This window comes from Plecotus auritus (genome assembly GCF_963455305.1).
Source record: "Plecotus auritus genome assembly, chromosome: 4".
Lineage (NCBI taxonomy): Eukaryota > Metazoa > Chordata > Mammalia > Chiroptera > Vespertilionidae > Plecotus > Plecotus auritus.
The window spans coordinates 161447614-161591792 of NC_137775.1; the positions used below are offsets into that span (position 1 = coordinate 161447614).

The following is a 144179-nucleotide window of genomic DNA, read 5'->3' on the forward strand; positions in this document are numbered from 1 at the left end:
TGTGAAAATTGCAGGAGATACATTCATCTTCATCATGTGTGTTTGATAGCAGTTATTGAATTTTTTTAAATTAAATAGTTTGCAGGCTATTTTAGAGTCCCAACTTTTCTGCCAAATTTTCTATCTCCTGCGTGATGTATTTGTAGGTCCAAAGGTCTAGAGGCTATAAAACGGTGGCCCCAAAGGCTCTTGCTCTGTATATAGAGGAAAGGGTTTATTTCACTGGAGGGGCAGCTAATTCTTTGCACAGATGCCACAGCCCAAGGGTGTGTGACATGGACAACAGGTCATATATCTCCAATAGTCAAACCTGGGCTGTCCATTGGTGCCCTCCCTTGTAACATATCCCAGGGGAAACAGTTTTCAGTAGCACAAGCATTATGAATCATTACCAGCATAATTCAAAACTTAATTCTACTTCTGATTTTAGCAGGACAATAGCAAGAATAATGTTTGATGGTTTACAGGGCCATTATTTTAGTTCAGGGAATGTTTGACCATCATGACCAGGCAAACCTATACCACACTGTGATTATATAAAAGAAGCCTGTATTCCAAGAGACGTAGATTTGTTTATAAGATTTAGTATATGCTTGGGGGGGGGGGGGGAAAGTCAGGAAATACATTTTAAAATTCATTAAAATGCATTTTAATGCACTATTCTCCCCAACTTGTAAACTTTTTTTAAGCATAGAAAATTGCTTTCTGTATCAGCAACACCTGACTTAATTATCCCATCACACTCCTAACAAATTCAGCTAAACATGATGATTGTGGTCAAAGATAATAGTAATTTTTATAATAAAACTGTAATTTCATGCATGTTTATAGAAGTCAGGCATTTTCCTAGGTGCTTTGGCTATAAAAATGACCATAATCATTAGAACAACCCTATTAGGTTTGTTTTCTAGATGAACCCAAGTTGAGCTCCTAATCCTATGTACGGGATGCTATAAGTGGGCAGTCTGGGTTCAAATCCAGGCTCTGCCACTAACTAAGTAGGTGACCAGGGGGGCATTACTCAACCTCTGACATTATTTGTCCTTTAAATGGTTGACTATTCAAAGGACCCTAAAAGAGAAATCTGTTCATAATGTGGCTGTTCATACCTCTAATATGAACTGTTAGCTTCTAGATTTTCACATTTCCTCTTATTTTTTAGTATATAATTTCTTTACATAGAGTAAAAGTCACCTACACGTACATCTTATATAGTCACAGAGAAATAAATACATTTGTATAACCACCGCTATAATGAAGATATATAAACGTTCACCAATAGTCTTTCGTATGAAAGTCTCATTTCATTTCTCTTGAAAAAATTTTCTGTTGAAGAAGCATTATATTCCTAGGGGTGGGATTACTGGGTCATATGATAGCATGTGTTTACCTTAATGTGATATTGCAAACCCGTTTTTCAAGGTGATTGTATCATTTTGCACTCTCAAAACTATGTCCGAGGGTCCTAATCATACCTCATCCTTGCCAAAACTTGGAATTGTCAGGGTTTATTATTTTGTTGTTGTTTTTATGACCAATTTAATAGATGTATAGTGCTATATCATTATGGTTTTAATTTTAATTTCCGTGATGACTAATGATAGAGAGTAACTTTATGTTTACATGCTTATTTGCTATCCATGTCTTTGCTAAGATATCTCTGCAAGTTTTTGTCATTTTTTTAATTGGATATTTATGTTCTTCTTGGCAAATTATGAAAGTTTATTATATTTTCCCATATACAAGTCCTTTATCAATGTCTTTCTAATAAAAGCATATAATGTATAAACTCTCATTTAGACACTATAACTTCATCTCACACATTTTTATATGTATTTGTTATTCAATTTAAAATGCTTACTAATTATCTTTATTTCTCTTTGACCCAATGTTATTTAGAAGTGAGTTTTTAATTTTCAAGTGGTTGGGGACTTTTTCAGATTTTGTTTTGTTTTGTTATTGCTTGTATTCTTTAAGTCTTTTAACATTTATTTTAAGGTCCCAAAGTGTGGTCACCTGGTGAATGTTTCATGAGTGCTTGAAAATAATGTGTATTCTGCTGCTGTTCAATTAGATCATGGTGATTGATGGTATTGTTCAAGCCTTATGTTTCCTTAATGTTTTCCTGTCTCTGAGAAAGAAGTGAAGTCTCTAACTGTAATTGTAAATGTATCTATTTTCCTTTCAGTTTTATCAGTTTCTTCATATGTTTTAAAGGAAATGTGCATATACACATAAATTTGTTATATCTTCTTAATGAATTGGTCTCTTCATTATCATAAATTTTCCCTCTTTATCTCTGATAATATTTTTGTTTAGAAGTCTACATGTTCTGATATCGGTGTAGGCAGCTCATCTTTCTTCTAATTTATTTACATTTGAACATATTTCCTGTCATATTAATTTTAACATATCTATGTTTATATATTGAAAGATTTCTTAGACACTACATAATTTCTTGGTTTTTAAAATCTAATCTGCCAACCTGATTTTTAAACTATTTGTTATAATAAAAACTATATAGTTTATTTTATTAAGCTACAGTTGATCTGATTCAATTTAAAACTATCATATTGCTAGTCTGTTTTCCCCATCTGTTCTTTTTTTTCTTTTTAACTTGTTATTTTGAAAAACAAAACTGGTTATTTTTTGATTCCATATTATTTCTATTAGCTTCTTTGTTTTACTTTTTTAATTATAGTAGTTACATTAACACTTAAACTATACAACATTGATATATTGTAATCTAACTTTAAACAATGTCATTTCATATAGTGTTTAAACCTTATAAAAATATATTCTACTCCCCCATGTTATCTTTTATGCTACGTTTGTCACATATTTGAAATGTGCATCCTACTTTAATAACCCTATATAATAAAGAGGTAATATGCAAATTAACCCTCACGCCCTCACAAGATGGTTGCCTACAACCAGGCCGGCAGGGGGGTTAGGGAGGGATGACCAAATGACTGAACAAGCAGGCTGCATGGGGCGACCAGGCTGGCAGGGGGGTTAGTAAGGGATGATCAAATGACTGAACAAGCAGGTTGCATGGGGCAACAAGGCTGGCAGGGGGGGCTGTGAGGGGTGACCAGGCTGGCAGGGGGGCAGTTGGAGGCAACCAGGCCAGCAGGGGGTGCAGTTGGGGGCAATTAGGCTGGCAGAGGGGGTCAGTGAGGGGCAACTAGTCCAGTGGGGGGGGAAGAGTTGGGGGCAACCAGGCCGGCAGGGGAGGGCAGTTAGGAGTAACCAGGCTGGCAGGGAGAAGGAAGTTGGGGGCGACCTGGCTGGCAGCAGGGGACAGTTAGGGGCGAGCAGGCTGGCAGGGGGGGGCAGTTAGGGGCGACCAGGCAGGCAGGCAGGCAAGTGAGCGATTAGGAGCCAGCAGTCCAGGATTGTGAGAGGGATGTCCGACTGCCGGTTTAGGCCCAATCCCCAGGATAGGGCCTAAACCGGCAGTTGGACATCCCCGGAGGGGTCCAGGATTGGAGAGGGTGCAGACTGGGCTGACGGAACAGCCCCCCCCACCGCCCCCATGCATGAACTTCATGCACCGGGCCTCTAGTATGTTATAAGCACCATAAGACAGTTATTTTGCCTTAGGTGGTCAATCATCTTTTCAAGTGAGTAATATTAGAAAAAAAAAGTAGTCCATATTTACTTTCATTTTACATTATTAAGCACTCTTCTATTTTTGTAGATTCAAGTTTTCATCTTGTGGTCCTACTCTTTCTAATTGAAGAGCTTCTTAAACGGTTTCAGTTTTTTTCTGGGAATAACTTTTCTATCTTCTGGGATTATAATTATGTATACAGGCTGGGGCAAAAGTAAACTTACAGTTGTTTGTATGGGAAGTAATATAATAATCTATAATAATAAAAGCATAATATGCTAATTAGACCAGACGTCCTTCTGGACGATCTTCCGGATGAAGCTGAGGCAGCAAGGGAAACACAGGTCCCGGGTGCCAGAGGGAAGCTGGTGCCGGCAGCCGGGGAAAGAAAGGCATGCTCTTGCACAAATTTCATGCATCGGGCCTCTAGTTAATACATAATAATACAAGTATAAACTGTTTTTACGTACTCCCAACCGTAAACCACAGCTCACAACTTTTGCCCCACTCTATATGTTAGGTTTGAATGGTTCAGTATTGTCTGGTGACCATTAGAAACTATTTCATTTTCTTTTTTTTTGGGGGGGGGGTACCAAATTACTTTTATGAAGGAATGGTACAAACGAAAGACATGAGTGGATGATTTGGTACAAGTTATAGAAAAGGTAAAGGTAACTCCAATATGCAGGTACTGCTTTTGTGACCAGGAAGTCACCCTGTGGTCATGGGAAGCCAGCTTAAGGCTTAGCTCTCATCACTGTCTCCCAGGGTGTGCTTGTCAAAGAGATTCTCTACCATGCCAGTTTCAGGGGCCCCCAACTTGCACGAGTTGGTTATGTGGTCACTCAGTTCTTTGATGGATTTCACCTGCTCATTCAGGCAGTGAGTCTCAATGAAGTCACACAGATGAGGGTCATTTTTGTCAGTGGCCAGTTTGTGCAAATCCAGTAGTGACTGACTGACACTTTTTTCCCCAAGTATAATGCACACCCCACTGTATTCAGCCCGTTCTCCCAGTGGTCACAGTCTGGTTTTTTGATATCCTGAAGGAAGACTTGGTCACCTCGTTGGTTCTGCAGCTTCATCCGTGTGTTGGCATGTTCCCTCTCCTCATGAAATTGGTGAAGAAAATACTTGGCAAAGTTCTTCAAAGCCACATCATCACGGTCAAAGTAGTCAGACATGGACAGGGAGACATAGGAAGCGTAGCACTCCAGGTTGATCTGGCAGTTGATGGCGGCCTCCGAGTCCTGGGGGTAGTTCTGGTACACCCGCAAGTGGACCTGGTCATGGTCATGGTGGGCGGCTAAGGTGAGGTGGCTGAGTGGTGCTGGAGGGGAGGCCAGGGCCTTGGGCTGTCTGAGGGATTCCAGAGCACTGGCCTGGGTGGCAGGGCTGGGGTAGCGAGTGCTGGGTTCTGTCCAAGCTCTGTTGAAGTAGGAAACCACTGCCACTCTCCACGAAGCCTGGGGACACTATTTCATTTTTATTGTTATTTTCTTTGTTCTATTTTAGATAAATTTTGATTGACACATATTCAAGTTCCTGGATTCTTAGCTTTGCTTATTCTTCTGATAATCATATTGAAGGAATTCTTCATCAATGATATTAATGCATTTAATTCTTACATTTTCATTTGACTCTTTTCTATGGTTTTAATCTCTACTGAAATTGCCTGTCTGTTCGTGAATGTTGTCCAGTGTTTCCACTAAATTATTTAACAAAGGAATAGTAGTTATTGCAAAACCCTAGACTGGTAGTTTCAACCTTAGAGGTCACTTTTACTTTGGTTCTGGTGATTATTTTTTGACAGTGGGTTACCATTTTTTGCTTGGTTTAAGTGTCTCAATATGTGATGAAGTACCAAATTTTGTATAGTGAAGAACAGAAGAATCTGGTGAAAATAGTTTATGCCCATTAATGTGTACTTCAAGAACAACAGTCAGTCTAGGCAGTTGAATTTGACTTAAGTTTATTGATATTATAACTCAAATTGCTCTAGTGCAGTGGTCGGCAAACCACGGCTTGCGAGCCACATGCAGCTTGCGAGCCACATGCGGCTCGCAAGCCACAGTTTGCCACTCCGTTGACTAATGAGTTTGCCGACCACTGGACTAGACTAAATGTTACCATGTAATTGGAAGCTGTGAGGATTAGGCATTTGTGGCATATTGTGTGCAAAGAGGTAAAGGGTAGTATATGACAGTGGTCGGCAAACTCAGTAGTCAACAGAGCGGCAAACCGTGGCTTGCAAGCCGCGGTTTGCCGACCACTGCTCTAGTGGTAGGCTGCCTCTTACTTTGTTCTGAATGTGTGCTTGGGGTGCTAGAGAGTTTTTCTCAACATGCACAGTCACTTTAAGCTTTCAGTAGTTCTTTCAAACTTGTGCTAAGATGAGGGTCTCTATACCCCCACTCATCCCTCAGTGTTAGACTGGTGCTGCGTCTTAGTTAATGCTAGGTTCTTTTTTTATGCTAGATAGTCTGTTTTAGTCCAGCATCTATCTTAGGCAGATTCTAAAAACCTGGACCTCAGGGGTAAAGCATTTTCAGCATTTCTGGTCTTCCTTCTATCATTGAAACTGAACTTTGTATCTGTGGTTGGTGTTGAACAGGAGTTTTCTAATTGTACCCCAGCGGGGGTTCAATGTAGCTTTCTGGGCTAAAGCTAGTTTCATACTTCTCTTCCAGATAGATTTTTCTTATTTGTCTCCCTTGGAATAATGGCTTTTTTGCCTGTGTCCTAATAGTGAAGAATTATGTTGCTCCTCTTCTGGTTATTTGTATGACAAATGAAGATCCAGGAAAAAAGATAACTTTGGGGTCTGTCTCTTCCACCCCTGACAACCACCTCTGTTATTTTTTCAAAAGGAATTTTATCCAATTAAATATATGCAATTCTCATGTTAAGACACTGCCTATTAGTGTCATCTTCATCTTACTTTTGTTGATGCTTTCTCTGAAATTATAATCATGTCCCAGAGGAAGCGTTTCTAAACTTATAACTGGTAAGTGATTGTACTTGGTCATATAGGATCTATTTTAAACATAGAAGAGTCTATACTTTTTCTGGACAAATGGGATATTGCAAATATTTTTCTCTGCTTGATTATTTCAAATCAAGTTGCTTTATTTCTGGTATTCTGATTCTCTGTCTTTCATCTTGGCTAAGAAAGTTTAGCTGGGAACATCACTGATTTTCTGACTTCCTTTTTCTGTCTTGCTTTCCTAACCATCATCTAGCTCCCTACTCAACTATTTTAGAACTTCACCCTGAGAACTAGACACTGGTCAATCTACCTGTACTCTTTACTCTTTAGAACTCTGTAGTATGTTAAATTATCCTGAATAAATGTGTTCTTATGCTTCGTTGCTTTGTTCTTCCTTGCTGCAGAGCTTTTTTCAAATTGTCCTCAATAGGACCCCTGTCCATAAAAACCGAAAAGTGCCTTAGATTTAGCAGCACAGTGACTTTTCATGAAACACATGAATATACATTTGTATAATATTTTTTAGAAAATATTCACTACTTTAAAGAACTATTTTTGTATCATCCACAGTCCACTTTCAGCAAAGCACTTTACAAGATGAGATTTAGCCCCATGATAATATACAAATAGTAGCTAGCCATCCTTTGACACCCTCTATGTCCCAGGAATTATTCTAAATGTCTTACATATATCACTCATTTAAAATAACCCTTTAAAATGGGTAGTGTTATCTCCATTTGGAATATAATGAAACTGAAGCATAAAAAGATGAAGTAATTTGCCTAAGATCCTAGAGTATGTAGTGGTACCACCAGGAAAACAGGTTTTGGTAACTTTTATTTTATGGTCATATTACCTTAATTTCATGAATAATTATAATATCATGAAAAATTTACATATAATACATTGAAAAATATAAAACGTTTTGTACTGTTTAATTACTGAATTCATTGGTTTGCTATGATGAAACAAAATTTATTTTTAAAAGAATTTGGATCTTAGAATAATAAGGATTAAAGAAAAACCATGCTTCCTATTTTTGAAAAATTAGTGGAAGCTACTGATAAGTACTATTGCTTTAAGAACTAAAAATGTTCATAAATTAACAAATTTAATAAAAATAATTATGCTATGATTGCTGTGATCTAGAAGTGCATTTCTCATTTTTTTCATTATATCTGAATTATTTTATAATTCATCTAAAAATCATGAGTCAGTATTGCTGGTATTAGCTGTATCAATGGAAGAAGCATCCTATATAATGAAAGCCCAGCTACCAAACGGTGGAATGACCAGAACGACAGGTCGACCAGTCGCTATGATGCGCACTGACCACCAGGGGACAGATGCTTAACGCAGGAGCTGCCCCCGGTGGTCAGTGCACTCCCATAGTGAGAGTGCCGCTCAGCTGATCAGGATGAGCAGTGCTTCCACAGGGGGCCGATCCCCGCAGGCCACCATCCCCCACCAGTGCATGAATCCCAGGCACCGAGCCTCTAGTTTGCATATAAAGGTTGTCATACATGGAAACAGAAAGAAGACTTTTCAAAATGCCTAACTAAAGGAATATGACAAGAACAATGCTATCTTGCAACAAAATACATAATCGTGAATAATTTAATTTATCATCTTGTCATAATTTTATACAAGATAATGTAATCTATGATATAGGTTCTTTTCCTTTTAAAATATGAATCTAAAAGAATAAACAACCAAACTTGATTGAAAATGATACATTTGTTTATTTTAAATTCTTGTATTCAAATAGCATGTATGATATATTAATAGTGAATACTGCAAAATGCCATGCCATTTACTGTGTTTCTTTTTAGATCAGGTCAACGTAAATCTGAATGCAAAGACAGTTTTAGATGTGCTTTTCAGATTTAATCAGACTCAAAGAAATGAAGCCCTACGGGAAAGATATCAACCTATTCTTAGAGGACATGAGAGATGGAGTTTTAATAATTCTGAAAACCAAGTGAAGTCAAGTATCATCTCTTGACTCTTGATGGAAATTTTGTCAATCATTTGATTTTTTTTTCTTGTTATTCTATCAAGAATGTCAAGATGAGTCAAGACCATATTATTAGTCAGTCATTATGTCCTATTGATTCCATCTCTGCACTTCTCTCATCTCCAGTGGCTCTGCCTAAGTTCCAAATTTTGTCTTTATGATTTAAATTGTCCCCTAGCTCATATCTCCGTCTTCATTTTTCCTTTGCATATCACAGTCCCTCTCCCTAAAATCAGTCTACTTTTAGTGCTGTCATAAGGAGTTTCTAAAATTCATATCTGATGAAATCACTATTTAAAATCTTGAACACAGATACAGATGGTCTAGATGTGAATTCTAGCTGTGCTACCTGGTAGCTTTGGAACCTTGAGAAAGTCATCTGTCTACTTAGCGCCTCAGGTTTCTTTTTCTCCATATATAAAATAGGGTAATAATAGTAACCAACTCAATAAGGTTTCTATAAGAATTGAGTTAATATACATGAATTACTAAGAGTAATAGTATCCAGTACAGATTAAGCAATATAGACACTATTTTTATATAATAATAAAACAAAAAATAAACACTATCATCTAAGCCAGCCATTAAATTTTACAAGTGATCAAATTTCGTGTGTATATTAGAGGTAGACCTGACAAGATTTAACACTGGTTGCATGGGTGTGTTGAGGGGAGGAAAAGGAAAAAGTATTAAGAATGACTACAGGGTTCTTTTGACTTAAGCAGCTGAGTGAATGATAATGCTCTTTACTGAGATAGAAGGAGATTGATGTAAAATCATGTTGTGGGGAGGGAGGAACAAATCAGAAAGTTCTATTTTAGACTTGTTTAATTTGAGATGCCTATTAGTCATTCAAGTGACAGTCGGGTTTATGAATTTGGAGCTTAGGGGAAAAGTTAGGCACATGGACATATGTTTTGAACTCATTGCTCAATTCATAACATTTCAAGCCATGTAACTGGGTGGGATTATACCAGTATAGGAAAATAATTTAAAGAAATAATATAATAGAATTTAAGATATAATAATATAATAGAGTTTTAAATATTAGAGCTTAAAACCAATTACTAGGGCACTTCAATTTTGAAATATTGGGTAGGAGCAGAGAAAGAGCCCAAGAAGGAAAAGGAAAAGAAGTCAAAAACTAATAATAAATCAGGAACAATGTTGTTGTCCATTGTGTTGAATTCTTCTGAAAAGCATGGAGATCACTTGTGAACTTAATAAGAGCAATTTCAGCAAAGTAGAGGACAAAAGCTTGATCACAGAGGATTTGAAAGAAAAGAGATGAGAATGGGAAGATAGAAACTATAGCTTTTAAGGTATTCTGTAAAAAGGTATGAAAAAAAAGACAAATGCTGAAATGCAATGTATCATAAAATATCTTTTTTTTTAATAAAAATGGATTTTACACCATTTACCAGAATACATTGGTGTAATAATTCACTATAGCAGAAAAAAATGTTGATGTGAGAGAAAAAGTGAAAGTGAAGAAAGACTGAAATACTTAGGAAGAAAAGAGGTGTAGGATGTAGTTCACAAGTGCAGAATTGGCCTTTAGTTGGACCATGTATGCATGGTCATAATGCCTGAGGAGAAACAGAATGGAGAGATCTACCAAATTAAATAGGTTTAAGTATGCTTACAGAAAGATTAAATATTTTATTTTTGTTTCTGTATTGTTTAAATAAACACAAGATGACATCACCATTTGAGAGTCGCTAGGGTTGTGAGAGATTTGAGGATAGAAGAAATATGAGTAGTTGTCCTGAGAATGGGAATTTTCACTTATTATGGAAATATAATAGACTTGTCTGGATAGTGTTGAGTACTGATTTGAGACTTGTGGTTATGAATTGAAAGGCAGTCCATTTAACATGACTGTATAATTTTCACAGCAAAGTTAAACTTCCCAGATACAGTTGTAGTATTAGAAAAGCATTAGATTATTTAGAATTGCAGTTTAGTTGAGTGAGCAAGAAGGGAGGAAGATGTTAAAAAGTCGGGATTTTTGCAAGTGAATAATTTTAATAATGAAACATAAGTCCTGGGCCTGGAAGTTAACTTGGAAGATGAAACTAGTGATTGATCATGAAAAAAATAAATAGTGAATTAATCGAGCTAGACTGAGAAGAAAAGGAGAAGGTAGGAACTTGAAATTGGAATTTTGGAGGTGTTCTATTATTAATGATGTCAACATAAAAGGTACAGCATAGTAATGCATAATCGTGAAAGGACAGGGACATTTTCCATTGGAAGCGTGGTCAAATAGCTTAAAATCTTGTTTAGAACAAATTTGAGTATCTCTATAATTTCACAATTTCTTTCCCACTCCATAACCACGGTAAGGACATGAACAGGTATCTGTATTTTTTGTGCCGTGCCAGCACAGCCAAGGGTTCGGCGAGCCTAAGGGAGGGCGATGAAGGATGTAAAAAAGACAGACAAAGAGAATAAGCTGGGTCTGGGTGGATCTCCTGTGGCTAAAGCCACAGAGAAAAGATCCAGATGGCAAGCTGAGCCTTTATTTTATAGTCAGAGGTAAACAAGGTAGTGGTCACTATAGTTACAATGTTCTTGTGAGTTTCACTTGTTTTGGCAGCACTTGCTGCACCTCCCACAGCCCATTTGCTACCCAGGAAAGATCTAGGGAGCAGTCACAAGATCAAGCTTAATTATGCTAAGAGGGCTGTGCCCTCTAAGCTGGGACTTGTTTGTGGCTTTGCCAACAAGTCAGTCAGAGGCTTAACTCTATAGCTGCTCCCTACAATTTTACTTACTATAGTTTTGAATTCTTTTTGTCAGGTCAAAATTGTACAAAGTGCAGTCAATATTGTTCCTCAGAATAAATATACTCTTAAATATTGATATAATCCACTTTGTGTTAATGATGAAAGAATCCTTCAAGCTGTGACTCATAAAATCACTCTGGAAAAAGTATAGACTATCTGAAAGAACCGAGTAAGGCTAAAAACAGGCAGTGACGAAGTTATGAGGTTGTTGAAAGTAGGCCCGAGGATATAAAATTGTCTGGAATATTCCTTAATTTATTCAGAAGATATAGATATTTATTGAATAGTCATTATATTTCAAGCGATATAATGGTGAATCACCACAGGTGATAGAAATGTGGATTAAGAGTATGTCTAATGTTTGGTAATTATTTTAAGTGGGGCATGAAAAAAGAGGCCTAAGTAAATTGGTGGCTTCGGGAAACAGGAAAGTAGAAACAGACTTAGGTTATGTGGTAGGGATAGAGGATGAGTTCAATTTTGCTTATGCTGCATTTAAAGTGAGATGTCTAACAAGCAGGTAGCTTAATGAGTCTGGAGCTCTGAGAGATATATGATAAAAGTAGAGTTAGGGGTCACTAACTTCTACATTGTTACCAGAGCCTTTAGAGATAAATGAGGTTACATAGGAAAGGTATGCACAGAGAAAACAAAGGTGGACCTAAAATAGCTGGGTGCAAAAATGAAATTCAGAGGATAATGAAGGAAGATAATTACGAAGGAGCCTGGGAAGAAGAGGTCATGGATTTAGAATAAAAGCTCAGCCTTGTTTCCAGTAAACCTAGGGAAGCAAATGTTCCAGGGTGACCAGTAATTGGTAAACATATGTGAAACCTCTACCACCATCATCAACAAAAAACACAAAAGAAAAATAAGAAAGAAATGGTAGAAATATTCTTACTTGTAGTCTGAAAGCATTCTTTCAATGTCTTTGACCCAATTCTTATTAAGGATGGCCGAAGGCTCTCATTTCCCGCAAAACACACCAATCTTTATTATTTCATTAAAAATAGTAATACTTTGTTTCATTAAGAAAAATATTAAGGGAATGGAAGATACTTCAATTATATACATTGGGAGACACCAAATGTACAGGTTGACCCATTTTTTAACAACTTTTGTTATTTTTCTCTAAGTAACCAAATATTTCTTTGGATAAATTAAGCATAAAAATAATTGGGAAGGTAGCAACTAGCTCATAGAATTTTTTTTTTTAACTATACAACCAGGCTCAGAAAATATTAGGAAAGCCTCTGAGTTTTATTTACAGGAACTCATCTACAATTTGGGGTTGTTTTGTTGTTGTTTTCCCCTAAATCTCTACTGCTAGGATTAATAAACTCTAAATGTTTTCTCCCCTTAAATCTCTTTACTTAAGATTCAATGCCTGGGCAAATAGAATACACTAATTCTATTTGGTTTATGTACCTTTTCCTTAATGGGGGCAAGGTCACTTTGGAGCTGTACACAATGGGGAATAGTCAATTATCCCCCCAGAAATGAGTGCACTATTACTAAAAGAAAAGAAGGCGTAACTTTTGCATGACTAAATATTACTTTGTTCTTCATTAAAGTAAACCTTTCTTATGCACTGGAATCTTAAAGTAAGCAAACTATAAATATTATTTTAAACTTCAAATAGCATAAGCTCCATTTTTCCAGTTTCACTTTTTTAAATCTTTTTTTAACTAGTTAATTGAAATGTACAGAGTGGGTTTATTGAATGTAACAGGCTTATTGAAATGTGAAAGTAGGTTTACAGTTGTTCCTATGGGAAATAATATAATAATTAATACAGACTAATACAAGAATAAACTGTGTTTCATGTACTCACAACTATAAACCTACTTTTGCCCCATTCCCCACACCCCGCCCCCGCATATGGACATACAACAAACTGAACATACAAAAAACTTACAATTTGTTAAGTTTTAATTTGCATACATCTTGAAATCATCTGCATTATTAAGACAAGAAACATATACTCTCACTTTCCAATTTCCTTATGCTCACTTATAATCCCTACCTCCTGCACCTCTCCACTCCACTCCCTGCCATCCCGAGGCAACTGCTGTTCTACCGGTTGCTAATATACATTATTTTCCATTGCCTAGAATTTCATATAAGAGGAGTCATGCAATCTGCACTCCATTTTTGTCTAGGTTTTCACTCAGCGCAATTATTTAAAGATCCATGCATATGACTGACAGTATCACTGCTACGTAACATTTTATTGTATGGCTATCACCCAATTTATCCATTACCTTCTAAGTTGTTTCCCTTTTTTTTTTTTTTTCTATTACAAACAAAGCCTCTGTGGACATTCATACTCAATTATTTGTTTAGACATGTGCTTTTATTTCTCATGAGTAACTACCTAGGACCAGAATGGCCCAGAGCCCAGGTAAGTGTATATTTAACTTTAGACATGCAGCACAGTTTTGCAATGGGTTGTTTGATTTTACATTTCTACCAGCAGTGTATATGAGTTCCAAACGCAAATAGTTGGGATGGTCAGTTTTTAACTATTGCACTTCCTATTTGGTATACTGTGAGATCTCATTGTGGTTTTGATTTCCCTGCTGACTGACAATGAACATCATTTCATCCTTTTATTTGACATTCATATAGATTCTTTGGTGAGTATTCAAATCTTCTGCCCTGTGTCTCTTGAGTTATCATTAAATTTTGAGACTTTATCCATTGTAGATGCAAGTCCTTTCTGAGATACAGAATCTGCAAATATTTTCTCCAGGTCTGCGGCTTGTTTTTATTCTTAACGCCATCTAAAAAGAAAAGATATGTTGATAAAGTCAAATTTATCATTTTTTTCTTTTAAGGACCGTACTTTTAAATCTGTGGTTCCGAACTCTTTGCTTAAACCAAAGTGAGAAAAATTTTATCCCACCCAATTATTTTCTAGGAATTTTGTAATAGTAGGTTTTACATTTGAAGTGCCCTGTCTCTCTCCTTTCTGAAGTCACTCTCTTCATTCCTCAGCAGTCTTGTTTTCTCCAACCTCTTCCCTGCTTCCTCTAATTTGAAAAATGCTGAGGTTCCCATTAGTTTTGAATGCTGCACCTCCAAAACTGGAGATACTCTCACAACAAAATTACACAAAAATAAAACATTCCATTGGTGTCCTCTAAAATGTTTGTTAATGACTTTGTGAAAGGGTTCACACCATTTCCTTAATTAACACATACACATCCATCACCTTACATATTTTATTGATTTCTAGAGAAAGAGGAAGGGAGAGAGAGGAAAAAAAAAAAAAAAACATCGATGTGAGAGAAACATCAACAGTTGCCTCCCATACACGCCCCAACCAGGGATTGAATTCTCAACCCAGGCATGTGCCCTGAACAGGAATCAACCCAACACCTTTTTGGGGTACAGGATTACCCCACAACCAGCTGAGCAGCCCAGCCAGGGCTTTACATGTGTTTTGTGAGAACGTTATTTCTACTCTTGGCAAATTTCAGTTATATAACCGTGTTACCAACTATAGTTACCATTTCATGTTTGATCCTCAGACCACTACTTTTATAGCTTCAAGTGTGTGCCCTTCTACCAACCTTTTCCATTCCCCCTGCACCATCCCCCAACACCCAGCAAACGCTTTCCTACCCTTTCTTTGATTCTATAAGGTGTGTGTTTTTTAAGTTTTCTCATATAAGTGATACTGGGTAGTATTTGTATTTCTCTGACTGGCTTATTTCACTTAAAATAATCCTTCAAGTTCCATCACGTTGTCCCGCACGACAGGGTATTTTTTATGGCTGAAAAATATTCCTCTGTGTGTGTGTGTGTGTCACTTTTTTTTTCCCATTCGTGTATTGATGGACACTTAGCTTTATTCCATGTCTTGATTACTGTAAGTAATGCTGCAATGACATATGGTTACACATGTCTTTCCACGATGCTGTTTCTTTCCTTTAGCTAAAAACCCCAAAGTAGAATTGCTGGATTACATGGTAGTTCTATTGTTAATTTTTTGAGGAAACTCCACACTGTTTTTCATAGTGATGTATCCATTTACATTCCCACCAACAATGTACAGGGTTCCCTTTTCTTCACCCCTTGTCTTTTTGAAGCTGGCCATTCTAACAGGTGTGAGGGGATACCTCACTGTGGTTTTAATTTGCATTTTCCTGATGACTAGTGATGCTGAGCACCTTTTATGTACCTGTTTGCCATTTGCATGCCATCTTTGAAAAAAAGTCTAGAGCATGCCATGCTTCCTTTAAATGTTCACTCCCCTTCAAAATCCACTCCTTATGCTCAGTCTTTCTGTATATTTTCAGAGTTTATACTTGTCATTTGTAGTAAAATCAGTGTTTGTAGTAGAATTAGTTTTTAGATTACTTGTTTGTACCAGAAGCTAAATGGCCAGAATTTTAAACAAATGAAATATGTAGCTGTTATGTAGCCTTTTTTTTTTGTTGTTGTACCAAAAACAACACAATGAAAATTCAAAATGTATGCATGATATGTTAAACATCTGCCATTAGGTACATCAGTTTCCCCTCTTCCTCAAGTCAGTGTTGGGGTTGCAGGCTTCACACATGTGTAACCTGATGTCACCTTTGCTTTGGAGTCATGCCCTGAACCTCACATGTCCTGCTGTCAGACTTCAGTTATGTTGTGAGATGTCTGTGGGAATGGCTCAGCACTCACTTATGACAGATACATTTTTAAATATAGTGCCCCAGACACATTTCAAAAAGATCCTCAGAAGTTCCCATGGGACCAAGCATCATGTGCTTGTAGCCGTGGTCAGTTCAATAATGCCTCTTTTGTATTGGCCTTACCCCCTGCCTCTTTGCTTGCTTCAAGTCCCCGGTTGGTCACTCCTGCTTCCTGGGACCCTACTTTGAAGTTAATGACCTACATGTCAATCTCTGTCTCCAGCTCTGGGATTTTAGAGACCCCAAGTTTAGGCTAGTTCGGTTTATGCCCCAGGTGGCTCTAGAGAGCAGACTTTTAGGGATTACAGAGCTGGATCACTCACAGGTCACACAGCAATGTGGACACGGTTTGATAGTACGTGGCATGGTGTGCATCACAATTACCAGGATTCTCACTCATGGTGGATTGTGAAGTGATACCAAAGAATAGTGGGGTAGCTGTGGCCCTTGAGCAATATGGGAGAGGTGGCTATTAATATGTATTATGAAGTGGCTGAGGTTTGTTAACTAATATGGAGTAAATGAGTGTTGAGTAAATGAGTGTTAGGGTCAAGTGATCCATCTACCAACTGAATATTCTCTGAGACCCACGTGGCTTCTATGGCATCTTTTAGGGAGACTCTCATCTCCTACATGATTTAATATTATACTTAAAACCAGGGAAAGTATTTACCAAAAACTGAAACATAAAACTTAATATGGTATCTCCACATTATTAAATTTTTTAAGGGCCCATAGCAGGCAAGGATATCCCCATTAAGAAAAAGGACAAGTTGTTGTACCTTGCATCACCTACCTTTTGTAATGAGGCACTGCACTTGAATTTATTTTTCCATTTTAGAAATATCATGTCTTATATTTAAGAAAATTTTCTTCTCTTCCATTTATTCTAAAAGTTAGCAAACTTTTTCCATGAAGAGCAAGATAGCAAATCTTTTAGATTTTGCAGACCAAATGGTTTCTATTACAACTGTTTAACTGCTGTTGCAGCACAAAAGTAGCCACAGACAATACATAGAAGAATGGGTATGCTGGTGTTCTGAAAACAGACTCCTGTGGGTGGCTTGAAACTCTACTAGTCTAAAGTGGAGTACAGAGGAAGAAGCTGTTTTGTAATTCCAGGTTTAGGTCACAAATCCAGATTGTGGTGAAAGTTTCTCTGTCACCCAGGCCCTATGATCCAGCTAATCTGATGGCACCAGCCTTATTCATAGTCTATAAGATGCAGGTTAGAACTGCTGACAAATCTCAACAAAGGATGCATTGCATAGACCAGTAAGCAGGGCCTCACCCCAGAACACACTAGATATTGCTTGATTTCTGCTATCTGTGAAACCTTATATACAAACCCCTACAACATCCTGATCAACACTCACACATATGTAGTCATAGAGGTGGCTATTCATGACACCTCCAGGGCCAATCTTGATCCAAGTGATACAGAAACGGATGGTCACATGTTTTTGCCTTGCATCACCTGGGTAGATAGTTTTGAGAGAGATTTTATAAGACCTCCCAGAAGCAACCATCGGAGAGGAATAGTTGCCCATAGAGATGTCCAACGCATTTATACAGCCTTTTGTTTGCTTTCCCTTCTGCATTTTACTTTCCGCATCTATCCATTTCGCTTTCTGAGATTACTTCCCTGAAACACCACCTGTATTCAGATATTTGTCTCAGAGACTTATTTCAAGAGAATCCAATTCAGTAAGATACCCTGTTAAAACTCTTTTTAAATGCAAGAGACAAAATTGCGTTAGTCTCATGTTCCAAGATAAGAAAAAATGTTTTCCCCCTGCATGCATTAATTTATGAAGAAAAATAATATCCCCTTAAAACCTAATTTAAAATACAACAGAAAATAGGGGATGATGGATCTCCTTTTCTTTCTCATATAAATGAAGGGGATGATATATTTGAATATAGATTTAGAAATCAAGTGTAATCAAACGAGTTTGTAAAACTGAGCTGGTCAGCAATATCTGGTATAATTTTGAGTTCCTTAAATGATGCCTCTGTAGCTCTGTGTAAAGAAATTAAATTCAAAAGCAATTTAGTTTTTACAGATGAAAACACAAATCAGATACTCCTTTGAGAATTTTCCTACTTCCTTTAATCGTTTTTTGTGGAGTCGTTCTTTCTCTCTATTTATGGTGAAAGGAAGTTTGGCAAAATTGAGGTAGACAGAACATTCAGGAAAGGGGCATGAGGAATGAAATACAGGGGCTTCTAACCCTGTTACTTTATTTACTTTGGATCATATTTGGAGTCATAGAATAATAGGTTTACCTTTATCTTAACTTGGATATAGAGAAAAAAAATCAAGTAAATGGTAGTCTTCCTTTCTCTGTCTGCATATGTTTTGCTCTTTAACTCCCTAAAGTAGAGATGTGCTGAGTATAACACAATATGTCACTCTTAAGTAGGTTGTTACTTCTAGCTGTCACTTTTGATCAGAAAGCACACAGGTTTGGGGCATGAAACTTGCAAATAAAAATCAGGGAAATAAAAATAATTTCCATTTTCACTTAAAAATTCACCAACTGTGGTGCTCTGAGCAGCATGTGGTAGTTAAGAAACATGCCTTTCATATGTCTTGCTTCTATTGAAAATACAATTTGGAGGAAGAGTGAAGACTGAAAATGTTTCTTTCTGCTTCCTGCCTATTTGGGAATGCTGTGAAGATATCACTTTAATTAAATAAAAGCTGTGAAGTCTGTTTCCCTCCTGTCTTAGGCCTAATGTGGCCAAAGAGGCTCTATGTGACATTTTAATTTACTCATGGATGGAAATATTTTGTATTATTTATCCAAAGAGCCCAGAGGACCAAGATTTTCTAAATAAAACATGGCTATTAAGTTGCCCACTAGTTCTTGACTACAAATTGTTTAAGTGTTTTTTTATAAACAGATGCAACAGCACTTGATATAACAGAACCCAAATAATACTTAGAAAAAAAAAATAAACAACATCTGCCCTAGCCTGTTTGGCTCAGTGGATAGAGTGTCGGCCTGTGGACTGAAGGGTCCTGGGTTTGATTCTGGTCAAGGGCACATGGCTGGGTTGCAGGCTCAATCCCCAGCAGGGGGTGTGCAGGAGGCAGCCAATTAATGATTCTCTCTCTCTTCATTGGTGTTTCTATCTCTCTCCCTCTCCCTTTCTCTCTCTAAAATCAATAAAAATATATTTTTAAAAAATCTAATTTCACGATTAGCTAAAATTCAGCCTATTTTCTGTCTATAGAAGCTTGTCTGCCACAGTGACTCTGGTTAGAAATCATCATATTATGAGTTTTCATTTTTCCCCTCGGGATCATGCCTTCTCACCCCTCTTTTGCTAGTAAAAGCTTCACAGACCAGAGTTTTTCACAGTTTATGACTACAAAGCCCCCAAAGAAAAAACATTTTATTGTGTATAAAAGAATCTTGGGCCTGCTGATTCTACCTGTTTGGGGGAAAATATTGCAAGCTTTAATTTAAAAAATTAATATAATCCTCTTTGATCAGTTTTAGGCAAATTGTATGTCAAATCTGGTCAAATGAACCAACTAATATGTTAAAATAATTTCTTTTTTAAAAAAAGTAATTGTGTAACCAAAATCTGGAACACTAACAACACCAAATGTTGGTGAGGATGTGAAACAATAAGAACTCTTATTCATTGCTGGTGGGAATGCAAAACAGTACAGCCTCTTGGGAAGGCAGTTCGGTTGTTTATTATATAACTAAACATACTCTTACCTTATGACCCAACAATCACATTCTTCTGTGTTTATCCAAAGACATTGAAAACTTTTTGTCTACATAAAAGCCTGCACACAAATGTTTATAGCAGCTTTGTTCATAATTGACAAAACCTGGAAGCAACAATGATGTCCTTCAATAGGTCCCAGCGTAAATAAACTGCGGCACATCCAGTCAATGGGGAGTTATTCATTGCTAAAAAGAAACGAGGCATCAAGCCATGAAAAGACATGCAGTAACCTTAAATGCACATTACTAAGTAAAAGAAGATAATCTGAGAAGGCTATGATTTCAACTATATGACATTCTTTAAAAAGCCAAAACTATGGAGAAAATTAAAGATTGGTGATTGCCTAACTCATTGACTGTATAACACCAAGAGTGAACCCTAAGGTAAACTATGGTCTATGGGTGATTTTGATGTGTCAATATAGGCTTAGCCTTAGCTTAAAAAAAAAGCAAGTACTGTTTTGTGAGAATGTTGATAATGGAGGAGAGGCCATGCATGTGTAACAGCAGGGAGTATCTGAGAAATCTCTGTACCTTCCTCTCAATTTTGTTGTAAAACTAAAACTACTCTAAAAAATAGTCTTTAAAGTGTGGCCTGGACAGAAGGAAAGGTTATTGAGAGAGTTTGCAGAGGTATATATAAGAGAAGTGAGAATTTGGATTTAGAAGATGCTGCTTTACCTATTGGTAGCTTGGCAATCATGGAAAAAATCTCTTAAACTTTCTGAGATTCCACTTCTACATGTGTGGTGTGAGACTAATAATGCCTGTCTCACCAAGTTGCTCAATGAGAATATGAAATAATATATGTGAATATATATATATGTATATATATATATGTGTATATATATATATATATATATGTATATATGTGTGTGTGTATGTGTGTGTGTGTGTCTGTCTGTCTGTCTATAATTCTGTAAGACTGTAGAATTCTCAATGTAGATAAAGTACATCTAATTGTAGGATGACTTATAATAGTGATATCTTACAGATTTATTATGCATCAGAACTAGCTCAGCTAAGACCCAAGTGATCTTTTTGGTATTTTATAACTCTATTTTGAGAAATCTAGTCAATAACTATTTCTCTATTCATAATACAGACTGAGACACTTTTTTGAACTGAAAATTTTACTTAATGCCATTTATTGATTTTGCAGCAAGTCACAAGAAAGGAAAATAAATGCTACTTTCAACCCGGGCAATTCTGCCTTTAGGTCATATTAAATCACATAAATAGGAAGCCAGTTTCTTCTGTTTGGATCAAAGAGTAGGACAGTGACTAAATATGTCTATGCTCCATCCTCCCATCTTTGGGGATTCTTACTTTAGTTGTTATTGGTCTACGGCTTTTCACCCAATAGTCTTCCCTGAGACTCTAAGATCTGGAAAAGCAGTGACTATAAGTCAAGGCTCTTCAGAAGCCAAAAATCTTGGTGATAATAATGGAGAAGAAAAATAAAACGACTTTTCCAAAAGGGATTTCTGAGGACTTTGAAATGCATCTAAACTGCACTGAAGTCATTTGTAAGACTATACTTGAATTATCATTTTAGTTACAACTTCCATCCAAAAGTTGATTCTATAATTTTTCAGGAAAATGTCATGCCTCTCACTTCAAAAGGAATGGGTGTATCTAGCACTACTTTTCCATGGAAAGGAACAAGGCTACAGAGCATCTCGGGCTATAAAGTAAAGAACTGATCCTAAAATGATGAGGATATGTCAAAAGGATATAGGAGCCAGCCTGAGGTGTTTCCCATTGGCCAAAGTGAGACATTTGAAGTCAAAATAAATAATATTAGTAACTTAATATTATAATAAATAATAACTGCAACCCACTGAATAAAATAACAGTCCATGAGTCTATGCTATTAAAAATACATGGAAAAACTAGGAGTTTAATGAGGAATGGGGTATTTATATAAGTAACTCCTCACAAAATGCTGATTAATTCTAAAGAGAAAATTAGTAACCTTACAGTGAAGAAGCCTGAGGGACACCAAAGTGAATATCATAAATAACTAAATTGAAATACTTTGCCACTTTATAGATTAGAAGGAGAAAAACACAGTATCCTGTGCACTTCATGAGGAATGAAAGTCAATTCCAAGTAGAAGGACGTACCACAAAATAGTCTGGAATCTTCAAAATTATCAAGGTCGTAAAAACTAAGGAAAGACTGAGGACAATTCAAGATTGAAATAAACTAAAGAAAAAATATAGTTAGGTGCACTGTATGATTCTGGACTTGACCTTTCTGCTATAAAGGACATTATTGAAGTGGTAAACCCTGCAATACCTGTGGCTTAGATAGCAGTCAAGTACCAATGCTATTGTCTTGGTTTTGATGGTTATTGTGGTTACATGAGAGAATGTATTGTTTATAGAAAAGACAGAGTCAAATATTCAATGATGTAGGGCTCCGGTCAGAAACACATTCTCAAATAGCATCCGGGAAGAGTTTTTGCAGTGCATTTGTGTTTTTTGTGGGTTTGAGATTTCAAATTTCCATAACTCTGTCAAAAACAAATCCTTGTGGTCAGTAAGAATTAAGCCATGAAAAGGACCTTGCTTATTTTAATGACTTTTTTTAATGTCTTTGCTGAATTAAATAAAATTATCAATATAAATACCAGTGAACTATATATAGTAGAAAGTAAGTCCCTTTCACTTTTTCTGCTCCTCAATCCATTTTCAGGACTGTACACTATTAGTGCTTCAGAATGAATCCTTCCTTGTCTTTTCCTATGTATCTACTAGCATAACGCTGACAATATGATGAACAGTTAAGATCACATCATGCAGCCAGCCAGCCAGAGTTCAAATCCCTCTGCTCCTCAGGAACTCTGCAATTTGAGCATGTTACTTAATTTCTCCTTGCAGTAGTTTCTTCATTTCTGCAATTTGGCTCATAATCATTTCTGCCTAATAGGCTGGTAATAAAGAACAAATGATACACGTGGAGATCCTAGAATTGTGCTTAGCTATCATTATCTTGCCTGCCTCTTACATAGACATGTATGTCTAGATTTTCACACACACACACAAAATGCTATAACAATATCTATTAATTGGGTGATTTTTTAATTTTCCACAATCAACATACCACATTGTTTTTTCTGATTTTGATAAAAATTACACTTCATACTAAAATTGTATCAAACATATCTTTTCATCTGTAATTACAAATGACAGCTGATTAGATTATCACACTCAGTTAAAAAAGTCTACACCTTCAATGGTTATCCAATTTTTCCCAGGCATCCAAAGGGTTGTCACATGATAGCAGCCTCATTCAGAATTGCCTTTGACCAAGATGTTTGATGATTTAAGATCAGTTGTCCAGTCAGTGTTAGGCCACGGGCAACAGCTGATATGCTCAGCAAACAGGTATGGGAACAGGAGAGCCAGCGCTAGGGGAAGGGAACAGACAGACATACAAAGCCTGTCCTTGAGTCTGAAGGTTGATGGCAGTGGTTGGGTTGAGGATCGAATACCCAAGAAGAATTAGAGCTGACGTATGAGAGTGGGTGCATATGACACTGGGAGTCACTGGTGCTCAGGGAAGCCTGGCAGAACCAGCAGGAACAGGTGAATCTCAAAGGCCTGGGAGGAAAGGCAGCAGGACTTAGGGAGTCGGCAATCAAGGGGCCAAAATCCAGACTAGGAAAGTAGGCCATGAAAATAGACATGAGCAACAGCAAAAAATTTACCCTCCTGATACTCTGCCAAAACTCTGCTTCATTTCAGGACCTTTTTTAGAAAGGCAAGAACTAAGTCCCAACTTGTGTGACCTGAGTGTGGCCAAAGATAGTGGCCACACTTAGTTGGACCTGAGATAGGAGCAGTCGGGTCCTGACAGCAAGACACCTGGAGCATAGGGTCAGAGATGGCACATGGGCTGATTTTCAGGGGCCACAGACTGTAACTACTATGAAACTCCGTGATTTATAAATTTTATTAAATGACTATAATATGAAGCTCATAATACAGAGGTAAATCTTATTAAAATATTGAAATAACATTCTGCCAGGGATGTTTTTTTTTTTTTTTACTCTTTTTGAACACCAACTCTTTTCTATAGCGGTGAGGAAGTGTTCTGTTCTCTCTTTACAATAAGCAAGTTATGACAATATAAGAGTAATAAGTGATAAGGTTTAGTAAAAACGAAAAAAAGTTATCTGTGGATCTTGATAGTAAAAGAGAGAACTTTGTGTTTTAAAATGTAACAACTTGAATAAAGGATAGAATTTTAACAATCAATTACAAAAAGTTCTGACAAATGAAAGGGGCACAATCTTTGGCCTAGGTGACAAAGGCACCAGTCACATTCTGTTCTGGATTCTGAGGCATTGGGTCGTGCTGGGGGCAAGGGGTTAGTGTGTGCCCCCTTGCACAACTCCAGAGTTCCCCTTCAAATAGGGGTGCATGGTAATAATGCCTCCTGGAGTGGTTCCCTCCTCTATGCAGCCTGCATAGGCAAACTCAGCAAGCTTGCTGCTCATCTTTTTCTTTAAAGCTCATTCCACAAGCACGCTCAGTGCATTTGGCTCCTTCCGTAATTATATTTGTATTCCCAGTCCCCACTTTTGCAGTTGTTCAAAGCCAACTTTAAGAACAGTCTTTTCCAGCTGATTTCCATGGCAGCTTTGATCCCCTCAACAGTCTTCAAAATGCTTCCTGCATGCTAAGCCTTATGTCTTTTATACAGGATGTCTGCCATCCCAACAGTAAGTTTCCTCAGTGTGCTTTAGCTTCTTATAAAGGGAGAACTTCATTTCCTTAAGCAGAAAGTACCACTTTCCAGTTAGTCTTAGCTAAATCTATGTTTTGACATGCAACTTCTTGATACTATTGGAAGAATTTTGGCATGATTCTTTAATAATATCACACTCAATATTTATAGAGTACATACCATTTTGCCACTTAGATGGCATGCTACAATTATATGGTAGTACGAACATGAATAAGACCTGGTCTCTCTCCTAAAGTTCCTCACAGTCTCATGAGGGCAGGAGAACAGAAAATGAAAAATTCAGCATAAGTTCCTTAAAGGAGAGTATCATTTCTCTGGCCCCTAGAGGACAAGTGCTCCTTTCTCTGTGCTCCCAGTCTCTAGAATGTATTTCCCCATTTGGTGATTAAACAAGTGCTATTCCAGCAAATGAATGAAAAGGCTGTATTAGCTTGGCACGTGAGGACAACTCCTATTGATAGGTTGAAATTGAAAAAGATCCCAGAGAGGAAAGGCTATTTAACCTCAGCCTTGAGAGATAAGTAAGATACTGGTAAGCAGAGAAAATACAAAAGCATTCCTGGCATAGAGTGAGCAAAGCCATACATACATGTTCTCTCTGCCTGGTGTTCTTCTCCCCAGATCCCATGCCTCACTCCCCACTTTATTCAGGTGTCAGATGTCACCCTACTAAAGACTCCTTCCCTGAAGCCCTTTCTAAGGCAGCACTCTCTTCATCACTCTTTCCGTTTGTCTCTTTTAAAATTTCACTTCTTATTGATAACTTAGATATGTGTATATTTTATCTATTTTTTAGTGTCTCTTCTGATTTAAACATGAGCTTCATAAAATAAAAAATACTATCTTGTCCACTTTAGAAGCCCCAGATTCAAGGCTAATGCCTAATACAGAGGAATATTGAATAGAGTTGTTGTTGTTTTAAAGGCAGTGATGGGGGTAGGAAGGAAGGAAATACAGTTGATCCTTAAGCAACATAGGTTTGAACTGTGCAGGTCCATTTATACTTGGATTTTTTTCTAACAACTACTGTACATGTGCTTTCCCTTTCTTGTGACTTTAATACTATTTTCTCTAGATTACTTTATTGAAAGAACACTATATAATATTCATAACATACAAAATATGTATTATTCAACCATTTATGTTACTGGTAAGGTGGTCAACAGTAGACTATTAGTAAACTTCTATGCAGGTTTTCAACTTCAGGGAGGGGGAATCAATGTACTAACCCAACATTGTTCAAAGGATCACTGTACAATGGATTGGGAGGCATGATTATTAAGGATAGCTTTAACTAAAGGTTTTCTCTCCCTGGTTCAGCTCAATGGCAAGGTCAACACTTATCACCATTCCCTCCACTCAGGAGATTCCCGGGGTCAGTCCCCCATAGAAGCCCTCTCCGCATTCTCCCTCCCTTAAAGAACAGGCACTTCACTTTTGATTAAGTTGCCAATCCCACATTTAGCAAATTTGAGTATCTCCAAGCATACTTTTGTACTGACAAAGGGATGATCTTTGCAATAGATATGAAAATGTACATGACTCTGGTTATGTCTGAATGAGTACTGCCATGTGAAGCTGCCTTCCATGCTACCTGAAGATGCTCTTTTGCAGTTTCATCACCTGTGTATATAATCATCAGTTTGGATAAGATTTGTCTCCCTTATTTGTTCTTCATTTCAATGTTCACATCTTTATTGTTCTTCTTAGGCATGACTTTCAGCATTAGAGTACATTTTATACCTCATCTCACCCTCATTTGCTCAGCAGAGGTGACTATTTCATTGCCTTGAATGTCAGCATTCTGAACCCAGTCATGTGCTGCTTTGTTTAATATTAGTAAAAGAATGCCAATCTTTTGCCTGGCTCATCTGTCAGATATTTTACATAAGACAGTTTTTAACATATGTTTTTCCATCATGAAACATTCTTGAATGATTTTATGTGCTGAAATTCAGTCTTACAGGTTAGCAAAGTTCTGTAGTTATCAAAATAAGCTGTTGCCAAAACCGGTTTGGCTCAGTGGATAGAGCATCGGCCTGCGGGCTAAAGGGTCCCAGGTTCGATTCCGGTCAAGGGCATGTACCTTGGTTGCGGGCACATCCCCAGTAGATGGTGTGCAGGAGGCAGCTGATCAATGTTTCTCTCTCATCGATGTTTCTAACTGTCTATCCCTCTCCCTTCCTCTCTGTAAAAAATCAATAAAATATATTAAAAAAATAAATAAAAAATAAGCTGTAAATGACTCCTTTTTTGACATTCAATATTATTTTATACTAGAGGCCCAATGCACGAAATTCGTGCAAGGGGCTTGGTCCCTGCCACTGTGGCGGCTGCCTTGGCCCCCACCCGCTGTGGCGGCCGCCTCCACCCTCGCAGTCCCAGCTTTGTCTGGAAGGTCATCTGGAAGGATGTCCGGAAGGACATCTGGTCTAATTAGTGTATTATGCTTCTGTTATTATAGATTAGTTTTAGGTGTGCAGCATAGTGGTTAGACAGTTACATAATTTCAAAAAGTGATCCCCCCAATATGGACCATACACAATTATTACAATGATCTTGACAATATTCCCTATGCTGTAATTTATATCCTCATGACTATTTTGTAACTACCAATTTGTACTTCTTAATCCCTTCATCTTTTTCACCCAGCCCCACCCCCTGAACCCTCTCCCCTCTGTCAACCATTAGTCTGTTCTCAGTAACTATGAGTCTGTTTCTGTTTTAATTTATTCTTTAGATTCCATATATAAGTGAAATTATATGGTATATCCCTTTCTCTGACTTATTTCACTTAGCATAATACCTTCTAGATCCATCCATGTCCCAAATGATATGATTTCATTCTTTTTTTATGTGTGAGTAATCCTCCATTTTATATGTGTACCACATCCTTTTTGAAGACTTGAATATTGATGGGCACTTGGACTGCTTCCAGTTCTTGGCTATTATAAATAATGCTTCAATGAACAACAGGGGTGCATATATCTTTTCAAGTTAGTGTTTTGGGTTCTTCTAATAAATTCCAAGAAATGAAATTGCTGTGTCATAAGGCAGTTCCAATTTTAATTTTTTGAGAAACCTCCATACTATTTTCCATAGCGGCTGCATCAACCCACATTCCCACCAACAGTGCACCAGAGTTCCCTGTTCTCCACATCCTTGCCACCACTTGTTTGTTGATTTATTGGTGATAGCCATTCTGACATGTGTGAGATACCTCATTGTGGTTTTAATTTGCATTTCGCAGATTATTGGTGATGTTGAACATCTTTTCATGTGTCTATTGGCCATGTCTATGTCCTCTTTGAAGTAGTATCTAATCAGGTCCTGTGCCCACTTTTTAACTGGATTGTTTGTTTATTTTGTTGTTGAGTTTTCCAAGTTCTTTATAACTTTTGAATATTAGCCCCTTTGCGATGTATGACTGGGGAATATCTTTTCCCATTCAGATGGTTTTTCCTTTTCTGTGCAAAAACTTTTTGGTTTGATGTAGTCCCATTTGTTTATTTTGTTTCCTTTGCCTGAGAAGATATATCAGCAAACAAACTGCTAAGAAAAATGTCAGAGTTTACTGCCTCTTTTCTTCTAATAGTTTTATGGTTTGGAGTCTTACATTTAAGTATTTAATTCATTTTGATTCTTGAATCCATTCTTGTATATGAAGTAAGAAGGTGATATAGTTTCATTTTTTTTAATGTATCTATCCAATTCTTTCAGTACCTTTTATTGAATAGACTGTCGTTACCCCATTGTATGTTCTTGCCTCCTTTGTCAGCTATTAATTGAGCCTCTTGGAAAGAGATTTTTCTCTCATTGATCTGTGTTTGTTTTTATGTAAGGACCATGTTTTTTTTTTTTTTATTACGTTATCCTTATAGATTAGTTTGATATCAGTGTAATTCTTCCAACTTTGTTCTTTTTTTTTTTTTTTTTCTTCAAGATTGCTTTACCTATTCAGGGTCTTTTGTAGTTCCATATACATTTTTGGAATAGCTGTTCTCATTCTATGAAAAATGCCATTGGCATTTTGATAGGAATTGCATTAAATCTATAGATTGCTCTGGGTAGTATGGGCATTTTAATGATGTTAAATTGTCCTTCCCTTGAGCATGCTGTATGCTTCCATTTATTTGTTATCTTAAATTTCTTTATCCAGTATCTTAAAATTTTCCAAGTGCAGGTCTTTTGCCTCCTTGATTAAATTACTATCATAGGTGTGTGTTTTTAATGCAATTATAAACGGGATTGTTTTCTCAGTTTCCTTTTCTGACAGTTCATTTTTAGTTATAAAAATGTATCCAGTTTCAGAATATTTATTTGTATCCTACTACTTTACTGAATTCATTTATCAGTTCTAATAGTTTTTTGGTGGAATTTTAAAAGTTCCTATATATAGTATGATGTCATCTGCAAATTATGAGAGTTTTCCTTCTTCCTTTCCAATTTGAATACCTTTTGTTCTTGTCTGATTGTTGTTATTAGGACTCTAATACTATGTTGAATAAGACTGCTAAAAGGGATATTCCTGTATTGTTTCCTTGAGATCACAAGAAAAACACTTTAGTTTTTCATTATCAAGTATACTGTTAGCTGTGGGTTTGTCATAAATGGGCTTTATTATGTTGAGATATGTTTCCTCTATTTCCACTTTGCCGAATAGGTGCAGATAGGCATTTGACAAAATCCAGTTATCATAAATGGGTGCCAGATTTTTGTCAGATGCTTATCTGCGTGTATTGATATGATCATGGGGTTTTTATCCTTTATTTTATTTGTGCTGTATCACATTAATTGATTTAAATATGTTTTGCCACCCTTGTATCCCAGGAATAAATTCCACTTGATTATGGTGTATGGGCTTTTTAATATACTGATAAATTCGGATTGCTAATACTTTGTTGCAGATTTTTGCATCTATGTTAATCAGGGATGTTGGCCTATACTTTTCTTTCTTTGTCATGTCTTTACATTGCTTTACAAGCACATAAAAAGATGCTCAGCATTATTATCAGGAAGATGCAAACCACAATAATATACCACTAGGCAGGCATCCATTGGAATGGTTAAAATAAGAAACACTGCGTATTGCTTATTGGCCTTTTGGCTAAGATCATGTGAAGAAAGAATACTTTCACCAAGTGTTGGTGAGTATGTATAGTAAGAGAATCTTTTATACTTTTCGTAGGAGTTTAAGTAGTGTAACCACTTGGGGAAACAATTTTTGCAATTTTTGAAAAACTTAAACATGTATATACTATGTTACTTATCAATCCTACTCATAGGCATTTACCAAAGAGAAATAAAAGGCATATATAACTCATACATGCATGCTTACAGAAGTTTTATTTGTAATATTAAAAAACTGAAAATAACCAAATGTCCAACAATAGGTGGATGAATAAATTTTGGTAATATTTATACAATGGATTATTACTTAGCAATAAATTAAAATGAAGTATTGATATATGCAAGCACATAAATGACTCAAAGAACTTTATACTGAGCAATAGAAATGAGATATAAAAGAGTAAATACTATATAAATCTATTTATATGGAATCCTACAAGAGGCTAAACTAATCTATAGTGTCAGAAAGCATATCAGTTTTACGCAGCCTTGGGCAAACTACGGCCCGCAGGCTGGATCCGTCTGTTCTATCCGGTTCTCTTGCTCTCCCCTCTGCTCCTTTACTTTGAATTTATATTAGTTCACACAAACACTCCATCCATGCTTTTGTTCCGGCCCTCCGGTCCAGTTTAAGAACCCATTGTGGCCCTCGAGTCAAAAAGTTTGCCCACCCCTGGTAGGGTGTGTGAGAATTTGACTCTAAGAATCATGAGTAAAAATATGTGGATATGTTCTATATTTTGAATGCAGTAGTAATTGTCAAAACTCATTGACACATTCACGTAGAATGAGTACATTTTCATGTTCGTAAATCATACTTCAATGAAATTTAAATGCTGAATACATGTTGGCTGCTAGGGAGAGAGGATAGATATAAAAAATGCAAACTCTTGAGCAGGGGCACCTAGGAAGGAAAGCATATGGCATGTGTGGGAAGCAGTGGTGAGTTCTATTTGACTGGAACAATAGAAAAATGAACAGGAGTTGTTGCAGCCCAAATCAGAAAGTTAAATAGAGTTAGAACATGCAATCAGAATATCAGAATAAACATTGCAAATATTATGTATGAACCAATGATAGGGTATTAATTTATTTTGTTTGCCTTTCCTTCCCCTCCCCTCCCCTTTCCTAACATTTGGAGTGACATCCTCAGACAAGTAGATAGACAAGTCTCCAAGAAACCATGGGAGGAAGAATGCCATGGTTTCTCCTTAAATGGTAAGATGTCTTTGGCCTCTGATTTACATAAGCTCCCTGCCCATCAAATTCATTTGTGGATATCCTGTCAGTCTCTCTTACAATTGCCATTAGCTTAGCTCTTAAACATGAGATTTCACACAACTAAAATGGAAGCATGATGTTGGGTTCCAGGCATTTTGTGGAAGAAAAAAAAAATTGGGTAAAATAAAGTATTTTCTCAAATATATATTTTAAGCACTACTGATTCTTGATTTTCAAAATAACTGTCATAAGATTTAGATAAAAATATGAAGGCTTTGTCAGCAATTTTTTTCTCAACTCTCAAAGTTAATTTCCATTTGAGGAATTACAAGGATTGGTCACATATGCTGGAATATTGCAAAGGCTAAAAAATGGAGATTCTTTAAAAACATATAAGTCTGTTGAGTTCAATATTAGGTAAGACAATGTTGTTCTATCCAGATGGCTAATTTGCATGGCTTCAGTTAACACTTGAATTTTCCATTCATTTGCTTATTGTAAAGACTGTTACAACAAATATGTTACCTCAAATTTTGAGAGAATAAATACCCTGCAAATTACTGGCTGCCAGATTTGAGTCTTGTTATTCATGTTTCTAAAATGAAGGAGAAGAGAAGTTTAAAAGATAGAGGGATTTGAAAAAGCATAGTCACTTCTTCTGCCTCCAATGACGTATCTTCTTTTGCAGTAACAAGCTATTAATGTTTCAGATGAGGACAATTTAAATAAAATTTTACTGGATGGGAGGTAGCAGTCCCTCATTCAAAGTTTGGTAGTGATACTCCTTCTGTACCAGGACTTTGCATACAGTAGCTACAAGTTTAATATTAGCTATCTAAATAATTGAATAGATGACTAAGCAAGTTAAAAAATTAAAATTTTACTGGAAAAGGGCACTGCCAAAATTTTAAAAACTTCTCAGTACTAGTGTTATTTATTAGTTAAATTTATGTATAATAAAACATTTTTCAAGCATTATAGAAACATGTTGGTATATTGATATGATATAGAAATATAACATTTCTTTTCATGTTTCATCAGGCAGAGATTTATAATCCTTGCCTTCAGTCTAAACAATATCAATATTATTTTCTAGTTGTGAATGGCACATCTGGTAATTATTTCTTAATGATTATCTTGGCACATCCTATAATCCCATATATTGCACTCATAATTAAGAATTGGACTTTATAAAATAACTCAGAAACATTGTCTGGGGTAGATACAAAGAGATAGCAAGACTTGGTCATTTCCATTCCCTCTCTCTGAAGTCTTCATTCTATATTGTGGTGAATTTTCAGTCATTTCATAATTATCACTGTTGCTTTCTCATAGGCAACAACAACAACAACAAAAAGCCAGACAGAAACAGAATAAAGAACTTAACATTTGGAAATTGTAGAGTTTCACAAAAGACATTTGGGAGTGGGGAGATCCTTCTATTCTCACAATACTCAGACTGAAGCCAGAGGGAATGAGACTGATAATTGAATCCTATGTCTCCAAGTGTTGCTTGGGAGAATTTTATTCTTGACCTCAATTTTGACACCTACAAAATGATAAAGGCCTAACTATGCATAATACAGTTTTGTGAGGATAAAGATAATTCCATTAGAGCACTTTGTAAAATTTCAAACCAAATTAAACAGAGTAACAACATCAACAAAAAGCCCAAATATGGCAGACTTGACTTTAAGTCTAACTTTAGAATGTGTCCATTATATAATCTTGGCATATTTTCTGAATTTCTCTAAGCCTCAATTTCCTGATCACTAAATGGATATCTATTTCATAGAGTAGCTGTGAGAATTAAGTGATAATCTATTTACATGCAAATTGGCTGAGAGCAATTCTAAATGTTGAACACCAGCCTCACAGATGAAGTGGCTCCCTCTTCTACTGGTTCAAAATAAGTGCAAGCTCTTCATAATTATGGCATAAAATAGTCCAAGTTCTTTGAACTTCCTTCAGGTTTTCTGCTCAGGCTGGTGTTTTTCTTTATAATATTTCATAAAAAACTAAAAGCCTGGTGCACTAGGGGATTGGGCCGAAACTGGCTCTCTGACATCCCCTGAGGGGTACTGGATTGGAATAGGGCAGTTCTCGGGTGACACACCCCAGAATTGGGCTCCCTTCTTTCTGGTTCTGGGCGCTTCACCTGAGAACCACAGCTGCCAAGTCACTGCAGCTCCTGCATTGAGCATCTGTCCCTGTTGGTCTTTGCACATCATAGCTACTGGTTGGAGTGTCTGCCTCCTGGTGGTCATTGCGCATCATAGCTACTGGTCAGATGGTCGAACGGTCGCTTAGGCTTTTAGATATATATAGATGCTATCCAAGTGTGCTAAAGGACCAGTAAACAAATATTTAATTATGTATTCCTCTCAACTATTTTTTTTCAGTAATTTATGTTTCTAAGTTGATCTTTTTTGCTATTTTCTGTTTCCTTCTATTTCATATTCTCAGGAACCTGATCTGTTTTTACAAATTTAATAATAGTCATTTTCTACACAAATTAAAAGCAATTAAGCATTCAAAAGAACACACCTTTAAAGTTCTATTTCAATCAAACCAATTTTTAATAGGTTAATTAGTTGTAGAAGCTGCTGTGCTAATACCCATGGGAAATTCATAAAAATCATACACCTCAATATACTTACAATCTAATGATAGGTTTTTTAAAATATACCTATTATGTTCTAGACTTACGTTAGATTATTTAATTCTCATGCTAATCCTCTAAAGTGTATGTTATCAGCATACAAAATGGAGAAACTGAGGCTTGGAGAGACTCCATGTCTTGCTCAAGGTCATAAAACCAGGAAGCATTAGAGCTGATATTTGAATTAAATCCAATTTGACTCCATACCCTTTATGCTTTTACTTGTGCATACTAACACATGACTTGCACATATGTTTGTAAGACACTCAATTACTTTTGATTTGCCAAAAAAAAGTTTCAGGGATTTTGTATATTTCATAAAGGATGTTGGTCTCTAGGTTTCTTTTCTGATAATGGTTTTGTATCAAAGTAATGCTGCCCTCATAAAATAAGTGAAGACATGTTTTACCATTTCCATTACCTGGAAAATGTGTGTGTAATAAGTGACTCTGACTTGGAGTTTTCTTTGTGGGAAGGTTTTTAACTGTGACTTCAACTTTTGAATAGGAAAAGGGAAACTTTGGTCATGTATTTCTTTTTTCTTGAATGAATTTCACTATTCTGTATCATTGAAATTGGCCCATTAAAAGTTGTTAAATTTATCGCTAAAAAGTGTTCCCTATTTCCTTATTATCCTTTCTATGTCTGTAGAATCTAAAGGATATGACCTTCTTCCCTCCTCACACATTTATTTTGGTTACTATAGACAAGTGTTCTCCATCTTCCTGGTCTTTTTAAAGAATCATTTCTTTTATTGATTTTCTGTTCTTTTGATGTTTCACCAATCACTCATTTCAGCTATTATCATCATTTTCTTTATTCTTCTTATTTACAACTTAATTTGGTTTCCTTTTCCTATTTTCCTCAAATGGAAGTTTCTGCAAATAAAAGTTCCAGTGATTTGAGCCCTTTTTTTATTTTTAACTTACTTAGTGCTATTAATTTCCTTATAAGGACACCATTAGCTTAATCACAAAAAATTTAATATGTGTGTTATATTCTCACTTAGTTCAAACTATTTCCTGTTTTCCCTTGTCATTTCTTCTTTGTCCCATGGATTATTTAAAAGTATTGTTTAATTTACACATCTGGATATTTTCTAGAGTCCTGTCTCTTACTAATTTCTAGTTTAATTCTTGTATAGTCAGAGAACATACACTGTATCATGTCTGACCACATAACTTTTTAAATGTATTTTATGTCAGAATTATATATAACATAAAATTAGATATATCATAAAAACTATTTCATATGCACTGGAAAGATTCTATCTTGCTGATATTTGGTGTGATTATCTATAAGTATCAATTTTTACGGTGTTTTGAAAGTTCAAGTGTTCTATATCCTTAGAGATTTCTTCCTAGTTGTTACATAAATTGAGAGAGAAGTGTTAAATTCTTCAATTACAGCTGTAGATGTATCTAGTTCTACTTTTAGTTATACCAGTTTTTGCTCCATGGGTTTGAAGCCCTGTGTTAGGTACAAATAAATTTAAAATATCTATTTACGCTCTATAAATTATTTTCCTTCATCATTTTGTTATGTCCTTCTCATCCTTGGTTATATTTCTTGTTCTGAGGCTTACTCTATCAGATGTTAACATATCCACTCCAGATTTCTTTGATTAATGGGTGTATGATATATATTTTTCCATCAGTTTACATTTAATGTGCTTTCTTCTATTTAAAGTAAATTTATTATAGACAGCATATACTTAGCTATTATATTTTGAGTGTGATAATTCTTATTTGGAGTGTTTAGCCAGCTTACATTTAATAAGTTTTGATATGGCAATATTAAAATACATATTAATATTTGCTACTTATCCCATATTTTCCTTCCTCTTTCTCTATTTTGATTGTTTTTAAGATGTGTCTTTCATAGGATATGACATTTCTTTCTTTTTTTATCCTCACCTGAGGATATGTTTCCATTGACTTTTAGAGAATGTGGAAGAGAAAGGGAAAGACAGAGAGAAACATCAAAGTGAGAGGAACACTTTGATTGGTTGCCTCCTGCATGAGCCCTGACCTGGGCCCCAGCCAGGGAGGAGCCTGCAACCTAGGTACAGGCCCTTGATCAGCATCTAACCCAGACCCTGCGGTTGGCAAACCTAGGCATTATCCACTGAGCCAAACCACCTAGGGCAGGATATGACATTTCTTAGCCCTCCAGCAGGATATGACATTTCTTAGCCCTCCAGCAGCAGACCTTCGTTTTTTTCTCCAGGAGTGTGGTGGAAAAGCCCTAGATCCCTTTTTGGATTCTTATACCCAAGTTACTAAGAATATTACCAGTGGCATACAGGGAGCTTAGCCAATGAGCGGTCAGAAAAGGTGTTTCCTCTGTAGTTCACACCTATCTCCTCCAATCTCCGGCTCCACCCCTGCCAAGGCCTAAAGCCTCCAGCCCTGGGTGGGGGACCCCCAGCTCTCTCCGATCGCCGGCTCTGGCCCCAGCCAAGGCCGCAAGCCTCTGGCCCAGGCTCGGGCCCTGGGTGGGGGACCCCCAGCTTGCTCCGATGGCCCGGCTCCACCCGCGGCCAAGGCCACAAGCCCTGGCCCAGGCTCGGGCCCTGGGTGGGGGACCCCCAGCTCGCTCCAATCGCCTGGCTCTGCCCCCGGCCAAGGCCAGCAAGGGCAGGCAGAAAGCTTGGCTTCCTCCATTGCCGGGGAAACCCAAGCCTCCCTCCTGCTCTCTGTGGCTGCAGCCATCTTGGTTGGGTTTATTTGCATATTTGCTCCTGATTGGCTTGTGAGCGTGGCTTGTGATTGTAGTGGAAGTGTGGTCAATTTGCATATTACTCTTTTATTAGATAGGATTTTTACTTGATATGTAATTCTGGATTGATAGTTTTGTGTGTGTGTTTTTCACCAGTTTTTAAAGGTAGCATTGTCTTACAAGACTTCTGGTGACATGATTATCTTTGCTTTTTATTCATAGTACTAGTGGCCTGGTGCACGAAATTCATGCACGGGGGGGGGGGGGGTGGTGTTCCTCAGCCAGGCCTGCACCCTCTCCAATCTGGGACCCTCAAAGGATGTCCTACTGCTGGTTTACAGGGATCGGGCCTAAACCAGCAGTGAGACATCCCTCTCACAATCCAACATCCCTCTCACAATCCGGGACTACTGGCTTCAGCTGCTCACTTGCCTGTCTGCCTGCCTGATTGCCCCTAACCACTCTGCCTGCTGGCCTGCTTGCCCCCAAATGCCGCCCGCCAGCCTGATCACCCCCAACTGCCCCCCGTGCCAGCCTGCTCACCCCCAACTGCCCCCTTGCTGGCCTGATCACTCCAAACTGCCCCCACCCCTCTGTCCTGATTACCTCCAACTGCCCCCCACTGACGGCCTACTGGCCCCCAACTGGCCTGCTTACCCCCAATGGCCCCTGCCATCCCATCCTGGCCTGATCACCGCCCCCCACCCCCCCGGCGACCCAAGGTCCCAGCCCCTCCTTTTTTTCTTTTTCTTTTTTTTTCAGCGCCTCCTTGAGCAGAGGCCAGTGCTGGCTGGAAGCAAGTATCTAGGATTTATTTATCTTCTATAATTGAAACTTTGTATCCTTGAGCAGAGGCCAGGGCCAGCCAGGGCGGGCAGGAAGCTTGGCTTCCTCCATCGCCGGGGCAACCCAAGCCTCCTGCTTGCTCCAGCTCTGTGGCTGGCTGCCATCTTGGTTGGGTTAATTTGCATACTCACTCCTGATTGGCTGGTGGGCGTGGCTTGTGGGTGTAGTGGAGTGATGGTTAATTTGCATGTTTCTCTTTTATTAGTGTAGATACTTACCTTCATTTTGACCATTATTTGCCTTTATATTTATCCCTTTGGGTTTTTTTCTGATCCTCTGTGACTTATTTTGACTTTTCTTAATTTTGCAAAATTCTGGGCTTATCTGGAAACCATCATTCTATATTTCTGTGAGGTCAACGTTTTTAGTTTGAACATATTAAGTGCAGTATTTGTCTTTCTCTATCTGGCTTATTTCACTCAGCTTTAAGGTTCATTGAAGTTGTTGTAAGCAGCAGCATTTCCTTCTTTCTCATAGCTGAATAACATTCCTCAGTGTGTGTGTGTGTGTGTCTCTCACATCTTTTTTATCCATTGACAGGTTGTTTCCATATCTTAGCTACTGTGAATAATGCTGCAATAAACATGGAGTGCAGATACCTCTTTGAGATATTAATTTTGTTTCCTTTGGGTAATTTTAATCACTCTTTCTGCTCACTGATTCTCTCTTCTCTTTGTTCATGACAGCTATTAAAGCTGTCTATTAAATTCTTCAGTTCAGTCATTATATTCCTAGCTCCAAAACTGTTTCCTTTTTATGTTTTATATCCCTTTGTTGAATTTCTCATTTTGCTCTTGTATTCTCTGAAGTCATTAAATTGTTCATCTTATGTTCTCTTGTAGCTCTGTGAGCATCTATAGAATAATAATTATTTTAAATTCTTTGACATGCATTTCTTGGGGGTCAGTTACTAGGGGTTTACTGTATTCCTTTGGTGTACATATTTTCCCTGATTCTTTGTGAACCCTGTAGCCTTGCATGGACACACACACATTTGAAAAAGCAGTCATTTTTCCCTGACTTTATGCAGTGATTTCAATAAGGGAAACCTTTCACCTGAAGATGGAGGTACATCACATTGTGATGTGACCCAGGGTGTGGTGCAGGAGAGACACCTGTTCCAGGGGGAGAGTGATTTCTCTTTGATTCAGGCCACTGGCATCCCTAGTACTAACTGTGTTGTCCTTAGTGAGCACTGCAGAGGGTCAGCAGTGGCTGTTGGGGTCCTAAGTGGCCCCTACAGTCCAGTAACTAGCAACCAGGGCAGGTAGAAGTGGTGGCTGGAGCCAGTGGTTTTCACACTATGCCTTGTGAGGTCCAGCTGTGGAGTGCCAGAAGCCAGATGCAGACACATGCATAGTGATGCCAGGGCAGTTAGCAAGGTTGGGACCAACTGTAGCGGTAGCAGCTGTGGAGGCATTGGCTGTCAGTGTACTCTCCTGTTGCTGCATATTCTACCCCTGCCTGTGCACAATGGAGGGGAGGCCAGTGATAGAGATCAGGCTGGGGGCATGCAGGTGCAGAGATGAAGGGGCACGTTTACCTGGTGGTGCCAGCCAGTGATGAAGGCAGAACCTGATCTGGTCCCACAAGCAGTTGTGGGGTCCCTGTGTATCAGTGTGCTCACCTGTGGCCACATTATCTGTCCCCGGGTGTGAACATTGTTGTGGAGGCAAGTGATGAGGGTCAGGCTGGACACATGAAGGTGCACAGATGGAGGGGCTATCTACAGATGGAAGAACTTGACCTGGACTTAGGAACAGTGGAGGGGCCCTGATGTTGGTGTGCTCTCCTTCTCGATGTGCACACTGCCATTGAGGCTGGTAATGGAAGCCAGGCTGGGGGCATGCAGGTGCACAGCTGGAAGTGCAGAGGGAGACTGCGCTGGCATTAGCAAACATAAAAACCTGTGGTGACAACTGTCAAGAGCTGAGGGAGAGCTACAGCAGTTATGCTGGCTGGTGACTTTGTCATTGGTGGAAACTGCTGTGTATATATCTGCAGAGCAGGTCTCTGTAAACCACAAACACTCCCCCTGCTACGTATCTGCTTTTCTTCCTTATTCCTATATGACTGTCTGGGTGGGTTCAACTGAAGCAAGACCTTTGGACAGTGCTCTGATAGGTTGGTTGCTCATCCCTCTCTTCCTTTGCAGGTGAGAGGAATTCTTACCAGCTGGGAAGTTTCTTCTGGGCACTGAACAATGTCAACTTGATGGGTATGATGATGCAGGCAAACTGAAGTTGTTTTCCTTCTCTTCTTGTGTGGTTATTCTCAGGTTTTTTTGTTGTTGTTCCATGGTGTTGCTAAACTCTCCTAAGTGGGCTCTAGAAGTCTTCCAAAGCTCTTTTTGTTTGTGGATAGCTGTCCAATCATGGATCTTTGTGGGAGATGTGGTAACTGGGTTCTTGTACATTGCCATTTTGTCCACGAGCAACTTATTTTGTCTTGGTAATATTACCCTGTAGCAAAATAAAATGAATCATGACTTGAGTGTTTATGAATTCATTGCTGTTTCATGAAAGGCTTGCATATCTGTTACATTTATAACCTATAAAATAATTTTTCTATGAGATGCCCCCCACAGAATTTTCCCAATATATTTTCAACAAAAATAATTCCTGTAAATAAAAAGTAGAATCACCTGATATAGGATCTCATACAAGCTTTAGGTCTAGGTTTCACTGAACTACTAATACATGATGTAGGTATAATTCAGTCATGAAGAACAAAACACCTGTATTTCCATATGTTCTCATTTTCACTAAGTTGCAACCTCATGGATGAATTCCTTTTAATTAGATGAGCATGCTAACTTCCCCAAAAAGACTGGCTTTCCTGGGATACACTATTAATCAAGTGCACTCGAGTTTGGAGAGGAAAAAGGATGGATGCCTAAATAGTCATACAGATATACTAACAAATGTATAAACTTTATATTTTGCTAAAATACTTTTATAAAACATTGGGTAAGACTGAATAGGTGGGGCTGTGCAGTATAGTTGAATGAATCTTTGCTTCTCTAAGTGAAGGCATTATCTAGATACTTTAGAGAAATGTACACAGTTCCCTAGACAATACATTCTTTAAGAAAATCATCTTCTGGCCTTTAAAAAATTAATAAGACAGAGGCATGCATAGAGTCTGATTTTTTAAAACCAAAAGTCAGAGCAAATATTTTTATATTCATGATAAACTCTCTGAAATCTCAACCCACAATCTCAATATTAAAAAGATATACTTTATTGAACTTCTATTGTAGCTGCCTATATTAATCTAATTAGATTTTACAGTTAATTAGTTAGACAAGTGTTAGGAATACAGAGTTGTAAAATAAAATGAACTCTGATATTCTGAATCATGAGATATGAAAAGATTATAAATGATTGAAAAATAAAAAGAACATACTTGTTTGGAAACAAATAAGAGGAAGAAGCCTAGAGAAAGAAATGATTTAATGGAAAAAGAATTATAGAAGTTTCATAAAAATATGTATTATAGAGCTAACATTTTTATTTATTGTTTTTAGAGAGAGGAGGGAGAGAGAGAAACATTGATTTGTTGTACTACTTAACAGAGAACTGAAGTACTTTTTTAATTTTGAAAAATGTAAAAAAATCCTATCCTATATAATAAAGAGGGAATATGCTAATTAACCATCACTCCATCACAAAGATGGCTGCACCCACAGCTGAGGCCAGGTTCCCATAAGGAGTCTTAACAAACAATCAGCAGGGACCTGAGGCTACACCCTCCCCCGCCCCCATGGGGCTTGACAGGAGACCTCAGGCTGAGCCCCCCACCCGGTGGGGCTCAACAGGGGACCTCAAGCCACCTTCCACACCCAGCAGGGCTTGACAGGGGACCTCAAGGTGCGCTTCCCGTCCTGGTGCTGGGCAAGGGGACCTCAGGCTGCTCCCCCGGCCCCAGCACCGAGCCAGGGAACCTGAGGCTGCGCCCCCCTGCCTGGCAGGGCTTGATAGGGGACCTCAAGGTGCACCCCCAGTGCTGGGTCAGGGGAACTCAGGCCGCGCCCCCCACCCAGGGGGGACCTGAGGCTGCACCCCCCTGCCGATGGGGGTTGACAGGGGACCTAAGGTTGTTCCCCACTCCCGGTGCCGGGCCAGGGGACCTGAGGCTACATTCCCTGCCTGGCAGGGCTTGACAAGGGTGGGACTAGCCAGGTCTGGATCTATCCCAATGAGGCAGGGGGGAGGCCGGGTCTGGGTCTCACGCGATTTTGAGGTGCATGTGGGTGGGCGGGGACTTGACTCTGGGTCCCATGGTGTGCCCCAGACTCTGACAGGAGGAAAGTTTTCATATACATTTTACTAATTTTCTTTCTTCTCTCACACTTCTATTACAGAGAAAGGGCAAATAGCAATATTAAATGATTTCCTCTAATAAATACCATTTTAATGTGCATGAATTTCATGCACCAGGCCACTAGTTGGAAATAAAGTATTTGGAGCTATAGAACCCCTTTATTTCATTATATAATTATGAATATCCTATATAATAAAGAGGTAATATGCAAATTGACCATCATACCTTCACAAGATGGCTGCCTATGACCAGGCCGGCAGGGGGGTTAGTGAGGGATGACCAAATGACTGAACAGCAGGCTGTGTGGGGCGACCAGGCTGGCAGGGGGGTTAGTGAGGGACAACCACATGACTGAGCAGCAGGCTGTGTGGGGCGACCAGGCTGGTGGGGGGGTGGGGGTAGTTGGGGGTTACCAGGCTGGTGGGGGGGGCAGTTAGGGGTGATTAGGCTGGCAGAGGGGGGCAGTTAGCAGCAACCAGGCCAGCGGGGCGGGCAGTTAGGGGTGACCATGCTGGCAGCGGGGGCAGTGAGGGGCGATCAGGCCAGCATGCAGAGGCAGTTAGGGGTGATCAGGCTGGCAGGGGGGGCAGTTAGGGGCAATCAGGCAGGCAGGTAGGTGAGCAGTTAGGAGCCAGCAGTCCAAGATTGTGAGAGGGATGTCCAACTGCCGGTTTAGGCCTGATGGATCAGGCCTAAACCCGCAGTCGGACATCCCCCAAGGGGCCCTGGATTGGAGAGGGTGCAGCCTGGGCTGAGGGGACCCTTCCCCTCCTATGCACAAATTTTGTGCACCAGACCTCTAGAATATTTATAATTATTATATCTTCCTATGAATTAAAGTTATTATATAATCATAAATAGGTCATCTCTCATTACCATTTTTGGTTTATAGACTATTCATCTGATATAGGTATAGCTACCTCCATTTGCTTTGGTTTCCACCTGTATAGAACAGATTTTTTTGTGATTAATATGTGTTTTCATTTAAATCTCGTTATCACTTTCCAGGTAATAATTACTATTTGATAAGTGAGTAAATTAAGAGCTCAGAGAAGTTAATAAATTTTGCAAGGTCACAGAACTAGTATTATGCAGAGCTAAGATTCAAAGCTATGTTTTGACTAACTCCTTATTCATATTCTTTCTGCTGTACCCTGCTGCCTCCCAGAATTTAAAAAAAAAAAAAATGTGCGGAATAACTTTTGACACCCCCACTATGAGCCTATGTATGTTTTAAAACTGTAGTGAGTCTCTTGCATGCAGTATACTATATTTAGGTCTTGTTTTTTGTTTTGTTTTTTAATCCACCTAGCCACTCCATACCTTCTGATAGATGAGTTAAATCCCCACGCTGAAAGTAATTATTGGTAGGTAAGGACTTACTAAAGCCACCTTATTAATTGATATCATTTTGTTTGAGTTTTTCCCATTTCTGTTGCTTCTTTTCCCCATGTTTCTTTTTATGGTGGCATTCTCTGTTTCACCTTTATCTTTTGTTTGCCTTACATTATTTAAGCATTATGGTAAAATCATACCTCATAGATAAAACAGTCCAGTTTAAGCAGAGAGTAACTTAACTTGGATTGGCTACAAAAGTTTTATTATTGTATCCCCCCTTTTATATGTAACTAATTATAGTAGCTATTATTATTATTTTGTTAATCCTCACCCACCAGAGAATATTATTCTATTGCTTTTCAGAGAGGGTGGAAGGGAGGGAGAGAGAGAGAGAGAGAGAGAGAGAGAGAGAGAGAGAGAGAGAGAGACATCAGTGTGAGGGAGACACATTGACTGGTTACCTCTTGCACGAACCCAGGTCAGGCGGTGAACCCACAACCCTTCTGTGTGTGGGCCAATGCTCTAATCACTACAATACCAGCCAGGGCACAGATATCATTATTTTTAAAACTCCTTGATTAAGGTGGGGATTTGTTAGGTGGAATCTGTCTATAGAGGCTGAGAGAATATGGAGAAAAGCAAAATTTGGCATTCTCCATTCAGTTAAGGTAGTTCTGATCTCTAACCTCTAATTTTAGCATCTACAGTCCCCTGACTTATAAATTGTCAGACACTGACAAATTTTCTTGCCTGTCTTTCTTGCATAGCCTTTAGGCAAATTTTTATTTATCCATATAATTTTTCAGAAGGTTCTTTTTGCTCCTTCATAATCATAAAATAATATTGTTGGTATACAGATCACTCATATCCTGAAGTATATAGGCATGGCATTTTAAAATACTCATTGTGGATTCTTGGTGAAGCCCATGTGGCTTAGGTCATATGACTTTACAAAAGTTAGTTAATGTACTGTAAATGATTCACTTTGGCAACTAATGTGTGTTAAATTTTATTTTCCCTTTTTACACCTGGATTTTACATTTGTTCACAATATATTATTTTAGTTCCTGAGGATTATTTCTAAGTTCTTTTCTTCAGAATCAGAGAGAAACACACAAAGGTTTTGTTTTTGTCTTGTATAAAAAATTGATAAATAGGTGCCTAGATTATTAAAATTCAGGACTACAAGTATTTTGTTTTTGTACAAATGCTGGAGACACAGATGAATAAGATGCTAAAACTACTAAGAATTTCACAGTCTATCCTGGGTGAAGGAAAAGAGACACATTCCCAAATAACTACAATGTAAGCCCGTGATGATAAATGCTATAAAAAGACTATAAACACTTCCTGTGGGAGCAAAAAAGGAAAAAGTGATTGATTAATTAAGGTTAGGGATATTAAGAAAGAGAAGCCTTGCAAAAGATATGACACTTGAGTTTTGCCTTTAAGGATAGGTATATTAAGAAGTCAGAGAAGGGGAAAGGGAAAAGTTATTCTTGGCAAAGGAAGAAAAGAATAAAAAACCTAAAATTCCATGTTTTATTTAAGAGGCAAGTAACATTATCTTGTTTCTGAAATATAGAAGGCTAAGGAGAAGAGGAAAAGCTATTGGAGACAGCAAATTCTAATTATGAGAGGTATTGAATGCCATATTGGGATTTAATTTCTATCTCTAGAAAATGAAAATCTATATAAATTTAATGCATATTATAGAGACTTAAGAGAATATCAACATCAAATTTATGCATTTTGAAAACTTATTGCTAAGATTCTAGAAAGAATATTTAATAAAGAAGCACTAATTGGTAAAACAAGTTATTTGACTTTCAAAATAGGTTATATGAGACTAGAGGCCTGGTGCACGAAATTCATGCATGGGGGTGTGTGTCCCTCAGCCCAGCCTGCACACTCTCCAATCTGGGACATCCCTCTTACAATCCAGGACTGCTGGCTCCCAACTGCTTGCCTGCCTGCCTTCCTGATTGCCCCTAACTGCTTTGCCTGCCAGCCTGATTGATGCCTAACTGCTCCCCTGCCAGCCTGATTGCCCCTAACTGCCCTCCCCTGCAGGTGTGGTCACCCCTAACTGCCCTCCCCTGTAGGCCTGGGTCCCCTCCACATGTCCTTCCCTGTAGGCCCGGTCGCCCCCAACTTCCCTCCTCTGCTGGCCTGGTCCCTCCCAACTGCCCTCCTCTGCTGGCCTGATCACCCCCAACTGCCCTCCCTTGCAGGCCTGGTCCCTCCCAACTGCCCTCCCCTGCTGGCCATCTTGTGTCCACATGGGGGCAGCCATCTTGTGTGTTGGACTGACAGTCAATTTGCATATTACTCTTTTATTAGATAGGATACTAGTGGCCTGGTGTACGGATTACTGCACATTGAAAGGAAATTAATTGTGCCAGTAGTTTGTCTACAGACATATTCTGCTTTCTTTAAGCTTCAGAATGTGAACAAAAAAAAACACAAATTCATGATCGACAATGACAGATCGAGACACACACGTGCGATTGGTGCCAGGGAGATCTCATGCATGTGTAAGTCAATATTCATTTTTAAATTGCCAGTGTGCATCATATGTACTGGCCGGTCAGACAGATGGACAGTCAGTCACTTAGCCTTTTATGTATATAGATTATTAATCTAGACCAAAGTAGTCGTTTAAAAAACAAAACAAAACAGGTTAGTGAGGAGAGGTTACATTTGCATATTGTTGAGATAGTGTCAAGGAACTGGCTGGTCTTCCTGCCACTCCATAGTCAAATGGAATAAGAAAAAGACTATTTTGTAGCTGTAGACCCTTTAGAGAATAAGTGAAGGAAGATATAATAAAAGAAATTAGGAGTACAGAAAAGGGAAGAGGTGTCAGGAGAGACAATGAATTTTGTTTGGACAGTATGTTAAAATATTAGATATGGGCCACAGAACTAGCCATATATCTAGTCTACATTTCCCAGAGTCCCTTGCAACTGAAGGGAGCACATCACTGAGCTCTGTGTGAGGGAATATAAAGAGAGTGATGTGTACCACTTCCAGACCTGACTAAAATACCATTCTGTGCATATTATTCTTTCTTCTGCCACTAAATGCAAGTGATTTTGCTGCCCTAGGAAGAGTAGGCAAAGCCTCAGTTTACAGATGAGATATGTGAGAACGTTGAACTGTAACTTAAGTGATCAATAAATCTCCATTGTTTTAGAGACTATAAGGTCTATGTTGGTTTTGAAGCTTAGCCCAACTGAATACAGATTTATTGCGTTTAAAATTTCTGTACACTGTGTTTACAGTACAAGGTTTCATGAGAGATAAATAAGCAGAGTCTCAAGATAATACAGAGGAGAAGCACCTAACTCAGAATGAGACGGCTGAGAAAACTCCCCAGAAATGTAAGTTGAGATTGGGAGTTTGAAGAAGTAGAAAATTATTGGTAAAGGCACTGCTGAAAATAGGAGTCATAGTTTTAAGGCCAATCTTTTTGTGAATTTTGTTAATTGACATTTGAATTCTTGGAAGCAGAGACATCAATTAGTCTTACTAGAATGTGTTAATTTGATTAAAGTTTATGTGGTTTATAAAAGTAAAACTATAAGTGGGTTCTTTTGCTCATAGGATCAAGTAGGTCTTTTAATTCAGGGGTGGGGAACCTTTTTTTCTGCCAAGGGCCATTTGGATTTTTATAACATTATTCATGGGCCATATAAATTATCAACTTAAAAATTAGCCTGCTATATTTGGTCAAACATTTAATTAGCTCACCCCTGTTGCCTTGGCAGGGCCAGACCAAATGATTTCCTGGGCCTTACATGGCCCTCAGACTGGACGTTCCCCTCCCCTCTTTTGATTAAAGAATATACGCTTTAATGATATAGTTAAACTTTAAGCCAGCTTTATTTCAGTCACTCTGTTCCCAGACTAAGTATTAAAGCAAGTAAAGGGTCCCTAGACCAGGAACAAAGTGGCTTCTCACCAATCCAGTAAAGTAACTGAGAGTCTGTCAATAGAGCAGGGAAGGAAAAAAGCATTTTGACTACTATGGTGCCAAAGGAAATTGGATTTTCCTCATTTTGTCAGCGGAGGAAAAGTACTTTCAAGTGAATATAAAATAACAGCACAGACCAAACTCATCTTCTGTTACCTGAATTTCCCCCTTTTGCATTTTGTATAAACTTTAAAACCAAGTTTTTAATTTTAAAAGAGGTAGACAATTTATTGGTATTACATTAAAACTATATCAATTTATGTAGGACTGACATCTTTATGCTATGCTTTTTTTTTTAATAGAACAGTGGTTTTCACTCAGGGACATTTTTATAGTGCTGCTGTGGCAATTTCTGAGATAGATATATTGGACATATTTTATTAGATTTATTCCTAGAAGTGCTGGTTTTATCTATTGTAAAGTGGTAACATTTCCCTACTTAGTTGAAAACTTTTTTAAAGTGTCATTTCTAGTTGTTTGTTGCTGAAATACATACAAGTGATTTATATATAATGATAGGTTAGCCCAGTGGTCGGCAAACTCATTAGTCAACAGAGCCAAATATCAACAGTACAACGATTGAAATGTCTTTTGAGAGCAAAATTTTTTAAACTTAAACTTCTTCTAACACCACTTCTTCAAAATAGACTCGCCCAGGCCATGGTATTTTGTGGAAGAGCCACACTCAAGGGGCCAAAGAGCCACATGTGGCTCGCAAGCCACAGTTTGCTGACCCCTGGGTTAGCCAGTGACCTTGCTAAATTCACTAGTTAATATTATTTGTTCATTCTTTTGGATTTTCAGTCATGTCATCTATCAATAATGTAGATCTGTATCTTTTTCTTTAATCTCTCTATATAAAAGCCTAAGTGACCATTATGACCAAACGACCTGTCACTATGACACACACTGACCACTAGGGGGCAGACGCTCAATGCAAGAACTGCCCCGTGGTGGTCAGTGGGTTCCCACAGCAGGAGCACTGCTCAGCCAGAAGCCAGGCTCACAGGAGACTCTCCAGCAGTGGCAGGCATAGCGGGGCTGGGATGAATAGCAACAGAGCTGCATCCCCCCCTGCTGGGGCTCCTCCCTGGCCACCTGCCACGTGGGCACTGCTACATCCCTCGGGGGGATGTCGGACTGCCAATTTCCACCCAATCCCCGCAGGCCAGAGAGAGTCTGACATCCCCCGAAGGGTCCCAGATTGTGAGAGGGCACAGGCCAGGCTGAGGGACCCCACCCATGCACAAATCCACGCACCAGGCCTCTAGTTCTTATATAATTTATCTCTTTTTCGTTCCTTATAACACTGGTTAAGAACTATGTTTCATAGCTGTGTCCCAAGCTGACAACCTAATTTTTTTCCCCAATCAAGAGTGGAAAGTTTGCAGTATTTCACCAATAAGTGTAATGTCTCCAAATATTTTTTATATATACCACTTATCAGATTAAGGAAATTATCTTATATTCTTAGTTTATTAAGACTTTTGTTCATTCATGAGTATTGAACCTTATCAAATACTATTTATACATCTGTAATTAAGATCATGTTTCTTCTTTATTATCTTAATGTGCAATTAGAATAAAAATCCACTGAAATTCTTCACACGGAAGATTTTAATCTATGGTAGAAAATTTCCCTTCAAAATACATAACAATGGAAATATTTTACACATACATTGTACAAAATGCTTTCTCCTAAGGATAAGTTTCTAGCACAAACATTACATTTTGCTTATTTTTAAAATGTTAGCTTTAATTCTAAGATAAAATGTCAACTTTCCAGACTGACCACCTAAAACTTTGATCATACATTTTCTTGGCAAGTCTGAATAAACAAGTATATTATAAATTGACAGTAAATAAATGTAAATCGATAGCACTGTTATGAAGGCAGTTTAACTATATCGATCAAAATTACTATGTTTATATTCTTTGACCCAATAATTTCTCTTCTGAGAATTTACACATTAAGTCCACTGACACATTTTCAATATGTGTAAGTCATTGCAGCATATTTGTAAGTCATTGCAGCATATTTGCTATAGCTCATGGATCAGGATAGGCTAGGTTATGTGAAAGCCACAAACACCAAAATCTTAATTTAAAGCAGTAAAATTTTGTTTATTACTCTTCCTACATGCTCACTAGTGTCTTTGCTTATGAATAGGAACTGTCTGGAATATTGAGGGCTACAGGGACAGAAAAAAAAAAAAAAGAGGATGTCAAAGTATGCCCTATGCTATAAAGACTCTGATTGCATCAAATCTATTTATATTTCTTTGGCCAAAGCAAGGCATATGGCCAACTTTGGCCCTTATGAGAGAAGGAATTCAAACATAGTTCCATTTCATGGTAGGGAACTGAATATTGGTGAACTATCATTGTATCTACTATAGTCTGCCCTTCAGATCAGCAAATCTTTGGTTCTCTCCCCACAGCTCTAGGTCTCAGTCATTCCAGGAGTTTATCACATCCAGATACCATCTGCAGACCAGCGAAACACTTCCATTCAGATGGAGAAACATATAGTCATATTTGATAATGCCAATTCATGCTGGGCATATACAAAAATGAGCTTCTATCCTTGCAGTGGGGAATAATTCTTGATGGGGCTTTGATTTGTTTTCCTAAGAGTATTCCCAGTCACTGTTCTCCGTGGTGCTTGAATCTAACCTCTGGGAGTTAATTCTCTTGCCATTATCTTCCTAAACTATAAATGAATTAGACATTCAGTTGTAGCCTACTAGCTTTCTCATCCCATTTGCTGCCCACAGAGTTGGAAGCACAATTGTCTAATTTAGTCCAGACCACTGTTTCTCTTGATAGTACAATCTCTCAAATGAATTGTTGGCCTTTTATTTATTTCATTTCAATCAGCATTACTACGAATAGCCACATTCACAATTATTCTCAAGAGATACCTATTTGAAGATGCCTTGAGATGACTAACCCATTTTTTCCAATGAAAAGAATGTGTTTCCTGTCACTTAATCTGTTCATATATTTTAGCTATTGTTACATGGTCCATATGTTTTATATCTTTGCTGCAAGGCTGATTCCAAAGTCTTTTTCTTTTAATTTTACCTTTTACTATTAGAAATCAAGACAATTTCCTCTTGAAAACCTCAAGTCTTAACTTTTACAACTGTCTCTCTTCCTTTTAATTTCTTCTTTCAAACTGACAATATCTGCCCTGGGCCTATCTTATAATTCCTTTTCTAGTATAGTCAACGGGAGAAAACCCACTCCTAGTACTTTGTTTGACCTTCCAAGTTATTGCAGCCACAGAGAGTTGAATCCATCCTTCCAGCTTTAAGAACACTTTTCTTGCTACTGAATTCCTAATCAGGATTCCAATGAGATATACACTCTATATTATGGTAACCACACAAATTCTGGTAGCATTTTTCAGATCAATCATGATTGTCTAGGGCTAGGCAATGCTATAGTAACAATGAAAACGTATTTCTCATGGATTTTAGCAATAAAAGTATATCTCTTATTTCCACATGGTGGTTAGCATGGAGCCAAATTATTGTACTCCTACTAGATCCCAGGTTGAAAAAGGAAGAGTCATCTGGAACTGTAATGGTATTATTGTCTGTTTAAGAAGGGAATGAGAGAGAAAGGGGGAGAGAGAACATGGCAAAGCATTCACTTTTCTTAAAGTTTCTACCATAGTCATTTAATATCACTGTCAGTCATATTTAATTGGTCCAAATAATATACCTTTCTTCACAGGGTCAGAAAAATGTTATCTTTTTTTAAAATATATTTTATTGATTTTTTACAGAGAGGAAAGGAGAGGGATAGAGAGTTAGAAACATCTATGAGAGAGAAACATCCACCAGCTGCCTCCTGCACACCCCCCACTGGGGAAGTGCCCACAACCAAGGTACATGCCCTTGACTGGAATCGAACCTGGGACCCTTCAGTCCGCAGGCCGATGCTCTATCCACTGAGCCAAACTGACTAGGGCAGAAAAACATTGAAGTAGGAAATGGATAGTGGTGAAAACTGGCAAAGCCTACCACAAATATTCACCAACAGAGAATTATAAATTATGGTGAATCCCTATAAAGGCATATCTAATAGATATTTTTTAAAAATGAAGGTGTCCTGTAGGTATTGATATAGAAAGATCTCCAAGACTAGTGTTAGATGCTACTTTTGTAAAAAGAGAGATAGGGAGATAAAAATACATATTCTGTGCTTCTCAAATGCTTGCTCTACACCACTTCACATTTAGAATAGACCTACATGAGTAGTTATTCTCGCTAACTGAAAGAAATCTAAAGGGAATTTTCACTTTCATGGAAAACCAGTGGAAATAGCCCTCAGTGCTTGTTTGGCCGTGAGCCATTGGCACCCTGAGCAGCGCGTGGCACTGCCAAGCTCCTTCCCCGGAACTGCACTCAGCATCAAGCCGCCATCGTTTTGCACTGTCTGCGACTATCTGTTTTATCTTGAATTATTTTGTGCATCTGTTAGCAAGATATGTCCTAAGGTAACTACTTCTTCACTTTATTCCAATTTAGCTTACAAAAGGTTTCCTAGGAATACTTACTTTGGGAGAACAGGAGAAACCTGTACTTGTTTCTGAAGTGACATAAGGAGTACATTTCAGGTGTATAGTTATAACTGGAAACACATTAGACTTCTTTTTAAAATCTCAGATAAAGCAGCTCCAATACTGATGACATTTGCAAAAATTTACCTTAAAATATTTTGTTGTGAAAAAAAAAATTACTGTTAATTAGTTTATCTTTCTGGTATTTTTCATATGAGTGATTTTTCTCTATGAGAAATTGTAACATCAAGTTTACTAGCTTATTGTTTTTCCATACTAGTTTAGTTTCTGAGTTTACATGGCGCTTGATTGCCAAAACACTTGGTATTTTCAGACTTTAACGTTTGTTAACCTGAAGGGTTTGAAATAGGACCTCATAAAATGATAATGTCTAATAACTGGGCAAGCTTTTTATATGCTAAAAAATGTTACATTTAAAAAGCTATATTTACCTGTGGAAAAATCTGTGTGTGTTGTCTAAATAATGTATTTTAAAAGTACAGATTAACCTTTTGAGAAAAAGTTTTTACTGTCATGCACGTTCCGCTGGCTGTGACACTGGATGCTGCTCTTAGGGCTAAGGGAGACTTATGAGGCTTTTTGTCCTTGTACTACATGGTCCCAGGTTAACAACCTTTCCTCCTTCTTGGTAGCATTTGGTCAGGCTTCAACCTCCTTGTATCATTTCACAGCCTCTAGAAGGGCCAGTACCATCTTAATGTTGTGGTTGTCTCCTACTGGCTGTGAGCTTGGGAAACAGCCAATCTCATAACCTTAAAATATGGATGGACGTAAGTATTTGGCTCTGAGATATTTTTAGTAATTAAGATAGTTTCTAGAGATTTGAAGTTGTTACTGACTCAACTCTGGATAAGTGCTTAAAAATTAATGCATTTTAAAAAATGTTTTCATGTCTGATAAAAGAAAAGAGTATTATTAGACTTATGTTTTAAGTTTTCCCCCCTTGCCCCCACAAAAAAAAGCCAAAAGCTTTATTTACTTTTATATTCTTGCTAAGGTATGAACAAGTTTCCTTTTTGTATGTGCAATATGCCTGTTTTTATTATTCTGAAAAGCAAGGGCAAGTCCTTAATCAGAAAATAATTTTGTTTCATCTATCCCATACTTGAAAACATTATTTAAGAGTGAACTATTAAGGTCTTAGTAGTAAAATAGCATAGAATTGGAGTGTTAGCCAAATATATACTTTTATTCTCATGACACAGAATAATGCAACTCATGCAAAGTTCTGTAAACTGTACTGACAAGTGGACATCTACTTAGCAATCATTCTCATAGCCAGATATATTAATTAGTACCTGAGTTCTCCCTGGCTAAATTCATCATTAAATGTGCATATGTGAACATCTTTCAGAATCCTCTAAGAACTTTGCTCACAGACTAGATTATGCTAAAATAAGTTGATTTATTAATCAATGCATCATTTCCAAAGCTAGTCATCTACCATGTTGCCTATTTGTTAATTTTCTATAAAATTTTTAAAAAATTATACAGATTTGTCCAACTTTAATTTCTAGGCCCACGGTTCATTGTAAATATTAGAAATAAGTCCATTTTATAATAAGAAACATAAATAAGTTATGATTTGTAAAACAATATGTTGCAACTATCCTCATTTGGATGATAATACTCTTTAGTTATATCAGTCATGTCAATCAAAGTATAAATGCTTTGATTTCCCTCAAGAATGAGAACAAACTTCATAAGGAATTATAAAATATTGAAACTAAAGCTTTCCTTCTTCAGATGTTTTCCTTAAGCACACTGAATAATAAAAATGAGTATGTGTGATGCATTTGAAATTAAATTTAAATTTTTAATGTATATTAAATATATAATTTTTTTTCTCAATATGTTTTAAAATTTTTTGGGGGAAATGAAAATACATCATACATTCACAAGTTGTAACTTACAAGATTTTCAGTGAGGATGAATCTAATATTTATACAAAAGACTTGTTCTATACAAGCATTTCTTTCTCTGCTTCCACGAGAATGTAATGTTTTCTGAAATATAGAATTGGAAAATAAACTCTTAAGAGCAAAGTATTTCCTTTACTTATTGGTTTTAAAAGGTAAAAACTCTGTTTTAGCCACCAAAAGGTTGTCTTTTCTCATATACTTCTTGAACATATTATTGTAATTTGAAAATAGATCCTGAAAACAGAGGCAATAGAATTTTCTGCTTTCACACTGTGAAATTCTCCCCACAAGGTTTTGAATTGAACTTGCTCAACAGGCAGCGAGAACCATCTTCTCTCTTCAAAGACATAAGGGGACTTGTTCAGCAGGAGAAAGAGGTCTAAAAGCCAGCTCTAAAAGGAGCACATTGAGTGTGCCTCGAATTGCTGCTCCTCTCAACTCTACTCTCATCAGAACATGCCAAAGAAGCAAACTATATGTGCATGTGACAAGTGAGAGTAAGCTGAAGCACAAGATAACCTAACTGCCTCAAAAAAGTATCTTAAAAAGGTAATTCATTTGATTTGTATATGTTGTGCTCTGAAAGTCCAAAAGAAACATTGCTTAGCAAATCAATACATTCTTCAGTCTGATACAGGTGAGACTGGAAATCAATTTGCATTCTCCTTGAAACAAGATTTAAGACTTAAACTTTGAGTCTAAGGTAGGAATGAGGGGGAAGGTAATAGAAAGGTAGGGGCATTTCCTTCTCTTATTCAAGTTGTTTTTATAATAAAAATGTGTTCCTTTTAGTGCTCAACAAAAGTGAGTACACATTTTTGATGTATATTTATATAAGTTCTTTATAAATTTTGGATATTAACCCTTATCAGATGTATCATTGGCAAATACGTTCTTCCATTCAATGGGTTGTCTTTCATTTTGTTGATGCTTTCCTTTGTGCAAAAACTTTTATCTTTGATGTAGTCCCATTGGTTTGTTTCCCTTGCTGGAGGAGATATATCAGAAATAAATATTGCTATGAGAGATGGCTGAGATTTTACTGCCTATGCTTTCTTCTAGGAGTTTTATAGTTTCAAATCTTACATTTAAGTCTTTAATCCATTTTGAAGTTATTCTTGTGTATAGTGTAACTTGGTGTTCTAGTTTCATTTTTTTTCACATAGCTGTCCAATTTTCCCAACACTGTTATTGAAGAGACTGTCTTTACTCCATTGTATGCTTTAGTCTCCTTTGTCAAATATTAACCTACCATAAAGGCATGGGTTTATTTCTGGGCTCTCTGTTCTGTCCCATTGATCTCTATCCCTGTTTTTATGCCAGTACCAGGCTCTTTTGATTACTATGGCCTTATAAAATAGTTTGATATCAGGTAGCGTGATTCCTCCAACTTTGTTCTTCTTTCTCAAGATTGCTGTGGCTATTTAGGGTTATTTTGAGGTTCCATATAAATTTTTGGAATACTTGTTCTAGTTCTGTGAAATATGCAATTTGTATCTTGATAGAAATTATATTGACTCTATAGATCGCTTTGGGTAGTATGACATTTTAATGATGTTAATTCTCCCTATTCATGAGCATGGTAGAACTCCTAGAACTCAAAATAAAAACTAAAAACAAACAATCATTTAAAACTGGGCAAAGACCTGAATAGACACTTCTCCAAATAGGACATACAGATGGCCAATAGACATGTGAAAAGATGCTCAATGTCACTAATCAAAGTGAGTTCTGACTTGGCCTTCACAAGTGTTGATCCTGCTTCTTCCAAACCCCTCAAGGCCTTTGAGACCAAAACAAGACAGTGTCTTCTACTGCACTTATAGCTTCCCACACTGGAGCTTTCCTATTGCCTTTGAGAATGAGACTTGCATAACTCTCTTGACACACAAACTACAGGCATTCAGAGAGCTGCTAGCTCATACTTGATTGCTTGTTGACCATAGTGGCTATACTGTCATAGAATCTGACTTTGCCCATGGCTGCTTGGGGTGGCCAGACATCACATGAAAATGTTAAGTAACCTTTGGGGCCCTACGCGGTTTGGCTCAGTGGATAGAGCGTCGGCCTGCATACTGAGAGGTCCCAGGTTCGATTCTGGTCAAAGGCATGTACCTTGATTGCGGGCACATCCCCAGTAGGAAGTGTGCAGGAGGCAGCTGATTGATGTTTCTCTCTCATCGATGTTTCTAACTCTCTATCCCTCTCCCTTCCTCTCTGTAAAAATATATATATATATATATATATATATATATATATATATATATATATATATATATTTTTTTTTTAAATAACATAATATAACCTTTGGGGTTAACTTTAACCAATAATAAATGGGAGACAAAAAGAATCCAGGTAATTTTTTTTCCTCTCTCACCCTGTAACCACATTCTCTGCCGCCTTCTTCTTCTTCTTCTTCTTCTTCTTCTTCTTCTTCTTCTTCTTCTTCTTTTTTTTTTTTTTAGAGAGAGAGACACACACATCAATTGGTTGCCCCCTGCACACACTTCACATTGAGCATGCAACCAAGGTACATACCATTGACTAGAATCAAACCCAGGACCCTTCAGTCTGAAGCTGACACTCTATCCACTGAGCCAAACTGACTAGGGCTGCCTTACTCTTCTTTTAGCCATTTTTGTCTTTGTAATATTGTACCTGACCCACTCACACATTTAATAAAATGTGTATGTAATTTTAAGTCATGTTCTTCTAGGAATCCTGAATAATTAAGAAAGGGAATTGTAGAAATACCCCTTTTCTTTTTTTGTAACTATTTCTCACAACTATGTGCAGATGAAATTGCCAAATAGAACAACTAAGCACTTATGCAAACAGGAAAAGAAAACAAAACATGTAAATATTTCACTCAGCTATTATTTTTTATTCCTGCCTCAGTTTGCAAACTTGACAGAGAATTTGCTATGGTTTCTTCATTAAGGTTTTCAAAGTTTCTAGGATTTTTGTGTATTATTAAATGTTTTGAGAATAATTGTCAACTAAATAAAATCTGATAACTTGCAATTATATTGCGTGACATGAGAAAAGATATGGACTTGAAAATAAGTTGAATTCTTTCAAATAACATTGTTGCAGGATGTATATGTGTGTGGTAGTTTTAAAAGCTAACATCTTCAATTTTAAAGTAGGCACTATATACCCATGATATGCTTACAAATAAACCAGGATTTCTAGACTGTTTATTATATACTAGAGGCCCAATGCACGAAATTCGTGCACGGAGGGGGGGTCCCTCAGCCCGACCTGCACCCTCTCCAATCCGGGAGTCCTTGGGGGGATGTCCAACAGCCAGTTTAGGCTCAATCCCGCAGGGCAGTTGGACATCCCTCTCGCAATCCAGGACTTCTGACTTTTAACTGCTCATCTGCCTGCCTGCCCTAACCACTCTGCTTGTCTGCCTGATCCCCCTAGCTGCCCTCCTCTGCTGGCCTGGTCACCCCTAATTGCCCTCCCCTGCCGGCCTGGTGACCCCTATTAACTTTTTTTTAAAATCTTATCCCCTTCACACACAATTGTATTTGATTTCCTTATTGGCTTCTCCCTCTCACACAATTTTTCTCTCTCCTTTATATAACACTTTTTCCTACTGACTCATCATTTATAAACTTTTCTTTCCTCCTTATTTCCTACTTCTCTTCCATCATCCTTCTTCCCATCTTTCTCCTACCCTCCCTCCCACCCCACATTCTTTCTTTTCTTTATCTTTACCCCTGTCCTCCCTCCCCTTTCCCTTTCTTCCCACCTTAATTTTTTTCTTCACTTCCTCCCTCAGACCTGCTTTGCTCCCTCCCCCATTTCTTCCTTCTTCCCATTCTCCTTTTAAGCTCTACTGGCTTCCCTTTAAAACTTTTCTTCCCTCCCTCTTTCTCTGTCACCCTATCTTTCCCACACATTCTTCTCTACTTACTTCCACTATTTTAATATCTATCTATCTACCTGCCTAATTATTCACTGTCATTTATCTTTTTTCTTTTCTGACTCTTACTTTTAAAATCTGTCCCCAGTACACAACTATACTTGATTTTCATTATAGCTCCTACAGTTCATTCATACATTCTCTTTCCTTCTTTAACTCTGCTGTCTACTGACTCCTTTATAAAGTTCTTCCCTCCCTCCTTCCCTTCCTTTTTTTTTTCCACCAAGCAATTCTATTGGTTTAAGATGAGCTGCATATGAGGTAATAAAGCCCTTTGCAGGGGGAGGGCTGGGAGGCCTAGGGGCATGGCCAGGTCATCTGTCCAGAAGTTGTGTCCCCATTTTTGGCATCTCTGGTTGATAGGGCAAGGCTGGCATCTCCACAGATCCCAGAGCAGATAAGGGGTGGGGGAGAGAGAATGGGTGAAACGAGAGAGAGAGAGAGAGAGAGAGAATAGTCATATATGTGTCTGAGAGAGAGAATGTATATGTGTCTATAGAGAAACAATAGTTGTGTATGAGAGAGCGAAATGGAATAGTTGTGTATGTGTCTATGAGAGAGAAAGGATCTGAAAGATAGGGTTCTGGGTGTGTTTCTGTGTAAGAAATGGGGAGAGAAAAAGATTGAAAAGAAGGGAAAAAATGGGAGACAGACCCCACCTTCCCCTTAGAGGACCCCCTTCTCCTTGCCATGTAGTCAGCAAACCCAACACTGAGTCGGCTGGGGTAGGGCGACCCCATTTGCCCTTTCCATCTTGTGCTTCTCCTGTGTCTGGGGCTTGTCCTCTTGATGCCTTTGTCCTCTCGTCAAGAGTCACCTTGTGAGCCCCCACCCTGTGGCCTGAGGGGTGAGATCAGTTGGAAGTGTCAGAAGGAACGCTCCCTGGTCCTTCTGTTGGGGACGTCACTGAGGACAGGGTCGCAGCCTCCTGCCAGCCGCCGTTTGCCCTCATTTCCCGAGGGCTGTCCATCTGGCCTCCCCCAGGTTATCTCCATAGCGCCCTGGGCGCATCGAGTGTGGGAGTGATTCCCCCTGGGAAGCAGGGCAGGAATCTCGGTTGAGCCCAGGCAGCCCCAGCAACATGTCTCCGATCCTGAAAGATTGAAAGAGCCGCCAGAGCCTGCGGAGCAAGGGGGTGTCGGGAGCTGGTGCAGCTGTGGCCCCCCTGGGTGACAGACACTGCATAGATGTTCGCCTCCTCTTGAAACTTGCTGATATTTTTCTTATAGCGAATCTGCTTGTTGCCAAATCAACTGGAGCCCCGAGAGATGGTGATGCCGCACTTCTGGGCGAGCTCCTCCTCAGCCTCCCTACTGGGATAGGGGTTACTCAGGTGGGGATAGAAATGCTCCTTTAGGACCTGGGGGCCTGTTTGCTGAAGCTCCAGCGTTTCCGTCTGGCGTCCAGGAACCAGGAGCGCGGGATCATGACGGCCTGGCAGGTGGCCTCTTCTGCCGGCCGCTCCTGGGCCACGCCTGACTGGTCGTGACTAATTAGCATCGCCCTCTCTTATTATATAGGATAGATAGAAGCCCCGGAACTTCTCCTGGGGTCTCCCACGCTGCAGCAAGCTAGCTTTTCTTACTGCAGGTGTGATCTTGGTGGTCTTTGTTCAATGGGCTTTGACGCTGGCTGCACATTAAAATCACCTGGAGGGTTTTTCAAACTCCCGACTATCTCCAGGCCAATTAAATTAAAATGTCTGTGGTTTAGGACCAGGCAGTGGAATTTTAAAAAGCTTCTCAGATGATTTCAATGTGCAGCCAAGATTGAGAACCACTGATTTAAATGATTATATTGAAGGTGGAGGATGCACCGTAAAATAGCTGAAAGATGTAACCATGCGATTCCAATCCAATATTGTTTCATATCGGCTCTGCTTGTGGATTCTCATGAAGTTATCTTCATCTTATTCAAGGGAGGGAGCTCGATGAGCTGGAAGGAATGCTTACCTGACGATATTCATGAGTAACCTGGAAGAAGGTAAGGAGAGGTACGGACAACATTCACATTTGGTTCTGGGAGTGAAAGCGAATGAGTTGTTTGAAAAGCTCTTTCAGTCTGGCAGAAATGGCAAGAGGCACGGATTCTCTTTTCACAGAGAATCCGTGGTGTGCTATCTAAACGTTAAATGTTTTGATTGAACTATTGCTTCCTTTAAATCTGCTCGTTTAGAACTGATGGCTAAACATTTAAATATGTTTGTTTCTACGTATTTCTGTTAATGTAAATTCATTTCACCTTCAGGACAACAGTAATTATGCTGTAGAGGTTTAAGGAGAAACATCTGAGACATTTATAATACTCTGTAATAGAACACTTAATTAACTCGTGCTTGCCACGCGTGGGATTTACAATGGCGAGGAATTGGTGACAGAGGCAGAAAAACAAAACCGTCAGCTCTGTAAAATATGCCTTAAGTGAGACCAGGAAGGTAAAACCAGATAAACTTTAACTTTTTCCTTTTTAGTCCTGTTTAAGGCTTAAGGAACATACTTGTTTCTGGAGTATTGGACTATACTCCATGTGGAGTTTGAGTCAAGCAACTTCATAGATATGGCCTTTTTTTTATTAGTTCGGATTTCGAATACTTGGTAGTAAATATGATTTAAATTAATATTTGATCCAAGACAATTCTGCCTGTGCAGGGAGGCTGACTGAAATATGTGGCAGTCCTGCTGACCAAGCCGTGTCTGCGCGTTACCTGGAATTGTTAATGACCTCTCAGTTCACAGACTCACCAGCTTTTCTGACATAACAGCCAGAGTGCAGCAAGAGTTGCCAGAGGCAAGGAGGCCATCATTGCTTATAATCTTATCCCACGTGAGTTTTATCTTTCTCGCCTCTGAAGTTCAAAATCACCCAGATTTAGCTTTGCTCCTTGAGGACTGGGTTGGAATGGAGGATCAAGTTGACATGTTTAGGTTCACCTTTGGATTGTTACCCGTTATGATATAGTTAAAATGAACTTTGACTGATTTAGGTCTTTTATTCGTGTGAAATTTTCTACCTCTGTTCCTCTCCATTGTTCGTTATAATGTCTCAGAATCTATCTAAGCCATGCAGCCTCTAATTTCATGAGCTTGTGAACAGATGACCATGGCTTGATATGCGTGTTTGAGTGATGTAATGAAATGAAACAATAAACAATCTGACATATGTTATTGCAAAGATGGTTAGCTGTTTGAACAAATGCCTATAAGTAATGCTGCTTTAGGTAGCCAAATTGAGTTTTCTACTCATGGTTGCCTCTTGTTAGCTCTCATGTGTCTATAAGAAGTGCCATTGACAAACATGTCTCTTTAATGTACTTTAATGTTATCTTCCCTTTTCTCTGTATCCCTTTCTAAGAGTCCAGGTTCTCAGAATTAAGTTCTTGATGTCTAGGGTAGTAAAGAAGCAAAGAGCCCTAAACCCTGGGAAGTGAGGCTATGACTGCCAGCCTGGTGGCTTAACCCATTTAAGGGAATGAGAATGAGAAACCATTTCAGTGATATTTGAATTACTAGTGCTCTGCTTCTTCCTAGAGAATCTGAATTAGTAAATCGGGAATAGAGCTGTAGCTGAAGGATTATCAAAATTCTGTACTTAGGCAAGGCAGTACTGGATGCAGGACTGGGAGAAGCTGGTGCCTCCTGTAAGAGCCGGCACAGGCTCCTGTTGAGCCCACGTGGTAAAGTAGGGAAGACCACTGGCCTGAGAGTCCAGGAAACCTGATTCTTAAGTTAGCATCACCACGAATGAGCCCTACTATTTCTAGGCACATTTCAATTCTCTGTCCTTTCGTTTTCTCAGACATAAAGTTAAGGAGTTTAATTATGGTCCCTTTTAGAGCTGAGTCTATGATTTTAGTTTTTCACTAAAGAAAAAATAACTTTACATATGTCTAGCATATGTACTAAAAAGATACCATCAAATAATTTTGTATATTTGAACAGAGGCCCTACCATTGCTAACCTAGTCTGGGAGGTTTCAAATAATTTAATTTTGCTAGAATTAGTTAGTAATCCTTAGAGATGAGGTTCTGGATGTATAAATCTTTGAATTTTATCTATTCCAAAAATAATGGGAGTTAAAATAAATGATCACATAATCCAAATTACTGTTTCATGAGGTATATGATATTACAGGGACAGTTTTTGCAATTATAGATATTCAATTATATATGATTTTTTAAATGTTTGTTTCTTCTTCAACATCATAATATACTTTATTTTGAGAAGTTTTAGATCTTTTGGGTTTTATTGTAGAGTGGAGAAGTGTGCTATTTGGGACATTAAATTAACACATTATACATTTGAATTGACATTGTTTTGTAGCAATGTCTTTAAAAACAAAAATAAGCAATTTGACCTTTAACATGGAAAAGGATGGGGGTTGTGTTGGTGAGTATCATCCTGCCTTTCCTTGTCAAACAAAACAGAAAAAAAAAAATTTAAAAATAACCCAGCAATTTTCAGCCATTATGTTTTAAGCCATAGGAGTTGTGAGTTATCTTTCATCTTGTTTCTGTTACATAACCAGAGAAATTACACAGTAATTCCCAAAGGAAAGGTCTAGCTGGGAAGCAATTCAAACAAAAATATATTTTAGAAAATGTGATAGTTCACCGTGTCATTATAACCACTATTCATCTTGCCTCTTAATCTGCAGTTTTCTCACTCCTCTGCTCACTTTATCTTTATGTGTCTGTGCTTTTCCATGGATGTGTGTGGCAAAAAGAGAGGTTATGAGACAATGGCACCCAGGGAAGAATGTTCAAGGAATTTATTGGACTCAAAGGTCAGTAAGTACCGTGTTTCCCCGAAAATAAGACATCCTCCGAAAATAAGACCTACTTACAGGTTTCCTTCTGAGTGAAATATAAGGCATCCCCCAAAAATAAGGCCCCAGGCTCTGTCTCAGAATGAAAATTAATTTACTGTAAACTGGTCGCTAGGGCCGCCCCAACTGGCGTCTAGCAACCAGTGACGTTACGCGCAGCCCTGACGTCACTGCTGTGTGGAGTCGGAGTGGAGGTCGGAGTGAGCGGTGAGCGCGGGGCGGGAGAGAGGAGGAGACTTTCGCAGATGCGTGTAGAAGAACAGGAGGATTAGAGCGGATGGGACGCGGCGAATGTGGTGAGTGCTGGTCTGTCTCTGGTGACACTACCTGATGCTCGCGGCCGCCTTCATGATGACTAAAGGTTCTCAGTCAGTGGCAGACCCTGCTCCAGCCCAGATCCAGGCCCCAGCAAGCCCAGTGACAGTCCCCAGGCAGGCCCTAGGGGGTAAATGTCTGATAAAGGGGTAGGGGGGATGTCTGGTGAAGGTGTTCAGTGGCACAGGGGTGGGGGGAGGGGATCACTTAAAATGACACAGGAGGATCAGAGGGGACAATCAAAATGACACAAGAGGATCAAAAGTGGTTACTAAAATAGTAATCCCCCCTCTGATTCTCCTGTGCCATTTTGATTCCCCCCTCTGATCCCCCCTGTGTCATTTTGAGTGATCCCCCTCCCCCCACCTTGATACCCCAATTCCTTTTTTTTTACCCCTAGAAATGAGCGCAAAAAGAAAAAGCTGCAACATGGAGTACAAGAAAGGAATCGTGGAAGACTCTTGGGGCCAAAATCTTACTGCTTTCTGCAAAGAGAAGATGTTGAGTATCCGATTGGTCCGAAAATGGCGAGCAGAGTATGGTAACCTCATTGAACAAGTGGACAAGGGAAATGCTAAAAAGCGCAAGTGTGGATCAGGTCGGCAACCATTATCTTCTGAGCTGGAAGGCCTGATCTGTGAATGGGTTGTTGACAGGAGAGCAAAGGCTTTGGTTGTGAATAGGGCTCAGATTCAAGAATTTGCCCTTGCAATGGCACCACAGTTTGACATAGCCCCCGAAGACATCAAAGCATCACAACACTGGCTGGATAATTTCTTTCAGCGAAGTGAACTGTCTTTAAGAAGATCTACAACATTGTTTAGGTTGGAAGATACTCAAGTTATTAAGCGAGCACTTGCATTCAAGTCCTTTATTGATGATGCTGACTTCTCTAAATACAATCTTTCCAACAGGATTGCTATGGATGAAACTGCAGTGTTTATGGGCCAATCATCTCAAACAACAATTGAACAGCGGGGTGCCTCCTTGGCGTACATTCCCTCCACTGCTTACGAAAGTGCACGTGTTTCCTGTATTTTGGCAATTCGTCTGGATGGCACTAAAATCCCACCTTTAATCATTTCTAAGGGCAAGAAGGAAAAGATTGAACGTGTTTTGGGCGTTTTTATTCTTGAAACTGCAAAAGCCTGGGCCACACAAGCAGTTATAAGGAAGTGGGTCGATTTAATGCTGCTGCTTGTTATGCGAGGGAGCCAAAGAGGTCTGCTAGTCTGGGATGCAGCCAGCACTCACCGCGCTAAAGACATGAAGACATTTCTTCACGAAAGAAAAATAGATCAGATAATGATTTCTGCAGGAATGACGGCCTATCTCCAGACTCTTGATATTGCAATAAACAAGCCATTCAAAGACAATTTGCGCATGGAAATTAATGACTACATTGAAAATAGAATGGAGAGAAATCAGTGTGGAAACTTTGTGAAACCTCAACTGCAAGAAGTTGTTACTTGGGTGAAGAATTCATGGGAGAAAATCACTGACAGTTGCATTGCAAATGCACTGCAAGCAGGCTACCTTGACAAGAAGTACTCATTTAAAGACAGTGCTATTGCTAAACATGAGAGATTTGGTCCACTGATTCTGAAAGAAATGGAGTCACAAGAAATTCATCAGGAAATTCAGGAATTGGATTGTTATGATAATGTTCCAGAAGATGATGACATGATTGTCATTGAATAAATGAGTAAATTCTTGATACTGTAGGATTCACAGTTTGTCTGGTTTGTGTTGACAACTACCATACTACCGTACCGTATACAGGTAATAAATTTCCTTTATTTTCATTTAACAATAAATGTGTACCGTATTCTTCTTCATGGAAAAATAAGACATCCCCTGAAAATAAGACCTAGCGTGTCTTTGGGGGCAAAAATTGATATAAGACACTGTCTTTTTTTCGGGGAAACACGGTAGTATCTATAACATCTCTGCAGATAGAAGGCATTTGAATGTGATTGTCTTCCTCTTTTGATTTGCATTCTTGGAAGAAAAACTAGCAGTGTTCAGGATTAAAAGGACTTTATTTTAATACTAGGCAATAATAGCAATTCACCTTCTAGAAAGGGTGAGCAATGTTCACCAGCTCAACTATCATTATAGCACACATTTTGGTGCTTACTTTCCTATAGGACCATATTTCCAATAAAAATAATGGCATCTATTTACACAGTATATAACAGGACAGAAATGTTTGAATTTGGATTGGGTTGGAAAATTAGAAAACATGGTACTTCAACTTCATCAGTTATTTATTACTGTGTAGGAAACTACCTGAAACAATAGTCATTTTTTTTCTCTTGTGGGTAAATAACTTGGTATAGGTTCAGCTGGGTGGTTCTTCTGCTGATCTCTCCTGGGTTCACTCATGTGGCTACATTCTACATGTCGAGTGGGAATGGATAGTATTTGATGGCCTCACTGACATGAGTGGCAGTTGATATTGGCTTTTGGCTGGTTGTTTAGGGGTCTTAGTTGGGTTGACTGATCTTTGCTCCATACAGCTTCTGTCATCTAACTGACTATACTGGGCTTCTTCATGGCAATCTCAGGGCAGCATTCCAAGAGGACAGGACAAGAAGCTACAAACCCTCTTGATGCTTAGGATTTGAAGCTCCCACAACACTAGGCTTACCCATATTCATGGGTTGGGAATATAAACTCCATCCCTAGTTGGAGGAATACCAAAGTTACATTACAAAGGAATATGCATACAGAGTCTTAAGGGATTTTTGTAGCTATCTTTGCATACAGCCTACCATATCTGCCCTCTGACAACAATAATTTAAGTTTACTATATGCATAGCCCAAGGACACAAGCTAGTGAAGACCTAGGGGGCCCTACCTGGTTTGGCTCAGCAAATAGAGCATAGACCTGTGGACTGAAGGGTCCCAAATTTGATTCTGGTCCAGGGCACATGCTCAGGTTGTGGGCAGTAGGGAGCATGCAGGAGGCAGCCAGTCAATGATTCTCTCTCATCATTGATGTTTCTCTCTTTCTCTCTTCCTCCCCCTTCCTCTCTGAAATCAATAAAAATATATTAAAAATTTTAAAAAGACCTGGGGTGTTGGGTTGGGTCTGGAAGGAGAGAGGGGAGGGGAAAATGGGAGATATCTATAATACTATCAACAATAAGAAAATATATTTTAAAAAAGAATCTCTTTTATTCCTAAAGCTGGTATTTTCAATCTAGTCTCTGAGTACATACCATTAAAATATTAGCTCCTGATTTTTTCAATTTTTTCTTTCTTTTTAATAACAATGTAATAAGAGTTCTTCATTATCTCTTCATCTCTTGGTCTAGTTTTCTATGAAGTGAGACAGCCTTCTAAAAGATTATGCTTTTGTAACCAGGGTTTCAAGGAGAAGTAGAGCTTGCAAATAAAATAGAGTTTTGTAAAGGGCTGAATGAAAAGGAAAGAAACAGGGCAAAGCAAAATTGTAATCTCTGTGGTAACAGGATGTGGGAAAGATTTTGAATTTGCTTTGATGGTAATTTCATTGAAGTGGTGAGAGAAAGGGATGGGTGCTAAGTTTTATTTATCCTCTTGCAACAATATACATGCTTTAAAAATGCTTAGTTTTGAAGGTTATTAAAACAATTACTGTTCAACTAAATACCCCATGTTACAACCTAGACTTGTGTCTCTGTCTACGTTTAAAAAGCCTTCAAGTTGGCATTAGGAAGCTAGAATATTATTTTGAAATTAGAAACTAAAAAGTCAGCTGCTGTCCTTAAGTTAATATAATACACTTAATCCTTCACTTATAATCTTGCAGAGCTTAAGAAAAGAATTTAAGAAAGGTGAGAGACTGGAAAACTATAAATTTTAAATTTCCAGTACAAAAAACATTAAGTCATTGTTGCCGTCCTAGAAATGGTTTATTTGGAATCATTTATTATGTTTGATGAACTCAGTGAAAATCATGAAAGTAGCACCCTTTTTTTTCTCACTCTTCCATAATGATATTTACTGTTTGCACAGCGATCATTCAATTTTCCCAGGTGCTCACCACCTTCTCCTGCTGATTAAATTTCTGTTTGGTTTCATGGCCAAGTTTGTTGGATTAAATTAACAAGTTCTGTTTGCTTCAGTGGGAATGACCTGCACCAACCTTCAGCTTGTACAAAATAATAATCTTTTCAATGATATATTGATTCAATGCTCTTTATCTTCTTTTAAAGAAATATGCAGTGAAAACATTATCTTTAGCTTGCTAGGATTTGCAGGTCTGCACTCCTTGTTTTAATATATTGGAGACTTTCATCATTCACATGTAATAACTCTTTTCTCTTTCTTGTTTCTAATCACTGCTGTTCTAAAGAATCACCAAATCTTGATTACCATAGGAAGACTTTAATATGCTCTTTTAGTCTATAAAATATTCCACTCTTGAAAATTGTCTATATCCAAGGGCCAATTAAGGAAGATTAAACCTTTCTTTTAAAAAGTAAATCCAATTTTTATTGAATTTCTTTCTTCTACCCCTCTTTTATTTGCTTTATATTTAATAGCTAAGAGGTATTGAGAAGTTTTTGAAGAAAATGAATTAAAATTTTTGGTATAAAAAGATTTGAAAGTATAACAAGATTTTATAAATTTTACATGGAGCCTAATCCATTGTAAGCATTACAGCAAGCATTAGAAAATTAAAATGCCATTCTCTGAATTTCAATGAAAAATAATGGCAATGATAGGAGAAGGAATAGGGGCTGAGGAATAGTGATGTTGAGAAAAAAAATCAACAGTTGCCACATTCCAGGGGCTAGACCCTGGTGCATAGTTTGTATATATTTTCAAATTTACACATTATTTCTTTTTCACAGATAAGGTGAGTGAGGAGCAAAGAGATGCAGAAACTTGTTGGAGACATGCAGAATACACAGGAAAATTGAGACCTACCATTTAACCTTAAGTCAACTTAGCTCTAAAGCTCATTTTATTTTTTATTAAATTAAGTTTTGGGGGGTGATATTACATAAATTTCAAGTATACAATTGTATAATATACCATTTGTATATTGCATTGTGTGCTCACCACCCAAAGTCTACTACTCTCCCTCCATTACCCTGCCATTTGGGACAGTGTGGATGGATCTTGAGAGTAGCATTTTCTTCTTAATGAAACATACTCTATCTTTGACAACTAAACACTTTCAAATTCTCAACCGTCTCTTCTACTTTCTGCACAACATAACCCATGATTCTGAATATCACATTATAACCACAGAACATACATTATTAGGGAACCTTTCTCTCCACAGAGGTTATTGTTTATTATATTTATCTTTTAATCAAACTGGATTCTTTTATGTTATTCAGTGAAATTCATCCCTCTGTTGTCAAAGGGGAGAGAAACCATCAAGGAATTGTCCTCACCTATAGGGAGCTCAAGGAGGTAACCTATAGGGAACTCAAGGAGGTAACACTGAGAGTGAACAGGAAATGAAAGCTGTGTCTCTGCTGCTCCATGTTTCAGGAACTGAGGGTGCTTCTGGTAGGTGTCTTTTGTTTGTTTGTTTGTTGTTTTTTGGGTTTTGTTTTTTTTTGCACAACATTACCCTTTCCTACATTACAGATACCTAACATGGCACCCAACGGAAGGAATCATGATCTGGTCCAATGTTGGAAGAAAGCTGACATTGGGTTTAATGAGAGATTCTTGGTGGATATACCTAATGGCAGTTGAAGCACTGTGAAGGAGAATTGTGACGAGTTAGTTGTTCACCTTGTGTGCTAATAAAGAACCTATCTTCATCTGCCAGTCCTTCCTGCCTTCTCACCCACCTCTCTACTGCTTCAGTGACACCTTGGGGTACGATGTTCTTGAGTATGGCACCTACCCCACCACCTGTACCAACTGGCCTCTCCCTCTGACATCCTGCCACGTTCCTGAGCAGTGAACAGGTTTGTATCTATGAATACATCAACAGAGTTTGTCTCGCAGTTTGGAGAACCTCTTTTGTTAGTTTCAGAGACAGTTCTACTTCTTCCTTTATGTTTCTCTTTGGTTCCATTGGTCCTACTATCTTCCCTGAAGTAAAGAATCACAGGGTCTGCTTTTCTTTTGTGTTGGAAAAGGAAAAGGGAAAAAAGGAAGATGAACAAAAATTAAGATTTCACCCCAGCCAGTTTGGCTCAGGAGATGGAGCATTGGCGTGCTGACTGAAGGGTCCTGGGTTTGATTCCAGTCAAGGGCACATGCCCAGGTTGCGAGTTTGATCCCCAGTAGGGGGCATGTAGGAAGCACCCAGTCAATGATTTTATTTTATCATTGAAGTTTCTATCTCTCCCTCCCTCTTCCTTCCTCTCTGAAATCAATAAAAATATATTTAAAAAATTCAGATTTCAAAAATTTGTCTGCCATGGTATTATGGTCAATTAAAGTGTTTCCCAAGCCTAGCTGTAGAGTTTCCTGGACTCAGTATTGCTCTGTTTCTTGTTTGGCATCATACAGAATGAATAATAGCATTTCTTTCTACTTTTAACCCAAGAGGAATGATAGTCTTCAGGAATACCAGTCTGTAAGGAGCTTCCGTATAAAATCCAGGTGTATCAAAATCAATCCTAGGAAGATATTGCTGATACCAACCAACAGGACCCTCAAGTTGTGACATAGACTGCAGTTGGAGTTACAGAAGGATTTGGAGAGGGTGGCAATTGGACAATGGGATATCCCTTTTGTTGTGTCCCTCTGGTATGAGTGTAGACCATTGGTGATATCTTTCTTAACTAATTGGTGATTATTGTCTGGATGGATTTCAAGTCCTGGATTTGCCTTTTGTTCATTAAATTTCCAAATATCATTATTGTCTATTCCTAGCATTAGCAACCTTTCCATGCTTTCATTTTTCTTTTTAAAAATAAGCATTTCATACTCACACACTGTGAGAGAGTGCTGAGATTATCAGGCTAACGCTTTTCTAAGGCCCAATTTATTAGTACTCTTCTTCTATCTCTCTGGTTACCCACAAAAGAATTTCAATCATTCAACCTATCTATTGTATTTGAACCTTGTTCTTGAGAGTATTTCTTTTTTTTTTTCAAGTGAGTAGTATTTTTCACTGTCATTTTCATTGACACTACATCAATATCAAAGAAATGATTTCCAAGTAGTTGTGCGTAAGGTGAGCTTTCCAATTGATCTTTGCAGCTCTTTTCCTGCAAATCGAGGTTGAGGAGCAAACAAACAGAATGGTTGTAGTACATTTAAACAGAAAGCTTAAACTGTTTAAGGGGGCTTATAACTGGGGCTGTATTCTAAGCAATTGATTTGGGACTGACACGAAGGACAACATTCTTTAGTAAGAGTGATGAGGTAACTAGCTGTTACTCAGATAACAGTGTGTTTGTACTTTATAGCTCCCTGTGAGCATTTCTAGTGATTGGTAGGCCTTGAACAAGCCTTATGATGGGTTGGCTATTAATCTCTTCGGAGAGAACTAAAATATACCTGGACAATATCCTATGATTAATTTTTGGTGAGGGTCTTTTACATTAAAATAAAACACAATGAAAATACATAAAACAAAAGAAAAATGACCCAAATGTATGAGATTATCAACAGGAGCTGTGATTTGTTTTGTTTTCTTTCTAAAAAGGAGAGATACATTGTCAGTATTTGTGGATGGTGTATTAGATTGTCATGGTTTTGATTTGCATACAAATTATTTTTAATCTGTTTTGGGGAAAGTGTTTTTTATTGGTAATTCAATATAAAGTCAATGGTAAAGTGCCAAAAAGCTGTTAAACCTCCTACTCTGGCAATTGTAGCTGGGATGGGCAGATGGATTCATTAGCATTAGACCCTTTTCTTTTTTATTATTCCTAGGTGTCTATATTCAAAATTTTAGTTTCAGCTATTTCTCTTTTATCCTTGCTGTAATAATTTCTCTTCCCTCTTCTTTGGTTATTTGACATGTCCATTTCTCTTGGGACTAATGCTGCTTATTTCTCCCCAATTAATGAATTTTACTATTTCTACATACTTTAAGCTCCATATACGTTGCCTTATATTTCAAGCAAGAAAACTGTGACTACTTAATGTGTGCGTACCATATTCCTTATACTTTAGTTGTTTCACATATATAATTTAGTGAAAAGTAGAGAGGCATTTTTTTCATCTTGATAGTGAAACTAAACACAAATATGCTTCCCACAAATTATCATGTTTGTTGACAAAATATAAATTATAACTCTGTCTCTCGATTCTTAAGTCTGTGTGTATAAGTCTGTGTGTATTTGAGCTTATGTGACTCATAGGATGCTGAGTGTGAAGTGAATAAGCAATAATATCTCTCATAACTTACTACCTGGAAATAAGGCAGAAGATATAGTGCCATAGAGCCACACAAATGAAAGCTACCAATATAAACAGCTGTAACTTTCTTCACAAAAACAAGTTTAAAATCCCCATTGGTTCTGCAGAGAGGATATCACTGTCATAAAGGAGAGATACATTTGGAGTCCTCAATCTACAGAAGCAGAGAGCTTTAGCATTTGGTACCATGTTGCTTATACAGGGTTAACAAGCATGGGAAGATGTAAATTTCCTGGTATCAATTTCTTGAATTTCTCTACACTTGAAATGTGCTCTGGACTGACCTTCTTAGTCTCTTCCTCTCCTGGGCTTTCCAAAGTGGGCTATGTAGAATAGGCCAGTAGTTGAGATTTTGAAAGGAAAATGAGAGAAAAACCGCTAGAAGAAGTTTTACTTTTGTTGTGGGGTAGGAATGGGTTGGGAGCATAACCGTTATCTGGGAGCAGAAGTGGAAGAGGAAAATGGTGATAAAAAAAAATGTTGCTATGCCATGACTGGTTTGGCTCAGTGGATAGAGCGTCAGCCTGCAGACTGAAGGGTCCCAGGCTTGATTCCAGTCAAGGGCATGTACCTTGGTTATGGGCACATCCCCAGTAGGGGGTGTGCAGGAGGCAACTGATCGATGTTTCTCTCTCATCAATGTTTCTAACTCTTTATCCCTCTCCCTTCCTCTCTGTAAAAAAATCAATAAAAGAATATATATATTTTAAAAAGTGTTGCTAGGACCAGCTTTCTTTTCTATCATGTTTGAGAAATACTCTTACCATAGTATTCTTATGCATGTGGAATCTGTGTAACATTCATTTGATCAATATAAATATGTATATTAAGGGTAGTCTTAAGTGTGAGAAATCTCAGAGGGACAAAGTATGTATATGTCATTTTTCTTCACAGGAGTGTCTAAGAACTTTACTACTTTTCACCTGTTTTCCACGTGCTGTTTCCCAGGCCATCAGCTTTTTTGATGAAGGCACGATGGGTATCTGGATGAGAGCAGGGGTGAGGAAGAATCTTGGTTGGCTTGCTGATTATGTTAGTCTACTTGGGCTGCCATAGACTTGGTGGCTTAAACAACAACAATGTATTTTCTCACAATTTTGGAGCTCAAAATTCTGAGGTCATGGTGCCAGGATGGTTGTTTCTGATAAGGGTTCTCTTCTTGGCTTACAGATGGCTGCCTTCTCATAATGGCCTTTTTTCTATGACTCCAGAAGAGAGAGAGAATGAGTTCTCTGGTGTCTCTTCTTGTAAGGACACTAATCCTATCAGATCTGTTTCCCCACCAACCCCACTCAGCTGCCCCCAAGGTCTCATTAAACCTCAATTACTTTATTAGAGGAGCCATCTTCAAATACATTTATCCTGGGGGTTAGGGTTTCAGTATTTGAATTTTGTGAGGACACAACATTTAGTCTGTAACACTGATGAATTTGGCTTCTTTGATGTTCTCAGCACAAGTCCTAGGTACCTCATTTCCTTCATTTGTAAAAATCAAGAGAAACATTCAAAGGCACCTGAGAGCTAATGATGACAGTTATATTCCCAGCAGTTCACTTATTTACTGAGAACTGCAATGTCTGCTCTGGATTTTTCTCTAGAGTAGTCTAATTTTACTTTTGATTCTTATTACTGAGTTTAAGTGAAATTGGAAAGTAAATTCTTCTTTAGCCATATAATATTCTCTTAGGATGTGGAATAATTTTACATAAAACATTTGTAGCTCAGTCTTTAAAAAGGCATAGCTCATTTTATTATCTCTTAGTTTTCCATCTAATCAAGCTTCCAGTGGATGACTGGGTATTTGTTTGGAGGAATACTGTGTGTCTTTAGGCTTTTTCTTTCTTTTAAAATATGTGACTTGGTGGTTTAGATCACAGGACTAAACCTCAGCTACACTGGGGAAGTAGAACAGCCCACTCCAGACATGTAAGCAGCTGGTTATCGACATTCTTCTTTACCTACCTACACTCTAATAAAGAAATTACTGTGAGTGGTACATAAAATATATTCTGAATCTTATTTCAACATTCTTCTGACACTTAGTCTTATTAGAACAAAAATTCAAATTGCTTACTGTGTTTTTGTAGGCTTATAAGAATGCCCAGAGGTTATTTAACACAATGCATAAATGAAGTATAATTTAGATAAGTGCAATAAAGTGCCCGATTTTCTATTCTGTATTGGGATGAGCAAATTGACCACTAGAGAGTACAATGAATAGAATATCTACTAGAACCAAAGGATTCTCAAACTAGCATTTTTAATTGAATGCCATCCTAAGATGATATTATTCCAAGAAAATGACAATTTACCAAATTCGAAATAGAGTTGTTGAATATCACCACTTAATCAACTCTATTTTTTTTAATCTACTGAAAGAGGAGATTGAAATGGAAAATTTCACTCTTTAAGGTGGATTTTTTTTACAAATTAAAGTGCTACTTAATAATATGTGATGAAATAAGATGTGCAAGGCATATAATATACCAGAGACTATGCTAGGCACTGGTGATTAAAAATAGATGAATGAGATAATAATTAGGTCTTTATAATACACGAACTGTATGTACATGTACCCACAAATATTGCAGTAGGAGGACTACTAAGGTAATAGAAAACTATGCTTGGTAAAACGGTGATACAGTAGAGGGAATGATTAACCAAGATGCTTAGGGGTGGAAAGTCCAGAGAAGGGCTTAACAGAGGATATAATGCCTAATATTATCTATTGACACTTAGCACGTATCTTCTCCTCTTCAATATCTCTATACCTTCACAGAGGTTGAAAGCTAAAAACTGTAATGAGATGCTCTAGTGCAAAATTTGAAAAATAGGGGAGAATAGAGTCAATTTTCCTTTAGCAAGATGGCAGCTGACGTGTAAGGATCCAGCAAACATTGGTTTTTAGCGATCAGACTTCCTGTTTCACTGCCAAGTCATCAACCTTGGCTGTTGGGGCAGCTGTAACATTGGTGGTAGTTTTGTGGCTTTCTGACCTCTGATTGTCAATAGCAGCTCCCAATTTTTGGATTATACCTGCAGTGTTGTGACCTGAAAGCTCATTGGTGGCCCTCTAATCCTTTCAATAGTTTTGTTGGCATTTCATTTCCTGCATTAAATGCCTTCTTATCTGGTATGTTAATATGAATCCAAGTAAGTCATTATTGCTACAGTGCAAGGAGCTGGGAGAGATGGAAAATGAGGTTGGTGTGTTAAAAAGAAAATAGATTATATTGTGAGTTGTATGCTTTTCTACAGCTGGCATTAGTAGCTGCTGAGTTAATTTGACCAGTGAGCAGTGCTATGAGGGCTGTATTTTCAGGTAGCCCATTCTCACGACTCCATGGAGGACAATCTGGGGGAAGGTGGTTCAGAAAGGGGAGAAAGCCCAGGGAAGCATGTGGAGTAAGAGGTCATTGAAGAGAAAATTCTGTTCAGGTTTAGGTCTTTGAGTAAAATTCTTGTTATTTTTTTCATGAAAATGTTTTTAAGAAAATGCATTGTGCTAGTTTGTTTTCCAATAGTCTTCCATTTTAGAAAGAATTAAGGTTTCAGAAAAATGATTTTTCTTTTTCATGTTAAGAGTACATCTCCTTTCTTTGCTATCCAAAAATATCTTCAGCCTCAGATATTTCAGATTTTCAGAAAAAAATATGTTAAAGCAAAAAAAAGAGCTACTGATCTGGGTACAAAGGGGATATTTTTGTTTTCCTTTGATATTTGCATCAATTTAAATCAAAATTTCTTTTTAGAGCATAAAAAACTTACTTTCTTGTAAATTATTGTAGCACAGTGAGAAGAAGGGAGACAATAACAAAAGAATTGGAGGCCCTGGGGAAGGATGCATTTGGCGGTTAGAATGAGGATTGGCATGGTTAGTCCCAGGCAGGCAAAGCTCCTGCCGAGCTGTTGGAGGAAACTGTGAGGGCTGCTGCATTTACTCACTCCACACCTTTTCTTCAGTTTTTCACACAGTACTCCCTTGGAAATGAGCCTCTAACTTCCTTTCCCTAGCTAGCCCAAGAGAGGATGAACAAATAACTAACACTAGGACACCAAATGTTAGCAAAAAAGTTTGAAACTATGTTATGTCTTTAAAAAGGCAAACAAAAGCAAGGAAACATTTTTCTTTCAGAATCAGACTTTCATAAAGAAAGAAGTAGGAACTGGTCTATGTTTGGGTAGGAGGCTCAGTTTGGGCTGCTCTCACAAAATACCCAAAACGTATGAACGGTAGCAATTTCTTTCTCATAGTTCTTGAGACTGGAAGTCCAAGATCAGGGTTTCAGTATGCTCCAGGTCTGGTGAGAGCCCTTCTTCCGGTTACACACTGTTGACTTCTCTATGTGCCCTCACAGGGCAGAGAGCAGAGAGAGGAAGCAAGCTCGCTCCTGACCCTTGCAGAAACACTAATCCCATTCATGGGTGCTTCACCCTCAGGACCTTATCTACTCTTAATTATCTCCCCAGGGCCCCACCCCCTAATACCTAGGGCATAGGATTTCAACATATGAAGGGGAGGCGGAGAGGATAAACATTCAGTTCATAATGTAGGTCTCTTCTGCACCCTTGACAAAGATGGACCTTCAGTTAAGAATATTATCTCTTTTTGTAAGCAAGACCTTTCTGGCCTGCTGTAGAGAAGCAGAACTATTTGCCAGTGTACATTTGTCTATAAATGGGCAATACTACATATAAACTAAAATGCCATGCATATTTATTTTTTAGATAAATCCTTTATTAAATAATCCATTATTTGTCAAATAAATATTTCCTTAAAGAATGATTCTTTAAAAATGGGTATTTATACTATGAAATAAAAATCATTAATAATTTTTAAGTTACTAACTCAAGCATAAAGGAACATTTAAGAATAATTACTGTATAGTGGAGTTCTCATTCAGTTAATTTTCAGTACTTTCTGAACAAGGTTGGGGACCTCCTTAGCCATATTATCCCTTTCTTTCCTCATCTAGATTTCCTAGTCACCATTCATGAACCATGTCAGTCTCTGCATGAATGCTTATTTATTGGGTCTTTGAATATTAAGAACAAAGTTTTTAGTCTCATCCATAAAGTTGAAGAAGGCTTAGTAATTAATCCATGTTGCATTAATTACCTTGTTCTTTCTGACAACTGCACAAATCCATGCATTTTTGGGGACTGGAGGATTTCTGTCTCTTGAGAAATGTCAATTTCTAGGGGAATCACTGTCTTTTCTACAGTGGAGCTAACTGGATATGTGCTCTGTTACTCTGTTCTGTGACCTCTCAGATCTTGGAAATCCCAGTAGCACTCTCTCATTATCTACAATGGTGAAAGAAATATTGTAGCTCCTGGAAATTTGGAAAGAGAAAAACTTTTAGGAAGAAATAACTTTCCTCCGATACATCTTGATCCCTTCACAATGCTAAAACTGTGGCTTTATAATTCACATGCCAGGTTATCAATACGTGCTGAATATAGCAATGTGGGAGGTTCTGTTGAACCATTTCATGGTTACTTTTGTGCTAGCTATAATCCTTTAGGCAGACAACTCACTATTCCCAAATGATTACAAGTTATTTCCTTCCTGCTTGATCACACAGCTCCTCTGCCTGAAATGCCTTTCAACTTCATTTCTTACTTGTCATACTGATGCCCATCCTTTGAAGTCAAGTTAAAAGTGCTCTGACTCCATGAGGACTTTTCTAGTAAGTCTAGATTTAAGTGATCCTGTTCTCCTTTGAAACCCAGATCCCTGAATTTTACTATGTTGATGATATTCTAAACCATCAATTTTGGTTACTTGCCTATTACCTTTTATAAATATAGGGTGTCCCAAAAATAATGTATACAAGCACTTTGAATAATTATAAAGGCAGTGTTCATTAAAATACATTTCATTTTCAAAACAGAGCTATCAGCTGTTAAAGTCTGTATATATATATATATATATATATATATATATATATATATATATATATATTGTGGACACCTGTATATCTGATGTTGTCCCTCAAAAGTTTTTAAATGGTTCTCTTTCTTATTAGAGGTAAACTGCTGAGAACAAGATTATTATATATGATGATGTTAGTTATCATAACAGATAAATCCTAAAATCGTAAGAGTTTAACACAATTGGAGTTTATTTTCACTCTATAACACTTCAGTGTGTTCTCTGACCTGCAGTCTTCTGGATGGTGATGTAGCCACCAGGTTTGTTCCATCTTGAGGCACTGCCATGGTCCACCCAGACATAAGATATGTAAATGTGGAATCCCTGTGTTGCACACCTGAAACTAATATAACATTGTTTGCCAACTCGGCTTTAATAAAAACAAAAACAAATCAAACAACACAAAACCAGCCAGGTGGTTTCCAAGGATGCCATGTAAAGACAAGAGAGCACCATGTGCTTCTTAACCAGATTGGCCCAAGAGGGTTCACGTCTCTTCAGTTCCATTCTGCAGTCACCTGGTCACAGCTGGATGCAAAGAAAGACAGCAGCTGACTCGATGACACTTCCCTAGGCAGTATGGGATGGGAAACAGATCTGTTGAACAGGTAGCTCTGCCTTAGCAATACTTCCTATCCTAGGTCTCTACAGACCTCTTGTCCATATGAGGTGCTTTATATATGTTTGTTTGTTTTTTATAAAAAGAAAGAATCAGTGAATAAATACCGTGTGCCAAGTCTATGGTGAAGGCAATTAGAAGGCGAGAGTATGTGCTTTATGGCTACTAGATGTGTTCACAAACTTCATATGAGTAGTAGAGTAGCTATTTGCTTTTAAGGAGAAATCATCAGTTTGGGACTTATCTATGCTCTTTAACCATGTCTTGATCCAAAGGTCACAGATTATTCTACAGAAAGAGTGATTAATACTTATGCAAATATGTAGTCATCTTTTTAAAGTACATTTTATTATTTAAGTTCTTTAAAAATCACTTATTTGACCAAAAAAAATTTATAAGGTATGTTTCTCTTTTAGAAAATAATTGTTCCTGTTGTTGGATAAACACTCATTTGTTCTAATGATTAAAGAAGTGTTCTGTTATATTGGGAAAGGCTCCAATTTTTAAGAGGCAGGGACAGAATCACATAATTTCTAAGGGAATGAAGTGTTTTTCTTCCCCACAGGAAAGATTCATTGGTACCATTTTTGCTATTTTTTCCCTATCAAGAGGCAATAGATAGGATATCTATTCAAAAGTGTGTAATGTTTCAAAATGACAAGATGTCAAATGCATAGGCTAAGGGAAAGTATCTCTTAATGCAACATATTTTCTGGAAGCTTCTAGCATCCATTAAATTGTACAAGTGAACAAAATTGATAGTTGTTTAAAAAAAAATTAAAGCATCAGCCAAGGTACGTTTAGAGCATGCAAGTAAAACAAAACACTTTAGACCTGAACTTCCACTTCATTTTATATGTGTGTTTACTCGGGAATTGTTATGCCTTATCACTTTTATTGTTCTTTTATCACAGCTGTGTGAAAAATTACAGTTGGAGTGGTGTTCATGTTTTTACTAAAATACATTTTATTTCATGCTATGAAGCAGATTGCTAACGTTTGCTACTTTTATTATTATGGCTGCATGACTCCCTCCACTCCAGTTAAGGTTGTATCAGTATGTCTATGAAAAAAATCCTTTTTATTTATGTATTTGTTTTTATTCTGTGATTACTTTAGCTAAGCAGAGGTGCATCTTAGACGAACTCATGCTAAAAAATTGACAGTAAAACCTAAGCACAATCACTGACTACAAATTCCATGCAACAAATACTGTATCTAAAAGGAAGATAAAGTTCAAAGAGGATTATTTCCCCAGGATTTGATAAGAAGGCACCTTTGAATTGTGACTTAACCATTCTCTTTCTTGAAACTGAGTGTGATATTATGGTACTTTAGATGTCAGGAAACCAGATGAACTGTTAGAAAGTACACTCTGGGTTGAAACTTCGAGTACAGACCTTTACCTGGAAACACATGTAAAACTTGAGGTGATGGGGCTTTGAGCTGTGTAATAAATATATTTTGAATAGGAAAATTGAGTTTTCTTTCTTACCACCGTTGTTTAAAAGATGTAGTGCCTTGCTCTAGCCATTTGGCTCAGTGGATAGAACATTGGCCCGCAGACTGAAGGGTCCTGGGTTCGATTCTGGTCAAGGTCACATGCCTCAGTTGCAGGCTCCATCCGGCCCCAGGTTGGGGCACGTCGGGGAGGCAACCAATCAATGTGTCTCTCTCAGATGGATGTTTCTCTCTCTCCCTCCTTTGCACTCTCTCTAAAAATCAATTGAAAAATATCCGAGGGTGAGGATTAACAACAACAAAAGGTATAGTGCCTCGTTTACCTTTGCTGGAGTAAGAGCCATCATCAGTGCTTCGGAGCATCATTTTGACCCTTTTCCTACTTTTGCCCTAGAAAGTGCTGATGCTCTTTTACCTTTCTAGGTCATCTTGCTTACCACCCTGTTGATGAAACAGCTGGAAACATTTTATAAGTTTAACACAGAACAAACATTTTATAGTTTCAGATTTACCTAGTGATAATTCACTCACCCAAAAACTTGCACAAGCGTGTGCCAGGGAAAAGGAAAAACTGGGCCCGAGACGCTGGGCTAGGAAGCTTACAAGGGGGAGAGTTACCAGGGAAATGTCCTGGTGGCTTTGCAAGTATTTGACTTCCTGTCTTACTTTTCAACCATGTCCCCTGTTTTCGTTTTAGGCACAGGGCTATGGCTAAAAGGAGGGAGTGGGCCAGGCTAACCTGCCACCCAGTTCTGCCTGCCCCCTAAGGAATAAGAACAGGAAAAAGCCAGGACTCCCATGTCTTCTGCCATCTGTGGTCCTGTCATCGCAGATGATGGGTCTGTTGCCTCCAGCCAGTGCTCCAAATATTCCCCATCCCCCATCCATTGTTTTGATGCCTATTTGCTGAATGGGCTAAACCCGTGGTCGGCAAACTGCGGCTCGCAAGCCACATGCGGCTCTTTGGCCCCTTGAGTGTGGCTCTTCCACAATATACCACGGCCTGGGCGAGTCTATTTTGAAGAAGTGGCGTTAGAAGAAGTTTAAGTTTAAAAAATTTGGCTCTCAAAAGACATTTCAATCGTTGTACTGTTGATATTTGGCTCTGTTGACTAATGAGTTTGCCAACCACTGGGCTAAACCATTCGCACTTTACCCTACACATTTCTTAACAGTATAGGATACTGTATTGTTACCCTAACACAGAAAATACAAATTCTAAACCAGAACTCCTGAAGATACCCTGGTAGCATCATCCCCAAAACCAAAAAAGGCTGTGTAGAGACTGCCAAGGTCCCTGCCACATCTACGTTGCATTTATTCAGTTATCAAACGTGGACCCCAAAACAAATAGGACTGGTCAGGGAGAATGTATACCACATATAAGGAATATTGAGAATCGGTGGTTATTTATAACTATGTGGTTTGAAGTCTAAGACAGTAAACATTTCAGAGCATGAGGATAGTCTGTTAACTAGGATCAAACAGAACAGTCAGGCCAGGCCACTTGCAACACAGATTCAGTTGGTTTCTAAGGCAAGAGGAAGTAAGACACTCAGGAAATCAAATATAGAGAGATCATCACAGAGGCATGAAATGCCTTAATTTACATAGGAGGAAGGGGGGAAATTCTGGTTGCACTTCCAGCCCAACTCTCTGAGACTCCCCTGCATCTACACAGAAAACACATTGAATCTGAGATTTACTCTGCAGATTTGGGAGGGAAATGATGTACTCTGCCCTGAGGCTGCAAGCTGAACATTACAAATAGATGCATCTGGGCTGTGCAGGAAGAAGATACACTCAAAGCTGCCCAAGGAGGCAGAGAGAAGCCCATCTGTGTATAAAAGCCAGACTTGGGCTGCTTTTGCCTTTGTTGTAAAAATCCATTCTGTTCAACTCCCAGCTAATGAAAATGTGCATCTGTAAATAAAAAATAAATCAAGGGAATGTATTAATCCTGCAGCTGCTGCCCACTTAACTTTACTTATAAAAAATAACTCAATTTTCTGGTCTGAATGGTTTTGCTATTTAGCAATGTGATGGCAATTTGATGGGGACAAAATAAGTATTGAAATCTATTTATGTATAACAACCTTGGCAATAAAAGCAGCTATACAGAAACTGTACAGTCATTTGCTTTTATAATTGTGTGGATACTTGAGGGCCAGAGTCTGACCCTAGAAATCCCTTACCTGGCTGTTTAAATGGCTGTTTAATTTGCCCATGCTATTAATTAAATTGTTCCTCTAACCTAGGACTGGCACTGTTTATTGGTCAGCTGGGCAAACTTCCAAAATTGGAGACTAGAAATGGCCCCTGACCAAACATTTCCTACCACTTGCATTCCATGGTGATGAAAACGTTGTTCTTTTCCATTGTTAGACTATTATTTTCTCAAGGATAATACATTAGTTAGAATTATATAAAAATTAATTCATCTCATTCATCATAACCCATTATAACTGGAAATGAGGCAAAACCTCAAATAAGACGGAAATAAAAATATTTCAGTTCTGATGAAGAAAGAGAAAGATTTGGAATGGTGCTATATTGAAAAAAATTAGCTCTCTGAGATGGTTGAAAATTCTTACAGATCCTGGCTGATATTCAATTTTTGCTAGTGTTGCCATGGAATGAGTGGAAGGGATAGGTGCAGTTATTAAGAATAATTTTATCCTAAGAGAGAAGAACTTCACAGGTAGGATTCTGTTTAGAGCACAGTAAAAGTGACATTGAGCCAATAGCCTAAAAGATAAAAACTCTCCCAAATCAAAAACAGAATGCCTGATATAGAATGAAGAGACTGCAACTTCAAATACCAATGGACGTCAATGAAATTGTATAGTAATTGAGCTTCTCTCTTTTGGATTTTAACAATTTATTTATTACCTTGTATATAAATAACTAGAGGCCCAGTGCACGAAAACTCGTGCACTGGGGTGGGGGGGTCCCTCAGCCCGGCCTGCGCCCTCTCACAGCCCGGGAGCCCTCGGGGGATGTCTGACTTAGGGGAGCAGGCCTAAGCCGCAGTCAGACATCCTTAGCGCTACCACAGAGGTGTGAGAGGCTCCCGCCACCTCCACTGCACTCGCCAGCCATCAGCGCTGACCACCAGGGGGCAGCTCCAGCCCCACCCCCCATTGCCCCACCGCAGCTGGTGGCCTCCCTCTGTGGGAGGCGACTGGCGAGGCAATCGGGGGACAGTGCCAGCTGGCGAGCAGCTGGCCCCACCCCATGATCACCTCTCCGCCGCCACCTCCACCCCCATTGCCGTCCCCTCCCTCTGCCCACTGGCACCTGCCTTGGCTGGCCTGGTGCCTCGCTCACCAGCCCCGCCCCCCACTGATGGGTAGTTCCACCATTTAGTCGATTTGCATATTAGGTTTTTATTATACAGGATGGTAGATTCTCTTAATAGGAAGGACTCTGCCTTTTAACTCCCAGAGACAAACCTCAAGGGTTAAATGCTGACCATACTATCTAATTTTTCAAGATGTATACTTATTTATCTTTTGTGCTGTTCACCCACATTTGGTTGTCATTGAGACTAGCCAAAATGCACAAAGGAGAAAGACTCTAAAGCTCAATAAACAGTTTATGCCACAGAAGCAATGTTTTAATTTCCTTTTTTTTTTTTAAATCTTCAGAATAATCAGCAAAACAGTTTATTGAAATGGCTCTTATAATTGGCAGTCCTCATGGTTTGTAATCTTCATGGCTTGAAGAGTTTGTTCTGGTGAAATTTTGTAGTGGTTCGAGAAAAGTCAAGGGTTTCTCTAAGCATCTCTTCTAATCCTTTTACTTAAAATTTCCGATTCCCCTGGATATTTTTTATAAAGAAAGTATATTCATTTCCGTGTGCAAAATTGCTGCCTTATTCCGTGGTATCTCATTTTTCATGGTGGCCACAGCTGAAATAACTTTTCTTTTCTGTTAACCCTGATTGTGCCCACCATGCCCATTGCTTCCTGAAACAATGAAATTGATGGGAGTATTTTGCATTCACCTGACTGTTCCTACCATCTCTACCAATCCATTTTCATCTTCATGTCTTTTCGTGAGAGGCAAGCAGAGGAAATCAGCTTGCATAATTCCAGTTTGAAATTCAGCCGATTGTTCTCAGTTTGAAGGGTGGTGACTAGACAACAGGAGGCAGCTGGAGGAAGTTCAGGGTTTGCTGGGTGCTGGTGGATTGTAAGATATGTTGAGTAGTTTCTGATGCTGTTTTCCTAGATTTTATTTGATAATGGTAATTAAATTTTAGAGAGGTACTTTGGATGATTGGTTTTATTATTTTTTTCTCATAAGAAAAAAGTCTGTGTAAAATGGACTTGTGATTAGTTGTGTTATTTTCTTTTCAAATGGGAAAAATAGCCTCATGTAAATGTACTTCCCCTCACCATGCTACACTGCTAAAATGCTAATGTTGATGGGCATATGTAATTGACTTGTATATTGAGCACAGACATTGTGCTGGGATCTTTTTGAATAAGCAGCATGATCCCTGTTTATCATGGAAGTGCTTATCTTTTCTACTAATTAGAAGGCTCATTCTACACCCAGTTTTATACTCTGTGCACCGAGATTCTTCAAATCATACATAGGATTATATTTAAAGACCTTGGGAAACAGAGCCTGGGGCAAAGCTTGGGTGCTAATGTTTTATTGGTTATCCAATCCCAGGGCAGTGAGAGTGACAGAAAAGGGACTTAGGTAAAGAAGGAAGAAAACAAACATAAGGTCATGCATTACTGACCAATCTTTTGTCTCACAGAGGTGGTGTTCCAGCCATAAGAGGTCTGGATGTTCAGAACCACCTCACTCCTAAATGGCCCACTGTAGGGGGGCGTGCAAAGTGAATTTCTCTATTGGCTTCCTCCCATCTTGTTTCTCACTGGTCAAAGTAAACACGATGGGAGTTGACACCCCCAGATTTTTAGGTTGTCCCTAGGTTGTGCAACAAGTGAGTTCAGATCCCCTGGATACTTTAGCTGGATACTTCACCTGAGTCAGGAAGTGGCGGGAAGAGACTGAGATTACAGGTTTTGAACCACTCAGTGTTCTGGGTCTTAGAATCGGCCTATGAGGTGGTGACTTAGTGGGTCCGGCTGAAGGCCCAGAAGACAGGTGAGATGGGGAGAATCTGAGGCCATACATTTGACGTGTCTAATACGAGTATATCCCATTCTTACTAGCTGTTCATTGCTATTTACCCTTGACAAAAAAAGTTATTGCCTCCTTTGATTCATGCTTACTTGGTATATTCATTTCCCCTACAGTTTTTCTTACTTATTTAAAAAATTCTTTTGTGTTTCTATTTTTCTAGGGTGGGATAACATGTCCTTTTCTCCTTCGGGTCTTTTAGAAGCCAAGAGTGTACTGCATCACAGCACGAAGAAAGGCCACTGCTTGCTTTAGACAGTACCAAGTTGAAAGATACTATTCAATAATGTGTAATGCAATGCTTCAAAAAATCAATGATGATATAGTTGATTCTTCTATTACATTGATTTGTAATCTGACAGCAAGCATAAATGTTAACAATTTGATCATCACAATTACTAAAAGTGCTCTGATATCCTCTATACCAGGAGTGGGGGACATCTGGCCTGCGGGCTGTATAAGGCCCGAGATATCATTGGATCTGGCCCTGTCAAGGTATTAGAAATGAGTTAATTAAATGTTAGACCAAATATAGCAGGTTAATGTTTAAGTTGATAATTTTTTATTGCCCTTAAATGATGTTATAAATATTCAAATGGCCTTGGCAGAAAAAATGTTCCCACCCCTGCTCTATACAAAAGAGCTAGAAAAATTGTGAGCCATCATATGGGGATCATAGTAGTTGGTAATATGCCCAGATCCAAGTTCATGTAAGGGGAGATGTGAGATGATTTGCTTTTGGAGCATATTGATTGTATCAAACACTAGAGTCAGAACTGACCATGGAGTGGCTTTGAGATCTTGGCTAAAATTCCTAACAACAAATACAGTGAATCTAAAAATCAAGTGAGTAAAAAATCTGATGAACAGAATAAACTGGTGAATGGAATAGAATAGAGGGCATGGAAATGGAACAGACTGACGATTCTCAGAGGGAAGTGAGTGTGGGGGGGGGTGGGAAAAGATTAGACAAAGATCTTGTATGAATGTATGCATTACCTATGGACACAGACAATAGGGTGGCGAGAGCCTGGGGTGGGGTGGGAACCGAGTGGAGGGGAGCTATGGGGGAAAAGAGGGACATCTGTAATAATCTCAACAATAATGATTAAAAAAAGAGTTGCAGTTTTCAAATAATAGTGTGTTCAAATTATTCTTTGAACTGTACCTCACTTCATTTATCATGTAGCCTGTTGTCCACTATCTGCAAGCAATTCAGATGTTTATTTGGATGGGATACTCTTATAATTCTCCTCTCAATCTCTTTCAGGTCCATGATTTCCACCTTTAGAAACATTCTACTGAATCTTTTAATTAGTTGACAAAGATTTATTGAGCAACTACTGTGTGTTAGGCATGACTTAAAGCATTAAACATTCAGATGTGAAAAAGACAGAGTATCTAATCTCCAGATGCTTAATTCAGAGACAGAATAATGCATGGAGAAATACATGGGATGGAATAATTTCTAACTCTGACAGTGAATGGAGGTGGTAGTAGTGAGGAACCTGGCTGAGACCAAAAACCTTGGGCAGGAGGACCATGCCCCTGGGGGGTGGGGGTGGGGCGGGGAGGGCTGACTTATCAGGAAACTCTGCTATTGAAGGAAGAGCTTGTATTTGTTGGTTTGTTCCTTGTAGGTGAAGATTTTTCTCTATTTTTGTTAACACCTCCAACATCTTTAACTTGACAGCATGCCTGCTAGAAGTCCAAGATCAAGGTGCTGGCAGGTTGGGTTTCTTCTGAAGTTCTCTCTCCTTGGCTTGCAGACAGCTGCCTTCTCACGGTGGTCTTTTTGTGCACACATTACTGTGTCCAAATCTCTTTTTATAAGGACATCAGTTAGACTCAAGTACGGCTCACCCATATGTCATCATTCTACCTTAATTACTGCTTTAAAGGCCCTATCTTTAAATACAGTCACAGATACTGAGGGAATGTCAGCACTTCAATATTTGATTTTTTGGGGGACACAGTTCAGCCCATAATAGGCAAGGAGAGGGGTGTGTTTGCACATCTAGGCTCTATGTGGGAACTGGATCACAGACTTCCCAGCATTCCGCAGAGGTAGCTCACCTTTGTTCACACACATGGCCTACCGTAGTTCTTTTAGAAAGCAGGTGGTGAAGCTTTCACTTTGTTGGTAGCCAGTACCTTCCTTGGTGCTCATTCAAGAGGCGCATCCTCTGTGGTTGCCTAAGCCTTGCTCAGTTTCATGTAATTTATCCCACCTGTTCATCTCTCCTTAGCAACCTAACCCTAAGAAAAGGATGCCTCATGGGAAGGTATGGGTGGAAGCCCTCTTTGCCTGTATTAAGGAGGGCTAATAAACCAGCTTGGGATCTATGATAAGGGACGATCATTAATGACACTCCAATTATAAATACTCAGTATATTTTTTATTTATAAAAATCATACAAATAAGTGTATAAATATTCCTGAGCCAGACTGTCCAAGACAATGTAAGCTTTTAGAATATGCCTGATTAAAGGAAGAAATAGTCAAATGTAGTCATTTGAGGAACAGAAGAGATTAGAAACACCGTTAAAGCAGTAGCAAGCAAGTAGTACTTGCTCTCCTGTTTATCAAAAGTGCAAGGGCCCAGACTTTGTATATTCCCTGTAAACATTGTTTTGGTGTGTGTTTACAAGAACTGATCAACCAGGCTTGCTTCTTGGAGGTTTTAGGGGGATAGGGATGGGTGCCTCACCCAGCCTTTAAACCCAAAGCCGGGAGCCATGGCCAAGGCCAGTGCTGGGACTGTTTGGATAGTGTCATTTCCAGATGGAAGTTGCTAGTCTGGCGGTGTGTTTGGCCAATGCCTTCAAGTCTGCATGTGGTGTAGGGATAAGAGGGTACAAGGTCTGGGTAGCGCTGCTGCTGGGCACTGTGGGGAAACCTCAGTCATTACAAAGATGGTGCCAAGCTGCCTCACGGGAGAAGTGGGGAGGGAAATGAAATTGCAGGAACAGAATGCTCCTCATTCTGCATCCAGCAAGATTTGTCACCTTTTCACATTGCTCCCTTATGCTTCTTAAAATAATTCCTAAAATGCGTGTTGTTGAGTGTGGTATGACTGGCTAGGCTGGAGATGCAGGCTGTTCGATTTAGTCAACTCTTGACATATCCCAGGACAGTTGTAGGGCCGTTTGAAAAAGTTCAAATTCTTGTTTTTAAATTAATTTTTATTGTTGACAGTATTACAGATGTCCCCCATCCCCCACCCCAGACGTTCACCGCACTGTTGTCTGTGTCCATGGGTTATGCATATATGCATTTGCATCTTTAGAAATCTCCCCCCGCCCCCCCCCCCCCCCGCCCCATCTCCTCTTTCTCTCTGAGATCTGCCAGTCTGTTCCATGCATCGCCATGGAATTTGTTGACAAGGAAAGACCACATGGCATTTTGAGAGGCATCTACCTTTGAGCTCATTCACTCTTTTTTTTTTTTTTTGAGTCTTAAAACACTATAAATTAATTTATTTGTTTTAAATTTTATTTTATTGTTTAAAGTATTACAAATAGTAGTGCATATGTCTCCTTTATTCCCCATTGACCTCCCTCTGGCCTCCCCTACCCCCTGGCTCATGCCCTCTTTATCAGTGTTTCTCAAACGGTGCAGAGTCACCTGGAGGCTTGTTAACGGTATAGTTTCCCTGACCCCACATCAGATCTACTGAATCCCAATCTCTCTCTTTTTTCAAACACTCCGAGTGGTTCTTCTCACACTACAATTTGAAAAGCGCTATGCCTATTATTCCAATTTACATCTGAACAAAATTAGGAGTTATGGCAACTCATGAACCTTCCTGAGCTTGTTTTCAAAGAGATGTAGTTATGAATGTAATATATAAAAATGCTTAGGCGCTAATTACTGTTTCTCTCAGCAACGGAAGCAGCAGAGAAACAACTTTTCTTTTTTAATTCTCACCCAAGGATATGTTTTTATTCATTTTTAGAGAGAAACAATGATCTGAGAGGGAAACATCGATTGGTTACTTCCTATATGCACCCTGACCGGTAATAAAACCCACAACCTGGGTATGTGCCTTGACCAGGAATTGAACCCACAACCTCTTGGTGTATGGGATGATGCTCCAACCAACTGAGCCACCAGCCAGGGCAGAGACTTCTTTTTTTTTTTTCTCTCCAATCTCTTCCTTCTCCCCCTTACAACAAGTAACAAACATGAAACAAAAGAAATAGAAAAAAAGTAAAAGTCTCTTTTGAAACAGTTCATCTTGTGTTGAATCGTACCCCGAGTGTTGTGAGAACGTTATAGGACTTAAAAACACCTCAGGTGAACAGAGTTTTATTAACCATAACGATGTTTGGTTAGTGACCCATATCATCATTGGTCTATATATGATACCCCCTCAGACCCCAAATCACTTCTAATGTAAGAACTAGAAAATTTTCAATAACTTACATTCTCTTCTGGGTGCTTCTCCTATTCCATTTCCATAGATGCCCCCCCCTCCACAGACATAAACACTATCTTAAATTTTATAATCCTTTGGTTTTTTTTGAAAAGTATTTATCCCATGTATTATATGCCTAGTAATATATAGGGTGGGTGAGGCAAAAGTAGGTTTACAGTTGTGAGTACACAAAACAATTTATTCTTATACTATTTATTAATTATTGTATTATTTTCCATGCAAACAACTGTAAACCTACTTTTGCCCTACCCCATGTTGTTCAGTTTACTTTGTTTTTTAACTAAATAAAAGAGCTTTTGCCTTTAGAACTTTATGTAGTTTTCAGGGACACGCCATTTGACTCCCCACTGTGTTATTCATTAATGGTGTTTCTGATAGCCTCAATTTATTCATTCTCACTTTTGTATTATATTACATTATGATATATGCCACATTTTACTTATCTATATTTAATTGTGGGTATTTTACATGTTTTCCAGTGTTTTAATGGTTTGAACACTGCGTCCATGCATATCAGTCCACATTTCTAAAGTGAAAAGTTCTGCTGGTATAACCTTGGAGAAAAGTTTCAGGATTATAAAGTGTTTATCTGCAGCTTTATAAGATAACTCCAAATTGTTTTTCAAAGTTGCCATGCCACCGGAAATGTAAAGAAGTCACACTAATTTCCATTATCGTCAACACTTTATATTGCCAGATTTTTTGTTTCGTTTTTTCTTCGAATTAAGTTCGGTGAGAATTATATTTTATTTCTTATTTGAATTTTCTGAATTACCTGTAATTTTTAGCATTTCTTTCCATGTTTATTATTAATAGGTGTTCTTCTCTAAAACATCTATTTATAGCCTTTAACTATATACAGGGTGGGGCAAATTATGTTTATAGTTGTTCATGTGGAAAATAATACAATAATTAATAAATAATAATGCAAGACTAAACTCTGTGTTTTGCATCACAACCGTAACCCTACTTTTGCCCCAGCCTATATTTTGGTTTCTAGGGAATCCTTATATATTCTAATACTAATATATCCTTTGTCAGTTTTATGTGTTGTTGATATTTTCTTCAAGTTTTAGTTTGACATTTCACTTTTCTTAAAGTGTCTTTGATGAATAGTTGTTAATATAATCAATTTTATCAGGGGCTTTTAAAACTTTATTTTTATTGTTGACACTGTTACAGATGTCCCCATTTTCCCCTCCTATATCCACCTCCACTCAGTCCCCAGCCCCCCTCCCTCTGGCCATCACTACCATATTATCTGTGTCTATGGGCTATGCATACATCTTCTTTGGCTAATCCCTTCACCTTCATACATCCAGTCCCCTCTCTGCCCCATCCTCTCTCACAGCTGTCAGTCTGTTCCATGTATCCATGCCTCTGTTTCTGTTTTGTTCGGGGTTTTTTGAGTTGGAGAATTTTCTGTCTATCCTTCCATGCTTCAAGGACAGAAAAATATTAACTACAATTTTCTTCCAGTTTTTTAAAGGTTTACTTTGAACATTAATGTTTTAATACAGCTGGAGCTGACTTTTGTGTTTGGGTTGAGGTAAAAAACTCTTTTTATTTATTTATTTTTACGTGGAAAACTAGTTTTGTTTTGGTTTTTTTTTTGCTCCTTTTTCTTATAGAATTCTTCCTGTCTCTACTGAATGGCCTGTGACCTCTGCCACCTATCAAAATTGCATATATAGTCTGGGCTTATTTCTGGGCTCTGTACTTTTCCATCGGTCAGTTTTTCTTTTCTTATGCTAATACCATGTTGCCTTTTTAGTACAGCATTCTAATGAGCCTATATATATGATGGGACACATCTCCTTTTTTTTTCTTTGTTCTGAAGTGCTATTCTTGGATCTTTCTTCTTCAATAGAAATTTTAGAACCAATTTTTTCTAATTCTATAAAAAGTATTATTGCCATTTTGATTGGAACTGCATTAAATTTATAAGTCATGGGGAGAACTGACATTTTTATGCTATGAAGACTTCCTATCCATAAGCATGGGGCTAGATCTCCATTTATTTAGGTCTGCTTCAATGTTTTTATTAATGTTTTATACACATCATTTATAATGTATTTTGTAGTTTTTTGGTTTTATTTTAAACACTGTCTTAAAAAGATTTCCTAATTCTCTGCTGTAATGCTGAGTACGTGATGTTATATTTTCATCAGGGTATCACACAGAGGTTATACATATCCACCTGTCCTTATAGGTGGTGATAATTTTCTTTTCTTTTTAAAATGTTTTTATTGATTTCAGAGAGAAGAAGGGAGAGGGAGGGAGGATTAGAAACATCAATGATGAGAGAGAATCATTGATTGGTTGCCTCCTGCATACGCCTACTAGGGATCAAGCCCACAATATGGGCATGAGCCCTGACCAGGAATCAAACCTTGTCCTCCTGGTTCATAGGTCGATGCTCAACAACTGAGCCACAATGGCTGGATGGTGGTGATAATTTTGATTACTTGATTTATCCACACTATAATTACACCTTTCTTCTACTTCTTGCAACTAATAAGTAATCTGTGAGGAGACATGAAGACCATGTAAATAGCCTCTTCCTCAAGCGTTCAGGATGAGAGCAAGTCTCAGATTCATCTGACCCTGTTCAGGGGTTAATTATATTAGGGGGCCTGTGGGTAACTTTGTGCTTTCCTGGTCTGCTGCCCTGGTCCCATTCACTCAGCAGCTCAGGTACCCACTTCTGGCAGTTGCTGGGTATTTCCACCTGGGCCTTCGGCAGTGCTGCTTCGGCTCTAGGCTCCTAACTATCCCATTTCCACCATTTGCTGTTGAAGGCTCAGTCTGGATGGTCTGCCAGTTTGTTATGTGTTGGTGGGGGAGGGTACCTTGAAAGTTTTCTACTTCCTGTAAGGCCAGAGGTCTGGTGGTAGCAGAACAGTAAGCTCTCTCAGAGCTTCTAGTTAGCCTTGACCTTGGAAGCCAACGACCTCTGGGAATATTAGAGTATAATTTGTCATTTCATGAAAATATTTTCTCAATTTTAAATTAACTCATTCCTAGCTGATATCATATTTGAAGCATTAAGCATTAAAAAATAAAAAAAAAAAAAATGAGATGATTTACTTTTTCAGTTGAGTGATATAATGGGTTAGAGAAACCAAGATGTTTCTGAAACGTTAGAATGCTTCAGAGTTGAGCTCAGAAAGGATATTTCTTAAAACCTCTGAAAGGCAGAATACTGGGTTGTTGGATGATCTCTAGCTCTAACCCTGGATGGTAATATCTAGATCCTTTAAAACAGTTTTGAAACACACAGATATCATTAACTTGAAAGAAGATATACAGTGAATAGCTACTTCTTTTACAATCTTTCTTTGCTTTTAGGGAAATTACTTTTCATGTGCTTGATGAATAAAAGGAGAAACCGTTTTAGAGGATTTTAAGTTATTGTACACATTAAGATAAATGCTAGAATTTTTCTCCTTTCTTTTATTAAGGAGACAGCTGTAGTTCAATTCCTTTCACTTATTTTGTAATAGCACTGTCTGATTTGAAAGATTTCAAGCTTGAAAATCAAGAGGTAGTGAACAGAAAATACCATTGAGATTATTTGAATTGCTGGAGGCTGGCATCCTATAATGCTTGGAAACACATCACCCAAGTGAATGTCAATGTATCTGCAGATTTTTTGTGTTGTTTTTTTAAAGAACATAGTCATTATTGAAAGAATTGATTAGCTACATAAATTTAATAATTCACTAATTTTGAAGGGCTTTTTGGTTCTTGAAACTCTCAAGAACCTCAGTTGGGTAAAAAATCCCAACTGAACAGTAATAACTTTTGTACTGTAAGAACTATTTTGAAATAGGACAAATGAGTCCATATTTGCTTTCTCTGGAGACAGAAATACAGGTCCTAGGGCATGGCAGCTATTTCCCCTCCAACCTCCACCACCACCCCCCAAATCTAGATTTACTCTAACAAAGTTGTCCGAACACTTTTTGCCATTCTATTATTTTTTATCTTGGGGGACTGAATTGGTTTCCTAGGGCTACCATATCTAATTACTACCAACGTGGTGGCTTACAACAGTAGCAGTGTGTTCACTCAGTTCTGGAGCCCAGAGTAATCAGGGGTCCTCAGACTATGGCCCGCGGGCCACATGCGGCCCGCCGAGGACATTTATCCGGCCCGCCGGGTGCCGCTGCCTGTCCTGCTTAGCAGCCGACTCGTCCCGGGCCTGCAGCGCGCATAGGAATTTGTTCATAGTTTTTTTTTTTTAACTATAGTCCGGCCCTCCAACGGTCTGAGGGACAGTGAACTGGCCCCCTGTTTAAAAAGTTTGAGGACCCCTGGGAGTAGCGGGCAGGGCTGTGCTCCCTCTGCGCACTCTGGGGGCGGACCTGTTCCTCACCTCTCCCAGCTCCAGAGTCTGTGGCCTTGCTTGGCGTTCCTGGCCCTGTGCCTGCGTCAGTCCACTCACTGCCTCCAGGGTCATGTTGCCCCCTCCTCTTTGTGTGGCTTCTGCTCTGTGTGTCCGAGTCAGACCTCCCTGCCTTTTTCTTATAAGGGTACATGTGATTGCATCCAGGGCCCACCAGCATAACCGGCAATAAGTCTCCTCTCTCTACTCCAGCCTCTAGTCTCCCACCAGCATCCATTCCTGGAATATCTAAGAGACCCAGCGGAAAGATGGTTTGCAGAGTCCCAGGCCCAGCACCCCAAAGCTGAGTGTGAGGGTGTAGGTTTGGAGCTGAGAGTCCGTAGCTTAATAACCATCTCAAACTTGGTCACATTAAATATAAGTGAAAAGGAATGAGATGATCCATGTCATTTTAACTGTAAAGCATGGAGTCTTGTTACCTTTCCTAAGTCTTTTTTTCTTTCGGAAGCCTTGTTTAATTCGTTTGGAGTGAGTGAAAGGCAGGCTGCTCAGTAAGGGATGCTGCTTGTTTATTGAGAGGAGAGAGCACAGTCATGCTAACTACTCATGACTCAATTGTTGTGTTTTTGTGATAGAGGAGCAACATTTTCCAGAATTGAGGTGTCAGCTTTCTGGGGCATTCGGGGCCTATTGGTGGGGTGAGGGTGGGTGCAGGGAGGCTCTGACGTTATCAGGATGTGGTGGTGACTGCACTGAAAGAAGATGCTTTTGCACAGAAGGAGCAGCAGCGATGCTCACTCTTGAGAATCATTTAGAACTGCTTCCAGGTGCCCCACTTAGTCATAAAAGCGGATGCAATTTGAGAAAATTATGCCCCTGGCCAGCTATTTGACTGGAATGGGCAGTTTGACATTTTCCAGTTATGTTTCATCTTGAATGGAGACTACTTTTAGTAAAAAAGGTTTGCTGTTGACATGTCTCAGGATAGATACTTTTTTGCCCTCCCACACTGCCCCTCACCTCTGCACAGAGGGCCAGCATCTGTGCCTCCTCGCATGTAGCCTCAGAACACGCCTTTTGTGTCAATTGGGCATCTTGCCCTGGACCATTTGCCTCTTGCCCCAAGTACATCTAGTTAGGAAGGTGGAGGGCTGCAGCACCACTGAGGCTTTCTAGCGTCTCTCCAAAGGGATAGAGGACTGATGTGAAATCTCTGGCGCTTTTGGGATCTTCCAAGGTACCTGGGCAGTCTGGATTCCCAATACCTGCTGGGGTGTCCTGGGAGCTATGGTTCTCTGTGTATATATGTTAGCTAGTCTCAGCATCATTTTCTCCAAAGGTACTCTCTGTCGTCATGCTGATCAGGGCTCCCCTTAGAATTCACGCTTTCTACCATGGTTTTATCTCTCTCTCCTTTGATGTTCATTCACCCCACTGTGTCTAAAAAACATAAACTTATTAGAAATGCCAGTTTTCCTGAAAATTTGTATCCACGTCCACGATGTGAACACCAACCTCAAGTTGTTTAGGCTTTGTGCTCTTCTCGACTTCTAGCACCGATCCCTCCCTTACTCGGTCCCACCTGATTGTCTTACCCCTGAATTCTCAGGAAGGGAAGGGAGTGGTGTGGAAGGGAGAGAAAAGGAAGAAGAACAGAAGCAGGAACACTGAATTGGAAAAGATTTTAATATGTGTTTGCTGAGGTTGCTGTTTTGTTTTCTCCTTTCAAAGAGTTTTAACGATTGGGCTAGAGGTGGGAGTGGGGCGGCAGAGGAGAAAGATGGAAAAGAAAAAGTAGAGGAACAGGAGGCAACAGTGACCTCCACTCTAGCAAGCGGGGGAAAGAGGGGAAAAGGGCTCATTGCCAAACCTTCATCAGCGGTGGACCATCCAATGACACATTCTATGGGCAAGAACCTCTGAACAGAGGGTGGAGGACTCAAATCTCAAACAGGTGCTCAGTGCTGCCCAGCACTCCCTCCACACGCCGCTTGAATATTTACTCTCGGCCTCTTTCTGTCTCATTCTGTGCTGACACAGTCGTCCCTGGTCCTTCAGTAAGAGCAATGGAGTAATCAGATTAGAGCAACATCTCCAGCTCTATCCACTCACCTGCGTTATTAGTACCAGTTTTTGTTTTTGTTTGCTTTTGCTTTGCTATTTTCTCAAGTGTCCAAACTCTTACCAAAATCAAATACACCACCTTCTTTGGGTCCTGGATAACCCCATTTCTTTCTTTCTTTTTTTTTTAATATATTTTATTGATTTTTTACAGAGAGGAAGGGAGAGGGATAGAGAGTTAGAAACATCAATGAGAGAGAAACATTGATCAGCCACCTCCTGCACACCCACTACTGGGGATGTGCCCACAACCAAGGTACATGCCCTTGACCGGAATTGAACCTGGGACCCTTCAGTCCGCAGGCTGACGCTCTATCCACTGAGCCAAACCGGTTAGGGCTGACCCCATTTCTTTTTGTGTTTTAAAACCTTTGCTTCTACAGTTCTCCCTCTTTTATTTGGTCAATTCCCTTCACGCTACAGGTTCATTTCTATCAGCACCCTACCTTAAAAACAGTACAAAACATCCCATTAAATGCCTCATACAGGCATTCTTAGATTCTGCTTCAGGTCCTAAGGCGAGGTCAGCCCTGGGATAACACTGTGTCTTCTGCACTTCTCATCCAGGGTGTCTTGATACAGTGTATTTTGACAAGGTGTATTGCAGATAATGTTACTATTAATTGTTGATGTATTAAAATTTGTAGTTGATTTACTGATACAATTAGAGTGCAGTTAGTGGCCCTATTAATATCACTCATTCACTAGCATTATTATGACTACTACTATTATTATTAAATTGTATTCTATTATTGTTCATTTTCTTTGGTGGGAAATAAGGAAATGAAGTGAAAGTTTTCTCACTAAGCATAGGGTGTGTGTCCTCTGTGGGAGTAATTGTTGTGACTGAAGGAAAGTTTTCTAATTGTTTCTACTAGTTTCCCCCATTTCCCATTTTATGTAAAAATTTCTTCTTTCACCAAGCAGGTAGTTTCAGAATTGTATTTTCTTCTTTATAGACATACCAAGAAGACTAGTTTGAGTAAAAATGTGATGTCACGAGGTGAATATTTCAAAAAAGTGCTTTTGGGGAATCACATACTTTGTTTATTTAAAACAATATAGTGACTGAGAAGGATTTAGCGCCAAAACTGTGAACCCTAAACTAGAAAAGAGTAGCTGGGACTTAAACTAATTAAATTGCCATTGTTTCTTACTCAGCTACAAACCATAGTAATTAAAAAGCAAACAAACTAAGAGACAAAAATAAATCACAAACCAGGTTTAAGTTTTCTAAAACAGCTACAGTAAACTATCAACATATTTTATAAATCGAACCAGGATTTCATTCAATATGAGACCCAGGTTGAAACTAGTGTTTTAACAATGACACAAACTCATGATGTTTGAAGTGCAAGACATGCACAGGACAAGCTAACGTCCTGGATGCACTGCTGTTGGCAGACAGACCCCGTGAGAGCCAAGGAGAAGACAGTGCGGGCACTTTTACCTGCTCAATATATGCCTGTCAACTGGCTCAAAAGTTCATTCTGTTGTAGTTGGCTAAACTGATGATCACTTCAGCTTCACCCCTCAGCTCTAAATTGTAGGTGGAATTCACCAGGTAAGAATTAGGGTAGCCTTTATTTACCCCCTTTGTTATTATTTCCTACTCAGCTTTAACTTCTCTTCCTTCTGAACTGCCCCCATATCCCTGAGGTGAAGACAGGGATATGTACTATTCCTCAGTGTGCAGCATTATCTATACTAATAAAAGCCTAGGTGGTCCTCATGCGATGCCCTCACGTCATCACAAGATGGCCGCCACAAGATGGCCACCACAAGATGGCCAGCAGGGGAGGGCAGTTGTGGGTGACCAGGCTGGCAGGTGAGGGTAGTTTGGGGCGACCAGGCCTGCAGGGGAGGGCAGTTGGGTGTGACCAGGCCAGCAGGGAAGGGCAGTTAGGGGTGATTGGGCCAGCAGGGGAGGGCATTTGGGGGCAATCGGGTCTGCAGGGGAGGACAGTTGGGGGTGATCAGGCTGGCAGGGGAGGGCAGTTGGGGGTGATCAGGCTGGCAGGGGAGCAGTTAGGCATCAATCAGGCTGGCAGGTGAGCAGTTAGGGGACGATCAGGCTGGTAGGCAGAAGTGGTTAGGAGCCAGCAGTCCCGGATTGTGAGAGGGATGTCTAACCAGCAGTCGGACATCCCCTGAGGGGTCCCAGATTGGAGAGGGTGCAGGCTGGGCTGAGGGACAACTCCCCCTCACCCCCCCATGCACGAATTTCGTTCACTGGGCCTCTAGTTATAAATAATAAGATTTACAGCTTTAAATATATTTTTATTGATTTCAGAGAGGAAAGGAGAGGGAGAGAGATAGAAACATCAATGACAAGAGAGAATCATCAATCAGCTACTTCCTACGTGCCCCCCACTGGGGATCAAGCCCACAGCCTGGGCATGTGTCCCTGACCAGAATCAAACATGGGACCCTTTAGTCCACAGGCTCTATCCACTGAGCCAAACCATCCAGGGCATGATTTACAGCTTTAAATTTGAGCTTTGGTTTATGGATGAAGAAAGAATTGAGAGGTGGCAGTGCCAGAGTTTTGAATAGGTCTTAATTGTTCTTATGTTCAGCAGCTGAGTGTTTGGAGTGAATAAGCTTTTTAGAGATTCCTCATCTCATTCTGGTTAAATGATCTGCTGTGAAGTGCTTCCAGGCTCCACTGATGTGCTTGGAATGATTTTTTTTCTGAGGAGAAGACTGAAGACTGAAGTTAAATGTTGATCAAATGGGATTTGGTTCTCTCTTCTTGTTTTTAATTATTCTGAGGTCACCAAGTACAGAGGAGTCTTGCCTTCTACTGTCAAGACTTTTCATGACAGTTGTGCACGAATTTTATTCACAACAATTAATTTCCAGTTTCACTTAGAGTAGATGGTATTTGCTAATGCACATGGCCACAGTCTCTGAAGGAAGATACTTCCTCAAAGTGCTCAAGCTCTAAGCAGTAAAAAAGTATAGAAAGAAGAGCAAAATCACTCCACTGATCAATATCCTTAATTTGTTCTTCACCAAAGAAATTACTTGTTCTATGAGGACTAAATCAGTAGCTCCGGAATTAGCCTGAGTTGTCCTACTGATATAAGACATGTACCTAGACTACACTGACTCCTGGTCAGGTCATGAAACACACAGACTGAGTGTTACTATGACCAGGAGTTTGAGGGGGGTGGTTTTTATCATCTTGTCAACATTGTTTGTTAATCACAGTGAGACTGATGATTTGCACTTGGTCTCAGTGCAACTCAGGGAGGGCTCCCCTGTTGAGGCTGATTATGTGGTAGGATTATGCCTCCATAACCAGCAAAATTAAAAAGCAAACAAGCAACTCAGCTAAGACTCCATTTTAGGCTTTCTGGTTCCACTGTGTTCCATGCACATAGGGATGGTTCCTGACCCAAGAGAGAAAGTGCACCTGACAGAAGGAGGGCGAAGGAGCCCATAGCCCGCCACCCCCGAGTGCTTGCTGGGAGGCAGCTTTGGCTGAGAAGCATATCCTTACCTAAGGCTGTTGCTATATTGTATTCTTTAAAAAATCCCTGGCATTGTAACTTTATTTTTAAAATATGGGAATTTTGTAGACATTTGAACTGATTGGCTCTATTTGATATTTTGAACTTCTGTCTCCATTTTTTTTAAAATAAAAGCTATTTTTTTAAGAGCCGTTTTAGATTCACAGCAAAATTGAAGAAAAGGTAAAGAGATTTCCCAAATATTCCACTGCCCACACATGCAGTAGCCTCCCCAGGATCAATAAGAGTGGTAGATTTGTTACAATTGATGGACTGGTATTGACACACCACAATGACACAGCGTCTGTGATTTACCATACAGTTCATTCTTGGTAATGAGGACTGTATGGTAAGCCATACAGTTCTGAGTGTACATAATGTGCATGTGTCTGCCATTATAGTGTCCTACAGAGTATTTTCACCACCCTAAGTATCCTCTGTGCTCGGCCCTCCTATTCATCCATCCCACTGGCCCCAATCTCTGGCAACCTCTGATGGTCTTGTCTCCATAGTTTTGCTTTTTCCAAATGTCATACAGATTAAATCACACAGGTCTTTTCAGATCGGCTTCGTTCACTTAGTAACATGTATCTAAGTTTCCTCTGTGTCCTTTCACAGCTTGATAGCTAATTTCTTTTTAGCTCTGGATAATATTCCGTTGTCTGAATTTACTACATTATCCATTATCCATTCACCTACTGCAAGATATCTTGGTTGCTTCCAAGCTTTGGCAACTATGAACAAAGCCGAGATAAACAATCCACGTGAAGTTTTCCTGTGGACCGCCAACGTGGTTATACCATTTGCATTCACACCCACAATGAAAGAGAATTCCTGCTGCTCCCATCTTTGACAGCATTTGGTGTTGTCAGTGTTTCAGGTTTTGGCCAATCTAATAGGTGTGTAGTGGCATCTAATTGTTGTTTTAATTCGCATTTCCCTGATGATGTATGCTGTGGAGCATGTATTGTATCCTTTTCCATAAAAAAAAAAATTTAAGCATCCTGGATCTTCTGAGTCTTCTTCAGCAATGAGATCCTGTTTAATGGCCACTACTAGAGCACTGCTCTTGGCAGTGTCTTTTGTTTCCTTGCAGAACACATTATTTGTATCTTTAAAATTTTTAGAAATTAAGCCATTGATAATTTTGACACTGCTTTTAAAAATAATTATGCGAGTATGTACATTATTTTTAGTTTTACACTAAATGAAAGGGAGCAATAAAAATGCAGATATCCTTGGGGTAAATTAAAAAAAAATCTTACAACTCTTTGTAAAATTTATATTATTTTACAAGAGTTTCAAATTGCAACGAAGTTAAATATCATTTGTGGTAGTTTCCTGGGTGCCTCTAATGAAAAAGTTAGAGATGTCTGTAGAATTTACGACAACCCACGTGACAGGAATAGTTAGGGTGTTTTGACTCTGCTGTATATTATTCACTGCATGTCATGATTTTCCTCCCATTTTCCTTCATGTTTAAAATTTGTACAGAATTTTCTTTCAGAAGTATGTATTCTCCTAAAATCCAGTCTTCAAGATTATATTTGACTTAATCTGCCACTCAGGGCTTTGCTTAGGTGAGGCCCTGTGCAGTAGCCCATTTGTTCTGTTTTCAGCATACTGCATATGTTTGTTTGGTTAGCTGCATTGCATGACACCCCATTAGATTAAACATCTTTGCATGGTTGTTCTTTCTTTGCTAAGAGACGGGGTATTTGTCTCTTGGCAATGGGTGCTGAGAGTAGGGTACGACCATCCTAGCCCTGAAGATGTGTAGTATTTGAATGGTATGATGGACCAATGATGGGCCAGGAAACTGAAATTCATCTTTCATGGGGCATACATAGACAAGTTTCAGCTTCCATTATTGTGTGGTATAGAGGTGTAATAGAAGCTCATATAGTTAGAGTCTTCTCACTATTCCAATGCAATCAAATCTCACAGTAACATAGCAAATCTGCTTCCTTATATTTGCAAACTGTTGTTACTTTGGATCTAACAAACAAGAAATTTCTTAATGAATAGTTTTTCAGAATCTAATTCATGGAAAGTAGAGGAGTAGGAAGGGTGTGTGTGTGTGTGTGTGTGTGTGTGTGTGTGTGTGTGTGTGCACCCCATATACTGTGTAATCAGGCTCACACATGTGCTGTTGTCTATGAAAACAAGCCCACTCATTTTTTCCCGTCACATTTTCTCAATTTTAGTATTTTGCATGGGGTTAACTTTTGAGTTTTAAATATTAGAACACATTTGTGGTTTAGTTGGCTTCCAACAGAACTTCTGTCCTGTGGATCAATGGAATTCTCTCTTCTTATGTGTGTATTAATATCTCTTACCTTTAACAATCCTTTTTAAATGTCTCTCTGATATGTCATTTGGGCTCTTTAATGGTGTCTACTGTACTGTCATGCAGAACATGGATTCATGAAGAGTCAGTCTGACAGAAGCATGGAGTCAAGGACCCCCCAAAGAGCTTCACAATACCATTAGAAGCTGAAAGGGCAGCGAGGGTATCAGGGCAAATTTGAGAGTCATCCAGCATTCATCAACATGGCATAGTGGGGAATATCAAAGACTCATGGAAGGAATGATGATTTTGTTCCATTGAGTCCTTGTTCAGTCCAACTGCACTGAACTTCCACTTGAACATCTACCCTCACAGTTACTTCTCACTCTGCTCACGAGACAGTTTGTGAAACACAAATAAGGGTGAGGTTCTATTTCCTCCTTCTGCTGTCAGTCCAAATACTTCAAGGAAGGTGACACTGATAGGAAGTAGAAGAAAGACTTGAAATCTGAGAGGACGTGGAAATCATGTGTACTTAGCCAATTGTGGTCAGACCATTCAGTAAAATTGTGCTTTGCCTTTAGGTCAAGAGATTCCAGTTGGTAAGAAATTGAAGCAATTCTCTTTTCATAATCATTAGCATTTGGCTTTCAGTTAGCAAAAAATCTTCAAAATTTGTAAAATCCAAAATCAACAGAACTTTTAACACTAAGCATATGAAAAAACTGATACAGAATGTATCAGCTTTATGTTCATCTATCTGTTCTATAACAGATTACATAGGGTAAGACAAATAGGAAATTCATAATTTGGAAATTTATTAAGAAGTCTGTGTAGTGCACTTATGTTTAATGTTTGACTTTTTTTTCTATCACAATTCAGCACAAGGTAAGATTGATAGAGCCTAGATCCCTGATGTGAAGTATATGACATAAAATTTAAATATTCTCAAAACATACACACACACACACACACACAAGGCTATAGTCACCTTTTGTACCTTTTGGAAAGGATACAAAAAAAGGGGGGGGGGAGAGAAAGCCCCAGAAATATAGAAAATATTTTATATGTGAATGACTGATATTGAAGGCCCCCTTTCTCCAATCTAAGTTTTAGAGTAATAGACATTAACAATATTTAGTACCTATCATATGCTATGTGTTTTACATACATTTCTTATTTAATTCTTATAATGACCATATAAGTCAATTATTATTACCCTCATTTTGCCCTGGTGAGAAAACAGACATATTTAGAAATCTTATCAAAAGACATCTTATCAAAAGTAAGTTTTGCCTGGCTGGTGTGGCTCAGTGGTTGAGGATCGACTTATGAACCCAGGAGGTCATGGTTCGATTCCCAGTTGGTCGGCCCAGGTTTCAGGCTCAATCCCCAGTGTGGGGCTTGCAGGAAGCAGCCGGTCAATGATTCTCTCCCATCACTGATGTTTCTATCTCTCTCTCCCTCTCTCTTCCTCTCTGAAATCAATAGAAAAATATATATTTTTTAAAAAGCAAGTTTATCACACTAAGTTTTATCACACTACCTCAAAAGAAAAATGATGGTTTATCTGTATCACATCACAAGAAGTCCAGAGGCAGGCAGTTGCTGATTGGTTGGTTCAGCAGCTCAACAAGTCAGGGCTAATTTTTTTGCAAATTACTTGGTCTTTCCTTCCTGATTGCAAAGTAGCTGCAACAGTTAGTTTCAGCCATCACTTCTTCTATTCAAGGGAGAAAAAAAAGGGCAGGAGTGGGTTGCACCAGCCACATCTGTCCATTTTTATAAGGAAAGAAGAAAATTCTCATAGATTCCTGCTTACTTAAAAAAATTTAAAAAATCATAAAAACATATAAGAAGGTACACTGTGTGAATATACAACTCATGATTAACCCAAAATAAACACATAGGACAAGAAAGAGGACATTGTCAACATTAGAGATTCTCTACCTTGCACCCCCCTAATCATGACATTTCCATCCCCCAGATATAAATACTGTATAGTTTAATTTTACAAGTTTATTTAACTTTTAAAAATAAATGGAACTGTACTGCATTGATTATTTTGGGTCTTTATTTCAATAATTTATTTTTAATATGTATCAGATTTATTCCATAGTTTGTTCATTTTTATTTCTGTATAATATTCCATTGTATTATTATATTTCAATTTATTTACCCATTATACTGTTGAAGAATCTTTAATATTGTTTTTAGGTTTTGGCTAGTGCTAATAATAGTCTAATGAACATTCTTATTAATATTTCTTCTTGGACATGTGAATACATTTCTATTGGATATTTACAGGTATATACTGAAGTTGACTCCTACTAGCTCACAAGAGCTAATTATGTTCATCTCTTCCCAGCTCTGAGTTCAGTGACATTTTGTTGGTAGCTTGGAATCAGCTTTTGTAGGAGTGTTTACTTCATGGAAATCAGTAAATACTACAAATAAGAAGTCCTACCTTCCACCAGATAGCTAGATATTAAACATTTACCAGAACAACACTGGGTATTTATTTAGTAATGGATTTTCTATTTTTTTATTGTAAACAATAGAAATATATATATATATTAACGTTACATGCAATACACATTAATATTTCAAGAAAAACAATTTTAAATATAATGTTACATGCAATAAACATTAATATTTCAAGAAAAACAATTTTAAAAGAAGGAACTCTTATCATTTGCAACAGCATGGATGGACCTGGAGAGCATTATGCTAAGCAAAATAAGCCACTTGAAAAAAGATAAATATCACATGATCTCACTCATTTTTGAAATATATATACATATATATATATATATATATATATATAATGCAAATTAGGCCAGGATGCTGTAATGGTCACAACCAGCTCAGGAGGAGGGGCTGGGCACGGCCCGAGCCTGAGAGAACAACATGCAGGGGGGCGGGGGGGCTGGCCCCCAGCAGCCCCAGGGCTGTGGCACAGGGCTGCTGGGGGCCAGAGTGAAGACAGACACAAACCTGCAGGGGGGCACGCCCCCCAGCCACTCCATGGCCGCAGCACACCAGCAGTCCCGCCTCTTCGTGTGAGCTGCAGAGGAAACACCTTTTCTGACCGCTCATTGGCTAAGTTCCCTGTACACCACTGGCAGTGTTCTCGGTAACTTGGGTATTAAGAATCCAAGAAGGTGATCTAGGGTTTTTCTACCTCACTCCTGGAGGAAAAAACGAAGGTCTGCTGCTGGAGGGACTAAGAAATGTCATATCCTGCCCTAGCCGGTTTGGCTCAGTGGGTAGAGCCTTGGCCTGCAGACTGCAGGTCTGGGTTCTATTTTGATCAAGGGCATGTGCCTAGGTTGCAGGCTCCTCCCTGGCCGGGGCCCAAGTCAGCACTCATGCAGGAGGCAACCAATCAAAGTGTGCCTCTCACATTTATGTTTCTCTGTTTTTCCCTCTCTCTTCCATGTTCTCTAAAAATCAATGGAAAAATATCCTCAGGTGAGGATAAAAAAAAAAAAGAAAGAAAGAAATGTCATATCCTATGAAAGAGACATCTTGAAAATGCCTAAAAAAGTTGTCATTTTTTCATGGTGAAGGGACTGGAATCTGTGTTGATGAAAACACCTTGGTGGCTGTGGTGGCTGGCAGTGGCAGCAGCAGCGGGGTGATGGGGCTGGTGATCGCCTGGTTGCCTCCCCTTAGGGCTCCTGGACTGTGAGAGGGGACAGGCTGGGCTGAGGGACCCCCCCAGTGCACAAATTTCATGCACCGGGCCTCTAGTGAACAATATAAACTGATGTACAAAAATAATGCCAAAGAAAAAATTTATTTTAGAATATATTAGAAGTAATTCTGTTATTTGCAGATTTTTAATATTTCCCACAATTTTTGTGATAGTATACTATTTTAGTACAGTTTTTGGTAAATATTATTATATTTAAAATCTTTTTTTCTTGAAATACTAATCTTTATTGCCTGTAACATTATTATAGGAATGGATTTTCTTAGTCATTGGTTATGCATATCTTTCACTTTAAGAAGATAAACTATTTACAAAGATGTACCAATTTATATTCCTATCAGCAATATAGGATAATGCACATTTTTCTAGATCCTTGCAATATTTTAATTTCACCTATTCAGATGAATGTGTAGTTGCATTTCATTGCATTTTTAATTTTTATCTCCCTGGTGACTAATAAGTTCATAGCCAATTTGATATGTTCTTGTGAACTGTTTGTTCAAATCTCTTTACTAGTTTTCATTTGGTTGTCAAGAAATTAACTTATAGGACCACTTTATATAGTATTCTAGATATGAGTCTTCTATTGAGTTTGTATGTTACAAATATTTTCTGCTTTGAACTTGCTTTTTATTTTGTCATGATATCTTTTGATGGACAGAAGTTTTCAATTTTAATGTAGTCCAGTTTATCAGCCTTTTCCTTTATGGTTAATACTTGGTGTTTTTTTTTAAAGAAGTCTTTTCCTACTTTGAAGTTAAGATGATATGCTCTTATAATATTACTAGAGGCCCAGTGCATGAAATTCGTGCACAGGGGTGTGTGTCCCTCAGCCCAGTCTGCACCCTCTCCAATCTGGGACCCCTCAAGGGATGTTCAACTGCCCGTTTAGGCCTGATCCCGGTAGGATTGGGCCTAAACGGGCAGTTGGACATCCCTCTCACAATCCAGGACTGCTGGCTCCCAAAAACTGCTCGCCTGCCTGCCTTCCTGATTACCCCTAACCACTTCTGCCTGCCAGCCTGATCACCCCCTAACCACTCCTCTGCCAGCCTGATTGATGCCTTACTGCTCCCCTGCCAGCCTGATTGCCCCTAACTATCCTTCCCTGCAGGCCTTGTCACCCCTAACTGCCCTCCTCTGCAGGCCTGGGTCCCCCCAAACTGCTCTTCCCTATAGGCCCAGTTGCCCCAAACTTCCCTCCCTTGTAGGCCTGGTCCCTCCCAACTGCCCTTTCCTACTAGCCTGATTGCCCACAACTGCCGTCCCTTGCAGGTCTGTTCCCCCGCAACTGCCCTCCCCTGCTGGCCATCCTGTGGTGGCCATCTTGTGTCCACATGGAGGCGGTCATCTTGTGTCCACATGGGGGCAGCCATCTTGTGTATTGGAGTGATGGTCAATTTGCATATTACTCTTTTATTAGATAGGATACTAGAGGCCCAGTGCATGAATTCATGCACCTGTGGGGTCCCTTGGCCTGGCCTTGGGGATCAGGCCAAAACCAGCTCTCCCACATCCCCCAACGGGTCCCAGATTGCGAGAGGGTGCAGGCCAGGCCGAGGGAACCCACCGGTGCATGATTGGGATGGACCGTGGGAGGGTTCCAGGGTGTGTCCAGCCTGTCTTGCCCAGTCCTGATCAGCTGGACCCCAGCAGCAAGCTAACCTACTGGTCAGAGCGTCTGCCTCCTGGTGGTCAGTGCATGTCATAGTGACTGGTTGAATGGTTGAATGGTCGGACACTTAGCATATTGGGCTTTTATTATATAGGTTAGGAACTATATTATTGCCTTATATATTAGATATGCAATTTACTTGAAATTGCTTTTTATGTATTTTTTTATTTTGTGTTTAAAACAAGTGTGAAAGCATGCTAAGATCTGGAAGCAGCTCAAATGCCCATCAGTAGATAAGTGGATAAAAAAGCTGTGGTACATTTGCACCATGAAATATTATGCAGCTGTAAAAAAGAAGGATCTCTTACCCTTTGAGACTGCATGGATGGTAAAGGTCTGCCAGAGAAAGATGTTCTCTGCAGTGTGAGGGAATGACTCAGCACAGGAAACCGTGGTGTCTGCCTTCCAAGCTCTAGCCCAAGAGCCCCTAACTCTCGCTTCTGCTCACTTAACTCTAGTCCACTCTGCACTCCCTCTGCCAGAGCCCATGGTGAGTGGCTGCACACGAAATTTCTTGTTGGCCCTCTAAGAGGGTGCCTGCATTTTTAGCTGTCTCTTTCTGGAAGATAGCAACCCTGCTGCTTTTCACAGCCAGATGTTATGTGGGCACCTTTCTTAGTTCTGGTGCTCTGGGCTGGGGAGCCCAGCTTGAGGTTTAGACCCCAGAGCTCTCAGTGGGAACCCTCCTCAGTTGAGATATCTCTAGAACTTTAGGTGCTGTCTGAGATATCTCTCTGGAACTTTAGTTCTATTTCTCAGTGTTTTTCAATTACTGGCATTATCTATCCCTATGAAGATGAAGATTTAGCTCTCTTTCACCACCCAATCTCTACCACATACATTCTCACTTCTTGTTATCATCTTTCTGTGTAATTATAATTTTGTTTAGTTCAATATTCAGTATTTATATTATTATTACTCCGAAAAACCTATGCACTGCTAAGCTATAGGTAGAATATGATTTTCCCCCTTTGATTTACATTCTTTGTTTTCCCTGAATTGATATTTGGCTTTGTTTCTATTTGTTTTATTTTCTTTGTACTCCACACTCTCCCCAGTTGTCTACTTTTCCTCTCAGTACACTAAAGACATATCAGATATTCTGTCAATTTTGTCTCCTCATGCCATTCTCCCAGGGCTCTTTGATCTACCTCCATCTGGACCATTTTCTAAATTGACTGCATACCTGACTTTCTAAGATTTCTTATCACCAGGTGTATTAGTTCCCGAGGGATGCTATAACCAAGTAGCACAAACTCATTGCCTTAAAAAACAGAATTCGTTCACAGTTTGCAGACATGAAGTGAGAAATCAGTGTGTTGGCAGGGTTGGTTCCTTGTGGGATCTCTGAGGGAGAATTTATTGTATGATTCTCTCCTAGTTTCTGGTGGATGTGAGCAATCTTAGCATTCTTTGGCTTGTAGATACATCACTCTAATCTTCCTCTCCATCTTCATATGACATTCTGTGCATCTCTGTGTGTTCGTATTTCTCTAATAATATAAGGACAGGAATAAAATAGAACTTAGGGTCCACCCTAATCCAGTTATTACCTCATCTTAACTTGATTACATCTGCAACGATTAATAAAGTCACATTTACAGGTCTTGGAGGTTAGGACTTGAACATAACACCATTTTCCTGGGATATCTTTTTGCCTCTCTCTTTAATTTGCCTCCCTCTCGTGGATCCCATATCTTCCCTTTTCTCAGTATATCCCTAATATTTGTAGAATATATCCTCCATTAGTTTCCTAAGAAAAGGAGCAGTGGAAGTTTTCAATTTTTTTTTTTTAGATCTTCCGTATCTTAAAGTATCTTTATTCTTCTGCTTGTGATGGTATTCTAGATTGAAAATAAATTTTCTTTAGATTTTTGGAAGTATGCCTTCATTGCCTTTCAGCTTTCAAGGTTGTCTTGAAAAATTCAAGGTCGTTCTGACTCTTGATCTTTTATATGGAAACTGTTGTTTTTTTTTTCCCTGTGGACACTTAATATCCTCTCTTTATGCATAGTGTTCAGAAGATTACACTGTGTTATGAACTAATATGTGTGAGTCTATTTTCATTCATTGTACTGGGAAGTTAATGGGCCCTTTCAAAGTAGAAACTTTATTTTCAGTTCTCAGAAATTTTCCTGAATTGTTCCTGAATTGTTTCTTTAATACCACCCTTTGTTTTCCTATTTTTTTTCTTTCTGGAACTTCTAATTTGATATTAACCTTCTGAACCAAACCTTTAATTTTTTTTCTTTGCTATTTTTTATCTCTTGGTCTTTTGTTTTCTCTCATATTTTTTATTGAGTTTTTTATTTCTGCTATTACATTTTAATTTTTACGGAAAGCTTTCTATTCTCTGATTGTTTCTCTTTTAAGAAGCATCCCAGTCTACTTACTTACTTATTATTTATTTATTTATTTATTTATTTATTATTCAGCTAAATATTTATTGAGTGCCTACTGTGTCCCAGACACATGTAGTTATTTAAAAAAAATTATTATAGACCTAGCTGGGTGGCTCAGTTGGTTGGAGCATCATCCCAGTCACCAAAAAGGTTGCAGATTCAATTCCCCGTCAGGGCACATACTGAGGCTTTGGGTTCCATTCCTGCTGAGAGCACAGGGAGGACAACTGATCAATGTTTTTCACATCTTTCTCTTTCTCTAAAAATTAATAAACATATATCCTCAGGGTTTTTAAAAAAGAAATTATTATGTACTTGTAATGCATAAATAAGCTAAATAAATATATTGCCTTTTTATAATGGGGATTATGGTCTGGCAAAGAGAGAAAGATAACAATTAAGATAATTAATAACTAAATGTTATAGTATGTTAGATGACAATAAGTTCTGTGTAAAAAGTAAAGGAGAGGAGAGAAACCAAGATGGCGGCATAGGTAAGCACCTAAACTGCTGCCCCGCACAACAATTTCAAAACTACAACTAAAAGACAGAACGGACACCATCCAGAACCACAGGAAAGCTGGCTGAGTGGAAATTCTACAACTAGAAGGAAAGAGGAAAGCTCACGGAGAAGGAGCGGTAAAGGGCTGAGGTACGGAGACACGTGCACACAGAGAAGAAGGGCGGCGGAGTGCCTGGCTGGCTTTCTCTGGCAGGAGGGGGAAGGAAGCCCCCGACTGCACTGAACCTCAGTTCCAGGTGAAACCCTGTGGACCCAGGCTCATACAGGAGGAGTTTGGACTGTCAGGTACAGAGAAAGGCACACGAGACTCAGAGACTCAGGGGAGCCACGGCGGCAGGGGTCTGGAGGCGCGAGTGTGCACAAAGACTGACTGCGGAGGTTGCCGCAGGCATTCCCTAGTGGAAGGGAGTCGGAAGCTCCTGACTGCACTGAACCCCAGTTCTGACTGCACTGAACCGCAGTTCCGGGCGAGCAACTGGGGACCCACACTCTCGGGGGAAATCTGCACTGTAAGGCAGAAACTCGGGAACTGCAGAAGGCAGAGGTCTGGAGACTCGTGCGCAAGGGCAGGGCTGTTGGGAAGCCAAGACTGTATGCCCCACCCTGAGACTCCACACCATCCAAGCTAAGCACAGAGGCTTTTGCAATCTGGCAAGGCTAATCCTATAAGGCTGTCTCCAGCACCGAAAATCTCCCAGTGTAGACACAGCTGATCCTCACAGCCAACTGGCCTGTAGGTCAATTCCTCCCAGTGATACCAACAACAATCAAGACTTAACTACAACAAGGCTGTACACACAGTCCACAAAGGGGTGCACCAATAGTGTCCACCTCAGGTTAACTGGGGAGGCCGATCTACCTGGCCATATAGGAAACCTAGCACACAAAGCTACCCTACCAACTGAGGGAAGCAGTGAAAAATGGGGAGATGAAGAAACATATCACAAATGAAAGAAATGGAGGAAAACAAACGACTGGATATAGAATTCAAAACCACGGTTATAAGGCTTTTTAAGAATATCCTAGAAAAGGCCGATAAATAAAACGAGACCCTCGAAGATATGAAAAAGGACCAACTAGAAATTAAACATACACTGACTGAAATAAAAAATATTATATAGAGACCCAAAAACAGACAAGAGGAACACAAAAATCAAGCCAAAGAATTGAAATACAAAGAAGCAAAAAACACTCAACTGAAAAAGCAAAAAGCAAAAAAAAAAAGAAATCCAAAAAGTTGAAGATAGTGTAAGAAGACTCTGGGACAACTTCAAGCGTACCAACATCAGAATTATGGGGGTGCCAGAAGAAGAGAGAGAGCAAGATACTGAAAACCTATTTGAAGAAATAATGACAGAAAACTTCCCCCACCTGGTGAAAGAAATAGACTTACAAGTCCAGGAAGCACACAGAACCCCAAACAAAAGGAATCCAAAGAGGACCACACCAAGACACATCATAATTAAAATGCCAAGAGCAAAAGACAAAGAGAAAATATTAAAAGCAGCAAGAGAAAAACAGTTAGTTACCTACAAGGGAGCACCCATACGATTGTCAGCTGATTTCTCAACAGAAACTATGCAGGCCAGACAGGAGTGGCAAGAAATATTCAAAGTGATGAATAGCAAGAACCTACAACCAAGACTACTCTACCCAGCAAAGCTATCATTCAGAATGGAAGGTCAGATAAAGAGCTTCACAGATAAGAAAAAGCTAAAGGAGTTCATCACCACCAAACCAGTATTATATGAAATGCTGAAAGGTATTCTTTAAGAAGAGGAAGAAGAAAAAAGTAAAGAGAAAAATTATGAACAACAAATACATATCTATCAACAAGTGAACCTAAAAATCAAGTGAATTAGGGGGGAGAAAAATGGCGGCGGAATAGACAGACGTGTTCCGAGCCTTCTCCAGGAGCAAAAAGAAAGAACAGCTGAGGGTCGCACTAGGAGTGTTTGTTGGCAAGTTGGGGGACAGCTGAACTCCAGAAGAAGGTGGGAGACTGCTAGACGGGGTTCCCCTGACCTGGCAGCTCCCACTGCGGCTGGGTCCCCTCCCGGAGCTGCGGGCTTGGACGCGGAGTCGCCGCCATCTGGAACCGGAAAGTGGAGCTTATCCGAAGCCTGAGAATCCACAACTGCGGCACCCACGGAACAGCTGCGAGCCCCAGAACAACGCTCCCCAATTGGCGCAAACACACGGGTTCAGAGGAGCTCTACACTCCACCACGGAAAGGTCAGATTTCGCCTAGGATAAGGTGAGGTCTCTGGTCCCAGCGCGAGAGAGGAACGCGCGTTTTGCGGGAGCTGGAGGACCAGGGAAGTCTGTGCCTAGAAAAATCGGTGGCTGCTGGGGCTGGCGTGATCTGTGAATGTGGAAGGGGGTCCTCAGAGCTGCTAACAGAAGGGCTCTCTAAAAAGCAACCCATTTGGATCTGAAGTGCAGGGACACCCTAAGAATTTCAGGGGTGTGCTAGACTTACACGCAGCCACGGAGTGCGCACACTTGGGCTTTTTCCTCTTGAAATTCTTGCTTCTGATTACTAAGCCCAATTCATAGGTTCACGCAGTTGGGGACACCCTGGGAGACTGCAGGGGAAAGTTGTTTTTCTGGAACCTGGGGATCGGAGCGGGGAGTGACCATCAGAGAGCCAGCTCTGAGGCAGCCCACTCCCACAAACCGGTATTGAGTGCCACAGGGAAAGAAGGCTCTAACACTCTCTAGAGAGGCCATAGATAAACCCGGAAGTCAATCCAGAAACACTGCCACCCAGGGGCTGAATCACAAATTGACTCTTGTGTAAAAAAAAATAAAGGAATACGAATTAAGACACACCGCCTGCTTAAAATCAGGACTGGCTTACATCACTGAAGAGCAGTGGAACGCAGGGAACTGCAATACTGTCCGGACTGAGAAACAGGCGTGCCAAACAGAACAACAGAGGAAGTGAATGACCTTCACTACTCCACATTTTATTTTTATTTTTTATTTTTTTATTTTCATTTTTTGCATCTTTTACTCAAGAAACTAATTTTTTTCCTCACTTGATTTTACCTTTTTAATTATTACATTTTTATTTTCATTCCGTATTATTACTACTGCTATTTTATCTTTTTTTTTTTTAAGTGTCATTTTATTTTCTCTTCATTTTGTTTTGGGATTAATGTTCTACATTCTATTTTTATCTTTCCTTTAGCATCATTTTACTCTATCTCAAATCTACCTTTATGCCATCACTCTCTTCCTCACTTTTCCCTTTTCAGTGTCCTGTTTATCTTACCCCTTTCCTGCTTTAGATTTTCCCTATTCTTTCTGTTTACCCCCTTTTAAAATTTCACCCTACTTATATATCTAATCTCCAATCCCCTGCTCCAAGTCCATACACACCTCTCTCTTCGCTGTCTTAACTATCCAAAAATTGTTCTTCTCTCTGTCCTTTTGTTGTTGTTCGTTTGAATGTAGATTATATCGAATTTTTATGCTTTTTTGTGAGATTGTTTTGCTTATTCTTCTTTTGTTTATTTTTTTGTTTGTTTAGTGCTTCTGTTTTCCCTTGCCTCACTCAATATTAGTTGGTGTTGTAGTTTGTATTAATCCCCAGGTACTTGTTGCTGGCATTTGCTGGGATAAGTGATTGTTCTATTGGAGTTTTATCCCCAATATATATAGTCTGTTTCCCTTTCTCTCTTAGTCGCTTTCTTGTCTCTCTTACTTTTTTTTCTTCTTTTTTTCCCTTTTCCCAATTTCATTTTGACACCCCCCTTTTTTTTTCTTCTTCTTTCTTTCTTTTTCCTCTTCTTCTTTCTCTACTATCCCCTGATTTGCCTTTCTCTGGTGGTCACCTTTATTGGAGGTTGTTAATATCGTGAATACATTTCTGTTCAGTGCCTTGTGTGTTGTACCTGGTAGTGCTGTATTTTGTGCCTTTAAATCGACGCAGGAGAGAGAGAACTACATAACCAGACACCCAGAGAAGAGAGACCATGGGGAGACAAAGACACAGCCCGCATATGAAAGAAAAGCAGGCATCACCAGAAAAGGAAGTAAACGAAATGGAAGCAAGCAACCTTCCAGAAAAAGAATTCAGAGAAATGGTCATAAGGTGGCTGAAAAGAATGGAAGACAAATTCAACAATATGAGCAAGAACCAAGAGGAAATGAAGAAGAACCAAGAAGAAATGAAAAATGATATCGCTGCTGTAAAGAACTCAATAGAAAGCATCAAGAGTAGACTAGAAGAAGCAGAGGACCGCATCAGTGAGCTAGAAGACAAGATGGGAAAAAATACCCAAGTAGAGCAACTTCTAGAAAAAAAAATTAAAAGGCAGGAGGAGAGCCTAAGGGAACTTTGGGACAACACGAAACAAAACAACATCCGCATAATAGGGGTTCCAGAAGGTAAGGAAGCTGAGCAAGGAATAGAAAACCTATTTGAAGAAATAATGACAGAAAATTTCCCTGATATAGAGAAGAAAAAACCCACTCAAATCCAAGAAGCTCACAGAGTCCCAAGCAAAATGAACCCCAAAAGACCGACGCCAAGGCACATTATAATTAAATTGGCAAACACCAACGACAAAGTAAGAATCTTAAAAGCGGCCAGAGAGAGACAGAAAGTTACATACAAAGGAACCCCCATCAGACTAGCAACTGATTTCTCAACAGAAACTCATCAGGCCAGAAGGGAATGGAATGAAATATACAAAGTCATGCAAAGGAAGGGTCTGAATCCAAGAATACTGTACCCAGCAAGGCTGTCAATCAAAATTGAAGGTGAAATCAGGAGCTTCACAGACAAAAAAGGACTAAGGGAATTTATTACCACCAAACCAGCAATGCAAGAAATGCTAAAGGGTCTGCTGTAAAAAAAAAAAAAAAAAAGAAATAGGAAGCGAAGAAGGAACACAGGTGTAAAGAATAGGAATGGCGACAAATAAGTACCTATCAATAATAACTTTAAATGTAAACGGATTAAATGCCCCAATCAAAAGACATAGGGTAATGGATTGGATAAGAAAACATGACCCATATATCTGCTGTCTACAAGAAACCCACCTCAGAAAAAAAGACGCACACAGACTGAGGGTGAAGGGATGGAAAAAGGTTTTCCAGGCAAATGGAACTGAAAAAAAAGCTGGGGTAGCAATACTTATATCTGACAAATTAGATCTCAAACTGAAGGACATAACAAGAGATAAGGAAGGCCACTTCATAATACTAAAGGGAGCAATCCAACAAGAAGAAATAACTCTGGTAAACATATATGCACCCAATACAGGAGCACCCAAATACATAAAAAAACTCCTGGAGGATATCAAGGGAGAGATTGAAAGCAATACAATCATAGTAGGAGACTTTAATACCCCACTATCACCATTGGACAAATCCTCTAAACAAAAAATCAGCAAAGAAACATCAATCCTTAATGACTCACTAGACCAGATGGAATTAATTGACATCTTCAGAACATTTCACCCCAAAGCCACAGAATATATATTCTTCTCAAGTGCACATGGGTCATTTTCAAAGATAGACCATATGTTGGGACATAGGCAAAGTCTCTTCAAATTCAAGAAGATAGAAATCATATCAAGCATCTTCTCAGACCACAGTGGCATAAAACTGGAAATCAACTACAATAAAAACAACCCAAAGAAATCAAACACATGGAGACTAAACAGCATGCTATTAAACCATGACTGGGTTACCAGAGAGATCAAAGAAGAAATAAAAAACATCATGACAACAAATGACAATGAAAACACTACAATCCAAAATCTATGGGACACAGCGAAAGCAGTCTTGAGAGGGAAGTTCATAGCTCTACAAGCCTACTGCAAAAAACAAGAAACAGGGGTAATAAATTACCTAACCCAACAACTCAAAGAGTTAGAAAAAGAGCAACAAGAAAAGCCCAGTGTAAGCAGAAGGAAGGAAATAATAAAAATCAGAGCACAGATAAACGACATAGAGACCAAAGAAACAATACAAAAGATCAACAAAACCAAGAGCTGGTTCTTTGAAGGGATAAACAAGATTGATGAACCTCTAGCCAGGCTCACCAAGAAGCAAAGAGAGAGGACCCAAATAAACAAAATCAGAAATGAAAGAGGAGAAATAACAACAGATCCCGCCGAAATACAAAGGATTGTTAAAAAATACTACGAACAACTCTATTCCAACAAACTGGACAACCTGGAGGAAATGGACATATTCCTAGAAAAATATAACCTTCCAAAACTCAATCAGGAAGAATCTAAACAGCTCAATATACCAGTAACTATGGAAGAAATTGAAGCAGTCATCAAAGAGCTTCCGGCAAACAAAAGCCCGGGGCCAGACGGCTTCACAGGAGAGTTTTACCAAACATTCAAGGAAGAACTAAAACCTATCCTCCTCAGACTATTCCAAAAAATTCAAGAGGAAGGAACACTTCCAAGCTCCTTCTATGAAGCCAGCATCACCCTAATACCAAAACCAGATAAAGACAACACAATGAAAGAGAATTACAGGCCAATATCCCTCATGAATGTAGATGCGAAAATCCTCAACAAAATTCTAGCAAATCGGATCCAGCAGTACATCAGAAAGATCATACACCATGACCAAGTAGGGTTTATCCCAGGAATGCAAGGATGGTTCAATATCCGAAAATCAATAAATGTGATACATCACATAAACAAATTGAAAGATAAAAATCACATAGTCATATCAATTGATGCAGAAAAAGCATTTGACAAAATCCAACACCCTTTCTTGATAAAAACTCTCAACAATGTGGGAATAGAAGGATCATACCTCAACATAATAAAAGCGATATATGATAAACCCACAGCTAACATCATACTCAATGGGCAAAAACTAAAACCATTTCCCCTAAGAACAGGAACAAGACAGGGATGCCCACTCTCACCACTCCTGTTTGACATAGTACTGGAAGTATTAGCCATTGCAATTAGACAAGAAGAAGAAATAAAAGGCATCCAAATTGGAAAAGAAGAAGTAAAGCTGTCCTTATTTGCAGATGACATGATATTGTACATAAAAAACCCGAAAGACTCTATCAAAAAACTAACAGACTTAATAAATGAATTCGGCAAGGTAGCAGGATACAAAATTAACGCCAAGAAATCTATGGCATTTCTATACACCAACAGTGAACTTACAGAAAGAGAGACTAAAAAAGCAATCCCATTTTCCATTGCACCAAAAAAATTAAGATACTTAGGAATAAACCTAACCAAGGAGGTAAAAGACCTATATGCGGAAAACTACAGGACACTGAAAAAAGAGATAGAGGAAGATGTAAACAGATGGAAGAACATACCATGTTCATGGATTGGTAGAATCAACATCATCAAAATGTCCATACTACCCAAAGCAATCTATAGATTCAATGCACTCCCCATTAAAATACCAACAGCATATTTCACAGACCTAGAAAGAACTCTCCAAAAATTCATCCGGAATAAAAAAAGACCCCGAATAGCCACAGCAATCCTGAGAAAGAAGAATAAAGTAGGAGGGATCTCAATACCAGATTTCAAGCTGTATTACAAAGCCACTGTCCTCAAAACAGCCTGGTACTGGCACAAGAACAGACATATAGATCAATGGAATAGAATAGAGAATCCAGATATCGACCCAAACCAATATGCGCAATTAATATTTGACAAAGGAGGCATGAGCATACAATGGAGTCAAGACAGTCTCTTCAATAAATGGTGTTGGGAAAATTGGACAGATACATGCAAAAAAATGAAACTAGATCACCAACTTACACCATACACAAAAATAAACTCAAAATGGATACAGGACTTAAATATAAGACGGGAGACCATAAAAATACTAGAGGAATCCTCAGGCAGCAAAATCTCAGACATATGCCAAAAGAACTTTTTCAGTGATACTGCCCCTAGGGCAATGGAAGCCAAAGAGAAAATAAACAAATGGGACTACATCAAAATAAAAAGCTTTTGCACAGCAAAAGAAACCATCAACAAAACAACAAGAAACCCCACTGTATGGGAGAACATATTTGCAAATGGTATCACTGATAAAGGTTTAATTTCCAACATCTACAGGCAGCTTATACAACTTAATAAAAGGAAGATAAATGATCCAATAAAAAAATGGGCAACGGACCTAAATAGAATCTTTTCGAAAGAAGACAGAAGGAAGGCCAAGAGACACATGAAAACATGCTCAAAGTCACTTATTATCCGAGAGATGCAAATCAAAACGACAATGCGATACCATCTCACACCTGTCAGAATGGCTATCATCAACAAATCAACAAACGACAAGTGTTGGCGAGGATGCGGAGAAAAAGGAACCCTCGTGCACTGCTGGTGGGAATGCAGACTGGTGCAGCCACTGTGGAGAACAGTATGGAGTTTCCTCAAAAAACTGAAAATGGAACTCCCATTTGACCCAGTAATCCCACTCCTAGGAATATATCCTAAGAAACCAGAAACACCAATCAGAAAGGATATATGCACCCCTATGTTCATAGCAGCACAATTTACAATAGCTAAGATTTGGAAACAGCCTAGGTGCCCGTCAGCAGATGACTGGATCAGAAAACTATGGTACATCTACACAATGGAATACTATGCTGCCATAAAAAAGAAGGAATTACTACCATTTGTAGACACCTGGATGGAATTAGAGAACATTATGCTAAGTGAAATAAGCCAGTCAATGAAAGAAAAATACCACATGATCTCACTCATTTAGGGATAATGAAAAACATTATAAACTGATGAACCAAAAGATAGTTACAGAGGCAGTAAAGCATCAAACAGAGTGTCCAATTACAGCGGTAAGGTTAGGGAGAGGTGGGGGAAATAAGAGATCAAGTGAAGGACTTGTATGCATGCATATAAGAGTAACCAATGGATACAAAACATTGGGGGGTGAGGGCAGGTATGGGAGTGGGGTGGGGGGGGCAATGGTAAGATATGTACACATATAATACCTTAATAAAAAATTTGAAAAAAAATAAAATAAAATAAAAATAAAAATAAAAATCAAGTGAATTAAAAACCTAAGGAACAGAATAATCTGGTGAATATAATAGAATCAGGGGCATAGAAAGGGAGTGGACTGATAATTCTCAGGGGGATAGGGATGTGGGGGGTGCGGGAAGAGACTTGACAAAAATCTTACACCTGTGGATGAGGACAGTGTGGGGGGGAGGTAAGGGCAAAGGGTGGGGTGGGAACCAGGTGGAGGGGAGCTATGGGGGGAAAAAGGAGAAACAATTGTAATAATCTGAACAATAAAGATTTATTAAATTAAAAAAAAAGTAGAGTAGAATCAATTGATATTGTTGGAAGAGTGGTAGGTTACAGTTTAAAGTAGTATAATCCAGATAGACCTTATTGAAAAGATGACATTTTCAACAAAGACCTAGTTGAAGGAATGAGTTACATGGGTATCTTTGGGAACAGTGTTCCAAGCTGACTGACAGCCAGTACAAAGGCTCAGTGTGGCCTTGTGCTTTTAAGGAAATAGCAAGGAAGCCAGTGGCTGCAAAGGAGTGAGTGAGGAGGAGAGTGATCAGAGAGGGGAGTGGGCAGAGAGAGGTTGGGCTTTGTAGTCTGCTGTAAAAATTTTGGATTTTACTCTGAATGAGATACTAAATTTTTAAGCATAGCAGTGACATGATTCAGGATTTTATTGTGGCAGAATCACTCTGGTTGCTGTGTTGAAAAAGATTGTAGGGGTGGACAAGCATAGAAGCACACAGATCTCATTGGGGATTATATATATATATATATATATATATATATATATATATATATATATATATGAAATAAATACATGCCCAATTGAAATTAGCTTTAATTCTGACAGAAAACATTTTGATTACAATTTTTATGGGTTTTTTTTATTAATCAGCATAGTCTTGTGCTTGTGTAGAATAATTAACTATATAGATACTGCTGGGTTTATTAAGGGATAAATTATAGTAAATGGCGTTATGTTATTTTATTATAGTTTGAGAAGAATGTTTTTGCAGTTCAGAAATTAAAATTTGTGTCTGTGAAATTATGATGCAAGTTAGTCAGAAATATAATTAGATAAACAAATTCCATTTACACATAGATTATGGACCTCATTACAGTTTTTAAAGCTCTCCATCTTCCTGCATAGATGCTGGTTCTTCCTAGTGGTATTTACTCTTTGTTTAGCTCTCTTTTTGTTAGTGGCTTTCCACAGGTTTTGTGCTTAGTACTAGCATAAACTCTTTATACTCCAGAGGTTGGGAGATTGTATATGAACCATAGGGTATTTTATTGGCCATTTAATCTGGGAATCTATTGAGGTTTTTTCCCCCTTAATCTGGTCAGATTTAGTAGACAGAACCATTTGCCAGCCTAGATTATATAAATTTGACTGACAGTGTTTAAGGAACTGAGTTAAAGAACGGAACAGGGATCCTGGCTGGTGTGGCTCAGTGGTGGAGCATCGTTGGATTCTTCGTCAGGGCACATGCCTCAGTTGTAGGTTCAGTCCCTAGTAGGGGAAGTGCAGGAGGCAGCTGATTAATAATTCTCTCACATCATTGATGTTTTCATCTCTCCTTCTCCCTTCCTCTCTGAAATCAGTGAAAATATATTTTAAAAAAAGAACAGAGCAGGGACTTCCAGTATTTCAAATGAAATGTTTTCTGAATCTCCCTGATTTCATATGGTAACTTCACTGTCAGTCATGCCCAGTCTCTCCCAAATCCAAGATCCTCTTTTTGGCTCTCTCCAGGAAACAGAGCTTCATTTATCTGCTGGAGAAGAGGGGATTGGTGGTTGTCCAGTTAAGTACATTCTGGGACCTAATTACCTATTAAACTTTCAACTATTCCATTTTTTTATTTGTTTACAGCCCAAATTTTACCTCTACCTGCACTCAGTGTTGAACCTTTTGAGGGTTCTGTTGTACAATTTGGGCCACATATTGACTTCACATTATGCTCATTCTGGATTCAGCTTTCCCGTGTGTTAAGTCACTTACCATCTATCCTCTGTTTAAATTGTGATGGCATACTTACCTTTCCCATTCCCCTTTTCTTAATATCATTCCTTTAAATATACTTTTAATGTCATGATTGTCATTTAAGAGAGTGGAGTTAAGAGCGTGTGTCCCATTTGCCATATGGACCATGGTGTCCCTGTGCATATACTCTCATATTTCTGTGAGGTAGAGACAGGTAGGTATCCTTATCACTTAATAGGTTGAAAAACAGAATGTGAAAAGCTGACATAAGTGGAGCTATTTAAAAAATAATGCCAGAATAGCCAATCCAGTGGAGCTGCTTTGTACATCTTACTCCTTGAAACTCTGGAATGTTTGAAGTGGGCCAAGTCAACATTGTCTTACAAACAGCTTTTTGTAAAGCTAACAGGAAAGCAGCCATCTTGACCACAAGGATTGATGATTAGGGATATTCTTTAGAATCAGTAACCAGCGAATAGCTAAAGGATAACCTAGCTTGTCAGCACCAACAGAAATTCCTTCTATTCATATAATTATTTCCCTTCCTTTTCTCATAAAAATTCCTTGCCTTTACCCCATAAATCTGTACATAATTTGAGTTTCTGCCTGAATCTATGCCTCTGGTCTTATTTTTTATCTTAAATAAACTTTATCTTAAATAAATGCTTGTGGCCTCTCCCTTTGACTTTTTATTGGTAGGTTAACAAGAAGCATACACAATCCAACAGAATTGTCCAATATCACAGAGCTTGACAGTGATAAAACTAGGTAAGAATAAGGAATTCTGGACTTTTAGATATCAATTTACCTCTTTTCCACATTGATTGCAAAACAGATAGTTACTGGGGGAAAAACAAAAAAAATTACCTAGATTGTAATTCTTTTATTATATTGTACTGGTATCAATGGCATCACTTCCCAAACATCTGTCATGTCTCCACTGCATCAAAGTGGCATGAGGTGTTCATTAAATTTATGTAATCCTGGATACCACAACAGATCTACTGAGTCAGAATCTTAGAGGGAGGGCCCACAATGTTACCTTTTATTGTGTAATATGTTTCCTAGGTGCTGATGTGCAGGAAAATTTAGAATCCACAGAACTAGACTTCCCTAAAAAATTACTCTTAGGGATTTTTGTGAATTTGGATTTGTTTCTCTGGGCTTCAGTTCTTTAATTTTGTTGTCAAATGTCAGATAGAAAACTTTTCCAATGTGTGACAGTAATTTATCTGATATCTTAAATTTCATAATAGCAATGGGTACTTGGTTGTAATATTCTATCAATTGAAATTTGGAAGAGAATCCAAATCTTATTGACGAAGTTGGTGCTCAGCACATGTAGGATTTCATAATCAAAGAGGCTTTACCAATTAGGACATATTCAGTTTACAAGACCACTTATGACTGCCTCCCCATATAGGCTTGTAGAATGCTAGAAGGAAATAGCTTTTGACCATTAATGATCTAAGAAAAAGTTTAATCTAAATATGTTGGCTGTCAAGTAATTTGGTCTATCTCTGTGATATTGTGATTTATAAAAAGAAACATATACTTGGTCTTCATCCCTAATTCTGCCACAGAGCTCCTAAAACCTGTGGAATTTCCTAAGTGATGAAAGTAATAAAAATGTGGCTTCTATTATATTAGTGAGGTGACTTTTGGGCTGTATCTAAAAATGTGAGCTACCAGCAGAAGCAGCTATATCATTAGAGGGTTGGAACTTTCAGTCCCATCCCCTGACCTCAGGAATGGGAGAGGGGCTAAAGGTTGAATCAGTTGTTAGTGGTCAATGATTCAATCAACTATGCCAATATGCCAATATAATGAAGCCTCCATAAAACCTCAAAAGGACTGGGTTTAGAGAGCTTTCAGGTTTGTGAACACCTGGAAATTCACGGAGAGTGACACATCTGGAAGCTCCATACCCTTTCCTCATATTTTGCCCTATGCAGCTCTTCCACCAAGGAGCAGGGTGTGGAAACCTAAACTTGTGACTAGTGTCTGAAGTCCACAGAGAGGTGAAGAGGTTTGTGGGAACCTTCAATCTGGTAGTTGGTCAGTCAGAAGCATAGGTTACAATGTGTGTGTGTGTGTGTATTTGTGTGTGTGTGTGTGTGTGTGTGTGTGTGTGTGTGTGTGTTGGGGAGGAACCCTTTAACCTCCTAGACTTTGAAGGGATCAAAATTCATTAACTTTCCCTTTATTTGGTACTAATTATTACAAATTTTAGGAAATGCAAAATAATGCAAATGAAAACAAGGATAGGTGTAAGATACCATAAGTGAAAAGGGTACATATTTTAATGAAAATGGTCTAAGCACGAACAATGAATCACACTTCAAGGCTAAGAAGAGAAATCTTGCCATATCTTTGTCTGGCAAAGGGACAAGTGAAATGCTAAATGCTGAGATAGGTATTTTTTCTTTTTTCTTAATTTGAATGTAATTGGTTCAGTTTAAAGACCACATCATTTTTTAGTCCTTTTCTTATTTTTTTTCTCTTCTTGGGAGAACATACTAAAAACCTTGATGGGATGGGGTGAAAGGTGGTTTGAAACTTTATTTATATCAGGAGTTAGATAACTTTTTCTTAAAGAATCAGTAAGAGTAAATGTTTTAGTCTTGAAAGCTCTGAGGTCTTTGTAGCAACTACTCAGCTTTGCCTTTGAGTGAAATCTGCCAAGGAAAAGTAAGGAAATGAATGTGTGTAGCTGTGTTCTGATAATACTTGATTTACAAAAACAAGCAGTTGTTCGTAAGTCCTAGTTTGCTAACTCTTGCTTGGATCTTTCTAAATGTAATTTTTTCATGTATATCTATTTTAGTCAAATTTAATTAGCTTTAAATACAAAAAAAATTACTTGAATTTGACTAAAACAAAAATTCAAGTAATTTTTTTGTATTTAAAAAAATTGTTCTTTATCAATAGCCAACTTGCCTTTAAGTTACTGACAAGTTCAGAGACTACTATGAGAGTAAAAAAATTATGTGATGGAGTTTAATGCAGGCAATTACAACTAATTTTGCCTATTTACTTGATTTTGGGATGATATGTTTTAAGTTTTATCTCAATAAAACAAAAATTTAATACTAATTATCCTAATTAATGTTTCCTATTATTAATAGTTTTCTCTAATATGTTCATTGTTAAGTGATTTAAAGGTAAAATAGCTTTGAAAGTTTAATATAATGGAGTTGTATTTTCTATTCCTGAATTTTAATGTTCTTTCAATCAGTTTAAAAATTTTGTGGGAGGAAAATATTTGTCAGGAGGAAGCTAATCATCGATTTGCTATAGCTGAAACCCGCACAGCTGGTGGATGAGTGTTTTAATGTATTTCTAGATTAAGCAAGGCATTTTAAAGAAAACATCTTGCAAAATTCAATCTGCTGTGGGTTTAAAATAAAGTCTTCATCTGTGTTGATGCAGAAAGAATAGTACTTTATGTTTTGTCATATTGTAGTGGATTATCTTTAATGAAGCGTATATCCCCCAAAGCATTATTGTGCTATTTTGTGTTTGTCTTGGTCCACACCAATACAATGGTTTAGGTTTAGTGCACAGAAGAGAGGATTTTACTCTTATAAAGCCCTGGCAGGTTTTCTTTTCTAAAGTTGTAAATGAAAGCAATTCACACACATTTAGAAGGAGACCTTTGCAAGTGATTTCAATGGACTCTCACAGTATTGATAATGTTGTCTTGGTCTCTAAAAAATTACAAGAGGTCCTCACAAAAGAAATCCTTTATAGAATTCCTTTAAAATTACATTACTTTATTAATTAATGTCACCCAATAAATTTAATAAAATAAACCTTTAAAAAAGATTTCAAAACAAATAAAAACCAGAGTGTAATATGATTTAGTTTGAAAAGGTGAAGGAGAATCTATCTATCTATCTATCTATCTATCTATCTATCTATCTATCCTTCCATTCGATTAGTCTACCCACTCATCCATCATCATCTCCCTATATGTATTTATTCACCTCTCCATCTATCATCTGTTATTATCTCTCACTCATGCATATGTCCATCCATCCATTTAGCTGCCTGCTCACCTAACTTTATCTATTCTATTAACCTATTCAGCCCAGTCATCAACTCTCTGAACTGTGAGAGATTTCTCACTTTGTGCTAATGAATAGATGCCGGCTTTTTGGGTCATTGGGGAATTCTCTTTTCTTTTAATTTCCACCCTCCACTTTCTGTACCTGAGGATTTTTCTTATACTCTTCTGTCCCTCTCTCACGCTTTGGAATGCCTTGTAAGGGCTTCACTCAGCTCTCCTAATCTACTTACAGCCTCTGCAGCCTGCTGCCTTGCACTTGGAGAAGGCCCTGTGCATCTCTCTCAGCTCTCCTGCCCTTCCATAGGATTTGGCATTTTATCCTGTGTACTCAGCGAAGAACCATGGGAAGAGGAAGTTGGTGGCACAGACTCACTCTGTTTGGTATTCCAAGTGAGTCTAACTCTTCATACCTGCCCATACTTAACCATTAAGATTTGATAAAAGTTTGGCTGTTTTTTCCAAATTCTTTTTACCCCACAGTTCCACCAGGAAAAAACAAAGCTGTGAATCTTTTCTCTCCTAAGAAGAGTTCATCACTTTCTGGGATTTATTGCTTTAGATCTCTTTGCATCTTTAGCTCTCTGATAAATTTTTTAAAAATTATAGTCTGGTTTGTTCTCATTGTGAGACTCAGAGCAATGGTCTCTGTGTGAGTTTGCTATGTCTACCATGAAAGCCACAGACTGAATCGCTTAAATAACAGAAACTTATTTTCTCATTATTCTGGAATATAAATACATAAACACACACACACACACACACAATATATAGATATAGTGGAAGCCTGATGCACGAAATTCATGCAAGAGAATCGGCCCTCTCAGCTTCAGCAGCTTGCCTCAGCCCTGGCAGCCCTGGCTTCGTCCGGAAGGTCATCCGGAAGGAAATCAGGAAGGTCATTCAGCTGTCCGGTCTAATTAGCATATTATGCTTTTATTATTATAGATATCCAACATCAATGTGTTGACAGGGTTGGTTTCTTCTGAGGCCTCTCTGCCTGGCTTGCAGATGGTGCTTTCTCCCATGACTTCACATGGTCTTCACTCTGTCCTAATTCTTCCTTTTTTTTATATATATATATTTTATTGATTTTTTACAGAGAGGAAGGAAGAGGGATAGATAGTCAGAAACATCGATCAGCTGCCTCTTGCACACCTCCTACTGGGGATGTGCCCACAACCAAGTTACATGCCCTTGACCAGAATCGAACCTGGGACCTTTCAGTCCGCAGGCTGACGCTCTATCCACTGAGCCAAACTGGTTTTGGCTAATTCTTCCTTTTTTAAAAAAAATATTTTTTGTTGATTTCAGAGAGATAGGGAGAGAGAGAAAGAGAGAGAGAGAGAGAGAGAGAGAGAGAGGAACATCAGTGATGAGAGAGAATCATTGATCAGCTGCCTCCTGCACACCCGCTACTGGGGATTGAGCCTGCAACCCAGGCATGTACCCTTGACCAGAATCGAACCTGGGACCCTTCAGTCTGCAGGCTGATGCTCTATCCACTGAATCAAACCAGCTAGGGCTAATTCTTTCTTTTTATAAGGACACCAGTCATTTTAGATTAGAGCTCACCTAAATGACCTCATTTTGACTTAGTTAACTTTTAAAAGACTGTCCAAATACAATCCCATTCTGAGGTGTTGGGGGTTAGGACTTCAACAAATCAAATTATTTTCACATTGTCTATTCCTATTATCAAGGATGAGTTTATTAAAGGTATTCAGGGATTTCAGAACAAATAAACCAATAAAAATTCTCACTTCCTAAGTTTAAGAACAAGGAACCCAGTTGTAATGGTTAAATTTTATGAATCAACTTAGCTGGGCTCTGTGCCTGATTGGTCAAACACTAAAAGTTGCTGTAAAGATATGTTGTAGATATAACTGTACCTATAATCAGTTGACTTTTAAGTAAAAAAATATTTATTTTGATAATATAAGTGGGCCTTATCCAATCATTTGAAGTCCTTAAGAAGAGAAAGTGAAATTTCCTAAAGAATAAGGAATTATGCCTGAAGAATATAATACATTAATACTGCCTGGATTTCTAGCCAGCCAGCCTGCCTACAAATTTGGGACTCAAGATTGCAACATCAACTGTACAGATTTGCCAGTCCACACAATCCTGTGAGCTAATTCCTTAAAATCTCTCTCTCTCTCTCTCTCTCTCTCTCTCTCCCTCCCTCTCTCTCTCCCCTCTCTTTGCATATATCTTATTGTTTCTCCTTTTTCTGACTGATCCACCAATAAAATTATTGTAACAACTCTTTAACTTTATGTCCTTTAATGCATTGTTATTGCATATGGATTTTTTAAGAAAAAAATTCATTTAAAAAATGATAGACTTTCAATATACTTGGTTAGTTTCCTCTGCTAATCTGAAGATAGTGGAAAATAAATATAAATTTTAATGTAAGATGTAACATGGTTAACCTTGAGCCTAGTTGTGTCATGGCTATCTTCACACTATTTTCATCTCAACCTTTATTAATTTTCTTGATCTATATCAGTGTTACAGATAAGCTTGTAGGAAGCAATAACAGAGACAGAAGGAATTATTTGATCCAAATATAAACCAGCTTCGGGGCATGGGAGAAGGTAGAACTATGGAAGTGGAGGAGTCATGCTTTGCTAGAATCCTCTTTGGTATGAAGAGGGTGTGAAGAACCTAAGCAAAGGGTGAGCAAGAATAGATGCAATATGAAATTTGAAATATATTATAGCTAGCTTATTTTATCAAGAAACTATAATGTAAAAGAAGTAAACTATAATGTATTTCATAATTTATATTGCATATGCTTTTGCTCACCTTTACATTATGCTTAACATTCAAATATATGCCAGAAAATAATCATCAAAATGGCAGAACTTTAAAATGGATGTGAAAGGCATTTGGAATATAATCAGATCCTAAAATTATTCATTCAACACAGTTTTTCAGAAGCAAAACAGGGAATCCAAATATTAGTAACATTTTCTAAAAGACAAATTAATTTGAAACTTCTGACCCTAGAGATTGAAAGAGACTTTCAAAGTGCATTTCTGTACCTCTAGGCAGGCCGTATTTTTTTAGCTACATTTTAAACTCCTTTCATAGGTAACAAGAGTTTACAACTCTCCTTAACTATCCATTTTAGTATTAAATAATTCCTACTCTCAAGAATTCTTTCCTTTATCAGACATAATTTTTCTCTTGTTCTGGTCAAAATTGAAGTTGGAGAGGAGTTGGTGATTATTCCCTGTGTGAAAGCCCTTTAGTTATTTGTAGATTTTTGTTAAATTGTCTCAAATCAACCTTTAAACTTCAAGCTGAATAATATCCATTTTTTGACCTTCTTTATGAGATCTTTTTCTAAACTCTTCAATCACCATTTGTAGTGTTCTACTAAAACAGTTCTTTCTTTTCTTTTTGCTTACTTGTAGCTTACAGAGTGAGAGAGGATATTTTTGGAAGAGTAGTTTGATAAAATGATTTCATCCTTTATATTTATGTATGTATGTACCTTTCTTTATACAAAAGATCTTTAAAACAGCATACTTTTGCAAAGCACGAGATATTTTAATACTGCTAGCAAGCTTATATTTTTAAGGTTATCGTGACTTTTAAAAAATGAATACTTGTTTAGGTAAGTGTATAAAGAGATATGATTGCTTAAATTCAGATTTATGTTTACACAGAGCTTTCTTAAAGTAGAGATCATGTCTATTATTATCACCATTGAATTTTTGTTCCACAGCAATTCTGTCACCAATTTCTGCTTTGGCATTATTGTGTTTTATATCTGCTTTTGAGAGCTGCATTTGCACCACCAGTTCAGCATTTATTTGGAACTTATGTTAAAGATATTTGTAGAAAATGGGAAAAAATAAATCATACTCTGTTTTTAAAGAGATTATAATCTAAAGGGAGAGATAAAATGCATGCAAATAATTAAAATATAAATTGGGAAGGAGGTAAGTATTATAAATTGGAACCACTCTCCCCCCCACGGGAAAGATTATCTGGGAACATGAAAGATTTTTGGAAGAGGTGGCGTAACTTTTGTACAGATAGAAATAAGAAAGGGTAATTACCAGCAGAAAGAACTATCTGAGAGGTGCAGTAGGACTGGGGAGTGGTCAGTGAATAATTAATTCAAAGAAAAAAAAGAGAAGAAAATGCTGGAAAGGGAGTTTGGGGAATGGAATGATTATTGCCTTGATGCTGTATTTAGGAATGTGTGTCCAAAGGTACAGTATTCTTTTAAAGAAGATTGTAGTTAACACAATCATTGGTTTGGCTACCCAGAATCCAATCGCCATTCCTATGTTGAAGGAATTCCTTGTTATGAGGTATTTGTTGGAGGTTGAGATCTATCTCCCACCATGGAAACCAAACAGGTGGCGCATTTCATTCCTCATTTAAAGCTGGCGACACATGGCCTTCACGGAGCCAGTTAGAAGCCACTATGAACTTCTTTAACTTAAGGGGTCAGCACAATGGTGTAGTGACATACAGCAACCTATCATGTTAACAATGTGTTACCTGGGATGGTGGAGGGTCCAGTGGCAGAGGCACAGGGACTGAGCCCTCCTCTGACTCTTCTTGCAGCATGACCTTGACTGTGTTCCCCACTTTCTGGCCTTCTTTAATTCTTTCCAATTTCCTGAACTTGGTTCTACTGGTAGAGCCATTCAGCTTATTCTGAGGCCTTCCTGATAGTCTGTGTACAATTTCTTTTTGCATAAGTCAGTCCAAATCAGTTTTGATGGCTTACAATCTAGAACCATGACTTAGACAAAGAGAAAACAAAACAAAAACCTGTTTGTTACCAGGGGACATGACTACTACACTAATTCTTTAAACATAAACATTGATAATTAAATCAAAGAAAGAATTAAGCATCTTTTTTCTTTCATTCTAATTGGAAAGGAATTCCAGGGTAGTCAAATTGGAAATAAAATTGTACTTTCTCAACATATTTTTATACTGAAAAATCTGCTAAGTGAAATAATACCAAAATGTATGCAATCTACACTATACTTACTGACAAGGGTTTGAAAGTACCTTCAACAGCCTGGCTGGTGTAGCTCAATGGGTGAGCATCAACCTCTGAACCAGGAGGTCAGAGTTCGATTCCCGGTCAGGGCACATGCAAGGGACTCAGGGTAGACCACCTTTGGGGGTCATCCAGGAGGCAGCCAATCAATGATTCTCTTTAATCATTGATGTTTCTCTCTCTCTCTCCCTCTCCCTTCCTTTTTGAAATCAATAAAAATATTTTTTAAAAGAAAGTATCCTCAACAGATACGAAAACCCAAACACCCCAGCAGTGTTTTTATATGAATTAAAGGGACTTGCTGTCTCTCTCCTTATATATTTTGGCCTACATAAAATGATCAGCATGCTTAAGACAAGTTTGACACTAGATCCTATAATTGCCCAACCCTTATGAAAGAAATCAAATAAATTTTACAATGCCAGTAGATTTACTTTTTCACCAAACTGTCCTAAGTCCTGAAGGGTTTGAGGTATCCAGGCATTCATGGCAGGTAATAGTGAGAGGCACAGGTGACTGGCTGTAGATGTGCACAAGGAGTCTTTCCCATCAGCATCCCCCAAGGATGCAGATGCAGCACTGAACTAATCCACGTGGTCCAGGAGATACAGGAATACTCATGTGGGTGGACTGTGAGCTGGGACAGGTTTCATTCTATAATATGAGTAGTAAACTTCATATTTATAACTAGAGGCCCGGTGCACGAAATTCGTGCACGGGGGTGTGTGTCCCTCAGCCCAGCCTGCACCCTCTCCAATCTGGGACCCCTCGAGGGATGTCCAACTGCCTGTTTAAGCCTGATCCCGGTGGGATCAGGCCTAAACGAGCAGTTGAACATCCCTCTCACAATCCAGGACTGCTGGCTCCCAACTGCTCGCCTGCCTGCCTTCCTGATTGCCCCTAACCGCTTCTGCCTGCCAGCCTGATCACCCCCTAACCACTCCCCTGCCAGCCTGATTGATGCCTAACTGCTCCCCTGCCAGCCTGTTTGCCCCTAACTGCCCTCCCCTACAGGCCTGGTCACCCCTAACTGCCCTTGCCTGCAGGTCTGGTCACCCCTAACTGCCCTCCCCTGCAGGCCTTGTCCCCCCCAACTGCTCTCCCCTGCAGGCCTGGGTCCCTCCCAACTGCCTTTCCCTGCAGGCCTGGTTGCCCCCAACTTCCCTGCTCTGCCAGCTTGGTCACCCCTAACTGCCCTCCCCTGCAGGCCTGGTACCTCCCAACTGCCCTCCCCTGCTGGCCTGATTGCCCACAACTGCCCTCCCTTCCAGTCCTGGTCCCTCCCAACTGCCCTCCCCTGCTGGCCATCTTGTGGTGGCCATCTTGTGTCCACATGGGGGCAGGATCTTTGACCACATGGGGGCAGCCATCTTGTGTGTTGGAGTGATGGTCAATCTGCATATTACTCTTTTATTAGATAGGATAGAGGCCTGGTGCATGGGTGGGGGCCAGGTGGTTTGCCCTGAAGGGTGTCCTGGATCAGGGTGGGGGTTCCCTTGGGGCATGAGGCGGCCTGGGTGAGGGGCCTGTGGTGGTTTGCAGGCTGGCCACGCCCCCTGGCGACCCAAGCAGAGGCCCTGGTATATGGGGTTTATTTATCTTCTACAATTGAAACTTTGTAGCCTGGAGCAGAGCCAAGCCTTCTGCTGGCTCCATGGCAGCAGCCATTTTTGGGGGGATTTATGTATCTTCTATAACTGAAACTTTGTAGCCTTAAGCGAGGCCTGGGCCAGCCAGGGTGTGCGGAAAGCTTGGCTTTCTCCATCACCGGGGGCAACCCTAGCCTCCTGCTCTTTCCAGCTCCATGGCTGCCGCCATTTCTGTTTGGGTTTATGTATCTTCTATAATTAAAACTTTGTAGCTTTGAGTGGAGGCCTAGGCCAGCAAGGGCAGGCGGAAAGCTTGGCTTCCTCCATCGCCAGGGAAACCCAAGCCTCCCTCCTGCTCTCTGTGGCGGTAGCCATCTTGGTTGGGTTTATTTGCATATTTGCTCCTGATTGGATGGTGGGCGTGGCTTGTGGGCGTGGCTTGTGGGCATAGCAGAGTGATGGTTAATTTGCATATTACTCTTCTATTAGATAGGATTTCCCTGATATGCTTACAGAAAAACTTGGGCCTTATTTCTCTACTGACCTTTATTCAAACTCTCTTACAATCTGTAAAATCACAAATGAACAGTGAAGGCCTTAGAAAATTATTTACAGTCTGTTTCATTTTCTGAGTTCATGAAATTTTTAAAGAATATTATTTAATATTAGTTTAATTTTTTTGGATAGTTTGCTTTCTATAGTTAAGGTGATTTTTTTCAAAAAGCCAAAGCAAGTAATTTTTTAATATTTTTAGTATTTCTGTTTCAATAACTTCTTATAATGTGTGTAGTGCTTATTTCACAGGGAACCAATTACAAAATTCTTTAGCAATTCCAAAAGGGATGACATTAGAATTACCATTTCTTCTTATCAATCTTGTTTTCCACAATGCCAATAAATGTATTATATCATATTTTAAACAATATAAAAAGCAAGATGTTTTTTCTCTTGCTTCAGCTTATTTATTCGTTTTATCAGGTAGAAATATCTAGAATTTTTTGTAAAGTTTTACAACTTTTTCTGTATACATATATGTACATAAATGTGTATGCATACATATATATAGAAAATCATAAATATAAACAATTAGGTATATATATATCAGGTGTTTACAAGTTATTTTGAAAATTTATTTTCCCCAAGTACACATAGTCAGGTTTTGGTGTTAGATGTACTTATTTTTAAAGTCTTCCTATGAGAGGTGGACATTCAGAAAACTTACAACTCATTGTAGAAAGCTGTAAATATACCAGCTTTGAGTATAATTCTCAAATATTTGGCCTTTATAAAAGTGATATTTTATTTTCCTAGGACACAGATACTTTAAAGTTAACATTTTATTTTTCATTGGCAATTTCCAAAAATAAGTCACAGTAAACCACCCACTGTTAGAACAAGGGCATCCAGATTAGTCAGATTTAAGTGGGAGGCAGAGCTGAGGAGCATCTTGTGAATTGTGAAGAGGCTTTGTAATCAAGATGTAAACACTAAATTCTATAGAACTCTTCAGAACATGAGAAATCATTATTTTGATGTCCTCCTTTCCAGTATTCTCATCAAGATGCAAATATGTGGGACTTGGTATTTCCTAATTATAGTTTATTATTAATAAGTATGAAAAAGCAGCTGCATTTTAGGGATTTGCAGTTAGGAAGTAGCTAGTGTTGGTTTTGTAATGTTCAGAATAAAAAAGGAAACAATGGTAGATATTAGCAGGATTAGCCAGGTTTGCTTCCACATGTCCAGGATGCAAAACCTTCCCTGTGAAGAGGATAGCAAGGAAAAAATGGTGGGTATTAAGAGTTCACTCATCATCTACATAGGAAGTCAGGGTAGACAGGCACAAAGGGGTTGTTTCACCAATCAGTGCTTGTCAAGGTTCCCCCCCATCCACCCGACACACAGCGAATTATCCCTAAGAGGAAGAGATTGAACCGGGTCTATAAATGTAGCCCAAAGTTCTCCATAAATGGGAACATTTCTTTAAAAATTGACCTATTATTTAAAATATTCAATTGAATGCTGTATTCAACTGCATGTTTTTCCATGTTTACATTTTAATAAAAAAGGTTTAAATGATTTTCTTTATTTGCTGCCAGGTGACTGATATTCTATAAATATGTAGACTTATCCTGTTGCTTAGAGAACTCAGGCTAGAATATCAATTCATATGGGGTGTGCGTTTTAAAATTTTTGATACTACTACTCTCATTGCCCAAAATAGTAATAACCAACATTTCTTGAGTGTTTAATGTGCCCCAGACACTATTATAAACCCATTAAAATATATTAATTTATCCCACACTAGGAGTGATGAATATGGCTCTCTAATTTTGATTTAGATTGTGGGTATGAAGACTTGTTATTATATAATGAAAATTTGCACAAATTAACAGTAATGATGAGATCTCTTGAGGACTTTGGTAACTTCACATTTTGTCAATTCTAGCCCTACCCTAAAAAAGAAGGTTTGTACTGTTTAAAGCAATTTAAATTGCTCACTACCACTGAGAATTCTAGAAACAGATATATATGGCAGTTTAAGTTAATATATCTTCTAATTTTATATCTTACAATCTTTACTACACATTGATTTCTGTAACTCACGTATAAAATATTTGATTAGGTATAAATTTGGCAACTAAATCCTGACATTTGGTGAATTTCTGCCTCTAAATTGCTTTGTTATGGTGCTATTTTATCTTATTTTTTGAGATTTGTGTCAAATGGATTGGATGGGAAGGTTAGGGATAAGTTAGACTTCATGTAATTGAAATGATGTTTGAACACTGATGTCTACCATAGCAAGAAATGTACATCTAATGGAACCAAGCGATTTAAGCAAATAAATTTTACAGTTCACAGCAAAAACATTTCTATCTAAAAGTACTGACTTGCTTATGTACTGCAGGTTTAGTCCACTTTGCACATAGCTCTTTATTCAGGGTCAACAGCTATATATGCCTTGCTAGTAGTAAAATGACTTTCTTGCTAATTGAGCTTTTAAAAAGCATCCTCAAGAGACAGTAAATGAGTGAGTAGTTTGATTAAGGACTTTTATATATGGATAACATTTTGTGATACTGGTTTAATATAGCAAAACTGTGAGTTGATATTTTAGATTATATCAAAGACAGTATGCCAAAAAAAGTAACTTAAGTGAATACTTTCATCTCCTTAAAATCATTAAAATGCATCATATTCTTTTCTTTTGATTTAAATACTTGGAAGCAACTATCTTTTTATGCTTCTGACATCCAAAAAACCTCCTTAGAAGGCCATAAAAATTTGGCATTGGTATTCATAGCAAGTTTTGTACTGAAGTAGAGTCCAATATGAGTTTTTGATAGGGTCAGGCCTGATTTGAGTACGGTTTTCCTTGGTTTTAATGGGTATCTTAAAATGATGAATTTTGAAAGGACATTCAAAGCATGGAGATTTTATTTTATTTAAAAAAATTTTTTTAAAGCATTGAGATTTTAAACAAGGATTTGGCATTGAGGATTTAGTAGTGGAATCTGGCACATAGTAAATGATAAACAAATTTACCAAGTGATAGGCGCTGATTGAGACATTGAAGGTTCTGTCTGCAGTGAACAAACAGGCACACTTACCTGACTTCTTGAAGCTGGTGTTGCGGTGGGGAGAGACAGATGATAAACCGAAAAGCAAAGCATATCCTGTGTCAAATGGTATAGTGTGATGGAGAAAATGAACCAGGAAGGAGACGTTTTGGGGATGGTGGAGCTTGAAATTTTAAAGAGAGCATTTAGAAATGGCCTCTGAAAATTTGCTCTCTTAGCAAGGACCTGAAGCAAGTGAGCAATCCTTGTAAATATCTGTAGGAAGAAATTTCAGGTATGAGGTGGGAACTTGTATAGTATGTTCCAAGAATAGCCAGGCAACCCTGTGGCAGGAGTAGGGCCAGTGGAGGGAAGAATAGTAGGAAATGAGATCAGAGAGATGATAAGTGGGGGGTTTATGTGTCAGGAAGGGATTTTAGGCTATGTGAGAAAGTTACTTTTGAACGAACTAGGAAGTCATTAGAGAGTTTGAGCAGAAGAAAATATAACCCGGCTTAAATTTTTATAGAATTACTCTGGTTCCTGTGTGAAAACCACCCTGGCTTTGTGTTCTCTTCTTACCTCGATGGGAGAGAGGTTCAGATAGATGAGATGAGAGAATGGTGTCACAGACTATTACGGATAGAAGTGTAGGATTTGGGATATATTATTAGTTAATTTATTTATTTATTGTTTTTTTTGGGGGGGGTACATATTTTTTAAGAGAGTACTGGAAAGATTTGGTCATGGATTGGATGTGAGATGTGAGAGAGAGTCAAGCATGAGCCATTGAGAGAGTCATATGAGCCATTGAATGGTTGAAGGTGCCACTTATTGAGATAGAAAGATTGTAGGGGAAGATTTGGGGAGATGTTCAATATGTACTCAAGTCTTGATGGACCTGTTGGAATTTACCAGGAAAGAACAAGGGTTTAGAAGAAAAGATGTTCTAGCAAAGGGATTATTATGTGCCACGGCCTTGAACCTTGAAAATATTTTAATTATTTGGGAAGTGGCAAGATATTCAGTGTGGTATAAGCAGTAGACATCAGAGGCTGACAGAATACTGCCTATTTTTGTATGGCCTATGAGCTGTACAAAATGAAAAATTCTAAAGAGGAATAATGTTGTATGACATGAAAAATGGGATGAAATTCACATTTCAGTGCCATAAAGTTTGAACTGAACATGGCCACATTCATTTACTATTGTCTATGGCTGCTTTTGTACTATAATGGCAGACTTAAATAGTCAGGATGGAGACTATCTTGGCTGAAAAGGTGAAAATATTTACTATCTGGTTCTTTATGGAAAAAGTTTCTAGAATCAAAATGGAGCATTTTTGTTTTTTGGAAGCAGATTGTGAAGTATCTTGTGTGCCAAGATAGGGACTTGATTTTGTAGGCAAGAGAAAGCCATCAAGGGTGAGTATCTTCCTAGAGAATCACAAATAATACAGGAGAAAAAAATCCTAGTCCAACCTAATTCCCAGATGGAGAAACAAACACTGAAACAGTAAGAGATTTGCCCAAAGTTTCCCAACACTTTAGTGCAAAGATTAGGCAAGGACTTCAGTGTCTGCACTCCCAGAATCATAGTTTTAATCCCGTTCCTCATCATCTACTTTGGAACTTATTTCAAAAATGCATAGAATTCTTATGTCTGTTGTTGAATGTCAGGAGAAATAATTACTTAGGGTTTAATGTTTTATCCTAACCTACCTATATATTAATTTTATAATCAAAAAAATTTATTGGAGGGAAGAACCTTCATAAACTTTGAATGAAATTAAAATGAAAATTAAGCCATTATTATAATAGAGTTTGATCATGTGCAGAACTGAATTAGGCTGAAATTTGGCACTTCTGCCTGTTTTTGTTGGAATATTTTCATTTGACTCATTATCCCATTATTCTATCCTACTTCTCTTAAGCTATGAAAAGGAACATGTTAGTAACAGGCCCATAGTAGATTCTCTCATTATTGTCATGGATTTTAAAAATTATTAATTGGTGGCCTATCACTAATTCTAGATATTTTTAAATGGAGGAAATTTTATGGATTGATAAGTTATTCTAAGGAGCCAGCCAATAAGAAGCATTAGGAAAAAATCTGTTAGTACCTGTGCTATGATTAAACAGTATATCTGAGCTGATGAACCCAACCATGGGGAAAAGGAGGGAGGCATGGACAGGTAAGAAATGGATACAGGAGGCATGTCTTGGCTAACCAAGGAGAGATGCTATCACAGGGAGAACTGCAACAAGAGCTGGTCTGGGGTTGACTAACAGTGCATGCTGGGAGAAATTTCTTGAACTCTTTTTCTGGGCTGAAAAGGTGAAAAGACGTGACGCAGTATCCTCTCATGTATCCGCTTACTGCACCTAACTACAGCTTTCATTCATTCACTGTCTACAAGCTGTATTTACCATTCTGCTTATTTCTCAGTTGACCTGAGAGAATCACTGCCAATGAATCTTATTGGGTAGAGATGCCAAACAGCAGAGCTTCAGTGGTCTATGTGGGCTTAAGCTATGGCGATGCATTGCTGCAACAGCTGCCTGGATATGATGGAAAGCGGATTGCTGCCTTCTGCCAAATATATTAGAGCTTGATTTGTCCCTTTGATTGCATCAAATGTCAATGTGCATGGAATGCGCTTAGAGAATGCTGAAATGGAACCCAGTGATCCAAAATTACCAGGAAGTCTCTTCTGGAGGTACACAAGGGATGTGCGTGAGAAGCATTATGGTATACTCGGATGGAGCTGTATTTGAGGGTAAAATAGACCCGACTGACAGCTGCATGTGGAACACATCATTTTTCATTGTAGATTGTATTTCCAAATTGCAGAAATCCCATAGACATTAAATGGCAGTAACATATGTGCAAGTTTAGTAAACAGTGACCTTGCCACTGTAGTTGTTCTGTGGAGACTTAAGGAGATACCTTTGGGTATTGAGTCTGTTTGAGAGAATGTTCCTGTGTGATCCTGATTGTGTTGAGAAAGACTTGTTAAACCCAGTGACACTAGAGGGAGTGCTCTTTCAGAAGTCACTGTAGCGAGGCCAAACAAGCTATAAGTAAACGAACTAATTTATACTTATTCTACTGGAGCACCATAATCATTGACAACGCTAGGAGAAGTTTTGTACCCTCACCAAGGAAGGACTATTAACTATTCTAGTCACTACTGAATCTAGTGTTTTTAAAGGCCAGTGGCCAGGAGTTTTGAAAGGCTAGGCTGGGAAAGTACACTTAGGGGAATAATATGCTAATCCAGGCTGTCACTGGAAGGTGAGGCTTTAATCATTGTTTTCTAATGACTCAGGTATCATAGGCATAAAATGAATTTGTCTTTCTTTTGTAATTGGTTTGGGTAGGACCAATGCTGAACACCATGTTGTACCTGTGGGAGGCAGAAGGGTGATAGCAGAACATGATGAATGGAAACCTGTTTCTGTAAATCCCCGTACATTGGGATCTGGGATGTGGTTACCTAAAAAATACACATGGAATCTCAAATGTCCCAAACAATACCTTCTAAGCCACCATCCCAGTCTTTGGGACTATGTGATACATGAGAACATGCCATTTCTGTTGAATGACACTATAATTTGAACTAATTTCATAGTGTGTTAAATGTCACTTTAATCTTTCTTCCAAAGCAATATAGTGTAACAAATGATTTATTAATTGATAGAATTACACAATGATTAGAAAATGTTTTGGGAGGTTGATTTGAAGCCCATGGATGATATATATAAAAACCAACTGGCCAGAAACATGAGTGTTTGGCCTTTTAAAAAAAGAATTACCTTTCATACACAAATACCTTCATCAAAATATATGATAAATGATTCAAATAACTGTAGGTAATAGAGGAAAAAGAGTAATCAAACTTGAAAGAGAATATCCAAAGACTCCTGAAGGGATATGGTCACAATGAACATGCTTTGTGGAGGATATTCCTGTTTCCCATTAGGTGGGCTCGGATCATGGTAGTTGTCAGGATGTTAGTAGTCTTATTCTTCTGAATAAAACATTGTAAGACAAATTATGAAAAGATAGCCAAGCCCAGCCAGTGTGGCTCAGTAGTTGGGCATCAACCTATGAACCAGGAGATCACAGTTTGATTCTAGGTCAGGGCACATGCCTGGGTTGCGGGCTTGATCCCCAGAGGGGGCATGTAGGAGGCAGTCGATCCATGATTCGAAAAGAAAAATGTCAGTTGTAGACCTGCAAGTCATTTTCTCCCTTGCCGTGGGATGCCCCTGGAAGGAAAAATACAAAAAAAAAAAAAAAAAAAAAAACTCTTGTAAACATGCTAAAGAGAGAACTCCTGGCGAACACAGTTATGGTATTTACTAGTGGGAGGATTCTTTCACATGGAGTATTTTTACTACATGTACAGTATGTGGTTTGTCTAGGATTGCTTATATTAAGCTTGGAAATGTGTGAACTTATGGGAGCATAGCTACCTGGAAAATATAGCCTAAGCTGTGCGACCATCTGTTTAGAAAATGGAGGTGTTTCATAACAGAAATACCTCTCTTTTATGTAAGTAATGCTTTGGCCTGTAACACATCAAGCTCATATACAACAGCTGGACCAAAGCAGTGCTAATTCTGCACCAAAGGACCTGAGGAGTGGCATTGGCTATCCTAGGTTTTTCCATCCTTCCCTCTTGTTATGACTCCCTGTCTCTTTGAAATCATTAGTGTGGTTTAATCCTCAATAACATGTCTGATCTTTGTGAATCTGATTTGACAGCCAAACTTTTGTTTTTGTCTTTTTAGAAAATATATTTTTATTGATTTCAGAGAGGAAGGGAGAGGAAGACAGAGATAGAAACATCAATGATGAGAGAATCATTGATTAACTGCCTCTTCCACACCCCCTACTGGAGATCGAGCCGGCAAGGGCACATGCCCTTGACCAGAATTGAACCTGGGACCCTTCACTCCACAGGCCAACACTCTATCCACTGAGCCAGACTGGCTAGGGTGACAGTCAAACTTTTATATCATTTCCAGCTATATCCCTGATTGCTCATTATTTAGCACTATAACCATTTAAACTGATCTCCCAATTTTCCCTCTCTACTTTAGAGCCATATCAAAACTTACCTCCTTGCCTGGCTGGCATGGCTCAGTGGTTGAGCATTGACCCATGAACTAGGAAATCACAGTTTGATTCCCAGTCAGGGCACATGCCTGGTTGTAGACTCAATCCCCAGTATGAGGTGTGCCGGAGGAAGCTGATCAATGATTTCTCTCATCATTGATGTTTCTAATTCTCTCCTTCTCCCTTCCTCTCTAAAATCAATAAAAATATATTTAAAAGAACGCACAAATAGAACTTACCTTCTGAAACTAATAAAATATAAAATTTCAACTGTCATTGAAAAAAAAAAAAACCTTGCCGGTTTCATGATCAAAGTTCTCTAGATCTTGCTCTCAAACCATAAATGAGTTATTAATAATTAATAGACACTTGTTTTGTTGTTATTATTATTGTAAGTCTTCCCTGGTTAAAGAAACCAATCTTGAGTCACATATCTTAACACAAAATATGGTGACAGGATATGTTATTTTCTGGTTCTCTTCAAATAGAGGTGACTTCTTACTTTTGAACCATCCTTGTGATTTTTTAATGCCTCCCTTAACACATTCAGACTTGAAATAAATTTCTTTCAGTAAACATGTCTTATTGCTACTATTAGAACAGAAATCTGTGACACTATTTTCTAAATCTCCCACAATGTTTAGCAGAATATATTTTATCTAAAGGCACTTCATGAATATTTGACAAATTAAATTGAGGGGACAGATAAGCTTTTGATTTTCCTCAAAGCAGGGGGGAGTGTAATGATAACATTATTGGCATAAATAAATAAATTCTACTCTAGTTTATTTTCTGTTCCTACCATTAGAGGAAAAGATGAACCATCTTTTTTTCTCTTACATTTTCTTTAGTATGAGGAAAAAGACAAAGGGGTGGGGAGCAGCTTCAAGGAATTTTATTCAATATGCCCAGCAGATTTCAGGAAATTTCCAGATTTGCCAGCAGTCAAAGATTTGGGAGAAAAGAATGAGAGAATGAGAGAAATTGGGAAGCCTGTTATGATTACTGATTTGATGAATTAGTATTTGATGTTTAATGAAAAGCCACTGAAAAGGCAACAATGGGGAAAATTGGCATTTAGAGAAGCTTGTACTTTGTTTATTCCTGAGAAACATTCACACTGAGGTTCCATTAAGATAAAAATAGTTTCTATTTGCAGTTCACTAAGCCAACAGATGGTCAGGGAGTTCTGTCCAGGGAGTTGTAGTTTACTAATGAAGATTTTAATGAGAGCACTTAGATACTTGAATGCTTTGAGGGTACTTTTTCTTATAGCATCTCCTACCTTTCCCACATTGATGTGCAAAAAGCCCAATCTATCACCTTGACATTGAGGACCAATGGATGTGGGGATTTCAGAGGTTAGAACCTTTGCAGGTCAGGGCGGTCACATACTGTGCTGGGAGAGTCAATCTTGAGTGCTTGCTTGCTTCAGTCACTTCTTTGGCAACTAGGCCTAGGTTGGGGATGTAGGCCAAGTAAGGGGGAAAAGGAAACAATTATGTTAGGAGGATTGTCTGTATTCTCTCTCCTAAAACTGTTAATATAACTCCACCAGTGTAAGACCAACCTCACTAAAAAAATAATTTATCATATGTAGCCTTATGCATTTGAAATAAAATAAACTTCTTCCTCCCCCCGCTAAGAACTTACACTATTTTTGTGAAATAGCTATATCTCAAATATTACACATTGAACAGGGACATTAGTGTGGGCTGTTGTTTAAATGGGTCATCTTCTCATCAGTTACTTTACTGACCACAGACAAAGGAGGTTGTTAGTTCTCTATGTGGATACAATACCAATATTATTTATTAACTCCACTTTACTTGATTTCCAGGAAAAAATTCCAATAGGAAGACTTCCTTTGTCTCAAATCAAGATATGTTCCTTTCTCAGAGAATGATTTTCTGTTAGAAACCTTTCTAGGAGGCTAATCAAAGTTTAATGGGATATGCTAGTTCTTATTCTGGAAGTTGGTATTTTCATTAAAGATACTGTATGTATGCATCAAGAAGGAGGTTCTTAAAAATTATTAATAACAATTTTAAACTTCATAGGAAGAATTTTATATATATGTTTTGTTTAGCGAATCCTCACATGAGGATATTTTTCCATTGATATTTAGAGGGTAGGAGATAGGGGGAGAGACAGAGAGAGAAACATTGATGTGAGAGAGACACATTCATTGGTTACCTCCCACACGGGCTGAGGATTGAGCCTGCAACCAAGATACATGCCCTTGACCGGAATCAAACCCAGGACTTTCAGTCCACAGGCTGACACTCTATCCACTGAGCCAAACTGGGCAGGGCAGGATTTTATATTTTTCAATAACTTGTCTTTAATCTGGGTGAAGTTTACAGTATTTTCACTTTCTTTTCTTTTCTTTTTTCTTCTCTCTTTTTTTTTTTTTTTCTTTACCTAAAGCTTTGGTAATGCTCTTACTTTGCTTTTTCTAAATAGTGATTGTATTGACCAACTGACTTTAAAAATTAGTCCAAGAGCCCAGCCAGGTTGGCTCAGTGGTTGAGCATTGACCTATGAACCAGGCGGTCACAGTTTAATTCCTGGTCAGGGCACATGCCCAGGTTGTGGGCTCTATCCCCAGTGTGGGGTGTGCAGTCGGCAGCCGATCAATGATTCTCTCGTATCATTGATGTTTCTATCTCTCTCTCCCTTTCCTTTCCTCTCTAAAATCAACAAAAATATATTTTTTAAAAAATTTGTCTAAGACAAATCATTAAAATCAGTTCCTTGACTGGCTGCTTGGTTGATTAGTTAACACAGGTAAAGTGGAACTTCCTTTCCATTTTAGTGATTGCAGTTGGGTTTTGCCTTTCTTTATATTCTCATTAGACTACCAGGGTTAAGCAATTTCTATCAAAGAAAGGAAAACAAAACCATTCCATTCCTCAGAATACAAGTGAAAGCTAGTAATAAGATTCTTTGTAACCCCAGGACACTGTGGAAGAACCAAATTGGGACTGAAAAAACAGCTCACATGATGGTGAACACTTTTGTGCTTGTGTTGAGTTCAGGCTTAAAAGGTACTCTTGTCCCCGGCCAAGTCGCTCAGCTGGTTAGAGCATCGTTTCAATATGCCAACGTTGCGGTTTGATCCCGGGTCAGAACACACACAGGAACCAAACAATGAATGTATAAAAAACAAATCCATATTTTTCTCTCTCTCTCTTCGTTCCTCTCTCTAAAATAAGAAAACCCCAAAACATTTAAAAAAAAAAAAAGATACTCTTAAGATATTTTGATGCAGCTTTTTTTTTCAAAGAAAAGAAAAATGTCAGATCCTAAAGTTTTTTTAACTTTTATTCATGCATTGAATGAAAAAAAAATTAGAAATATATATGTGGTCCATTTTGAATTACAAATAAAACCTGAAATATTTTCTAAACTGGAATAAACTTTTTGATAATCAAATAATTCTTTTTTGATTGTGATTGTGTCTAATTCTATTTGCACCTAATATTTTTAGGCTTTAGTGGGTAATATCAACAATCTTAATTTTCTATGTGTCACTTTAAATTTTGAGCCACAGCTTTCAGTTTTTTTTAAGAGCTAAAATCAGGAATTACATCATTTGCCTGTATAGTGCCATATATTCCTATTTAAAAAGATTTTCAGAAAAGCTACTATATCTTATTGTTATATACAGAAGCACCATGTTTGCATTATTTGCAAATAAGAATTATATCCATATCCTGATGCAAATTCATAATATGACTTATTAATTTATTCCTGTCTAAAATACACTTTTCCTTGAAAGTGCAGAACTTTTAGCTAGGTGTTTATATTTTAAAAATACTCACTAAAAGATATATCTGTATTGTTCTCTAGTCTCTTGCAAGTACTGAAAAATGACATTTCTTTCTAGTTCCTTGCAAATATTAAAACATGACATTTCTGAATTTTGTGTTTCATCTATTCACTGATGATCTCAAATTTGTATCTTCAAACTGAGTTACTGTCCTGAGCTCCACAGTCATACATGCAACTTTTTATTTGATGTCTTCATTTGGAATGAATACAAATAGGTATTTCAAACTTAATGTTTCCAAATAGAAGTGCATATTCTCCAGTCTCTCCCACCTCGATCCCAAATCTAATTTCTTCCAAGCCATCATTTCTCAATAAATTATAGCAATTGCCCAATCAAAAGAAAAAAGGAGAAAAACAAATTCAGAAATCATTTCTGACACTTTTCTTTCTTTCATACTTACATCCAATATGTCAAGAAGCTCTGCCCACCTCTTCTAAAATAATTATATTCCAAATCTGACCACTTCTCTTTATTTATCTTGCTAGATGCAGTCCAAACAACCATAATTTCTTGCTCTGATTTCTACAATAGCCTCCTTTTACTCTTCTGATTAAAACCATGGAAAAGTTTCACATTTTACATGAAAGTTCTTTTTTTAAAAAAACTATGTGTGCAAAGGCAGTGACAAAGAATGCTAGCACTCACCAATATTTTAGTTTTTTTCTCTTCTTCTTGAGCACACAGCTAAGTACATTCTCCACCTTCTTTGTGCAGATGAACTGAATTTGGACAATGAGATGTAGGCAGATTTAGTGGACATCACTTCTAGACCTGACCTATAAAAATTTCCCAGGTAGGATCCCCTACACTCTTCCTATTGCGTGGCAAAGTTGAGGCCATGTGTTAAAGGTGGGCTCTTCAGTGTCTCTGAACAACTCAGTGTCTCTGAGTCACCCACTCAGCTAACTATTATTGAAATATGACATGTGTAAAAAATAAAGCTTTCCTTTGTTAAGCC

General features: G+C 38.5%; 1 pseudogene across 1 annotated transcript; it reads right to left on the reverse strand.

The window, feature by feature from the left end:
* Nucleotides 1-4360: 4360 nt before the first annotated feature.
* On the reverse strand, nt 4361-92863 carry LOC308246871 (ferritin heavy chain-like; annotated as a pseudogene). Its single transcript has 2 exons — nt 92780-92863; nt 4361-5091 (listed from the first exon to the last, which is right to left on the reverse strand). The product of its transcript is annotated as a ferritin heavy chain-like (transcript).
* Between the last annotated feature and the right edge of the window lie 51316 nt (nt 92864-144179).